The 144,179-nt window shown below is 40.1% G+C and overlaps 5 protein-coding genes across 7 annotated transcripts; 2 read left to right on the top strand and 3 right to left on the bottom strand.

Moving 5' to 3' along the window:
- Nucleotides 1-1,462: 1,462 nt before the first annotated feature.
- pinx1 (PIN2 (TERF1) interacting telomerase inhibitor 1) lies at nt 1,463-21,100 on the bottom strand. The gene is made up of 7 exons (XM_063495356.1): nt 21,053-21,100; nt 20,353-20,462; nt 20,152-20,244; nt 19,856-19,937; nt 18,813-18,902; nt 14,180-14,262; nt 1,463-3,080 (listed from the first exon to the last, which is right to left on the bottom strand). Exons 1-7 carry the CDS (start codon nt 21,069-21,071, stop codon nt 2,424-2,426), a joined length of 1,134 nt encoding a protein of 377 aa, XP_063351426.1. The 5' UTR covers nt 21,072-21,100; the 3' UTR covers nt 1,463-2,423.
- A 5,911-nt stretch (nt 21,101-27,011) lies between these two features.
- tdh (L-threonine dehydrogenase) lies at nt 27,012-33,225 on the bottom strand. 2 transcript variants are annotated; one of them, XM_063496075.1, is made up of 9 exons: nt 33,054-33,225; nt 31,229-31,423; nt 30,826-30,868; nt 30,630-30,700; nt 29,564-29,713; nt 29,285-29,457; nt 28,984-29,074; nt 28,290-28,559; nt 27,012-28,174 (listed from the first exon to the last, which is right to left on the bottom strand). In XM_063496075.1, exons 2-9 carry the CDS (start codon nt 31,413-31,415, stop codon nt 28,035-28,037), a joined length of 1,125 nt encoding a protein of 374 aa, XP_063352145.1. In that variant the 5' UTR covers nt 31,416-31,423; nt 33,054-33,225; the 3' UTR covers nt 27,012-28,034. The 2 variants fall into 2 exon arrangements, with proteins under 2 accessions (XP_063352145.1, XP_063352146.1); XM_063496076.2 differs by lacking the exon at nt 33,054-33,225 and adding an exon at nt 32,108-32,272.
- Nucleotides 33,226-36,478: 3,253 nt separating this feature from the next.
- On the bottom strand, nt 36,479-49,278 carry mtmr9 (myotubularin related protein 9). The gene is made up of 11 exons (XM_063496203.1): nt 49,198-49,278; nt 48,622-48,806; nt 46,835-46,943; nt 46,556-46,681; nt 46,276-46,449; nt 44,541-44,758; nt 43,540-43,701; nt 43,303-43,444; nt 42,976-43,196; nt 42,566-42,717; nt 36,479-38,432 (listed from the first exon to the last, which is right to left on the bottom strand). Exons 2-11 carry the CDS (start codon nt 48,801-48,803, stop codon nt 38,269-38,271), a joined length of 1,650 nt encoding a protein of 549 aa, XP_063352273.1. The 5' UTR covers nt 48,804-48,806; nt 49,198-49,278; the 3' UTR covers nt 36,479-38,268.
- A 5,845-nt stretch (nt 49,279-55,123) lies between these two features.
- xkr6b (XK, Kell blood group complex subunit-related family, member 6b) lies at nt 55,124-124,498 on the top strand. The gene is made up of 3 exons (XM_063495524.1): nt 55,124-56,036; nt 116,559-116,755; nt 117,525-124,498. The coding sequence occupies exons 1-3, from the start codon at nt 55,468-55,470 to the stop codon at nt 118,493-118,495; spliced, it is 1,737 nt and encodes a 578-aa protein (XP_063351594.1). The 5' UTR covers nt 55,124-55,467; the 3' UTR covers nt 118,496-124,498.
- Nucleotides 124,499-126,397: 1,899 nt separating this feature from the next.
- ccm2 (CCM2 scaffold protein) lies at nt 126,398-141,582 on the top strand. 2 transcript variants are annotated; one of them, XM_063496291.1, is made up of 10 exons: nt 126,398-126,754; nt 134,138-134,314; nt 134,614-134,697; nt 135,555-135,738; nt 135,922-136,058; nt 136,399-136,534; nt 136,762-136,819; nt 136,929-137,055; nt 137,186-137,324; nt 139,460-141,581. In XM_063496291.1, the coding sequence occupies exons 1-10, from the start codon at nt 126,725-126,727 to the stop codon at nt 139,762-139,764; spliced, it is 1,377 nt and encodes a 458-aa protein (XP_063352361.1). In that variant the 5' UTR covers nt 126,398-126,724; the 3' UTR covers nt 139,765-141,581. The 2 variants fall into 2 exon arrangements, with proteins under 2 accessions (XP_063352361.1, XP_063352362.1); XM_063496292.1 differs by lacking the exon at nt 126,398-126,754 and adding an exon at nt 133,332-133,476 and having other exon boundaries at nt 139,460-141,582.
- Nucleotides 141,583-144,179: the final 2,597 nt, after the last annotated feature.

Genomic DNA, 144,179 nt, shown 5'->3' with positions numbered 1-144,179 from the left:
ATTTCTAAAACCATTTACTTTTTGATAGTTTTATTTTGTATCTATCCACAAACTCATTGTGGTTTCTGTGTGTGGTAACTAACTGAATTGCATAATCCACAGCTATTGATTGCAGAGGAAAAGATACCCGAGACGTCTTTTCGTCACAGGATGACCAATCACCATCTTCACTTTCAGAGGTTTCCGTAAAACCTAAAATAGAGATGAGGAATACTACAGTGTTTTCATGTGCAAGACTGGACATCTTAGTTTCCCTTTTCGTCCTTTGACTCATACCAGATGACTGCTGAACAAGACAGACTAGTTAATAAGCTGTCATAGTCGGAAGATTTCATAACATTGTGCGTCACATTTGAAGTGGAAAAGGTGAATCGTCCAAACCCAGGCCTCAAGGGCCAGTGTCCTGCAGGTTTTAGACGTGTCCTTGATCCATTACAGCTGATTTAAATGGCTAAATTACCTCCTCAACATTTCTTGAAGTTCTCCAGAAGCCTGGTAATTAACTAATCATTTGATTCAGGTGTGCAGACCTAGGGTGAGATCTAAAACCTGCAGGACACCAGCCCTCGAGGCCTGGAGCTGGCCAAGCCTGCTCTAATAGGTTTTACACTCACTCTCTCCTGACCTCCTCCTAGATTCGTTGATTTTGATGACCAAAATTTTCTAATTTGGATTCATCACTCCCTAAGTTGCAGTTGATCTTCAGTCCAGTTCTTGGGTTTACTTCAGCCTCTTCCAGTAAAACCATTTCAACTTCAGTGTGGATCAAATGAAGGGCCAGATGCATCTTTCAGGTCTTTACTGGATTTTTTTTCTCCAGATCCTGTTTATCTGTTGTTCCTTCTTTTTTTAAAGACTTCTTGTCCAGTTTTCTCAAATGTTCAAGGACAGACTGCACACCATGCTCAGATATGTCAGGTTTTCAGGGAATCACCTTGTTGGTACAAAACTATTACTTTATGCTTGTCAAACAGTGTCATCTTTGTCATTTTTAATTAGATTCAACTAAAGAAATGGGAACAAAGTATGTTCTTACCGCAAGCTGCCGGTAATAATCCAATTCAAAATTGGTTCTTTATCAAGTTATATCTTATGTGTAGAAGCTCTGGTTCATCATGCAAGTTTTTTTTATGGCTGTGATTCATAGGTCAGTAATAAGTGGCTTAATAAATGGCCAGGGGAGGGGGTGAATTTACGTACACATTATACATACACTAACAAATACAATCCTCTGAAAATGGCCAGGTACAAGTATTGGACTGAAACAAAGTGGAAGAGCAGCCAAAGAAAAGCTTTGCCTGGAGGACTATAGCTCAAGAGCACTTAAAAAAGTAAGAAGAAAAGAGTTTAACTCATTGGAAGCAAAACAAAGAAATCAGAGGTGTCTCAATACTTTTGCACAACATTTCTCTTGACCTATGGAGAGAAAAAAAAGAGGACACATTCAAAGGGTGATGGACATTTGGATTTATTAAAAAAAAAAAAAAAAACCTTCTGTAGAACTCAAAATAGTCAAGAATTCTTTCAGATATCTGCCAAAACATTATCAAAGTACATCAGTCATGTGACATCAAAGAGAAAACATGTTTCCGTTTCATAAAGCTGACAGAAGCTGTCTGAGTCACTTTAATAAAATGAAGGGGCATCAAAAGTGGTGGGAAAAAAAATAAACCACTGTGAAAATGTGCAAATAGTAATGCATTTACATATAAGATGTTAATATACAAAATTATATTTTCCAAAAAATGCATTTTAAGATCGGCCACATTTCCTATGATACTCATTTTAATTCATTGGGCAAGAGAATTCATAGAATCAAGCACGTGTATCATCTAAATATTATTTTTATTTTAAAAAGGGATTAGACGACAGCCATGTCAACTTCTCTCTATATTAAATACATTTTTAAACATAGCTGTATGTCTATACCACTTTAATATCTCAGCAGTAAATATGAGGCTAACTTTGCTAAAGATTGGAAACAGGAAAATGGCTAGTCCAGGTGTACCTTTCTGACTTGCACAACACTGGTGGTAAAACATGTTGGGGGTTTTATGGGAAGCTCCAGACCTTTTTCCTAGTTTGTATTTCCTGTTGAGCCATGATAGTGGTGTTTTTATTCTCATCTCACTGTCAGCAAGATGTCCATACTATCTCCTCCTACAGCGGTGTGTTCCAGAGGCCACCAGTGCAAGGTTGAGGCTTTTTATAGGCTGCTTCAAGGTTTTTTCCAGTGACAAACACTCCCTATCAGTTTTTTTTCCCCCTACAGTCACTATTTAAAGAATAATAATAAGAAAAAAAAAAGCATCAATGGATGCTTTAACAGAATATTATGGTGTGTATATACAAGGCATTTAATTTCATAATACAAGTACCCCCTTAGGAGTCAGGAGATTAGCACAGTACTGAGTCACCCTGCCCTAATGTAAACCCTGCTCTTGATGCTTCCTTTTCTTTTTGGATTTCTTTTCCACCAGCTCTTCCTTCCTGTCTTCTGTTGCTACACTGTCCACCTCATCTCTGCGCTTCTTCTTCTTTTTCTGCACAGTATTCAAATCTAGCGTTTCATCCTCTGCGGGCTCGTGTCCATTTAGTAGCTCACTTTGCTCACTGTGTTTTTTAAGCTTTTTCTTCTTGGTTTGTAATTCTTCACACTCAGTGCTACAGTTTTCATTTACTTCTTCACTTTCTGCCATTTTTCTCTTTTTCTTTTTTTTCTTTGAACGTTCTTTCTCTTGATCCTCTTTGTCCTCTACTGCAGCGGGTGTGCTACACTGTTCTTCTGCCACCTCATCTGCAGCCTTTTTCTTCTTCTTCTTTTTCTTCTTTTTGGGCTCTTCTGTATCATCATTGCTGTTGTGGTTGAGACCGACTTCCTCAGATGCATTTGATGTCTCAGGAGTATCTGCATTCTGGGCCCCACGAGCCTTTTTCAGCTGAGCCATACGCTGTGCAAAGTACTCCTGCATAGTGAGAGTACTCGTGACAGTCTTAGTGATGGATTCTGGGTCCTGGTCAGAAGGATCAGGATTCACGCTGTCCTCCGCCTCACCCTGCGAGTCACTGCTGTTGCTCTCCTAAACCACAAAGACACGAGTAAGAAGGCAGAGTCAGGCTTTGATGCATCACTTTGAGAATCTACACAGATAAAGACAACAACCAATGGTAGAGCGAGGGGGGGCTTAAGTGGTCGTCAATCAACATGTAAAAATTACCAAGGTAGACTTCACTGAGTGAAAAGAAAGAGCACACAACAGGATGCTGATTTAACAATAGGTGTTAAAGCCTTAAAATAAGCACGGAACCACATTTATCATCCAGTCATTAATAATCTTCATAAATCCATCAATCCAGCTGTGGGTGTTTGTCACAGTTAGCTTCTTAAACAGTCACCTATCAGTGATGGCTCCTCACAAGTAAATCACAATAAAGAATTTCAGGTACTTCCATTATTTTCTAGTATGTTTCTAAATTCAACAGTCCAAAAATCATCTTCTATTTTGAAATTGTTGCATAATTTCCCTCCTAACATTGATCCTTTGCTCATACCGAGGCTGCAAGCTTGTGACTGGCTCTGGATAGCTTTAGCCACTTTTCCTTTGTTCGCTTCTTTAAAATGTCACTGATCGGCTGCCTGAGGGTGATTTAAGTGTCTGTTAAAGTTTATTGTTACAAATGTTTTCCTGGTGGTCTCCCAATGGTTTACTTTGACGAATTTTGTCTCTTCACTCACAATGTAACACTTCCACGCTAACAAAATATTTGTGTGTTGCGCAAGTGTGTACAAAGCTCTTTGTCAGCATCATGCGTGTTGCACACTTATTAATGCACAAAATAATTAATGCTTTGCTTTATTATTATTAACCTTTGTTTTACCAGTAAAGAGTTTAAAAATTCTAGACCTTATACCCAATTAAGCCAACAATGCCAATATATGATAAATATTTTTTTAAATCGCTGTATTGTGGTGTTGGAAAAACTGTTGATAAGAAGACTAAGTGAATGTAGATTTTTTGCATTTAGTAAATGTCACAGTGATATTTCATTGCCCGGTATTTCAAAAAGATTCAAACAACTTCAGCCGACTCATTGGCGATGTAGTGCACCTGTATGTGCCTGCCACTAAGATGCATCATTAGTTTAAATCTGAATGTAAGTGAGAGGTGTTCACATCAGTCATCGTCCCCACGTTGATCGTAAAGGTTAAAAAGTAGGACAGTTAAGACTCATTCTGCCGACCTTTAGGCTCCACATTAAAAGGGGACAACTTTACAACTGTGAGGAACAACTACACTCCAGATTTTAACTCCACAGCATGAACAATTTGTCACCTCACCCCTGTGAACCATTTGTCTTCATTTTCCTAATGGCCTACTCAATGCATAATGATTTGTTCAGAAGAATACAGAAGCTCCTCTTGAGGATCACACCAAACAATATAGCCTTTCCATATTACCTCAGAGATGGTGAATTATTAGATGGCATTTTTCAAACCCTACAGATTAGAGATAAATTGAAAACACTGTTGTGTCGAGTCACCTCGTGGTTTTGGCCTTTAAGCTTTTACATTATGATTACACTACTCTGACCCTCGGCAGTGATTCAGACAGATATGCTAACTAATGTTCGGGTAAAACAATGCATGTATGTTCTGGGACTTAAAAAGGCCTTTAATGTAGAGTGAAGTTACTAGATGTGGCTTTGGTCTTGTGTAGGGATGGTGTGCTGTATGTTACTGCATGTAAAAGTGTTTTTTTCCTTTCTTTAAACCAGTCACCAGGGACTTCAGTGAGCCCCTAAAAGCAATTAGTCTTAGCCAACTAAAAGGCTTTTCATAGTCAATATAGTTTCATCAAGGGAAACGCTATTGTCTTTGTGGTCTGATACACCGATTCATGTGGTAAAAAATGTCTGAAGAGCAAGAAAGGCTGCAACTTATGAACAAGATTTTAATCTGAACGATCAGAACGGGAATGTTTTGCTGTGAGGATATCCGAGTGTTACATAACACAATCGCATCTACAAAACAACAAAATCAGACGATATGAAAAAACGTGACTGAGGCTAAATGACAACGCAGGTGTTCAAATGGACAAAGTTTTCCACCACCTCAGACCCTGACTACAAAGAACTTCTAACAAGGGGAATGAGGCCCTTCAGGTGAGGTGCCATTATACAAAACTTTTCAACTTCCCTGAGAAAATCTATACTCCCCGTTACTGCACAATGGCATCCTCTCTGCTTGGGAGAGTGGAGATGGAGCTTTGAGCTGACATCGCCAAACAACATGTAACTGGGATTTGGGAAGATGGCTGGGGGCCACTTTAGAACTGCCTGTGAAATTACTCTCAGGAGGGAGAGGGAGGGTGAAAGAGCTGGGAAGAATGAGGGGAGAGTGACTGCGCGAAGAACATCTTCATCATCAGGGAAAGGTGGCTTGAGCTTGGTATGTGGTTCATCCTCACTGCCTGGGGATCTCCATTAGACGCTCATCTGACAGGAGCAGAAGTGCTGTGCTGAGCACAGGCTGGACACACATACAGTATGGGGATAAACCTACAGATCCAGTCAGCATTACTAGCAGCCCTGGAGATTTTTCTTGGCGTGGAGTGTTGAGGGCAACATGTTACTAAGAAACTATTCGGCAGTAATGTTTGGGATCTTGTTTCCAGGTGTGTCTTCTATTCATTAGTAATTCCTTCTGCTTTACGGTACCGGTCCCCAACCCCCAGGCCTCGGACCGGTACGTGAGTCGTTTGGTACCGGGCCGCAAGAGTTGAGGCTCAGGTGTGAAATGTATGGTTTTCAGGGTTTTTATCGGTTTTCAGCGTTATTTTGTTATAGTTTTTATCGTTAACTCTGTTTTCCTGGGTCTTTTCACGTGTGTTATGAATAAATCTTTTTTTCGGTACCGGTACTAGTTTTATTTTGTTGTATTTATCCGCGACACCTTAAAGGCCGGTCCGTGAAAATATTGTCGGGCATAAACCGGTCCGTGGCGCAAAAAAGGTTGGGGACCGCTGCTTTACGGCATATGGTACAGACCCAAAACTACAAAAAAAAGCTGCTTCTTCTTTTAAAAAAAAAAAAAAAAAAATTAGGATTTCACAGTACACTGTAAACCTTGTTGTTGCAATAAGATTAATGGTATGCTAGCAGCAAGAATGGTGGCTGCTTCGTGACTTATTATGGTAAAGCTTCCCATATTTAGTGGCAGAAGTTGACAAAATTCCAGTGACGATGATGAGACTTGAAAGGAAATCCTTGCGAAAAAGAACATTAAAAAAAAGCACAATAGACAATTTTTTAAAAGAAAATTTTGAAGGCATCTTTTCCTTCATTTACACAGATATAAAAGCTGTATTATAAGGTACCAAGTATCACATAATCACTGTATTGCGGGAGTTTTTGTCACATGAAATGTATTGTCATAGCATTGTGAGCTACTCCATGATTCTACTTTTTTATATCTTTTTATCTGTCTCTACATTTTAAAATACTGTCATTAAAAAAACCTAAAATGTTTATTTTTAAATGAGAATACACTGAATACTTACGACCAATTATTCCACTGGTATAGAAGGGAGGAAAATAGGATGCATCATGTAACTTAACAATTTGATTTAATTTTACTGGCCACAACACCTGCAATAGTGAAAATTGAGAGCATATAACTTTCTCACTAAGGCTACGAGTTATAAATGTGTATGCATAAAATTATTTATTAAATTCATCCAAAAGAGAATGTCATTTCTTTTTGATATTTTTCCTTTTGACAGTGGTTAGTTTAGATTCACCAATAAACACGAAATAATGTTTTTTACTTAGTATATACATACTAAGCTATCCTTTGCATAAGGATGTACCAAATGTACAAATTTATAATTGCTGGGACTAGAAGAATGACTTAAATAAATAAATAAGCCTGTGCTGTAGAACACACCTATATCAAGCCATGTCTACTCCTCCTTCTCCTCCTCTTCTCCCAGACGCAGAACCCCAGGAAAAGGATGCGCTCAATGCACTGTGTGCAGTTCTGAGATAAGGCTCCTTCAGCAGAGGAGCGGCCTGGCTGGCTATCGGGCCCTTCCTGCTCTGCTCTCTCCCCTGGCGGGGGCTGGGGCTGGGCAGGGAACACAGGGAGGGTCCACAGAGGGTCCCAGAGAAAAGGAGAGGGTGGGAAGACATTCAACAGGCCGTCTCCTTCAAGACACTCCAGTTCTATCTCTTCTTGCTAATGTAGTCACTGGAAAGCCGATGGTAAGACATGTGGCAGAGGTGCCAGGATACCGAGGCCAACACATTCAGTGGGAGAGTCAATCAAGCCAGCAGAGAGATGATGGAAAGGGTTCACCAGAGTGCATGCGAAACTTTTCTCCCCAGCAAAATGCAGCAAAAAGAAACAGAACTATGTTCAGTTCATTTATTACTAATTTACTCTAACAGCTTTGCAGAGCAAGCTGGGCTACTTTATGTCTGCCTACTTCTAAAGAGAAACCAAAAGTTCCAGGACAACAGCTCAAGTAACATCCTAAATTAAGGATTTTTGCCAAGTGCAAGATATGTTAGGTAGTAAGTGATCAATTGGTTGTAATAGTCACCTTGTTGAATGTAGGGAAAATGTTCAGGTGTAAAAATCTGATCAAACTTTAAAATGAGCCAGATTTTACAGGCAGTCAACCAGATCAAAGGATCTCAGTAACTATAGGACTTGAGGGTGCTAGCAGTCAGGAGTAGAGTAAAGGTCATTACACAGAGAGTGTGTTGCAAAAAAAATCAACATGAAATTCATTTCATTTCTGGATCTAAACTTGCCATGTAATGTGTACACACACACACACACACAAATGTGGTGCATTTTTGTGGAAAAAAGAGAAATACCACAAATCCATCCACTCAGATTCAAATACAGATCTAGTAAATGTATGTAATAACAGAACCACAATGTTTCTTTAAAAAAAAAAAAAAAAAAGCTTAAAAAAAGTTTATAAAATGCATATATAAACATGCACGTTAAACCTGGAGGAAGTTAAAAAGTTTACCTGTATTTGACTTCTAAAAGTCATTAAAAACCAGGTGAATGTGAATAGTTTTGCAGACACAACACGCCTTCCAACTCATGTTAATTAGGATTTGACAATGCTCCAGTTGCCCATTTATTTTCCTAAAATAAATAAATAAATAAATAATAAAAAAAAAAAACTGCCTGTTTGCATTACTTGCTTTTTTTTCTTCAATAAATTTCTAGCCAATATTGGTCGGGTCTGTAATTGCACGAGTGTGCCCTCATTGTTCTGCCACAATAATAAATTTGGTGATACTCAAGGTCTATGGATCAGGCCCTGATTAGCCAGCTGTCTCTCCCTGATGAACACGCAAGTCCAGCAGCCCCATCCTTCATGAGCCTGATGTGGGCGGACATGAGAAAAGGGGAAAAAAAAAAAAATAGATTGATACTTTATTTCCTGGGAAATAGGTAAATGCTTCAGTTGGCCACTTTAAGTACTGACAGTGCCTTCAGTGTCATTCTTTCATGAACTCTTGTTCTGTATAAATGTGGCCTACACAAAGTAAAGTTTAAAACAAACAAAAAAAAAAAAAGTAGATAAAATGATGTAGTGTACGCACATCAAATGCCACACACGGTATGAAGCTTCCACAAAGCAATACTTTGCTTAACGCATAGCCTCAGTGTGCAGTTGAGACAAAACGCATTAAAATGGGTTTGAAAAATTACACTTTGTGCCTGGTGCGAGAACGTTTATCATAAGTAACAAATGAAGACAACATTATGCATGCAGCATGACTGCCCTGTGCTTGTTTAACATTGCAAACGCTTGCTGACAATGCCCCCCTCACGAACATTGGGGTACTCCCCCCATCCCAACCCCAAGCCCGGGGAGAGAAGAGACCGTGATTATTTTCCCCCGCTGTGATTTATTAGATTAAAGAGTCAGTGATTAAACGGTAGTCTGCGGCTGTAAACAGCCGAGAGAGCTGGAAATCTTTGGGCGGTTAGCTTTACCAGGCGGTAATTACCCTGCTCTCATGTATTCTAGCTTGGGCTGTAACTAAGAGACAGACACCCTCTTTTCTTTTCCTTTTTTTTTGTGTCCCACGCTAATCTGCAAGTGTCAGCGAGCTGGCATGAGAGCAATCCACACAACTGCCAGGGAGGTAAAGTGGCAAATGAGATGTGTGTGTGTGTGTGTGTGTGTGTCTCTGTCTTTTAGGGAGTGTGGGGGGGGGATATTTGGCGGGCCTTGATATTTTCGGCGGTCGTGTAAAAGGGCCTGTCAACAAAAATGCTCAAGAAAGGGAATGCTTTGCTCGAAGCAATTAGATGTTATCTGAGAATGTATTAGAGCGCTCCAGCTTCACAATGAGCCCTGCAGCCTGCACAAATGCAACGCCCCGTTTAAAACTGCGGCAAACACACTGCGACACTGCACGTTTACACCGGCATCCCCTTTCAACATTTCAGTTCTGCATATTAATGGAAAAGTGAGCCAAAAAAAAAATCCTTGACTTTTGGGGTTGTATTTCTATTTACAATGTCATTTTTACAATACAATGGACCCCGACCTATACATAGTCTCTTTAAATTACATGATATGAAAGATAACCTCTCAGTTTGCTTACATGCCGTAAGTACAGCTGGTACTCGGGCTTTTTCTATGACCAAGCATCCACATTTCCTGGTCATTTTTAACCCACTTTACTCTCCACTGGCCTCAGTACCAAGCTGTAAAGCATAATAGATTTATTAAAAAAAAATACAAAAAATTAGGTCCTGAAAAGAAATCGTGCTTCTGCGCCATCAGCAAAGTTTCGTCCGACCCCCCTGGCACTTCGGCATCGCATCTTCCAAATGCTCAAGAGCCACCCGTGTCACCCCTGCCCCATATTCCTTAACACGGCAGTATCGGGGGAGCCCCTGCTGAAGCGCGATCCTTCATGTGGACAACGCGTGGGCAGGAAACACTTGCAACAGGTGCCGCCCGATGACGCTCGATCCTCGGCCCTTTGTGCCGGAGCACGAGTGGGAGTGGGAGAGGCCGCAGGGGTCGCGCTGACCCAAGAACAGGGCGCACCATGCCTACTGTCTGACTGGAGGTTCAGACGTCAAAACAAGGATCGCACTAAATTATTCGCCACCATTTTTCTTCCCTGACACTTTTAGGGAGTACAGAACTAATGAATGGATTGATGTTGGAACAACTGTCATGTCTGTAGTGGTCATAACGGTTAATATAAAACCGCAATCTTTAGATGTTTCTTTTTTCTTATGACTACCAGCCAAGTTTTTAGTTTTCAAACTGGTAAATTGAAAACTCAAGCACCAAACTTTTCCATCATGCTTGGGCGTCTTAACTTTAGTATATAAAAGATTAAAAGTACTAAAAAAATAATAATGATAATAAATCTCATTCCCTTTAATTTTAAACTAGTAGTGGTTTTAAAAATGCATCAAATCATAACTATTATTATTATTGTTACTACTACTACTGCCACCACCCACTCCCTTAAAAAGAGAAAGGAAGAAGGAAATGTAGGTGGAAAAATAAAACTATGGCTTGTTTCCACCTTTCAACTGAGCTGGCGGCTTTAAAAAATGACTAACTTTTGTTGATGTATGAATCGGCGGGGAGTCTATTTATCAGCAGGCCCTCTGCGGTCGCCCGCTTGGGTCCCTCAAGTCACAAGCCGCGTCGCTCCCCTTTGACTGATTAATTAGCCAATCAGAGGACATTTTTCACTGGGCGGCAGAATGGTTTATTTCAGCTAATGCCGGGGTTTCGAGTTGAGGCCCGTTGGAGCCTCGTTGGCTCTTTCGGCCTGCCTGAGTGGCTGGGCAGAGGGGCAAGGGAGATAAATCAAGCTGGGCTGGCCCTCCATGTGGCTCCCCTAACTAAACCCCCAGAGGAGGGCACGGAGAGCAGGGGTGGTGGAGGAGAAGGAGGGGGGAGGAAGGAGAGCGGGACGCAAGACGGCCAGGGGCACTGCTTGCCTGCCGATAAGAACGGGGAGCAGGGCGCTGCCAAAGTGCCTTCATTTAAAAGTGGCCGGGGCTTTTTTGATATCTCGGCAGAGAGCGCCTGTCATTTGTCATGCAGTGAGTAATTGTACCGAGGGGCACAAGGAGGAGGCAGGAGATGGAGGCGGGTTGCTAGCGTGGGATGGGTGATGGATAGCAGAGAGGTAAGTAGATAGACAGGTGCTACGTTGCAACCCTCACAGTAAGGCAGAGTAAATAAGGTTGGGTTTTTTTAAGCACATATTTTCATGTGGCTACATAAAAACTGTGGTTATGGATGAAACGGGAGATTCTCTAAGAACACAATCTTCAGAAATACTCTTGCACGAGTAAAATTAAGTTACAATCACGCTCAACTACATGTTTGTACATGCATTTAAAAGAAAAAAAAAGTGCTTCTAATCCCTGCTCTATCATACACTGTAAGAAAGGAGGGAGTAATGTGCATTTCACTACAATATCCCATCTGTCAGCATACTTAATCACAGATAATCACTTGTCAGTTAATTAAAGTTGACACAAAAATGCTTGTTTAATCACGGTCTGATCAAACATCTGCTGAACTATGCCAGGAAACAGGGTCAGTATGAGTTTCCCTTAAGCTTTCATGTGCATTTCTCATTGTTTAAATATCAAAAATAACAGGGGGGGGGGGGGGGGGGGGGGAACAAACAAACAAAAAAAACATGCAGATTTTTCATTATGTACAGCTTTAAAATAAATACATTCTTAACCTGGAAGAGAAATTTTTACCTTAAACAGAGCTCTACCCTCTAAACAAGATATTTACATTTAATATTAACACTAAAGGAACATAGCTGCTGCTCCCTGTAAATAACCAATTAAAATATTCTCATATACTGTTTCCAATACATTCTCATCTTTGATGAATAGAGGCATCTGGGACAGCTGAATGTGTACACACTGTGTGTGTGTGTGTGTGTGTGTGTGTGTGTGTGTGTGTGTGTGTGTGTGTGCATGTTTGTGTGTGTGTGCGCGTGCACTTGTCTGCATTTCAGGGAGGGTTGTGAGCCGCGATAAGAGGTGAGCAGGAAGCACATCACTGCAAAGGAAGGAAAACACCAGCAGTGGGGGACTGGTGGAAAGGAGGCCGGAGAGACAGCAGTGGGTGGTGGGTGTGATTGTGCTGGAAGATTCATGAGGGGGAAGGAGGGCAGGTCTGGAGAAGCCGATCCAGATTTGGTCAAAGTCTCTTGGCCTCACCTTGTCACGATGCAGATATGTGATATAATGCGACCGGTGGCAGTGGCTTCTGCAAGCCACTACAAATCAACTGCACCATCAAGCCAAAGCTCGTCGCTACTAAGGGTTACAACTCCATGGGGCATTGAGATTACTGCAAGCATATATTATACTTTTGCAGCAACAGCAGTTAAATGTAAGCACAGATCAGTGTGAGCTGAGGGTCACTGGCAGCGTCGCCTTCACTCTCGCAGGAGATTCGGCAAAATGCCTAGAGCTCGATTGGTCCATCACCCTCTTTACCTCTTTTCCAGCAACCTCAGATGTTGCTGGGTTTCAACACAAGGCCTCATGGGAAAGCATTGTAATTGTGTTGAGTGTTTTCGATATGGTCAATGGCGTCCCTCCTGGCTGTAAAATAACAACCCATAACCAAACGTTTAGAGAGGAAAAAAAATATGGTGTGTATTGCTTGCATTTCCAGTGTTAATCAGCTGGGGAGCAGCTGCCATTGTGATGTTATGGCTCAGCACCTGCTGGGGGAATAGAGCAGGGTTTTTTTTGTACAATTTATGGATATTTAAGATGCCAATTTCTTCAAGCCAAATGCTCGAGATAAACACAAGAAGCCAGCAAGAGGCTTTTTCTGGGCCTTGGAGTCCAAAAGCTAGATATGTTATTGTTCTTCTGGCCCTCTACTGGGCCAGTAAAAGTTCTAAGAACAACAAAAAAAGTTTTCATTGCACATTTTTAAATGTGTTATTTTTTTCATAATAAAATAATAAAAAGTACAAGTTATGTGGGTGCTTAATAATTTCCAGTTCTTCTGTGCATGTAAATCTGTTCTATTAATCAGCTTAGATCATTTTTAATAACATCTTTTATGTACATGTATTTTTAACTATATAATTCACTCACCTGTCTTTCATTTCAATAAATGACATCTTTGATGTGAGTTTCAATAAGTACGGCTTCATATACCTCCAGAGATAAACACTTGAGCTGATTTTCTGATTACACAGCTTGACAACTTATTTAAAAATCAATAGAAAGATGATGCAGGCAAATTTCATAAATAACATTTTGTTTTTGATATGTAAGCTAAAGGTTCTTACTGGATTCGAAATACAACTCTGACCCACAGGAGCCTGTAAGCCATGTTCCAAAAGCATGAGACCTACCATAACGCCAAATGGCAAAGTGACGTTTGAAGTGATGGGCCCACCAATGCCAAGAGCAAAAAAGAAACTTTTTTTTGCAAGCGTCATCATTTCAGATTTCTGCACACCTCACTGCAATTTTGATGTTCCTTTAATAATGCCCGCTGGCACTCTTAACTAGCTGATGTGACGCTTCGAGACAGAAGTACAGCAAAGCAGGAGTGTGAGGGAGAGGAGTAGGGGGTAAGAGTGCAAATCCCTTAACTGGATTTAGGCGCTCTTGCTGCCATCGGTGGCCTGTTAGAGGTGTTAAAGCTGCATGCTGTGACACGGCTAATCTAGGGCCACGGGCTGCTCAAGGAGCCGTACCCCGCAGAAGCAGAAGGACCAGATGATACCAGAGTTACCGATGGAAGCATCAGCAACCAATAATCATTTGGAATTACCAAGGAGACACAGATAAGTGCAAGCCAGCTGGGCCAGTGGTGCGGCATCTCCTGCTGGACTGCACGCTTCACTTTGACGGGGTTAAGGAAGATCAGAGTCCTGTGCCCTTGCACTAATATTTTAGGAACAGCAACTTATCCACTGGATTAGAATTACTATCTACAAATCTTTTGTGCGAAGCCACAGGACAGTTTAACAAGTTAAAAACAAACTAAGTGGATTTGGTTAATAAAAATGAAAAACTAATGTTTTTATAAATTATGATATTGAAGTATCAAAACAACTTTTTTTCTAATTTTAAATGATGTAAATAGGTGTAATCTCTTACCTGATCTTGGACTTTTGCTGATTTAGCCCTCTTCCCAAAGATACAGTTAAGATCTGTTTCACTACGACTGGATAGATCCTTTCCTGAAAGAGTAATAAGCAGAAAAGAAAATGTACACATCATTAACACAATGCTCGAAAACTTTTGTGCTGTATCACTATGACTCGGAATAAAAAGACCACCGTATGAATTAAAAGGTGATAAAAATTGATTCACAGTCCCATTTTCAACAACATGCATGCTTTTTTTCTAAAGAACATTGTTTATTGTTTCTCTTTCTTCCAGGCAAACCTTTAAATATTGCAGCTGAGTATCTTTGTGTGTGTTTGTGTGTTGGGGGTGAGCAGAAGGTGGTCACTGAGTAAATAAAAGAAACAGGGTAGGGGTGGTGGGGGGGCTGTATGGTTTGCTTCGTTTTGTGGGGATAAAACAGTAAAGAAAAATAAACTGGACGAAAAGGTCTGCCACGCCACGCCTCCGGATTCCCCTTTTCAAGCGGGTCCTCAAAGACTCCTGAAGCACACAGTGGCTTGTCTCAAGCCTGGGTCCTGTTCATGCAGCTGCATCCTCTTCCTTCAGCGGGGCTCTGATAACATTCGGTTATTTATTGCTTTTAAACCTCTATCTCCCCTGCTCTTGGCTTTGAAAGTCCCTGCACATACAAGGTCTAAGCAGCAAAACCAAGAAAGTCCGATGAAAAGTAAAATAAATGGAAAGGACGGTGGGGGTGGGGGGGGGGGGGGGGGGGGGGGGTGTTTGCTGTGGTGGCTGTCATCTAGTGAACTCCGGTCAGACATAAAAATTATGCCCAATTTGACCTTTCTACTGTTTGGATGAGGAAGTGCCTGTCAAAATTGTCAGGCTTTCAGGTGAAAGTGCAAATAACAACGTTCTGATTTAAAAAAAAAAAAAAAAAAAATCCTAGTTTTTCCCACTATGCGTTTAAAGTTGGATGAATACACTTGAATGGGATGAAGCGTGGGTACTGCCTACATGCAGTGGAAAAGGTTTGTGGTTTCCAAGGTCACAGATGAATCGACAATTATCAGTAGAGACTTACAGAAGCTCCAGTGAACAGAAAACACTGTCAGTGATATTAGAACAGGTCCTCAGCATATATACATGTAATTCACACGGTCTGTTAGGCTCCATCAATTCACTTTGGCCGTGATGCAAAAACATGTTTAATTAAAAGCCCAAAAGCTGGAACGAAGCCAACACAGAGAGCAGCCGACGGAGAGCTGTAGTTAAATTCCGCATCAACCACCCTTGCTGCCCTGACAGGTGATAGATGGAGGTAGCAATTAAAACTGGGTTACTGGTTTATGCTGTGGGCCCTGGACCTAAGCAGTGGAGATTTTGGTGCCTTTCCCCACAAACAAAGGCCATCAATCCTCAGCGCTGGCAGAGAGAGAGCCAGCTTGAACAGGATATCAATAAAAAAGAAAAAAAAAAAAAAAAAAAAAAGGAAAAAGAAAGGGAGAGTCGGGAGGAGACCCGCACTAAAAGGGAGAGGTACTGATGATGCTGTGGCCACAATGTTTTTACAGCAGTACTGCAGGAATGCACTGAGCTCAGTGACTGGTTACAGACCAAGCCAAGCCAATTCTCAAGAATGGGGCAATTCGGCAGAAGTGAGAGGGGAAGACCCGGGAAGAATTTTAAGTTAAACTTGCTTTTGAATCAAAATGTGAGTACAAAAAAAAAGTTAAGCAGTACAAACTGAGAGCCAAAAGAAAACATGGATGATTAAAATAATGATCATAATGGAAAAATGTTTAATTATGTGTTTTGAAATGGTGGGCCAATAGTTGCGGATAAATGGTTTAAACCAAGGATGTCAAACTTATTTCACATCTTTCAAAAGATCCAGTTTTTTTTGGCTATTTAGTTGTTTATCTGTTACTTAATTACTTTGGTATAGTTTGAATGCCCATGAGGGAGGTCTTTGTAGGTAAGACAAACTTATGAAAATACAGATAAAAGTCCAAAATTTATGCCCTCTTTCATATTTTCCAAAGCTGTCCAATGGTCTGGAATCTAGGCTTTGCCAGGCCAATTCTGGCTCCTGGGCTTTATGTTTGACACCCCTGACTTAAACAATTCACAAGCATAACTGCTCTAAACCAAGCTAAAAGTAGTCCAATCTTAGAATAAATTTAATTCAACTGAAGCTGTGAGGTGGTGAAGTGTTTTAGATGCAAAAAACTACTGGACTAAATAAACAATGTACTTTAAAATGGCTCAAATGAGGTTGGAATATTCAACCAGAGAAACTATCACGAAAAGGCTGACAGTCCATGACAGAGCTATTATCTGATCTTTTCAACCTCTCATGTAACAAGCTTAACAACTCTAAATCCAAGCCTCAACTTGGCAACAGCTTCACAGAGAGGAGAGCGGTCGGTGGAAACTTACAAACAGCCGTGACAGGTTATATGTTGCCAGGTAACTCTTTGGTTTTAATCTGCGCCATAAACTGAAAACAAGATGATGATCTGTTAAGAGGAGGTGCCCAATACATGAAATACTGTCACCTGCCACTTATAGAGAACAAGAAATATGTTCTCAATTTAAAATGGTCAAAAATGACAGTTCTCTAGTTCAAAGTGCACTGAACATAAACGCCTATCAGACCACTGAGAACTGGGAGTCTCAAATTTCCAATTAAATTATAAGTTGCGTACGGTCAAACATGAAATACCAGCCTCCTTGTTGTTGCGTGACAATGGTTGCCACCTCTTTGTATAGAGACATGTTAAAACGGTGTTATATTCCCAAAGACAGTTGAAGGTCTACGGTCAACAGAGCTGCACTCTCCTTCAAGAGTCCAGCTACAATATTTGCACCTGCAATCCCCCCCAAACGGTTTCATTCTCAACATGCCAAATGCAATGAACTGCAAATTTTCCCTTTAGTTTCCTCTGAAATTTTATAAACATCTGGTGGGAATAAGAGTAGCACTTCAGCAGGTTCACTAGCAACATGTAGAAGACACATTTAACAAGAAACTGGTGTGAAACAGTTCAGACTAATGAGACAAAATTCAACTTAAATTTTCAACAATAGAGACCACTGTAGAGACGGCTGGGGCATGCATTTATGCCAATGGAACTTGCACACAAGACACACTACGATAAATCAGAGATTAAAAGCAGAATGTGCTTAGATTCAGCCGAATACATAAGAACCCTTTAAATCTCCCATACAGATGTTGATGTAAACCTACTCAAATTAAATCTAAGCTTCAGCACAGTATTTTATAAAATAACTGTCCGGAAACAGATTGGACTAAATTTTATCCTGTATACTCATGAGGCCTAATAACATATTATAAGAAACTTAGTTGGTCATATTTCACATTTCAAAAGCAGATGTGGTTAAAAAGGCAGTGCGCTGTATATAACAATGTAAAGCGATCAGGAAGCAGGCGGAAACAGAATGAGCCAAAGGTGCTTCTGGGTGAGTCACAAAGGTTTCAATCTAAACTAAACTTCACACAGGGCTGTACGAGTACTCAGCATCTAACTCTGATCTGTAGTGAACCAAGAAAAACTGAGCAGCATCATCATCATCATCATCATCCCGCCATGTCCACGCTTTATGCTTTACGTGTCTCTTGTATAGGTGAATCTCATCTGTCAGGAAACACTCATGCAAAAAAAAAAGGGTCCGTTTTTGGCTCCTGCTAAATTAAGACTACAAAAACAGGGCAAGAGGGTCTGGGGGAGAGACCGAGGCAGTGTTTTATCAGGATGGGTCATCTAATAGGTCACGGGAGGTTGTTGTTTTTGGGGGGCCAGTAAATGGAGATGCCAGATGCCCCAAACAGGAAGCAGGAAGCTGCTATTGAATGACGTAAAGTGTAGAAGGCTCTTCCAGGTGAGGCAAAAGTTGAGGTATTTTGTTTTTGCAGAGCATGCTGACTTGATGAGGTAGATTTTAAGCTAGTGACAAACAATTATTGATTATTTAGACATGTGCAAAATAACACATAGTTTCGTCATTTCACCAAAGAAGGTAGGTGTGTGATCGTGAAACTATGCTGCAAGCCCAAATACAGCAACTCAGAAGTAAAATATGGGCTAGCAGTTACTCATTTTGGTCCGGAACACAAAAGTCCTCCTTACGCCTATCAGTGTTCTGGCCTTGACCAGCAAATCTTAACTTCCTGACGTGTAAAAGAGCAATGAAAGGAGAGGGGAGAGTTATAAATAACCTCCCTTAGTGCTCACACCAGGCCAACTGACCCAGGACAGGCTGACGGAGCTCTGATCAGCGCCTGTGGTCTGAGACGAGAGCACAAAGCTTAACGAAGGGTCAAAGAGATTTTCTGTTCGTCTCCCTGAGTAGATGGTATGCAGGTGTATATTGGCATCAAAATAAGAAAGCAGGGGCAATTATTTTTGCTTGCAGTTAGAATAAACTAATTATCCTCAATGCGTTTCTAACTTCTTTCTGCTGTGTTAAGAATCTAATATCAGGCCTGCTGGCTGACTTAAATTTTTTTTAAATAGGATATAGTTTGACAGGTAATTGCTGCAGAGAGCAAGAAAACTGTGTTTAGCATCGTATAACTTAGCACATTTATTCCTGTTCATCTCGCTCCATTGCCGCCTCATGATAAACTCACCTTTAGTGAATTTCATGTAGTGGACCCTCTTTTTGGATGTCTTGGATTTTTCTTCCAAACTGAAGCCTTTCTGCTCATCTGGTGGAGTTTCTACAGAAGAAGAAAATTGAAGACAAAAGTTGAAACATGACCCAGACTGAGTTAGAAAATTAGAATGTTATTTAGTATCATCATCCGGTAGTGTAAACATGTTTTTGTCACAGCACTGAGGATAATGGTTACTGTGAATATAGCCTTGCCTTTACATAACTAAATGTTGCACTGTAGCACCCTCTACTGTCCAATGGGCTGATTGATCAAACAAGACTGTTTTTTGTTTTGTTTTTTTGCAGTTTTGTGTTGCTTGATAACAAATACAAGTTTTCACTGGTTTTGGAAATGCCACTATTGAATATGAGTTTGTTTTGCATTTCTTTTAACATCAGCATGCACCAACACTACATGCTTTACAATATAACATTCAGTAATGTGCAGAAGTCTTGAACCATCCCTAATTTCTTTACATTTTGCTTCCAAGGAGCCACACCATCTTATAATCAAGTGCTCTTGACCAATAGTTCTAAAGGATTTCTGGAGAATTTTAAAGAAATGACAAGAAAACGGCTCAAGCGAGTTGAACAATAAAGGTGGTCATACTAAATATTGACTTTAAAAGTCATTAGACTTCTATAAACTCTGTTGTTGAATTTTATACTGTATTTCCATGCATGTTTGAACATTTCAATAAATGAATGCATCTATTTCCCATTTTCCTAGTAAAATATATGACTCAAGACTTTTGCATAGTACTCTACATAGTTGATCAATGACAGAATGCACTATAAAACTAACCAAATATAATCATGAACATGTAGGAAGTCACTATATCCTGGCCATCCAGGATATCATCGTATACTTGACATGCTGTTGTGTTGTGCTATGACACAAGACAAGCAGCCTTCATTAGTTTGTCTTATTAAGATATGATCGCCTTTATTAGTCCCACAGCTAAGAAATTTAGTTGTATACAGTTCATAAAGTTTAATCGAGCTTCGTGTACATACCACTGCTGCTGTTTTGACCATGGCAGCTGTTCAGTTGAGCAAGCAGCTCATTAAAATCATCTTGGTGAGCAATCCACTTATCCTGTGGAAAAATCATACACGGCAACACAATGTGACTAAAAAAATGACAGGTTAAAATGACAACTTAGATAATTAATGAGGATTTGTAAAAGTTGGAAAAAACTCTAATTACACCATGCAAAACAAAATGATGTGGTTAGGGTCAACACAGATGTGACTTCTTAAAAGCCTTCATTTGATTCAAATGTGAAACTGGGCTTTAAACGTTTGCTTACCTCATAGGTGGCATTTGCTCCAAGCCCATAGCTGTCATTTTTAACTTTCACTTTGATATGGTCAGTTGAGCCTTGCTCACTCCTCCCCAGACCCTTAATTCAGATTTGAAAAAGAAAAAAAAGACACGAGACATGCTCACCAGTTCTTCCAATGTACAGTCTCTAAGACAAAAAACTATTTTAACCGCTTTCATTACTTACCTTTCCCTTGGACCACCCCATTCGCTCAAGCATCTTCTGGCCAAATTTGGAGTCATCATTACTCCAAGCGCTGTTCCTGGGGTCGACAGACCACTTAAGCTTCCTACGAGCTGAACATACAACAGCAGCAACAGTGTTACATAACACGAAACCAGAACAAGTCACTCACATCGTCTCTTACTTTAAGTGGTCTATACGCCTGACTGACACTGGGTTTATGGGGCCAACGCACATATGATTAACACCGATAAAAACAAAGACGGGATGCATTATGCGTGTGTTCATGACAGGAGCTAAACTGACAGTTACGAGAGATCACAATTGAAGTTTAACACTCCAACCTCCAACCATGCTTCCAGCGAGCTGTCTGCCACAACTTACGATTAAAGAGTTAACAGAGAGCATGTTTTAATAAACCTCTGCATCCCCAGAGCGAAACTTAACTACAAATGAGTGAGTTACTGTCGTTAGGAAGCAGTCTAAAGAAAAAACACGTGTCCACAGACAGCTGTTAAAAATGCTAATGCTAACTACCGGAATACTTTAATAAACGATTCTACAAACTAATGAGCGTTTTCAGGAGAAAACTATGTGACATATGTTGTAGACCGGGTTTTGCGAAAATAACCACCTAAACGTGGCGTCATGCGACGTCAGAAAAAATAAATATATATCAAAAAAGTGAAACAAGTATACATACGCTCAGCGAGCATGGACATCCTGAGGTCCTTTAACAGCTTGACGAAGGTCCAAGAGGGTTCTCAAAATATGCCTGCGCAAAATACAGGACTACGGAGTATCGGAGGTGAATATCGCCTCACAAAGCAAATGTTGTGTGCCTCATTCATTATGAATAACACTATATGAATTTATGTTTTATCCTGTCATATTATCTTTACTTTATTTGTTAACGTTACAGGTGAATATTTTTCGCCGACAGTGGGCGCTACAGTCATTGGTCAGGACAGTTTGCTGCACGTGGCAGCTCACGCGTGCTTAAACAGCCAATCAGAGTTATTCTAGGTTTCTGAATTTAATACTGCTATAATGCAAAAATATACAAATACCATGTACAGCCCACCTATAGACAATAATTGTTAGACACAAAACTAAAATGGGCTGGTGGTGTAAGTGACATCATAGAAGAAACGAATTCATTAATACAGTTTATATTCCAGCACACATCACAAGACCACTTGGCCAATGTATGTGCAGTGATCCAATTCAGCTGATATCAGCTCCCGGATCTTTCAGTCAAGTTCCACCCAAACTATTCTGTGCCCAGGTCAAACAAAGCACTGCATAATGTCCTTCCCATACATGCAGCGGAGAAAGCAATATCACAGTTCTAAGTTCACATCGTGTTCACATCGGTGTGAACACACCGTGCATTTGACACAATGACCTTTGATTATGCAGCAACACTTTTCAAGTGGTTTTTATATAAAGATGATTTGTGAACCAGAAGAACTATAAAAATATCAAATGATTATGGAAATCTCAGTGCAGACCTGCTGTGGAAAGATTGTTGTCTGTTTTTCTTTTTGTTTTTTTAAAGTTGCTTAACTCATGGGAACAGAAGAAGCACTTGAACTCTGAAAAAGAAGCCTGCTAGCTGCCTTTGAATTCGGCGGCTTTACCCGCAGCAGAATAAACAGTAAATGCACATGTGGGCCAACTGAAGTTCACACAAAATACTGTAGTCATGCTTATGTAACGTAGCACAAACTTAAATAAAGACACAGCAATAGTATCAACAGATGCAGTGGTGGACTCTGTAATAGTGACTTTCAATATTGCTAAAAAATTAAGCTTAGTAGAGCATGGTAGATCAAAATCTGACATTTCAACACTCACAGCTGCATCAGTTTTGACGAAATCTCCAACAACACTGGTTGAATTGCAGCCCCAACCCATGACAGAGCCTCCACCGTGTTTTTCAGATGGCTGTAGACAGTATTGGACCTCTTTCCTGACCTCCTCCTCCAGCCGTTTCTCCCTGTTTACCATCATTAAGAATGACTTCTTGACAGCCACCCTTCCACGGAACAATTTCTGATGATGCTTCAGTGAACATTAGATGGATCAACTAAAGGTTCAGATGGATCCTATGGGTCCTGTGTTAGGTCTTTGCCGGGGTTTTGTGCATTTTTTGACAGGCTGCTGGTAACAAAATGCCTAAAGATACAACTTAAAATTGCTCAAGACCCATTAAAAAAAGTCACAAAAATCTGGCTCCTTGGAAACAAAATGTAAAGGAATGAGTGTTGACTCAAGACTTTGTACAGTGCTGTAAATTTGTGATGTTTACTCGATATAATCTCGATATCCAGATTAGTATGAGCATATTTTAAGGTAATAGGATTTTGCATCTCTCAGCATTTTAAGCTTTACTGAATGAAGGGATATTGTCATGTATTTCATCTGCTGTTAGCAACCTTAAAAAATCCAAGAGCCCATGGCTCAATATGTCTGTTAGAGATCACTGATCTGCTTTAAAATATATGCAAATTAATTCCTTTAAAACGTAACAGCTCTAATATTGTTTAACAAGCAGGAAAGAGTTGCTTTCTCAGGATCGATGTTGTCACACTCGCTTTATCTGTAACTAGGAGAACAGTCTGTACAAAAGTTTTTGGCATGGCGAGCTGCCCTCCTTGAGCCCGAGCACAACAGCTTTCTCCTGTGGTGTGCGAGTCTTGAATTTGCTGGAGGTCAACAAACCAATGATTAAATAAAAGGTGTAGAAAGTTTTAATTGTGCAAAAGAACGACAGACCCTAATGAGGCTTTCAAGCACAGAAAACAAACTTCAGAGATCCTTTTACACAAATACAGACACCTAAAATTGTTGCAGCAGTACATTGCAGGGTCCTAGCTTTGCAGGCAAAAGTGTTAGGATGGAGTAAGTGTTTGTAGAAGCTTTCTGGGAATATTTATCAGACTTCTTAGAAGAAAACCTGAAGAGTAAAACTCTTATTCTTGATATGCTATCCTGGGTCACCTTCACATTTGTTTGTGTAGAAAGAGCAAGAGCACGAGTTGTTACTACTAAGCCATTTATTTTTCAGTTGAATTCTTGAACGGTGATTCCAAATGAAGATTTCACATAGGATGTTGATCATTGTCTTATATGCAGCTGTTTTGTTGATTCTTTGTGTTTTAAGTCACTAGGATGATCACTCAAACTGAACAGTTTTGGTTTCCATGTTTTTTGTGCCAAAGACTGAAGCTTCTCCGACAGCCCAGAATGAATATGTCACTAACTGCTGCATAGACTCTGTAAATAGGCTGGCATAAAGGTGAAACCCAGCCTACACTGGACACCGACATGTTTGTATGCCACAGAGTCTAGTCCTGATAGCACAGATTAGAAGGAGCGACTCTCATTTTATCTGCTGGTCCAGTGTCAGGTATCACCTGGGGTTTCTAACGGTCAAAACGGTATCAAGGGAACATATAATCTGACCTGAACTGTGGCTGGGGTTAACACCTCAAGCAGGGAATTAGGTTGCGTAACCAAAGCCATGAAAGGACCAGTAGCAAAAAGTGTACTCATCTTAACTCACGAGACAGCAGAACCTACACTTAACCAATCATCATTCATTTTTTCATGAATCTTGAAAGAGTGCTTTGCGTGTTACAGCGACGAAGCGGGTCATATAAAATGCTAAAAGTGCTTCTCTAAGCATGTGCACGCCGTGTACTTGAGGTGAAAAGGTCAGAACAGGTCTAAACATCATTAAATTAAAAACGTGGAGCTAAATTTAGAGATAGTTTAACCACGCAGTGCATCACGGGGAACATAACCCCGCAGTAAAAATTGATTTTACGACAGCTGTAAATATAGCCCAGTTCCAGACGACTGAACCAGTGAAAAATACATTGAGAGATTTGTAACCAACAATATTTCATATTCTTTATTGCCCTATGGGATGAAGCGCTTTCTGCAAACTCATGTAGTGTAAATAAATGTTTTTTTTATTTTTATGAATGCTTCCTTCACCCATGCCTGTGTGTAACTGTGTAATGGTTTCACAGAGGTGAGAAGCCCCAGTGATCGCACTCATAGGGAGGCCTATACCGTACAGCACAGGCCTCTACTGTTTTCTGCTGATGGCGGAGGGTGTTATACGAAGGCTTGTGGTCTTGGGTCCTTGGTGGTGGTGGTGTTAGGGGAGTGCCTTGGCCTGCATCCCCATGGCAACAAGCCTCCATGTGGACTAACAACTGGCTGTGGAACAGAGGCTGTGGTGTCTTCGGCTGACTGCGCCAGTGTAACATAATCTCCTGAACACTGTGAGAATCTCTTTACACGATGACGAACAGAGCAGCGGGGACCAAGCAACAAGAGAAGCTCTCTGACTGGCTGGTGGAAGGCAGCGCCCAGGGAGATGTCTTACATAAGAGGCTGGGTTCCACTTACAAGAAAGGGAACAGAAGTAGTAAAAACGTGAGAGCCTCTCTGTTTCCTCCACTATCCTTTAATGCCCCTCCTCCTTGTCAGAGACATGTTCACTCGCATTCAGATACAGTCATCCATAGCTGAGTTTCTCTGGGAGAAGACTGCCTCTGAGAACTTAACCTGCAGCCAGACCAAACTGTTGTATGCCTCTGTAGTGCATGCCTGCACACGAGTGTAAGTTAGCTGCGAATCCTACAGGTTTTACGTAGCTGTTTTTTTTTTTTAGTCCAGAATAAGCTTTGCTTTTAATTCACAACAACAGAGAGTGAAAATGGTGCAAATATTGATTTTTATTTTCAAGCCCATAAAGCACAAGACTGCAAGCACACCTGGCGTTATTCAGGAGAGTAGAAATCACATAAAACTCCCATTTTAAAAGGATTTGTACAAGGTAAGGTGGAGGTGGGACTAGTTTGAAATCCCACAGTTTTAAAAGCTTTCCCGATAGTTTGTTGAGATTTTCAAATAAAAAATAAGAAACCTCCCAGCTTGGAGGTATACCTGAAGTTTTGCCAACAGATATTAATACTGAACAGGTGATCATTAGTGATGAGAGCTCATGAGAGTAAAATAAAAGGCAGCGCCCCTTCTTTCACTTCACTGACATAAACTCCCCGTCTGTGCTCTTTCTCATGAAGCACAAACTGCAAACAAAGCAAAGCGAGGTCACCTGGAACAGCTACAGCAGTCACTGACACAGAGAAATATGAGACAGGCTGTTGAGTGTGTGGAGGACATTGCTGTCCTCAGGGTTACAGTTTATGGTCCCGTTTGTAAGGAAAATCCAGCAGCTCTGGTTTTATTGATGAGGAGGACTCTTCTTTGGGAGGTTTATTTCCTCTTTCTTATTCTCCTGTAGGAGAACATCATTGACTATGTAAACTGGGCCAATATTCTGCATTTTACAAGTTTTTGGTTGCTAATTAATTCCAATTTCTCTCAAATAATCAAGCAGAGAAGTAGTTTGGTGTGTCTCAAATTTCAGACTGCATTATTGTTTGAGATAAAATTTGTTCTGTCAAGATGATCCAACATTGCTTCAATAATGTTGAGGTCTGGGCTTTGGGGAGGCCAATCCATGACTGATAGTGTTCCACGGTGTGTTTTTCTATCTGGTATGCATTTACTGCATTGGTAGAGTTTTTCATAGAATCAGCTAAAGGAATATTAAATACACATTTTTTAGATACTGTTCATCTGCTGGTGATGCTTTTTCTAATTTTGTCCTTCATTTGTCCAGTTTCCTCAAATTCTTAAAGGCACACCACACACCATCCTGAGATATACCAGGGTTTCAGCTAGTGACTCTTTGATAAACACCTTGTTGGTGAAAAAATACAATTTAATTCCTGTCAAAATGTTTTATATTTGATGCAGTTAAAGAAGTGGGAACAAATTGTGTTTTTTGACTGGCTGCTAGTGCTAATTATGTGTAGACATTACATTGGTTCTTGCTTTGAGATATGTGCCTTTTTTATGTCTTAATAATTTATAGGTCAGTGTTAAGTGGCTTAAACAAAAACAACATTCCTCTGAAAATGGTGAGGTACAAGGACTTGACTGAAAATGAGTGAGGAAGCAGCCAGTGTCCAAAGAAAAGCTTTGAAAGACCTTCAGAAAGCTGGAGAACTGTTGCTCAAAACCTCTTTAAAAACAAGAAGAAGAAAGTCTGGCTTCTTGGAAGCCAGATACAGTTGCTGAGAAGTGACTCGAAGTTTTGACATTTCCACTATGTAATCTTTATTTTCAGATCAGTAAAGAACAGATTTGACGGTAATCTGATTGTCAGTTCTACATCTATCAACAGTTTAAGCTTTGAGCAACCATTAAGGCCAGTAAATGCACATTATAGTACACTTAGCTCTGTCAGTAACTAAAATATCCAAGTTCTGATCAACAGCATGCACAGCTCACAGCTCAATATGTGTGCTAGAGATCACTGATCTGCTTTAAAACAAATGCAAATGAATTCCTTTAAAACGTAACAGCTCTAACATTCTTTACCGAGAAGGAAAGAGTTGTGTTCTCAGGACTGATGTGTTCACACTTGCTTTATCTGTGACTGGGAGAACAGTCTGTACAAAAGTTTTTGGTATGGCAAGCTGCCCTCCTCGAGCCCGGGTTTTGAACTCACTACAGGTCAACAAACTGATGGTTAAATAAAAGGTGTAGAAAATTACTGGAAAAGCACTCACAGTGATGTGATTTATTTTTATTTTTTTTTATTGTCAAAGCTTGCTGTTTGAATGAACAGGCCATACCTGCTAAGACATTCACATAGAAGACAATCTTCAGAGTTCCTTTTACAGAAATACAGTCTCCTCCAAACTCTCATTTCTCTTTCATGTGAAAACAATCAAAGACCTAATGTTAAAAATGAAGTAACAAACATGGACAGCAACATGTGGAAAAAAAAGAAAAAGAGTGCTAAGAAGTGCTCCCACATATTAAAACACCAACAGAATAAATAATTTGTCATGGAATACAAAGAAAAAACAATTCTTAAGAATCCCTGCACCACACTGCTTGAAAAAAACGGATACAATGTATCAGGTATTCATCCCTGTAGGTGATTAGGCTCCTTTATTTGTGAGAGGTTTTAAGATCCAACTCTGTCTAAAGTGCAACAAAGGATACACCTCGTGTACGAGTATACCTCTTGCTTGAGTTTGGCCCCAAAGCTTTAGGCCTAAAATTCCCAGATTATGGAAACTTATCAGAAAAAAAAAAAACCCTTACCATTTGGGTTTTCAAAAGAAAAACATAGAAATGCTTTCAGTTGTACAATGCAACATTCTCCATTTGTTAACTAGACTCCTCAGAAAATATTGCAAAATTTTGCACAATTCTTCAGCATGCAAGTTACCCTTTCTTTCATCTAAACACAGCTTCATGTTGATAATGTTGACACCAATTCAACTCATTGACTGCTCCTCACCCAAATCTCTAAATAGAAAAGGGATAATAAAAAAAAAAGAGCAAAGCAGAGGTGGAGAGACTAGATTCCAGGGATGGGGGTGGGGATATTCTAGTCCTCATTGACCATTACATTTGAGACAAGCCCGGTGGCAAGCAAGAAGGACCCTGCTGATGTTACACAGAGAAGTGAGATGATGATGACTTACAGGCCATGTTTCTCTGTTCTCTTTGGTCAGTCTTTTACATTATGTACAAAATAAACCATTTTAAAAAAATACTACGATTGATGCAGCGTTGCCTCAGTTAAAACGAGCCATGCGTGTTTCTGAGCCAAAGAAGTTGAGCATCGTCTGAACGAGTTCTGGAAGATCATAATCGTGTTTCCAGGCCCAGTCTTTCCGTGCGTTGGAGTCATCAAAGTTCATCGGCCAGCTGTCAGCTGAAAAGGAACAGATTTACAGGATGTGTCAGTTTATCTTATAGGATTTTCACCATCAAAAAATATCAAAGATTAATGAGAAGTTTCTCCTTTAAGAAATCAAAGCCTTGCTTACCAATTGCCTGTCGTACAGGGTCAACCTCATATGTGACCTCCAGCTCAGGCATCTGCTTCTGGAGTTCCTGGGCCAGTTCCTCGGGGGTGAAGCTCATGGCGTTGATGTTGTACGTCCTCATGCTTAGTGTCTCAGCCGGTGCTTCCATCACCTCCAGTGTGGCACGCAAGCAGTCGTCGATGTACATCATGGGCAGCCGTGTGTCAGGTCTCAGATTGCACTCAAACTTGCCGGTTTTGATTGCGTCATGGAAAATCTGGACAGCGTAGTCTGGTCAGAGATGGGGGGAAAAACAAAAACAAAAAGAGCCTTGTTACAGAAATGCTGAAAAATCTAAACTCTGTTATGCACTTAAAGAAAGTACATTTGTTACAAGAAAGTAACAAATGCAGCAGAATCAAAGTATTCCAAGTAAAATATTTGAGGAACATGCGATTATGAAAAGCTAAACTGTAATTAAAAATCTAACTGATAAGAGGATTTGGGTGTGGTGGCTGAGCAAACAAGTGAAAATATGGAGACAACGCATCAAGTTATGCGCTGGCATAAAAAATAAAAAAAATTAAAAAGTGCAACAAGTCATAACAACACTCTGAAATAGATCAGTTGCATAACAAAGTTGAGACTTGATAGCAGCACAGGAATAAGCAACCATTAAAAGTGTAACCTTATCTGTAGCCTGAATCCGCCCTACCTGTTGTGCCACCACCGGGCATGGAATCAGCAGAGATTATTCCAGGATAGCGTAGACAGCGGAAGTCCAGCCCATAACGGTGGTGGTAGTACTGTTAAAGAACAGAAATAACTCAACTATTTAGAACAAGCAGGTTCTCAGATGAACTTAGATTTAACAGTCATCAATTGATGATAGATGAAAACAAAACAAAATAAAACAGGCACATGCACATGCACTGAGGATCATCAGTTTTCAGGACATTCTATGGGTTTGATATCAAGTTTGCCCATTAAGAGTTTAGATTAAACTGAGCTCTCACCTCTCCCATCAACTCAGCATGTACTTTGGAAACACCGTAGATAGTGCGGGGTCTCTGCACACACAGATCTGGCGTAGGGTTGCGGGGGGATGTGGGACCAAAGGCACCAATGGTGCTGGGGACAAAGAGACGCAAGCCGTGCTCTGCTGCAATGTCCAGGATGTTGTGAAGCCCTGAGAAACAGACAGCTAAACACTCAGCAAGTGCCCCATGAAAAACAAGAGCATCATCCCAAATCTTTACGCCCACATGAGACAGATTGGTTACAAATTCACTTACCGGTGATGTTAACAGAGCGTGCCAAGGCCACGTTAGCCTCTCCAACAGCACTGAGGAGGGCGCTGTAGTGAACCAGCCAAGTGATGCGGTTGTTCACCACAATTTCCCGCAGGTTCTTGTAGTCCAGGATGTCTGAGTAGATGAAGGGGCCTGATGGCGACAGAGATGGATAAGCATTGTAAAGAGTTTTGTTTCACCTTCACAGTGACTGCACTTGTTTGTCAAGGATGCTCCCTAGCCTACAGTACAGGCTGCCAATAGCACACCAGTAGCTGATAATGTATCAGAGCATGTGTATTTGGAATTGGTATGTCCTCCATGTTCATAAACAACTTCTGATCATTGCTAAATGTTAGCAAAGTAACTAAAGAACTTTCAAATGTTGATTTAGAGAAATTTATTAACCCCCCCCCCCCCCCCCCCAAACACACACACACACACACACGGAAACCATGACACAACCTAAAGCATAAAGGAAAAATCAATATTAAAGCAAGTGGCTTTATTTGCAGACATTGTACTATTCAAATGTGCCCATTTCAGTCTGACGCAATATGCTGTGATTTATTTCAAAAGCGTAACAACCTGTATTGCCAAATCCCTGACCTTTTTTTTTTTTAAGGCTAGCATTAGTCAGCAATACACCCAAAAGAGGATCATCATACTGAAAAAAGACTGTCTGCACACCCTACAAATATTACTGTTGGACATGGCTTTTTCAATAACACCTGGGCTTTGTTGCTGTAAATTTAATGCACTTAGTGCATTTTAAAATGGTGTAAATGCATTATTTCTTCAGAAGAGGCTCCTAGTCAATCATTTACAATAGTCTCAGCAGTATCTGCAGCACATGCAGCAGAGTATGCATCACAGCTGAGTGGTTGGTAGTGCCCAGTTAAGATAAATAAATATATATATATAAAAAGAAAAAGTTAAAGAAAAGGGCAAAAAATGTCTTGTATGTACTTGTATATGCTATGCAACGTAATCATTAAACACTGCTAATAGAGTATCTTTTGTGTATCTGAACTGTATACATTTTTATATAGCATATGAGTATACTCACCACTGTGGAAAACGTTGTTTGGAGGTTTCCTGATGTCAGATAGAATGACGTTGTTCTTTCCGTACCTCTTCCTGCGAAGGAACCAATATTACAAAGTTTGCCTTATAATAAACTGTTGAACTGCAGTGTTACAATTCATGCACTAATCAACACAAAACTTGTCATTTATTATATTCGGACAAATTAAAATCCTTACCTCAGCAATTTGGCCAGGCCTACACCGAGCTGTCCCAGGCCACCTGCAGAGGTTGGAAGTAGGTGGAAATATTATGAGTGATCTGAGGACACCACACACAAATCAGATGCGCAGCAGCTAATAAGTACCAGCGCTTAGTTTCCATGGAGACTGAAGTACCTCATGAGGAGAGTGGCCATAAGAAAAAAAGGTCACAGCACTGGACGCCCACATTTTATTTTTTAATGGCATCCCTCTCAGCTCTCATTGCCAAACTTATCAGAAACCCTGCTGATCTCAAAGTCCCAGAACAGCATATTTTCTAACCCTCAACCCTCATGCATTTTAAAATGGCCTCTTTTGTTAAAGCATTAGACTAAACTGCATTGCTGCAAAAGACCGAAACCCGATGCTTCGTACGTACCTGTGATGAGCACCTTGGGGTGGTCTGTTTCTGAGAAGGACACAGAATGGAAGCTGGCATCAGAGGTCACCTGTCGAGGGGAGAAGCTGATGTTGCGTACAGCCACCGTTAAGGGCTGGCAGCCACAGCCTGGGGTACTGAGTAACGCTTGCTTGGCCACCTTCCTGAAGATCCTCATGACAGGCATGTTGGTACCTACAAAAGGGAACAATGTGTCTGTTTACTTTTAGGTGACACTTTGGTTGGTAAATTCCAATGAAAAAAAGAAGTCTAGTAGAGCTCTCCAAATCTAATGAAAGCCAGTTTGCATTTATATTTAATTAGACTCTGTCATCATTTGGTGGTCTCACCCCGCAACATTTTTCAAATGAGGTTTTGGGCTCATTTCCAAGCCTCAAGCTCCGAGAGATGGACAAACAAGTTTTAAACGACAAAAGTGGCACTCTGAAAATTTTATTCTAATTCTCTTAAAAGTCAGATTGATCAAACGCATCTGAAAACACTGAGATGAGAGAAAACACGTGGAATGAATGCAATGGAAGGATCAAAGCGCATAAAAACACCAAAACAGTCAAAGTTAAGCAAAACTTTAACGCAACATTACTAATATATATATATATATATATATATATATATATATATATATATATATATATATATATATATATATATATATATATATATACACACACACACACACGAACACCACATATCTTTAGAAAGGTACAGAACTGCAGACAATTAAGCATAATGAGCCACTTACTAGTATTCATGCAAAAATAGCGCAATAAAACTAAATTTGATGAAATCTAATTATACTGTCGTTCATTACGGGACGTCTACACTTTTACGCAACGCATCACTTCAGAAAAGACTTACCAAGGGTTCAATGAGCTTCCCAGTAAAAGAATGAACGGAGTTACTTGGGAGTTTATATATACTGCCCTGCCTTCAACGAGAGCCAATCAGGGAGAGAGGGCGTACAGCGGCATACAGTAGCCTTGGAAAACGGTGCCAAGATCAGGGTGGCATGGACTCAGAGTCGGAAAGTGCTTTCATTTTGTTTGCCTTCATTTTCTTATAAATATATATTGAACCATAAAATTATTAATAACAGAGATCACGGATTAAGCATACTTTTGCGCAAAAGCACGCTCTCCCGCTCCATCATGCTTGTGGCCTATCCCCTTCTGAGAGCATGTGCTGTTTAACATTGAGCCAACATCGTTTAAGGTACTCATCATATAAGCCCCCTGTTTAATATAGGCTCAGTCTGGCTCCCTCCTCTGCTGACACAGCTCGCCAAGACTCCTTTCTATAGGACATGCCGATCGTTTAATTCCTTAACGGCAGCGTAACTGATCTCCATACCCTCCAATGTGCAGCTGCTTTTCCACGAAGGCGAAACTGCTGCTGGTGGTGGTGGACGAAATTCTGAATGAGAGCAACCACTATTTTAGATCCTAAATATTTTTCTCATTAAAAAAAAGGAGACCCGCGGGCCACAAAGACAAATGAAACCAGGCCAGTAAGCCGGTGTGAAGCCGCTGGCACTTTGCCTGAGCTCAGCACGTCACTGTGACTTAGCAACCGGCTGCACTTCAGAAAAGGACTTTGCTTTGGTTTAAAAAAAAAAAAAGAGAGAGAGATGGTTTAATCGGGAAATAAAGGTTAAACACACATGATTTAAAAAAAGAAAAAGAAAAAAAGAGTGGAAGCACGAATTGATGAATTGCGCATAATTTCCCTAGAAAAGAGGACTGACTAAAAAAAGGCCAGGTTCTTAAATGTAAAAGAAATCAAATATCGGGATCGGTGCACTCACCAGTTAATCTGCAGTTATCACAGCCACACACAAAAAGAAAGCTCCTCTGCGATTTGCGTCTTTTTGAGAATGGGATGCTGATTTCACGCTGACGTGACGTTCGTGTTATCTCCGTTCAGTGTTGCATCAGCTCAGCTGCGCCTTCAAGCTATATATCAGCGACCATCTGTTTAAGGGGAAGCCGGCTTTCTCTCGGATTGGCGGAGACCCGGAGGTGCGGTCTTCTCTCGCAGACCACTCCCTCCCGTGGCGTCACCGACGCCCGGTCAGTCTTTGTGCATCCACGTAATCTGAGGCCACACGGTTTATGCATTACTTAAAAATACCCGAGGCTGCACATTGGCAGGGAATGGTGTGACCGTGTCAAACGTGCCCGCAAATACTGTGGCAAATACACGTTTACCATGACAGTCGCATTCACATGATGAACGTGGGCTCAAAGTCCAGCTTCAGATCAAGAGTGTCCACTCTAAATCGCAGGAAGAGTTTAGGATATAAGGCCCTCTCCTTTTCAGGCGACCAAAGAAAAGCGGGCAGTTGACGTGAAAGGCCGTGAGGTGCTATTCTTCATCAGTTAAGTGGGTAAAAAGAGGAGTGGAGTAGGTTTAAAAAATGTGGTTTTCAGTTTCCTTTTGGAAGCTGTAGCTGTGAATCTGCAACATGCAGTCAAATGAGATGCAAGTTAAAGTGCCGAAAAAAACTGTGAGCTCGGCAACATAAAAGGGACTGAACTTCAACAGAGGGCAACAGTGGGGTAGATCATCACAGCATCTGAGTTGTGCATCCGAGAGAGCACTCTCCAGCAGGTAAGCGTCTTCATAAGTGAAAATAAGTATAAGAAATACTTTATTAATCCCAGAGTTGGGAAATAACAGCAGTTATCCTAGTCATTTCTATTGAGAAAAACACAATCCAGAGAGAAAGTACGGTTTAGCACAAGGTGCAAACAAGTCATCAGTCACAAGAACAAAAAGGTCAGATTAGATTTATGCCAAAACATACAAAAGTCAAAAAAGCTCTGCAAGATCAATCACATGTGCCAGAATGAAGAGGGGGGGTGGGGGGTGGAAAATTTTTATAACTACATGGGAATATGTGACAGTGTAGTAAAACACATTTCACTATACTGAAAGTAAACAGTTCGAATGCGCTCGTGTCTTTATGGATATGAATGGTGCATAATTTAGAAGTAGCAGACGTCTACGTGAAGCAAAACAAGGCGTTGAGCCCGATGCAGCCCTGCTATCAACGAAATTGAACGATTACAGGATGGACTTTAAAAGCCATTTAACACCAAATCCTTTGCTTCACTGAAGTTTTTGTGACCTAGCAAATAACAAAAAAAATAGAAGCTCTCCAGCCTCTTTGATTTGAATCTAGATGTTTATCAGTGAACGATACGATGAATGCACACACTTTCTGTTTGACTTTCAGGTTTGTTTGCAGGAGATAGAGCCGAGCCAGAACGACTGATGACGTTGCTGAATGGAGCAAGCAAAGGGTGGGCTTAAGGTCTGCACTGGAATATGAGTGGAGCATGCGAGCACACCCCCATCCCTGTCATGACTGGGAAAGAAACAGCTACCTGAAAAACAAGTTGACCTGATCTTTGGCAAGAAAAACAAGATTAAATTTTTTCTCGAAAGAAAAAAGAAATCATAAATATATTTTTACTTTCAACCGCAAACTGGGATAATCTTCTAAGTAACCTGCAATTCCAGGAAATGTGAGACAAACATGACACTTGATAGCTGTGAGGTTACATAGCTCAGTGTCACTACTAAAAATGGGAATCAAAGTCTCTTATAAACCAAGCTATAGTTTCTATCTAAAATATTACTTGATAATACACAAAATCCTTCCTTGTTTCAAGAGAATTTTAAGGGTTCCCTTGTGAGTAATAAACATGAAATTAGGGTATTGATAGACACAAAGACTTAATGATACAGACAGAAGAGTTGTGGCTGACCAGCAGAACTGTAAACACTAACTACAACACGGATATCTCTCCCTATGAAGCAGCTGACCCTTGGCTATTTTTTGCCCCAGTCGCCGCATCAGATGATTGTGTCGTCACAGCAGTGGGAACATATTTTATTAGGGTGCTGTTTACTAATCTTCGGTCAGACTGTCAAGGACAGGGTACATAACGTGGATATTTTCTAGGACTTCTTTCTGGTATTTGGAACCTTTGGAAGGGGGAAAAAATTAAATAATACTGATATATTTAAAGCAGATTTTTGTCCACATGAAAATAATGGAACAATGACCCTGACATGTTTACATTAAAAAGTTGTCCTGTTGAGCCACAGTCAACAGTTGTCCTGTTGACTGTATATAAAAGATGGACACAGCCTCCAAGTCAATGTGTCAGTCAATGAGGAAATGCCTTATAGTGGGATTATTTCATCGCCCCCCCCAGCAGGGGGCGATGCTTTTTCCTGCAAAAGAAAGTCAGACTGCAAAAAAAAAAAAGAGTATGTTAAAAACAAATGTACTATTCTCTTCATCTCTGAATTCAACAATAAACACCTCCCTTCTGATTTTATTGTTTTTATTATACAACACTAAATGTGTACTCCTTACCTGGTTGTGATTGGTTACTGGAAGTTACTGGCAGTTGCTGTGAAATTGCTGACGTTGCACTCACGCAGGCCTACAGACCGACCAGCCTGGAAACCACCGTTCACTGAGGAAAAACATGTATTCTGCATGTGGTAGCTGGTAGTCAGTAGCATGAAATTGTTCACAAATAAGTATAAGGCGCTGCACTGAAAAGCCCTCTGCAATTGCTTTGGTTGTTTCAGCTTGCTGCAGTCAGTAGGAATTTGCATGGAAGACGCTGATTTGTCTGCAAAAGTACGCTACTCGACAAGCAGAAAACGTGAGAAGTGCAACACAAACTGTAAGCAGAGTACGTTCACCTTCAAAGTAAAAGTTGAGCCTTTTGATGTGTCAATTGCACAAGTAAGGTCCAATTTTACTTTGAAGGTGAACGTTCTCAGTATACCGTTTGTGTCACATCTTCTTTCAAACTAATCTCAGACAAGTCAGTGTCTTCCACCTTCCATGGCAGTGAGATCCATCACCAAGTCATCTCATAAAATTTAAAAATACAGAGTTGGAGATGAAGCTAAGGCTTTGAAAAAGGTCTTCACATACCAAGGGCTAACATTAGGGTAGCCCTTGGTATGGGTAGGGTAGATATATTTTATTGCTAAATGTTCAATTTACAGCCAACTAGGTGGCTTTCACTTTGTTTTCTTAAAACAAAAAACAACAACAACAACAAAAAAAAAACCCTACTGTGATTAGAAACTAGCTTAATGAGACTGGTGAGACTGAATCACGGAAAACTGAATGATGCACAGACTGTGTGGTGATTAAAGAACTGAAATGCTTCCTTTGTTGTGATACAGATTTTAATGGCATGAAAACTTAAAAAAAACAAAAAAACAACAACTTTTAATCAATATTAGATTTTTCAAGCATTCTGATCAGCAGTGACAAAAATATGTACACATAATTTTGAATCTGGATTTTACAGTAAGGCATTGCACAAAGTACAACAGACAAGATTATTTATCTACTGTGTGACATTACATTTTTGAATTTTGTCAACTTTTTGACAAAGCGAAAATCACTTAGGCATCACACAACTATAAGAAATGTTCTATCCATGCACACATGAAATATACACGTAAACTTTCTCTTTGTCAAAGCATTTCAAAGTAGTGGAAGTAAGTTAAGCTTAGTGTGATTATTAGTATTAGTATTGAGAAGACAATGAGATAAATCATAGATCAATCAAACAAAACTGGCCAAAGATGGCTGCAGTGCATTTAATTTTTAATCCCAGACCATAATAACAAAAAAATATATTTATATTTACAACGCTAGATGATGTTTTTCTAATGGTACTACCAAAGAGTGCGCTGAAAGATGAAAGAACTAAGGTCTATAAGCAAAGAGCGCTGCGGGTTTCAGCCTGCCATAATGACACAGACGATGCTTTTATGCAGCTTTACTGACCGCAGAGGTTTAGGATAATTCCTATGTTTGTGAGATAAGTATGAGCTTGGATGTGAGAAGCTGACAATTAAGTACATTTTCCAGAAGAGACACGAGTTTTGGAGTGTAACATGTGTGTAGGTTAGTTGGATACATTGGCATATTGTCCTGTTTGATATTTGGACATTTGTCATCTATTATGGCAACAACTGATGAGAGATTGTTTTCAAAGTGGGAGTAAAATTGATTTGCATATACGTACATACAGATAAAGAAATGCTATTGACACAAAGTGCATCAGTTCTGAATGTTAAACAGAAGTCAGAGATGCTCAGCAACCTATCTAGTCGTTAGACTATTGTTATACGTGGTTACATCAAATCGTTTGTGTAAATTCTGGCTGTGATACTCACTGGAATGTCAAGCATTGATCTGATATTTTACATATTATACAAACCTCCCTCCTCACTGGCCTGACCCTACCTACGCTTAGTATGTCATCTCAATGTGCAGCAAAAGCACATGTTGCCTTACAGCACCCTATATGTTGCCATAGTTACTCTGCAGCGGTCTAATGGTGTGCACATTCAGCAGAACTTTTACGAAATAAGTGAACCCTCTAGCAAATGAGACACTTTTTTTTCCAGCTGTCCTTAAAATGCCCCTTTAATCCTCTACTATACAAGATCAGTGCTGAGAAGCACAAGAGGGTCCACAATGTTGTTTTTACACATCGTGTGTATAGAAATGGAAGCCGGCAAGTACGAGTGTGGGTGTTTGAAGAGGCTTGGCAACAGTGAAATCAGCCGCCCAGTCACAGCACAATCTATAGAAATGAGCAGTAGGCATGTGCAAGTCTGGCTGTACACTGATATTAGACCACAGTGAGATAAGGGAGGTTTAGCTTTTATCTGCACTCTGAGAAATGGCTAATAAGGACGGCGCTTTTGTTTCTAAATGTTTTCCTCTTACTTGAGTGTAGTTTGCAATGAGTCACTATGATAAAAATGTTTTTCATTAAAGTGTCAAAATTGAAGTTCATTTAGTCGCGTTCATTCTCTAAAGAATAGCTTGACAATAATGTTGTTTTCTTACATTATGTTTTAAAAAGGGGAAGAAAAAAGTTTAAGGCTAAAGCTGGGATGTCTGTGATTGTTTGAATGTACCACCTCATTTACTTTTAGAGGTCTCTCTCTCTCTCTCTCTATGGCGTATGCAGCAGAGGATCTTCAGTTTCAAGCTGGGCCAGCTGCCTGCGCAGGCTGTTTACTTTGGTCTGAAGCTCCTTGTTGTACTCTATTATATGAACCATTTCCTCATAGGCCTCATCCAGACACTTGGAGGTGCGGTTCCAACGAAGGAACACTCCTGTCACAGAAGAGCAGGACCAATCAGAAAACAACAATTCACAAACTGGTTTCTTCCAGTTCTGGTTTCTTCTAAACACTGCAGTCTCCCAACCTTGTTAAAGGTTATGTAAGCGTTGCGTGTGCAGTCACTGAAAACATGCACCTTTCTTATGATAACACATACTTACACATACACATACATACATCATTTCGATAAATAAAACAAACAGCTAACAGATAAAGTGTATTATCGTGCTGGATGTGGTTCTTTGTGGAGGTTTGAGTTGGAGTACAAATACAAGATTTTGACATGTCTAAAACTTAAAGCAGTCTCGAAAAACAGCACAAACTGTGTGAACTGAGTGCAAAAAAACCAAAACCACTGGACCTTAATGGTGGTTGGAGGCTGTTGGCAGAGAAACAGGTGTAAACACAGAGGAGCTGTATGACTGGAATGAACCATCGCTTTACTTGTCAGTCATAAGGAAAGCCAGTGTGTCAACAAACTGAGCTTTCTGAACCCAGTAACACGTCTGTAGATAGAACTACTCAATAAGATCTCAGTTATTTTAGTTGTTTTTAAGTTTGGGTCATTGATAACAAAATACTTGTGAAATGTATGGTGGCTGCGGAAGGATGTGCATGTGCATTCCTATGTTTACGCAATATTTGGAACAATGAATTAACTGCAGCCAACTTTGCCCTTTGCTAGAACACGTGCTGTAACTTGGATCTGTACTCCAAATGCTCATTAATATATTTTATACTGATATTTAGACACACTTGCCTCTGAGCCCTCAGTGAATTTCTTGTTGTTTAGCTGACATTAAAGCCTTGCTTTTACCCAATTTCCTCACCTTTAATGAAAAATAAAACTCTGTCTTTTGCCTGATCCCTTTAGGGGGTCACCACAGTGGATCCTCCTTCATTGCATCTATGAATCTTCTTTGTGGTCTTCCTCTTTCCTTCCTGCATGGTAACTCTATTATCAACATCCTTTCTCCAATATACCCACTATCCCTTCTCTGCACATGTCCAACCCATCTCAGCCTTACTGCTAGTACTTTGTCTCTATATTGCTCACTGTGAGCAATATTTCCAGTATTTCTTTGCATCTTAGGTCGTTGGCATCATATTGTAAATTTCATGTTTAAAAAAAAAGAAAAGAAAAAAAAAAACTGTCATTTTTGACTCTTCTTTTAAATAAGCTTTGCTGCTGATGTTTTAAGACACTTAGCTGTGTGTCTTAAAACACAAAAGCAGAAAAGAAGGACGGAAAAGCCCTTCGTTTTGTTTGTGCTGATAAATAAATCCTTCTACCCACAAGTTGCAATCACCGTGAAAAACCCTATGCACTATTTTTTTCCCTCTATATTATCAGAAATATCATTATCATAAATTTCCTTGAAATACCATTACATAATATTGAGGCTTTATCGCCCAACCAAGAACCAAGAACATGCAAACTCCACACAGAAAGGCCCAAGATGGATAATTGACATTTCACCTATCCTGGACTTTGTTACACAGTTATACCCGTGTAGTTCAGAAATAATCCTGAAATCCTTTTGCTCATTAACTTTTTGGAATTATATTGAATTTATAACCTTTGTGTCTTTTGTGAATAGTGTTGATTGCTTTCCATTTCTTTCATTTGTATTTGTAAAGTCTTTTTCTAACTGGATTTTAAAATGTTTAAAAGTCATGTTTATCAGTGTTTTAACTCTTACATGTCTTTTAGCTATTTTTTAAAATTTAATTTCAACAGTTTAAATTGTAGTTTCACTTGTCTGTTGTGCAGCACCCTATTTAAAGTCTGCTGTTCTTAAATGTGCTACAAAAATAAAATGACTAAAACCTCCACATTTTTACTCAACACCTTTAAAGTGATCAAACTGCAGTCCAATTTAAAAAAAACCATATTATTTTAGTGCATTTTTTGTTTTTTTAAATAAACCATTATTTTTATTCAATATTATTTCGCTAAGAATTACACAGAACTTTGGGGATGTAAAGATTTCACACACGCCATCAGTTTCTTTTAGTGTCCACATCAGCAGCTAGAGTTCAGGACTTCCATTGGGTCTTTTAAGGTGGGCTGAGGAGTGTGCGTCACTTTCTATGAAAGAGCTGCATAAGCAGGATATCACGTGCTCCACTCAGTTCTTATGCATTCCACTTCATATAGCGTGAACGTGATTCTAAGGCTTTAGGCAGTAAGAGAGGCCCCATGCACAAAATGCATGAACCTAATGACCTCTAGTTGGTCGGGATTCCCCCTCCCCCAACTCTTCTTTATGAATGGTCTAACACAGATCTCCCCAGGGCTTTGTTGTACTTGTTGTACTATGCTGAACCCACTGACATTAAGACAACCATAGTTAAGAATAAGAATAACCACCATTATTAAAGTTGTGGGGGGAAAAAACCCTCATCAATTAAGAGTTAAGCAAATCAAAAAATGTTTTAAGTTTCACTGCAGTCACTCAAATTCACAATTTAGACAAATTCAGACTTACATATTCATTCTGAATTTGTTAAAATTCAAATTAGTACACTGTCATTTCAATAAAATTGAATTGAATTGAATTTTCAGTGTTTTAAAAAGTGTGTAAAAATGTGAAAAAAAGTAATAATTTTAAACCGAAAACAATGATGATATAATGCTAACATTGGTAAAGCTGGTTTTATCTAGCAATTTAAATAAAAAAGATCATGTAAAATTATCAAATAATTTTGATTTAAACAGATTTAGGATCACATTTATATACACTGATATTCTGATATAACCTCCCACTGATACATAATGTTTGTGTTTAATGCCAAAAGGCACTTGTGAAAAAACAGCACTTTAAATGACCCACAACAGATTTTGTGATTGTACGCCTGTATCAGTGCTTCTTTATTTAGCACCATTTTGCTACTTATGCTTTACCATAATATCATCACACTGCCTCTCAGTGAGGAAACCGTCTGTAAAAAAGACACACAGGCAGGCTGAACATGTCACGGACATGCCTCAGGAGCATTTTGAACAATTTCCCAAATGCCAAGGTGTGTTCTACCTCTTCTTGTAAAATGATTCATAATGCTAGCTATACCTGAAACTTTTGCACAAGTACCACCTCTCCACCAAGTTACATGAAATTCAGCTGAGTCATCTTGCAGAGTTTCAGGTGGCAGGTCAGACAGCACTGATCACATACCTCACCTAGTAGCTGTACACGACATGACAAAGCTGCAACCAACAGTTAGTTCACTATTGGATAATCATGGGACTGAATGCTTATCTTTACTAAAGATCAAAGGTGACTGTAAAAGGAATAAATTGACGTGCAGCATTTTGTTTACTTATCTAAAATTATTTGCTGATAATATTTTTTAAAAATCCTGTACAATGTATGTATACTTGTCTTCATGCTTGTAACCTTGGAAAGCACAAATAGCTGGTCCTTGGGTCCCAGTGGCTGTCAGGGTCATTCAGGGTTCAAATGCTCAAATCAATGGTGCCCCCTACTGGTGAGATTTCAGAACGTATGAGCGAGCAAATGTGTATTTGTAATTGTGAGTATGCCCAGTTTCTAATCGTGTACCTGCGGCTACAACAGCAGTTTTATCACCTGATCCTCATGGTGGGTTTTTAGATATTAACCTACTGCATTTTCAGACTGAGAATAAACTTAAAGCATGAGTCAAAACTGCAAAATATGTACAGCATGTGGTCTCACTGGACTGCTTTCAATGAAGAATATTAACATGTGCCATTTAATTGCTTCGTGTTGTAAATGAGACACTCAGTGTAACAGTTGGATTTAATGTATGTATAAAAAAAATACATAAATACAGCTGAAACTTAAATAAAGATTAAATTTAAAAAAATACTCCCAGCTATAAATGTTCCCTTAAAACCTGCAAACAAAACTTTATGTGTACATTTTAAAACTTAAAATTATCCGGCACGTTTCCTTTTTTTTCCCACTTTAGGAAACTTTCTTTTATAAAAAAGGAAACAAAAATTAAATTTGCTGATTTTACTATCTATCCATCTATTATGGATCACAGAGGCAGACGTCTTTTGTACAGACACCCAGACCTCCCTCTACCTCCTCTCCCTCTTCTTAAGAGATACCTACGAATATATTTGTTTCTTACCTTCCCACAGCAGCAGACTCTGAGGGGCCACAGATGGCCAGATCACAAGACTGTTGGGCTCGTAAAGTGGGTTGGTCAGACGCTCCAGCTCCTGCGGCCGATTCACCCATGACCAAAGGGACACAGTCTTTTCAGGCAAGCACAGTTTGGCTCTGTGAAAAAGACAGAAATGTGTCAGACTGACCAACAGGAAAACTGGTTCACGGCTGTTTTATCAGAGGTGGTTCACAGCTGCAGGGAGAGCATCGTGATTTTTGCATGACCTAACTATCAGCAATACAACAAATACTAACAAATGATGTATTCTTAAACTACGTAGGGTGACACCCACATTGACACCCACATCACACAGCTGAAAGCATAGCCCTGACATAAACTGAAGGTCTTACATCAGCCAACTCCTATCTTACCTCTCAGCTGCACTGTTGCCCAAGAATGTCCCAAACTGAGATGCGTAGGCGTGTTCGAAAAGCAGTACCAAGAAACTCTCGTTGAATTCAAACGAGCAGGGAAATTGGCGAAGGATCTGCCACACACAGTCCAGGAAGAGAAGAAAGACAGGGGCCTCATGGCGAGGCTTGCTGTTGGAGAAGGCAGACTGGGCACAGCGCTGCTGGAAAGGGTGACCAGCCTGTGTAAGCAGTCAAAGAGGTGAAATGAGTGGAAACACTCACACTGTGGAGGAGAAGGTGAAAGAAAAGACAACATTTGGCTCTAAACAATGCATCAAAGCTCACCTGGAGCCACTCCCGCTCTACCAGGCTTTGAAAGCCTTTAATGGTCCTGCAGCCGGGATCCAGGATGATCTGAGCCAAGGAGGTGACCTGCAGGGTGGAGTCTGTCCCTTCTGTACCATGAACAAGCACTGACGCTCCCTCCCTGAGATAAACACACGAGCCCACAGTCTGTCACTGCTTGCTGCTTTTCGAGTTTATGTTTACTGGGACATGAGGACAACCAAATGAAAAGCAGACCTGTCAATACACTGGGCAGCCAAGCAGGCAGTGGTGAGGATCTCTTTGACATTAGTTTGCCAGTTGGAAGCCTCCAACTTGCTTAACCAGCGGTCCATGCTGTGGGACTGGTCGTTACATGCCTCCACCAACTTAATCAGGCTCTCCTGAAGGACATTATACCTGCAAAAAAACAGATTTATTTAGATCATTTAAGGTAACAAATACATTTCAATCAGTTTCCACTTTATCTAGTCTTGTCAGTAATACTTTACAATTTTGCAGAAAAACATAAGTTGCACTTTTCAGTGCCATATTATGGAGTGGATTAATCGTGCCTTTTTACATCTTTGTTTTTTTAATATTCTTTATGTTGATGTACATGATGGATGTTCTATTATTCAAATGTCCTTAAGACGTGTTCTCCCTTATCAGCTTACAAGAAAAAACAAATACCTTCAAAATCTGCTTGGCTGTCTAACTGTATAATGATGAATGATGAAGCCAAGTATTTTTTTCTTTCACAATCACTTTTCAAGCAAAACTTTTAAAAGGAGTGTACAGTAAAAAGAGTGTCTCTGTTCCTGTTAGGCAGTTAGTTAGGCAAGGTTAAGCAACTCCATAATCCAACCCAAGCTGGGAAAAGTACAGTGTACTTATGATGTAAGATGGGGGAACATTGTTTGTTTTTCTGCAAAACTTTCAAGAAATTTAATGCAGCGCTTAAAATGAAATACTCTATCATTTGTATCTGCTTTCTTGCAAAACTGCCAGAATTCAGGCACTACTTAAATGTACTTAAAGTATAATTATTCCTTTGTTTCCTGTATAAAGGTCAGTTGTTACCCTGTATTCTAGCGAACCCACCTTTAAGCATTTATAGGCAATTATAATGACATTTTAATTTCTAATAAAATAAATTGAAATTCCATTTAATCATGAGGGAATTGCAATGCAACAGACTTTAAACAGGTCGTATTATAAAGTGTTACTGTCTTCTTAATATCTAAGTGTCCAATCACCTTTCAATGGCCTTGTGAATCCTTCTCCACTGTGGGTAGTTGGCCTCCAACTCAAACCCTCCACCTCGGGCTTTGGCCTGCTGTGCAACATTGATAGCACGTGTATCAATGATGTAACCACGCTTTCCTGGCCGCAGAGTGGCGTTGATCAGCTTCTCGTCCTCCTTACACCGTCGCCCATTGGTGCCCGTCAGTGGTTGTCCTGCTCGCATCATCACCTGAAAGTGGAAGTGATTTGTCAGCCGCTATATTTAGAGATGGCACGATACCACTTTTTTATGTTCGATACGATATCATGAATTTGGATATCTGTCGATACTGATATGAATCCAATATAGTCTATTTTATAATCAATAAAACTGTTTGTTTTTTTTAAATATCTTGCTGCATTTTGTATATGTTCTAACAGTTTTATTACAGAAGCTCCTTCATTCTAGTCTAAACAACAGTGTCTCAGTAACTTTCCACTAGAGATGGTCCCCTCTTATCTGCATTTTCCCAGGCAAGCATGAGCGAGAGTCTGTAGCTTTCTACTCCCCAAGGACACATGGTCTCATGCCTTTATTTTCAGGGCTGTGTCCACTTAATACTACACTATATAACTTTATAACGCTTATTAATAAAAAAGCATAGCATTATTGAAGCACTGAAAAACAGGCCCAACAGTTCATACTCAAATTTAAAAAGACAAAACACTAAAACTATTCTATTACACTTGCAAAAAATATACTGCATCCAAAATATTTTGCAGTTCAGCAATACTTATCTTTTTATTTAAACCTTTAGCAGAACTGTAAATCTAAGTATTTAAAGTAATACTCAAAAAGTAATTTAAAATGCAGTTTTATGCAGATTTCAAAAACTCTTTGGTTCTGAAAAAAAGGAAGTGCGATATCAGCACAAAATAATGTTTATATTCAACAACAACAAAAAAAAAAACGGGTTGTAGAATGGACCCTTTTATACTTAAAGCTTGACATAAATAGACATCCAGAGTGGAAAGCAGTGCAAATGAATGTAAACACGCCTTCATGACACTCATGTTTTATCAAGATGGATGTCAGTGTAAGCTGTTTCTATCACATTTAACCTGAGACTGACTTTTGTGTAATTTCTATACAAAACACAAGTATGAAAAAAAGTGTTTTTCATAGTTTTTTGGGGACCATGGAACTGTTTAACATGCAACACAGTTTGTTTGTTTTTTTTTTCACAGTAAATCTTGAGTCTATCCATTGTACGGTCAGATGCACAGACGTCCAAGCTCCATATATCGGTTGTTAAGCTTAATGTAAGAACGCTTTACAAACATTCAGAGATGAACTTTCACACTTGCTTTGCTTCTCTGGGATAGCTTGCTCGGAGGTGAAATACCGGTTTGGCAACACGTAGCGAGGCTCCAGATGCTTTCAGTGACAAGCAACTCCAGACCACCGACAGGTCTCGCATGCAACAGCCGCACTATCACGTGACGCATACTGCTCCAACGTGCTAAAGTCACTACCTGGGTTAAGCCATGTTGCAAGTTTTGTGAGGTGCTTTTGTTATATTTAATGGATCAGGTTACATTTTTTATTTCTCCCTGATATCCGATCCAGTAATTTAGGTCAGGATCGGACCGATACCGGTACTGTATATTGGATCAGTCCATCCCTAGCTATAATGTTCAAAAACACAAACAATGAGAAGCAAAAGAGACGTCAAAGGCAGAGTAATTATTTTTCCTTGCGCTTACCATGCCGTTCTTCTTGTGATAGTAGCTAAGTACTGGAAAACGGCCACCGTGACGGAAAGTAGCTACTTTCTTCAGCGTTTCATCATCAACATCTTTGGGTACTGCCACTAGTGGGGGGTATGACGGACACAAGCTGAAGTCTTTGTTGACCTCACTCAGCCTCCACTCATCTGTCTGCAAAGTGAGGTAGAGGGGATGGAGAAAACAAAACAAAAAAGGTCCAATAACCCTGATTCAAAGTGAATTACTCTGTAATGTCACAGCAGAGACCTAAACATACCATGGACTCCAAATCTTTAAAGGCATTCTGGGGAAGAAATGAATTCCATCCATCCTCTATGACTTCAAACATTGGCCGGTAGAAGAAAGGGTACATCAGGGAGACTGAATCAAGAGTGGACAGAGCCTTGGGAGGAATGAAAACATTTACTTGTTATTCACAATATTAATCACATGCAGAATTTAACTTGACATGACAAAAACAAAGAGAGCCTGAGAGAAAAATACAGCGTAGCTAAAAATAATCACTCTCTTTCCGACGGGGAGCCTTTGTTCTTACCTCGATAGAGCTGGCAATGTTGAGACACTCCTCCATACCAGTGATTTCAAGCTGAATCATTCTCAGGTCTTTGCATTTGACAGTGATGTGCCCCAAAGACCCCACAAATCTAAAATTTAAAAGGTGAACACAATAAAGAGGATGAATGTCATGAACAAACACAGAGTATCAGTGAACTACTCTGAGCCCTACAGCTCGGCTTTCTGTGTGTAATTTCTATGTTATCGTCATGTTGGGTTTCTGGAAGAATCGTTGAAACAACTTTTAGTTTGACTGTAGGTTCAGTGATTGTTATTAAAGGCAGTATCAGTACTCAGTGCTCAGTACGTAAGCTCTAAGCAGCAATGTGCCCCAGCTACAGACGAAAGAGTGGATTGGCCAGTATCCAAGTACAATGAGCTGCATAAATCCATTCTTAATGGATTAATGTGAAGGCATCTACATGAAGTTCAGTCAGAAAGCAGGAGGATTTATGAGTCATTTGCTTTACAATGAAAGAGACAATACAGTGCTGTGAAAATGTATTTGCCTGCTTTGTTTTTTGTTTTTTTTTCTGCATATTTGTCACACTTTAATGTTTCAGATCAAATATATTTTAATATTAAACAAAGACAACCTGAGTAAAATTATGTCAATTATTAAAGGAAATAGATATCCAAACCTACCTGGCACCATCTAAAAAAACCTAATAACGTTTTGCCACCCTTGGCAGCAAGAACTGCAATCAAGTGTTTGTGATAACTGGCAATGAGTCTTTCAGAGGTAGACTTGTGTGTTTCAGACCAATGTCCTGGTGCATAACCAAAGTGTGCTTGAGTTTCAGGGCATGAACTGATGATTGAAAATTTTCCTTCAGGATTTTTGGGTAGTGGGGAATTTATTAAATACAGCAAGCCATCCAGATTCCAAAGCAGCAATGCAGCTCAGACCATCGCACTAACACCACCGTGTTTGACTGTTGGTATGACTTTGTTTTTTAAATAAAATGCCATGTTAGTTTCATACCAAAAGGTTCAACTTCTGTCTCGTTAGTCCACTGAGTATTTTTCCAAAAGTCTTGGGGATCATCAAGATATCTTTTATAAAATGTGAGACAAGCCCCTTGTGTTCTTCTTGGTCAGCAGTGATTTTTCACCTTGGAACTCTTCCATGGATGCCATTTTTGCACAGCATCTTTCTTATTGTTAAATCATGAACACTGGCTTTAACTGAGGCCTTCAGTTATTTAAAGGTTGATCTTGTGTCTATTCAGACCTCCTGGATGTGTCAGTGTTGGTCGGCTGGGCACTCTTGGGAAGGTTTACCACTGTTCCAAGTTATTCTCCATTTAGAAAGCCCATACCAAAACCTAAAATTAAACCTTAAGGTCGTTTGCAGGTTATTGGGCCAATACTGGAATAGAAACTGACAGTTAAGTACTAGGCAAACCTCCTGAGGCTTGTGTGTCCAACCTGATTTTGTGTCCAACCTAAAATGTTTAAAAACGGTACAATTACCAGAAATAGCAGTAAAGAAAAACAAATTCTTTGCCACTACAAGCCCCGTGTCTTTAACCAGTTAATGTTAGTTTCTCTAACCAGTTTAACTATAAGCAAGTTATGCATATGGACACTATTAATAAATAATAATCAGATCTGCAGCATGCACTAAAAGACAGGCGTAACTCAAACGGATTTTAACAAATGCATGCCCTACTGACCTGCATCTATTTAGGGTAGGTGATGTACCATTTTCACAAAGAGATTACATAACAGTCATTTAGAAAAACAACAACACAACGCTGTCACCTCTTCTCTATCGAGTCAATGTTTGAATGAAGCAGCCACAGCTCCTCCGTGTTGTCCTGTCTGGAGGAGAGAATCAGGTGATGACCAGTCAAACACAGAGTCCCCTCCACAGTAGGCATGAAAGGCCTGTGTAGGACAACCCCGTCCACCCTGGGTGTCTTTATCAGCTCTGCAAACTCCATAATCTGACCAGACAGAAAGAAAAAAGACGCGGTGATTTTAAAGCATAAAGACAACGCTATTGGTTAGGTCACGCTACTATTATTGGAAGGACAGGCCAGCGCAAGCTCTGTCGACATATATGAGACAGATATCGTGTACGTCCATGTCGGTTAACAGTAAAGATGAAAAAGTACTACAAAAATCGGTCATCTTGATAAAGTTATTCTATTCCGGAAATTAAACTGCTAACGTCAGCTAGCAGGCTAATCGTGACAGAAAGGAGGATAATTTGCCATAAAAAACGGCCGACATTTCGAAACTCAAGCCAAAACACAAACATCACGTATAATATAAATATTAAAAACAACAAGGAGCGTTTTTCACCAATACTAAAAATATTTATCGTACAACTACCTGACAATGTTTTCTTTTATTTTGTCGCAGGGCGATGCTGGTACGTTAAGAAAAACACGCCGACTGGAAACAACCGACTTTTCTCGGCTCAGTTTTGCATCCCTAATTCCGCAATTCTCGTCTAAAACGGGAAGTGACTCTGTGCTCTCCTGTGTTTTTTAACATTAGCGTTATACTTTAAATCTGTAAAGCCCCCGAATAACTTGTAATGTCCACATATTAGATATAAGTATGTTTAAACATCCATACAGCAACACAGTGAATTAGTTAGAGTTTAGTGGTTTGGAGGCAGCGTCAGATCTGTGGTTCATCCACAAGGCTTCTGAAAATCCGCGAAAGGCTGTTTCATTTTAGTGTCTGTGTGTTTGGGGTCTACCGAGAATATCAAAAAAGGTCACTAGGTGGTGACATTGGAGTGCTTTTGAGAGATTTCTGGCTTTCAGAAGTCTAAACAGTATTGCCCTGATTTCACCGGGTACATTATGTATGATGATAGATGTGCTGTGAGTCATGTTATACATTTAGACATGTTATTTAAGATTAAGCTTAAAACTTTCCTTTTTGATAAAACTTAGAGTTAGTGCTGGATCAGGTGACTCTGAGCCATCTCTTTGTAATGCTGTAATAGGCTTAGAATGGTGGGGAGCTTCCCATGATGCACTGAATCACGTACCTCTTTTCACTTCCTGCGGGTTTACACACCACTACTCAATTTAATTATTGGCAATTATTAAACTCTGGCTCTCTCTCTCCTGTCTAATTGAGTCTGTTTCCATTGGAGATTTCTCCTGTTAACAGAGAGATTGTCATTTCCACAGTCTCCAAGTGCTTCCTTATAGGAGCTCATCTGGTAATAGAAGTTTCTTTCTAATATTGTAGGTTCTTTACCTTACAACATGAAGCAACTTGGTGTGACTGTTGTTGACAATTGTTGCTATAGACTGTAAAAAAAAAAAAAAAAAGAAGTAAAAATTGAATTAAACTAAATTATTGATCCAGCCTGGTGGTGGAGGCCTGATAATACCACTGATCACAGATAGGTATGCAAGGTAAGACTGCAGTAAGTCAGGGAAATGCACAAGCTGTAAACTAAAATGTAAATGTATCAAGACAACTTAGACAACAACAAAAAGAAAAAATAAGTGGACAACAATGACCTGCTGAGTCTGGTATCCAATTGAAAAAATGGGAGTTAAAGTGAACTGAAGACAGAGTTTTAACAGTTAATATTAAGTCTAATGATTTGAGGCCCCAAAGGAAAAAAAGTCTAGTGTTGGGTCTTTGTGTAGTTCCAAGTACAGTTTGACAGGCTGGTGTAGCAAAGTTAACAAGGAGAGCAGAGAGAAGTCATATCTGGCCTGAGGAGGAGGAGGAGGAAGAAGAGGAGATGCGGGGGGGGGTGTAGAGAAGGAGGAGCCAGTAGGCAGCTGGCAGGGGCAGAACAGACACAGGAGACTTCAGTACCCTTAAACATAAATGACAAAGGAGGAGGGGACCTACTGACAAGGCTAAGCATGAGCTCAAACTAAACTGCACTTTTCTGCTTTATGGATGCTGATTAAATAATCAGGAGATTAAAAAGCTGCACACACTCATACTCATTAGAGATAATGACATTTTGACTCGGGCTTTAAAGATCATGTGTGCGCTGCATTAGCTGAAGGCGGCTGGGGAGTTTATTCTAAAGAAAGGGCGTGGAGCAGGGGGGGGAAAAAAAAGAAGAAACGTTGCCTGAGGTTTTTGTCTTAGCTCTCTGAATAGCGAGGACAACTGCCCGCTGAGATCTTAAAGCATATGAAGGAACACACAAGGAGCCTGAACGGCAGACTCCCTAAAGAGGTGAACGCTTTTGGAAAGAGAAGAAGAATAGCAGATAGCTTGGCAGAGGCTACTGTGGACCATTTTGTTTTAGACATTCTGAGCATTGTGTGGGTGTGTGTGTGTGTCTGTGATGTACTGCAAATCAGCACGGTATTTGCTTCACTTGCAGCCTGTCTAAGCTTCACAATAGATGGTTTGCTCTGGGCCTTCCCAGCCCACATCATAGGGAGCACTGTATAGACACCAGGGCTAAATTGAATGTGATACCCAGCATTGCTTTACAAACCAAATAACTGCTCTTCTTCTGGGGAGAAGATGCTTTGCTGTCAAGAGATGAACTGATAAAAAAATAACTTTCAAACCAAACATGCACTTCACAGAATACAACAGAGTAACTTAACCTCTATCTTTTTTTTAAGAGGATGCGAGAAATGTGAAGATGATTTAGTTTAGCATCTGTTATAAAAGATCCACAATCTACAAAAAAGAAGAATAAGTTATAAATATAAAAGTGGGTGAAGCATAATGACTGTAACTCTGTGGAACGTGGGAAATCACTGCATGTAACTCTTGCCAAAGACGTACCCACATTTCCCATTAAAGGTGCACTGACAGGCTCCCAGTTAACGTCAAACTGCGATCTGTTAAGTGTCCAAATTTGTCACGAGGGAACTGAATGCTCACTCCCACACTTCCCACAGAGCAATTTTTTGACATTTATTGAGGAGTTCTGAACATGCTGGAACATCGTCTGGCAAATTTTAGGGGCTGGATAATTAGTACCCACACCAACACCAATTACTCACCCGGGCTCTTCATTCATCTTCTGATGAAGACAATCTCATCCATGATTCATTCCTTCACTTTAACCTTCTGTTCTGAATGGTTCTTGTTTGTGTGATGTTATTTTGGGCATGTCCAGTGAATCAGAGCTGTCTGTCAAGGCAGATAATGACTTTGATGTAGGTGCGGAGTCTAACACCAGAATCTGTTGTGATTTTTCACTGTGACAAATGTCTGGATTTGCACTTCTGTGCTCCGTCAGTAGGCTTATTGCCTCTGATCAAGTTGATTAAGCTCCTTCAATGAATAGTGATAGAGCTCAGTGTTTCTTTTTTGTAATTGATTAGAACTTCTTTTTCTCTCATTCTTTGTCTTCTATTCCTGGTTTATATAAATTTACATACATAAGAAGACACACACAAACAAAAACAAAGCATGACCTGCCATCTTAGATTTATACATTGATATTCTGGGGATAATTATTCACATCAGTAGAAGTGACCCATGGTAGAATTTAACATAAGCCAGATGGATGTTATTTACAGCATCACTAGTACTCATACAAAGTAGAGGAGAATCCCACAGTCTTGTTATTAGCTTCTCATTGCCACTTGTATTGATTTAACCTCTGAAATCATAACACAGCCTTGCCTACAGTGCATCATTGATTTGTTCAACCTGAACATATTATTCACAGGATGCCACATTTACATTTGAAGCAAAACCACACTACTTTGCGGATTCCTTGTACATGGGTGGGAATCACACACATCCTGCCTGAATAATTTTGCGTATGCCACCCTTAGAAAACTGTCACCCCAGACCTACTCCTCAAAAAAGCCTTATTGCTCCTGCCTTGTATTCTTTCAGCCCTCTGAGTCCATCTGATCCCATGCTATCCGGATGTGTCGATTTTTGTATGTTTAAAATGTTCTCCCACCAATTAAAAGAAAATGTTCTTGCAAATTAGAAATAAAAATATTTGAGTTGATGGACGTAACAACTATTTACATTGCTTTTTCTAACAAATAAGTGATTTGTTTATCTCTCAAAATGTTGGGATTTAGGACCAGGTTTGGGGTCATCACTGACCTCACAGGGTTAAAGGTAACTCATCTCTGATCCAAACCACTACTGTAGGTTTGTGTTTTGCTTTTTTGTGTATAAAATTATTGTTATTACAAGAAAACAGTTTTGTTTTTTAATTATTATTGCTCTGAGGCCTTTTTTTTCACTGCCTACCCCAGGCCATTAGACCTGAGTGTGCATCCAGAGTGCTGCTCACAAGGCACTGTTTAGAGACCTGAGGTACTAATGAAGTTATACCTGCTACTCTGAGCCAAATAACTGGTGCTGGAAACACTCCTCAGAGATTTTGTTTGACATGAGGATCACAAAGTTGCTGCAGGTGGCTGCACATCCATGATGTAAATCCCAAAGATGCACTATTGGATTGAGCTCTGGTTCCTGAGCTTACTGAAGTAGTGTCACTTGGTGTGGTCTGGTGTGGTTCAAGATTTGATGTGCTGTGCATTCAGAGATGCTCTTATGCATTCCTTGGTTGTAACAAGTGCTTGTTTGAGTTGCTGTTGCCTGTTGCTGAAGCAGTCTGGCCTTCTCCTCTGACCCCTGCTTCAGCAAAGTATTTTCACCCGGAGAACAGCTGCTCACTTCATATTTTCTCTTTTTCAGCCCATTCTCTGTAAACCCTAGAGATGGTTGTGTGGGAAAATCCCAGCAGATCATCAGTTTCTGAAATACTCAGACCAGCTCGTCTGGCACCAACAACCATCCCACGCTCAAAATCACTTAAACCGCCATTCTTTCACATTCTGATGCTCAGCTTGAACATCAACTAGTTAGGCCTGACCCCTAAATGTAAATGAGCTGCTGCCATGTAATTGGCTGATTCGATACCTGCATTAATAAGATGATGACTTGATGTACCTAATGAAGTGGCCAGTGAGTGTAAATATTTAGGGATGCTTTTGTCAGTTGAGTACCAGAATGTTATAGTTTTGTGTCCTCCAATTAGTCTTCATTTTAATTTCATTTTGACTGTTTGATTTTAAGTTAGTTTTATTTAGTTAGGGCTTTTTTTGTATTTTTTTTGTATTTTTTTGTCTTTTCCGTTTAGTTTTTCATTAGTTTTAGTGTTTTTATTTAATATTGTATGAAGGAACATGCCAGAGGCAAGATATAGGAAAATCAGCATAAGTAGCACAATACAAAACAGAGCTTTTTGAAAGCAGTTGACTCACAGTTTTGTAGAAATGCTAAGTCTCAGTACAAACTAAAGCCTCATCAGGCAAGCTGTGATAATACATTTTGCCAGACTGACAAGGAGTAAACCTAAGGATGTTTTCTTTATAGTTTGAGTTTATTTGAGTTAGTTGTTCACAAAATCATTTCAGTTCATTTTGATTTTCTTTCCCTCCAAAAAATATTTTAGCAAACAAACTAAAATTGTATATTTCACGTTAATTTTCAGTTTCAGCTTACTTACAGTAACCTTGTTAGATAGATAACTAGTTCAGACGAAGCGTTCTCAATTAGGGCCTTCGGGAATAAAGACAGAGCTGTCGAGGATTCAGCACTAGACAGCTCCCATCAAGTCCGCACAGGCAGAGCTGAGCAGACAGCGGGGGTGAAGCGGACATGATCCAATCAATCTCACATTGGATATGACCCTGCGTGGCAGCTCAGTGGGCACATTCTAATCACAGTTGTTGAGCCTGCAGCGGACTCACCAGCTCTTTGTTCCCACATGTAACCCGAGGGTGGGGTCGGGGTGCTTTTCAGTATACGCTTAACCCCTCTGATTCCCACTGAAACAAACCCCATCCTATATTTTGTATAGACGTTACCCATATCTCTCTTTCTGTATTAAAAGTCTAAACATTTACGACTGCGATAAGAAAATAACCTCATATGCGCTCACACGCACGGCGAAAACCACGGCAGGTCACGTAAACTCTCGGGAGCTGACGTTTTTGTTGTTTTTTTTTCGTGTTTTTTTTTTTTACGTAAGCGGAGGAGCCTCTGTTTGCGTCCCACAAACAGTGACTCCAAACTGTGTCAGTGTGATTGATTCAAACACTCAGGTCATCACCAAATTATCATCTACATTATGCAGTCAGCCCACTCCTGCATATTTTGGGGCTTCAAATGAGACACTAGATGGCAACCACGTTGGCAGTGAGTCTGTGCGCGCGCGCGCGTGTGTGTGTGTGTGAGAGAGAGAGGGGGGGGGGGGAGTTACGTCGGCGTGGGACAGTGGAGGGACCGTCTGCTCATGGCACTCCGCTTGCAGCTGGAGGCGAGCTGCAGAGATGGGAAACAACTGAACAGCAGGAAATGAGATTAATGCGCAGGTAAAAATTGTTGGATCGCAGTCGGACGCATGAGTTGCCAATTAAATTGTTTGAACTCGCAGATTAGATTGTTGTTGCCAGGTGGGAGTAGATCTGCAGTGGAGGGAAAGCAGGGGAAAATGTGCCGCGTCTGTTGCGCCACCGGTGCGCTTTCTGGGGACGGAGCGAGCGACGGCGACGCGCTGACACCCCGCTTTTAGATGGCTCCAACATTTGGGGTGCAAAACAGGTGTCAGGGAAGTGTCGTCACGAACCCCGGAAGCCGGAGGAGGTGGGAACATCAGAGGGAAAGATGGCAGCGAAATCCGATGGTCGCGGGGTCGTCACCGGTTTCGCCCAGCTGCACAATCTGGACGAGGTGGTGGGGACGGGAGAGGACGACACTCGGGACGGCAGCTCATTCCACATCTGTCACTGCTGCAACACCTCGTCGTGCTACTGGGGCTGCCGGAGCGCCTGCCTGCATTACCTCCGGGGGAAGGGGAAGGGGAAGAGGAGAGATGCAGCGCGACCACCGCAGGAGGAACGCCTCTGGCTGGACTGCCTGTGGATCATCCTGGCACTGCTGGTATTCTTCTGGGACGTGGGGACCGATTTGTGGCTGGCCGTCGACTATTATCACAAACAGGACTTCCTGTGGTCAGGCCTGACCCTGTTCTTCGTGCTGGTGCCCTCGGTTCTGGTTCAGATCCTGAGCTTCAGGTGGTTTGTCCAGGATTACACGGGGGGAGGACTGGGCTCCGTGGAGGGGCTGAGTAGTCGTAGAGCTACAGCCAGTTTGCAAAGAGACAGGTGCTGCCGCCTCTCCGTCTGGGTCTGGCAGACCCTTATACACATCTTTCAGATGGGACAAGTGTGGAGGTAAGACAAACTTTTAAGTTTGGGCCTCAAAAGAACCGGTTAAGCTCCTCAAAGCGCAGTGTTTCCAGCTCCTCTCGCTCTATCCACTCAGCCAGCCTTCTAACCTCTTCTTGACTGTCACCTGGTATAACCCGATCTTGTGTACATGACTGGGGTAAAAAATCAGCACCACGGTGATGCCGTTACGCTCGGCTCTCAGCCTCATTGTGGCTCACATGTATGCATTTACATTTTAACTTATTTCGACATTCAGTCACACCACGCGCGTTTTCGTTGCGCAAATGTGTCCACATCTGCACAGAAATCGCACCGCTGTGCGTGCACCACAGTGCGCCATTGCGCTTTTGTGGGGAGGGAAGAGAGCTATTTGCTCAGACGGAGCAGGTAGTAACCTAAAGCTCGTGTGTGTGTGTGTGTGTGTGTGTGTGTGTGTGTGTGTGTGTGTGTGTGTGTGTGTGTGTGTGTGTGTGTGTGTCGCTCACATCACAGTGCACAGTCGCCTCAATTCACCCGCTTTCCCCTCCCCGCATCAGATACTCCAACCAGAGGCCAGACGAGCATCTGTTTTCACGGCTCGCAAAAACTACATCTTCCCCCCACAGACATGATGTCATCGATTCCTCTGCGACGCTCGACAGATTTTGGTCCCCAAAATCCGCTTTTTTTGGCCATGCAAATTGATGAGCCGGGGGGGACTACGGAGGTGCTTAAAGGTGTAGATCTCAGCGCGCAATCTGTGACATCTAGAGTCTATAGTAGTAAATGTGACACCGGTGCGCATAGCTCTCCTACTATATGTGGGCTGTTTAGTCGGAGCTTCTGGCCGACGAGTTGTTTTTTTTTTTTTGGTGCAGACAGACGCAGTGGCTGGCATTTAATGGGGGAAAAAAGTAACGCATGACGGCTGCCCAGAGAGAAGTGGGGAAAAATGTAAAGCAGTACACCGTGGGAACCGGCGGAAGGGTCCACCTCATTCTTTTACGGTGTTTGTGTTTGAGAGCAGCCTTTTTGCTCCTCATCGGACAAATGGATTTTTTTCCTAAGCCGTGACTGGTTTTAGTGTGATGCACAATAACATCTGTGCTACGGGCTAAATTACTCACACGCCGAGGCCGGGAGTAAAATGTGAACTAAAACTCACTGACCTTTATGGAAAAAATGCCACGGGCAATTAAATTAGATATCTTCTCGTGCCATTTCTCCAATTTTGAGCCTTGCAGTTTAGTGTAAAGAAAAAAGCCCAATGTCCTTTTTATGTTCTTGAAAAAACAAAAACAAAAACAACAACCCAAAACAACCTCACTACTGCACTAAAGTTAAATTTAGTGCTTGCTGGTGGGTCTCCAGTAGCTTTCCCCCATCCAACCCGTTTTGAGGTACACCTATAGGCTGTTAGACTGATTAGCTGCAGTTGCATTGGCTCATGTTTATTTACTCTAGCGTGGTTCCATTGATTATTTTTGCTCATGTCTGTAGCAGGCACCCAGTCAAAGACACTGCTTGTGTTGATGGCAAAAGTGGTTGGTCATATGCATCCTAAGTAAAAATGTACAAAAATGGAGAGAACCCCAATTTGCCTAACCTCATTGTTGCACACTCTGTTTTAGAGAAATACCACTGAGCATTTGCTGAAACACATTAGATATTTGCTTCTCTTCAGATATTCAGCATGTAAGGAAAAACACTGATGTAAACAATATAATTGATTATGGCTGTATTAATTACACCAGGGTCCTGGTAGACATGCTGGCTCAGTGGCTTGGCTTACAGAGATTTGTAAATGGAAGTGAGCCATCAGTAGTGTTATTAGTCTGATATGACTGTGTGCATCTTTGTTTAGGTGCCTACGAACTCCAGTAAACCCATTATATAATAGCAGCTGGAAAATAGGTATTTTTCCTGTTCTATTGCCATATTTAAATGAGCTCAGTGCCACACTTGAACTATTTAAAAAAATCTTTTTAAATATATAAACTTCCACATGCAGCTGGCTTGCTTAGCTAAGCTCAAAGATGGAAATGGGGGACCCCAGCCTGACTCTTCCTGTATAATCTCCTCTGGTTGCCTGGTAACTGTTCCCCTGACCCCAGCTGCATAACCGTAAAATAGCAAAGTTAAGTTTATACCAAACAACTTCAACTTTGCATGAACATGAAAAGTAAGAATTTGCACAAGAGAAATCCAAGATGGTTAAAGTACAACAACAGACTGGAGTGATTAAACGTTGCTTATGAGGAACTCAAGGAAACATAATGTGTTGGTGTGTATGTTGTGACAGCACAAAACCTGGGGGCAGGGGATCATTGTCAGGCCACTTTCTCCCTTTGGACATGATCCGCCTGGCTGCTGGTTTGGAGTGGAGGGTCAGAAGCTGCTCTTGTCAGCTTAGTGAGAGTTCATAACCTGAGCCCCACAGGGCTAACAGTTGATATGGAGATTATTAGACGCTGCAAGATGTCACCCTGCCAATAAGCAGCATATGTTGTCATACTGCGCTGCATCATGTGGCGTGCGTATATATTAAACTGTTCTCTACCTAGTTCACTTTGTTGCATTTCATCAGCTGTGTCTGAACTTTGAGAAGCATGTCTTTTGTTTCTTTTATGGGTGATGTTGTTGCTTTTTCATGACTGGATTTCAAATGACCAATAATGGCCATTCTCAGGCGAGCTGCCGCAGTATCAGTTTGTGAAATGTTTTGCCATCATTAATACGAGGAAACAACCTGAAGTGCTGACAGGAGTCAAAAACGCTGCCTCATCATGTCTCATTACTGAGTTCTACTTTCAATTCTACATTCAATTAGCTCCTTTCTTTCCCCCCTCTCCTTCTCTGTGTACCTGAGGACCGAGCCGTTGACAGAATCGCCGAGCTTGTTTTGCAGTTATCTGCTTGTTAATTGTTGACAGAGTGGGGAGGATTCCTCTCCCATCTGTAATCCCACTATGACACCGGCTGTCCGTAGCTCTTTCATGTCCTCTCTCCCCGTGAGTCGCCAGCACCGCTGATGGTGTCTCCTTGAGCTTTAGAGATTCTCCTCACATACGCTTAGCGGATCGCACATACACAGCGGTCTCCTGGCAGCACGATGAACAGCTTAATCAGTGTAAGCCCAAATTAGCGCCTGGCTGAAAGAGAACTGCATCCATCCGCACCTCATTGCAGGAATCCATACAGAAATTTCAGGAGGTCTCAGGAGGTTGGGAATTCCCCGCAGAACCAGGGCGGGGCATAGTCTACCCCTTCTCTTTTTTAATTCTAATAGCTGTGTAAAAGTGGCAAGCTCCTGTGCTGTTCCTCCAAAGTGAGCAACACTTGTGCAGCAGCGATTGCTAACCACTAAAAAGTGAATGCATAAACATCACATTGCTTCTTCAGCCACAGATACTGGTATTTGGCAAAACATTTTTAAAGATTGTTCTAACACGACTGAAGCGTTTATTGGTTTAAACAAGCAATCCAGATGTTAGGCAAAACATTCGGGTTACATGTCCCTACACATCTGTCTTCTGTCTTGTGTGGTTGTTGGCTGAAGGTGAAACTGTGCATCACAGGTTAAAGAAGCGGAAGTCGTGGGCATATTTAAGAGGTTGGAACCATCCAGTATTGTCGTTTTTTTAACCAACCTTAACAATTAAGGTCAGAATATTTCACATTCTTCTGCTTTAACTTTGGCCATTCTTGTTTGTGTGTTTTTTAAGCTGTTTCTCGTCAGCTCCCCGACTAAGGGCACATTAAGAAAATATGCATCAGAGCAACAAGTGGCTAGTCTGAGACATCCATTCCCATTCAACGTTTTAAACATTGTCTCGTTCAGCCCTGGATAAAAGACTGTACGTGGTATATTATGAATGACTATTAAAAGTTTCATGTTGGTGCTTTTATAAGTCCAGTAGGTAGCCATGTGGGTTGTTTGAAAAATCAAAATCCTTCTGAAGAGGTTGTTTTTCTTTTAAAGGTTTTGGTGATCACAACTGGCATTTGAGAAGTGATCGAAAGATGGTGGTAATTTGTCAGGATATAAGAAAAAGGCTGGGGAGCTGTGCCTCTGTGAAACGACTGCTCTGCTGGTGTCAGTGCTGAAATTCTACCTCGAGCACCAAGAAAGTTTCAGCGCCTCATCTTGGTATTTTTAACCTTATGAGGTCCTGGTTTCAGATTACACTCAGTGAATATTAAAGGGTGCTTGTATACATGGGACTGTGTATTGATTTTTTTCTGTCTCCCAGGCATATGCAGCTCTGTTTTTTCACAGTGTTGTAACCACAGTGATGAAGGGGTCATCTGGGAACTGCATACTGTGTTTGGATATGATCAAATTTGCTAGTCTTATTTTGTATTTGGTGCACATTTTGAGTCCTTTCTCTCACACACTTTAAACCTTCACTCGGTTCTTGACAGTTTGTCAGCGCACAAGGGAAAACTTTGAAATTATTATGAGTTTATGTATATTTTTCATTTTGCTATGTCCATCTGAATCAATAGAGTAGGCTGAAAGGTTTCAATCTGGTTAGCGAGAAAGTAGTATGTTAAAGATGGTGTCTAAGATCATCATTGTGTGTGGGATGTATTACTGCTTTTTTTCCAATCTTATAAATTTTTTTCCAACTCAGTGCAAGAAAATGAAAAAAAAAAACCATCTACAGTGTATATGGAAAATTGCCAGTGAGATTGCTACTCAGACTGGTTAACATATAGCGTCACTCAAATCCTACGGTTTTTAAGGAATTCTCCAGTTGAACAGAAGCCAACAGCGTGGGGATTCCCCCCCACCAATTCCTCACACCCCCCCCCCTTACTGCAGCAAGCAATGTTTAAACACTGCAAAATCTGGTTGGTTGGATTATGCTTTAATCCAAAAAACAAGAACGGGCTTACCACCAAGCAACACGAAGGAATCGCCTCATGGTCGATGTCTGCCTGTGTTTCAGAGCCTGGTAAATATTAATACAGTCTGCAAAGGAGTCAACAAAAGCCTCCCTTGGCTGGCTGGGCTGCTTGTAGTTGCCAAAAAAGGTTTGTAGACGCAGTGAAGCAAGACACTGAGATGATTCAATGCAACCAGCTGCCATGTCAATGCAAAAAAAACAAGAAAGAGAAAAAAAAAAAAAACAGCCGAGAGGGTGAAAGAAGGGAACGATGAAGGCTTGGATGGATTGGTGATTGGCAATTACATATTGAGAGTTTAAAGCGGTGAAAGATGGGAACATCTTGTTCCCTCCGCCGTGGAGGCACTGGAGTATTTTTGGAATGAAGGGAAGGAGCGATCGATGCCTGGGGTCTTATTGGACTGCTTATTCTCTTTGCTGGTAGCAAAGACAGGGAATCTCCTTTTAAAAAAAAGATATATAAAACATATTATGTATTTATATTTACATGCTAAAGACATCAAAATACTTCAGCTAGCAAACCTCTATATGCTTCCCTTTTAGAGAACAAAAAGATGATAAGAGCATGCATGCATGGACACCAAAACACTTGTTTTTAAAAACATTCAGGTGCACATCTACCTCTGTAGTGTGTTATTTACAGGCAGCACATTACATTCCAATTGGTGGATCACATCAGTGTAACGCTGCTCATTTTCTCATTAGCAGTGATAACAGGGAACAAACCTTTAAAGCCAGCTCTCCAAGAAAACCCCCAATTATGTGACAGAGGAGCCCATCAAAATACAAGAAAAGCCGTCTTTCTTGGGAATGCGCCGCAGCCGGGGGTAAAGAGACAGAAAGCCATAAATGGCAGAGAAATATTTGCCTTAGTTATTTGAGAAGCGGAGATGAGGGGGAGAGAGTTGAAAAAGAGAACTCAATTGCTGTTTGGTTCCATTTCTTCATGATTTCGGTTGAGGCTGGTTCACTGAATTAGAGAGCATTGCTGGAAAACGTTTCATTCAGTGGGTATTCAAATCCAGATGTTTCACCTCTGAATAAACATATGGGCAATTAAACTGGGTCTTGTAAAAGACTCAACAAGCTTTAGCGGGGAGTTTTGACAACACATGGGTACGTAAGGGTAACCCCGTAAATAAATGAGTAGCTAACATGTTGGTTCATTCCAGTCTTCTTTCTACAGGCGGTAACGCCAGCTGTTACTGTAGAAGGCTCTTAAGTTCAGTGCAGGGCAAATGAATACGGATAAAAAGCATGTGATCATGCTTGATTTAACCGCCTCAGGCTGGCCTCCTAAGCAAAACAATATTTTGTCATAGACGCCTGAAGGCCCTGATGCTAAATTCTTTCTGCCTCTCCACGCTGTTCAACAGACAGAGGCAGGCTCATGACTGAATATCAAGCACATGGGGGGCAGATGGGTTACCAGACAGAGATCTGTATGCGGATCACACAAACACACACACCGACACACACATACGTGTGTATGTGAACCTCAAGGGAGTAGGGAGAAGCTGTTTTTTTATACACCTCTTTATATGCAGTCTCACGTCACAGCATCTTCCTCTCTTACAGGAAGCACACACCTTGAGAATAACACATTTCCAGGTCCTGTTTCTCAAGGCGCTCTGATCAGAGAGGGGTGAGTCAGCTGGCAGTGAACTCCTCCTGTCCTCCCGTGGCTCTCTCCTTTTGCCTGAAGTCATCTCCTTCACTCTCTTCCTTAGAGAGTACAGTCTGCCTTTTGTTGCTGATTGAGTCAACCGTGTTTGTGACGCTGGTGACATTTGGAGCATTTTTAATCAGACTACATGACAAATAATGCGGCTTGTCTGTGTTCCAGTTTTGGTGAATGGAGGTGTAGCACCAGATAGCAAGGATTTGTTTCTGTGGGGTGGATTCATATACAATCTCTGAATGCAGGCGTGCTAACCATGTTAAGAACCTAAAGTGTGATTTAAATCACTGCTGGCATTAAAATGATTGTGACATCACAAGGGCAATGTCCATCTTTTATGTACAGTTTATTGGCAGTAATATCAAACGACTTCTTAAACTGCCCATCACCTTTTGTTTGTTGTTTTGTTTGTGATTGTTGTACGAAACCATACATTTATTAATGATTCTAAAGTAAACATGTCTTTAAAAGGCACCAGTGGGCTTGTGAGTGCCTCAAACAGGGTAAAAATGTCCCGAGAATGGGGCTAACATGGGTGTTTTCATTCAAACCCAGCCTTATCTCTACATTTGATTAGACAAATACTCGCCAGATTCAGAGTATTGTTCAATTTGCCTTTGTGTATGCTAACATGTTTACACTCGTCTTTGCTGCTCGCTACAGTTGTAGCTTGCCAGCTTGTGGAAATTGGCTCGTGACGATGTAGGATTTATTGACTCTGAAGTCTCTTGTTTGCTCAGCGTGGCGTGCGGCTGGTTTTATTGGTTGCATCATTTCGGTTCCCGGTCCTCCCTACAACTGTCTGCTAATCCCATTCTCCTCTAAACAAAACCCTAAATCGGCCCTTTTTGCCACTTTCCCCTTTGAAGCCCTCACAACAGCACGTGTGATGTATATTCCCCCATTACCCAACTGCATATTCTACTCAGAGAAAATCATTACGTGGGCCCATGGGCTATCCAGTGCGAGCTGAAATACTCACATACAAAAGCTATTTTTCATCTAGAGTCCCTTGCCTAATAGCTGCATCTCTAATATATATTTATGCCCCTTTTTCTCCTGGAATAGGTGAGGCCCACACTCCCAGATGGACCATTTGAGTTCATCATGTGTCCTCCCCGTATAGTCTCTCTATCCATTAGTGCTTCATAAGCTCTATCTACCCTAACATATGTTTTTATTTTTATCCCTCTCTCTCACTTACATCTATTAATGTTCTCAGCCTCCTCATAAACCCCATTACTCCCCCCTTCATCTATCCTGGAAGTAGACACCACACAGTCTTATCCTCCCCTGCTGTAGTTAGAAAGATGGGGCTCTCTACATGGTGTGCAGTGTCCCTTACCACTAGTTAAAGTCATGATGCTGCCTCCCTCCCCTCTATATTTCTCTCTATGTCTGTGCCTCTCTCTCTCTGTGTTGCCTTCACATAAAGCTGCATTTGACCTCCATTTCTGTCAAGGAAACTGGAGCATCTGGCTCCTGCCCCATTACAACACAGCGCCTCTTCCCTCCCTGCCTTCCTTATCCTGCCATACCACCCATCTTATGCTCCCTGCAGAGCCCATTTTCAGATCTCCCACGTTCCGTTCCTCATTTCCGCCCTGACAAAACGTCTCGTTCCTGCAGGAAACTGTTACACCTCGGTTCAAGAGTCCACCTGTGGCGTAATGGCTCTATTCTCGCAGCTCATGGCATTCCTTTAGATTCACAGCTTTTCACACGGCCACTTATTTATGCTCTGCTGAAAAGACCGCACGCAACAGAGCAAGTCATAGTTCACGTCGTAAAAAAAAGGAGAGGGCATAGTCTTTCATTGTAAAATCTGAAGAGTCTTCGAAGGTGCGTTGAATGAGATTTCGATGCTAGGGCAGAAAAACAGGTTTAAAAAGGTTTGCTGGTATTGCAGATCCCACTGAGAATCAACACCCGGCCGTGCAGTGCGTGTGCGTGTGTGTGTGCGGTGCAGCTTATGGCCACTTTTCAACTCAAGGCAAAATAATGTTAGTTCAGAGAAGCTGCAGGCAGCCCACGAGATCACACCAGCTGACTGTACACAAGCTGTTCAGTGTGAAGTGGAGAAAAACAAGCAACAGGTGAAGGAAGGCAAACATCAAGCCAAACAGAAAGCAGTCTTTCTCTCAGTAATTGAACCGATAAATCGAGTAGAACATATAACATTAGAGTGAATAATAATGCAAAGTATGCAAGTGTTTTGCCGATCGAAATAAAAACTCACAAACAAGTGATTCCAACAGGACGCACGGCATATTCTGTTTCTGCAGGTTATTTAAGGAGCTGGAAGAATCTGGTTTGATATAAGCAAGAATATTTTCTGCAAGTGGGTAAAAGTTGTTTTATTGCCACTTTAAAGAAGATATTTCAGCAGACTCTTACATAACAATGTGAACAAACAGGTTCAAAAGGCTTTTAAAGACTTTACAGCCTGAGCATATATCATCCCAAAGGAGCTCAGGTGACTGTGGAGGCCATTTGAGTGCAGTGAACTCACTGTGATGTTCAAGAAACCAGTTTCAGGTGATTTGAGTTTTAAGACATGCTGTGTGCTTCCTGCTGGAAGCAGCCATCAGAAGGTCTGCATGCTGTGGTCAAGGACGGACACCATCAGCAGCAATAATCAGGTAGACCATCGCATTTAAACAATGCGTATTTTGTGCAAAGGGACGCAAAGTTTGTCAAGAAAACATCCCCCACACCATTAAACCACCAATAGCAGCCTGATAGAAGGCAGGACAGAGCCATGATTTCATGTTGTTTACACCGAATTCTGAACCTGCCCTGTGAATGTTGCAGCACAAATCGAGTATCATCAGACCAGGCAACATTTTTCCAATCTTTTATTGTTAAATTTTGGTGATCCAGTGTGAATTATAACCTCAGTTTCCTGTTCTTAGCTGACAGCGGCAGTGCCTTGTGTGGTTTTCTTCCCGCTGTAGCCGATCTACTCCAAGGTTCAATTTGTTGTGCGTTCAGAGATGCTCTTCTACATGCCTTGGCTGTAACAAGCACTTATTTGTGTTACTGTTGCCTGTTATTGAAGCAGTGCGCCCATTCTCCTCAGACCTCTGGGATTAACAAGGGCATTTTCACCCAGAGAACCACAGCTCGCTGGATATTTTCACTTTTTCATACTATTGTCTGTAAAACCCAGAGCTGGCTGGTTGTGGGGAAAACCCCAGTATATCAGCAGTTGATCTGATGATTGGTTTGAACTTTTGCGACCATGTCTACACGCCTCAGTGCACTCAGTTGCATTTGGTTGGCTAATTAGATATTTGCATTAACCATCAGGTGAACAGGTGCATCTAACACATTACAGTATGCTACAGTCGAGGTCTAAGCAGATATAAGGATGCTGCGTGTTAATTTTTCAACAACTATTAGTTTCCACATGAAGTATTCATAAGAGGTGCATAAATGATGACCTGATATTTTACAACATAATAATCCATTCTTAACAGTGTGAAAACCAACACTGAAAAACTATTTATACACACAAACACACATACTCACTCACACACACTTTGATGCTGTCTGCGCTTTATTCATATCTAGTCTGTGTCTTGAAAGCTGGCTCAGCAGTGTTCAGTGAAGACCACCACTGTTTGAGTCTAATCATGGCCGACGCTCCAGGCGTCAGTTTGATAAACAGACAATCTCTGCTTATAAATAATTGAACAGCCCCGTTAGTTCTCATGCTCTCTCAGTGTCACACTTGCAGGGTTTCACACTCTTCTCTTCTCATTCTCATATTTGCATGGTGATACCCTGCTTAGTGAGCTGTTACACTCACTGAGAAATTGGGAATGTGACGATAAAAAGTCAAAAAGCGCGCACGCACTTTCAAAACCCCCCCAAAAAAACAACGTGATGTTGTGCGGAGCGTGCACGCCGTCTCAGCTCGATATGCCTGGATTTACCCTCTGAGACAGTTTTATCTAGTCTTTTGCTGAGGTACTGTAACACTTCCCTCATTCTGGCTTTCTTGCAAACAGACGCTCATGAAAGCGATCCTTTTCTCCAGATCCCAACAAGGAAACAAAAAAAGTGCACATTTCTTTACAGGATGTGTAAACCCACATGCTTGAATTCATCTTGGGCTTTCACGCATGACATTTACTGTAAGAAAAACATCTGTTCTGTCCTACATAATGTTAGTGGCCTGCTCGTATTTAGAACAGCCTGTATTCAGGCCTCTTGCTCAGTAGTCCATCGCTGTCCTTCTTGTGTCCTTCTTTTCTTCTTCTTTATGATTGCAGCTGGATGGATTTTTCCTTTATTCTGGTGGCTGTGGTGAGGCAGAAAAGCTAAATTGGGTTCTTGTGGAGGGCTGAGAGCATCACAGGAGAGAGGTCATCTGCTCAAGAGACCAACAGTGATCAGTTAGATGTCATACATCACCACCACTTCAGGACTAACAGGGAAGGGGGTTCATTAAAAGTGCATTTCATATGTTGGGACTATTTTCTCTGTTTACCAGTGATTTTTCTCTCTCTCTCTCTCTCCTCTGACTCTTGCCCCTCCTCATATCCTTCTGTCTTTGTTTCTATTTGTGTCTGCTCTTTGCACTTCCTGCTTCCCCTCCCACTCTTCGCCTTCATCCCTCTGTTTTTCAGCTCTTATCTCATGTCTGTTTGTCCTCAGAGCAAATTACATATTAACAGGAGTCTGAATGCTTTGTGCTCAGCAGGCCATTTAAATGCATTGTGGTCAATATGCCTGGCAGCAAAAGCAGCAATGCCCAAACAAGTTCCTATAGATCGAAACGGTTGCCTTTGCAAAGGTGTTTTAAGAACTGTAGAGTATGCAGACTTTCCTCCTTTTCTGCAACAAAAGCAGCAAGACTAACTTTATACTTAAGTCGCCTCTTACTCATATCTAAATCTGTTTGTATCCAGCTACGTGTGCAAACGTGTGAACAGGGATACATGCATAGGCGGTGTGAATGTTCTTTTGCCTTATGTTTCGATGAGTGTTCAGAAGCACTCGACTCATCTCATATGGTATAGTGTAAAACATCAGATTATATGCTGTGAAGTTTTGCTCTGCGGCAGCACATGTTGCAACACTTCTTATGTCAGATTCAGACCTATCTGAAAAAAGAAAACACGCATTTTCAAAAAATAAATCCAAAGGTTCTGAGAGAAGAACGACAGAAAGGGAAATACGAAAGACGACAGACATCGCACAAAATAAAAGTTAAGCTATATATGTGCGCAGCGGGTTGATTCTTTGCAGTGTTTGTAGTCAAGATGACTGAGCAGTCTCAGTGCTGAATTCAGGTCAGTTTCCCCCAGAGACAAGGGTTTCAATGCCACTTCTTAGGCACATACATACACATACACTTGTGTACAGTTTAATATATATATAATATTATGAACATGGAATTCTAGTATATAAGGAATAATTATATACAGTATGGACATGGATTATGGGCCCAATATGTCAATGAACATTGCTCCACTTGGTTCTTCCCCTGCAGTGTTTTGAGGATGAAATGGAGTCAGTGAGATATTTTCAGCCGCCGTAACTGAGTGGATTAATCCACTATTCCTTGAAGGGACATAACAGTGTAAAACTGCCACTGTGACTCCCCTGCCTCTATACGGATTACAGGTTCAGAAGAAACAACAAGAAGCGTGCTATGAACATCTCATATGCAGTATATCCTATACAATACTGTCCAAGAGCTTTAGATGGAGCTGTTTTAGATGAAACACGTGTGATCGCTCCAAAATGTGTTCATTCAGCACATGAATGCAACCGCAAACATACAGTCACAATCTGAGTGAGTAGCAACAAGAAGAACAGGGAGTTGCACAGCAATTGCTTTGGTCCTGGCCTTGATTTTAACTTTACAGTCATATTCTGCAGAGGAGCCTTGACAAGTCCATCAAAAGTGCCCAAAAAACATACCTGCAAAGATTCTTGAAGAATGTGTGCAAGTATTATAAGGTGTTAGATCCTGATATATTTTGGCATTTGGTTTCTGCTTAATCAGCAGATTACCAAGAATCTGATGTGAGGGCACACAAATGGATGCTTTGTTCATCTCTCACAGCTTTGGTGCTTGCAACATGTTTATCTTTTTATTTATATCAAGAAACTTTCATGCAGCACATTTCCACCAATGTGTTATGTCCTTTCTTGTGTTTGGTGTACAACCAGGTGTAATAAAATCCATCCAAGAAGGAGTTTTAGCAAACTGTCAATTTCTGGATGGCATGAAAATATTACACACCAACCATTTTTTTCTGTCCTTTTTTTTTTTTTTTTAGAAATTTAGCGATCCAGCCATATGGCCAATTTACACATTTTTAACCTCGATGAGCAGTGACGAGCAAACACATTTCCGAACGCCCCAACGTCTTTATGGTTGCCATTTTCACCCTGAAAATTGGTAGCAACCCCACTTTCTGTTTGCCTTCCCTCACATTTTGCAGTAAATGGATTTATGCTCTGTGGATTTTTATGTAGAACGCGCCAAGATTAGCAGGACGTTTAATCATGGAGCCTTTTGAAATAAGCTTAACATTTATCCGAGTGCAAGGCTGGGAAAAAAAATAGCATGGGAATTCTTTTTCTTCTGCTCTCAGGAGAAAAGTCCTTGGGAATGGAGAAAAAAAGAGAAAAAAAAATCAAGCAACGCTATCAAATATGTGGGTGTCTTTTTATTGATTTATTCGAGACTATTTTGATGCAGAATTTCTGTGGAAGACTTTGAGGCTTTTCCCACACTATTTTCATCCAGGCGAGAGAAGGTTGCTTATTTGATCATTTATTTTTGTCCACTTTGGCATTTTCCCTCTCACTGCCACAAGAGATTGCTGACTGGGTTTTGTCTTTTTGGGCAAGGCTGAGCTTTCCGCTCCACTCTCTCTCTCTCTCACACACACACACTTCCCCAGTGGGCACAAATCTCTCTTTTGAAGACGAGTCAGTGTAACAAAACATGGAGCAATATAGATAGTAGTAGAGCATAAGGGCTCCATTTCAAATATATATTCACAGATAATGGCGTTTTCATACCTGATTTTCTTGAACGCTTTACTTCAAAACCTCTCAAAGTGGTGTCTGTGAACCTGTGTGTTACTAAAAACAAAATGCTCTCCTATTATTACCCTAAAACCTTGTCATGTAGAAACTTATTATGATTTATGAACATATTTTTATCTTATTCATGTAGAACAGTGACACAAACAATACTACTTTAAACATAAGTTGTACATTAATTTATCTCATGATTTAAATTAAATATAGCATTAGCTATTAGCTATCTATATTTACTATTAATGCAATATTTAGTTACATGCCATTCATTCATCACTTTTAAATTATTAGTTTTAAATAACAATTTTCTTGAGCTGGTTATTTCTGACTGAAGAACAAAACATTTTTAGTCTTTGCATTTGCGATCAAAATCACACATACCTGGAGACTAGCCAGTGCCACCCTGGCTACCATGGGTCACTAAGGGAAAAATGGTTGGTGACTGGTCGCTGGCAAATGGAAGGTGACATTGGTCGTAATTGCACAGACAACCTCCTTGCGATTGCTTTGGTCACTATCAGAAAGTGTGAAAAGTACAATGTAAACTGTGAATGGAGACTTTTCTCCTTAAAAGTAAATGTTATACTTACCATCTTGATGCATGCTCAATCATCCAGGTAAGTAAATCTCCAAAAGTTGATTCTGTTTATCTGGACGTAGCGTTTTCAGTTGGAGAAACGTTTTGTCACTCATCCAAGTGACTTCTTCATTCTCAGTGGTTGTTGATCAATGGTCATGAGAATTTGCATAATTATGATTAAGGAACTGACCTCCCAGCCCATTGTTCCTTCAGTGGGCTGGTTTCAGTCATTATGCAAATGTACTGTTTATAAGATTTGGGGAAACCTGCAGTCAGCTGAGACTGAAGAAGTCACCTGGATGAGTGACGGAACGTTTCTCCCACTGAAAACGTTACATCCAGATGAACAGAATGAAATTTTGGAGAGTTATCCTTACCACTGCAACCAACGCATTTCAAAAGCCACAGCTTTTTGTTTGAAGGAGAATCTCTGTTTTTGAAGGAATCTCAGTTTCCAGTTTGCACTCAGCGAGTAGTGGGCCACAGCTTGCAGATGAGATGGCATCTTTCATGCAAACTGCCAGCAACCATGGTATTAGGTGGATGAAGCAAGGGAGGTTTTTGGTGCAACATCCTCTTTGCAACTGATTTCACCCAGTCATTGGCAGCAACCGCTTGCCAACCAGTTGGGGAATACACACTTTTGTGACTTTTTTCTAGGCCTGCATGATTGAGGCCTAATGTGCACATACACGTCCAATGACATGGAAAACATTTTGAAATATTAGCAGACATTTAAGACAACTTGCAGTTACATCATTGTATTACTGTCATGAAATGTGAAGAGGACTGAAGTGCAGCTTGCAAACAAACTAACGAATCCTTTAACTAACAAAAGCAAAGACGCCCCAAAGTCTAAAATATACATAAATCCAAAAAAAGGAAGCACACAGCTGATGCCGGGGAAAGACAAAAGTCCAAATAATACATGACTTGGAAAAAAAATGACAAGGCAAAAATCCAGGCAAACAGAATGATGAATTTAGTAAGAAACACCAGAGGAAATTCAACAGTGGGATCTGACAAACAGAGAGAAGGTGAAAAAATAATTAAAAACTAGTTTCAAGAGAGTCTCAAAGGGAGGAAGTAAAATTACCATAAGACAAGAAAGAAAACTATCCTACAAAGTACAATAGGAAAAAGCAAAATGAAAAGATAACCAACACTGGAGATTAACCTAAACATTATTACAGACAGGGTAGCATTGAAGGCTCACCAACCCATTTGCTGCAAGGCTATTTTAAAGGCCTGAGTTTGATTTTACTTGGGTTATTTGCTTCTTCTCCTGCTCTTCTACTCTTACTCCCACCTTTCCTGTCCACTCCTGAAACCTGTCCTGTCATAATAAAAGCTAAAAATCCCCCTAAAGTATGAAAAAAAGCACAAAAGGTGAAAGCACATGAACGAGACAGAGGAACCACTGAAAGCGAAGGTTATCAAAAAGAATGAAATCAGAAGAATTTAATAAGATCTAAGGCTTGGAATCTAAATTTCATCATGAAATTGACAATGAAGTCTAAATAAAAACTGAAATTCAAAAAATTATATGCTAAATATGAGCATAATAATTGACTCAAAAACAGGAAATCAAACTAACCAATAACAGACAAGAACCCAAATCTCAAAAGCCACACCAAGCTCTTGGATCATGAAAATTACATCAGACTGTATTTCATTACCAACTGAGAGGGAGGCCACCATGCCCAGGGATATCCTTTGCTATTCACCCAATGTCAGCAGGGATTGGTTCCAGCCTCCCCATCAGCACTCAAGGGTAAGAGGGTGGATGTATAGCACTGCACGACTACCAATGACAACTTGTAAAAGGTCTTCTGAGAGGTTTTGCACAGTATAAATCTACACTTTTACATATAATTTTATTACATTTTTATACCAAGCCAAATGCTGTTAATGCTGTACAGTGAGTTTGACACTTCAGATGACTGTGTGTGTGTGTGTGTTTGTGTGCGTGCGTGCGCACATTCTGGCTTGTGTTGTTGTGTGTTTCGCGCCTGGATGTGGACTGTTGATGACGATTTGATGTGTCAGGTTTCATTTACACCTGTCCTTGCCAGAGACACTGTGAAATTAATTGAGCCAAAACACGAAGTTGCCTAAGGTTTCTCCAAATGTCTAATCAGTCATTAACATGCCTTACCTCAAAGTTGCACGTCTATGTGCAACAGAGAGGAAACGAGAGGAAAGAGCGGAGCAGAATATCTGTGCTATGTGTGTACGTAAGTGTGATTGAAGGAGAGAAAGACTAAGAAGGAGAGTGGAAAAAGAGAATATAGGAACATGCTACAGTAGACACTGATTATGAGATTGTAAAAATGCTCTGCCTGCTGAGGGAGATTTCCCAAACTCATTTGTTCTTTAGTGAGAATTATTAAATAGATCATCTGGCAGTACAGTAATAATGCAATTAATTATTCACTGCTGAATCCCCAGTACAGTTTTAATTAGCTCTTTGCACAGCATCTGCCCATCAGAATTACAAAAAAACAAAAAAGTGACACTTCCCACTAAACACTGGGTGTCGGATAGACGTGCAGATCTTGACAATATTGAGTCTGTCGGTTCATGACCAAATCTGGACAGCTATACGACGTCCAGACTAGGTCCAGAATTTGGACACCGAACAGCGACCCAAGCTGGACGTGAATATGACGGGTTTTTTTGGACATCATGTGGACGTCTATGACAGGTGCAGGAAATTTACATGAGCAATACATGTAATAGATTTTTATTTACAAATATCAACGTTGTTATCAACATGATACATGAATACAGATTATTTAAAAACAAATAGAATTTATTGTGTGTTAACCTACTGATTTATTCAAGCATTATAAAAACGACGTCTAAAATGAGTCAATTTTGACATTGTCGTTTGAGTCGTTTTTTAAGTTTGACATTAAAAAGACATCCATAACGACCACGTTTGGACTATAAATAGCCTGTACATGGAGGTTCTACAGACATGAACACTAGACGTTCAGTAGACGTTGAAAAAAAGACACCTGGTGTTACAAAAAAACGTCTTCAGTGGACCAGAATTCTACATCCAAAAATGACATATAAAATACATTGGCGCAGTGGGTTCACTTAACCAGAGTTAGGAGAGCTGGAGAACTTTTCATAGTGTTGTTGTTGGAGAACATATGATATATTTATGAAGCTGCTGTTCTGATCTGCATTTTAATCCATTCATTCATCCATCCATTTATTTTCTTATCCAAGGCTAGGTTGTGGGGGGGAGAAGTCTAAGCAGAGAAACCCAGACCTCCATCTCTCCAGCTACCTAAATTAATCTTATCTGGGGTTATGCCAAGCTCATCCCAGGCCAGCTGAGAGATATATTCTCTTTAAATATCCTCGGTTTACCCTGGGACCTCCTCCCAGTATGACACTGCTGCAACACCTCACCCAGGAGCTGCCTAGGAGGCATCCTAGCCAGATCACCGAACCACCTGAAGTGGCTCCTTTCATTGTGGAGTAGTAGCGGTTCTGCTCCGAGCCCCTCTCAAATGACGGAACTCCTCGGTCTATCACTAAAGGAGAGGCCACTCTTCAGAGAAAAGCTTTTTTTCTGCTGTTTGTATCCACAATTTCATTCTTTCAGTCTCTACCCACAGCTCGTGGCCATAGGTGAGGGTGGGAATGTAGGTTGACCGCTAAATCAAAAGCTTTACATTTATGCTCAGCTCCCTCTGCACCACAACAGACCAGTGCCATATCCACATCACTGCATCACCCCATCGTCTGTCAATCTCCCTCTCCTGTCTTTTCCTGTTGTTTAATTTTTAAAAATGGTCTTGAACAATACTTTTTATTTCAAAGTTCTTCTTTGGACACTGGCTGGTTGTCACTCATTTTCAGTCCAGTCCTTGTACCTGACCATTTTCAGAGGAATGTTCTTTTGTTTTTAAACCACTTAACACTGACATATGAATCATTTAAGGCATCAATAAGGCATCTAACGCAAGGGATGAACCAGTGTTGTATCCACACATAATCGATAACTTAGCAAAGAACTAATTTTATCTTTAAAAGCTGTGTTACTAACAGCCTGTCACAAAAACACATAATTTGTTCTCATTCCTGTAGTTGAATCTGCTTACAAATTGTCAAAGATAACACAGTTTGATAGGCATAAAATAGTACTTTTGCACCAACGAGGTGATTTCCAAACAGATAGCAGCTGGAAACTTGGCATATCTCAGCATGCTGTGAAGTCTGTCCTTAAAAAAATGGAGGGAAGTCGAGAAGTGGAGGACAAAAGAAGAAGGCGCGCCTTAAGAAACCAGAAAAAATATCTCGCAAAGACACAGGACCTGAGAGATCCATCTACCCTTCAGATAGTGTTGGCAAAAAGTGAATGCAACTCTGGATGGAAATAAATGTTTTGACATACCATATGCTTACTGAAATAATGCCACAGTGAATGTGTGCCATCATCAAAGCTAAAGGTGGCCCAACGAAATATTCGAGAATGTGACTGTTTTTTGGTCGGGCAGTTTGAATGATGTGTGTCCTCTCTTATTAGTTTGTATGAAAGTTTCTACATTAACAGAAAAGGAATCTGTATTTAGGTAAAAAATATAAACAAAATGATTTACTCAATGTAGTGAAAGATGATAAAGATTCTGTTGCCGAGATATCAGCTGACAGTAATGAAAAATTTAAATTATTTACTGTAACGTGGCCAGATAACATAAGTTATTACAAAGGTTTGCTTAGGGTAAGTGGAAATTGTGACTAAAGCAAATGAACATAAAGAACAAATTTTGAGAACCCATCAGTTCATCTGCCTTGTAAAGTTTCCCTCTGTACATTTTTTCTTTTACTATCTAGACGCCTTGTAGCCAGAGAGCTAAAATGTAGACGCGTGTATTGAGAACTGTTAATTAGGTAATGCCCTGCTGCAAACTGTGACCTAGATTTATAGCAGAGCCCTACACTGACCAGTCAGACCGGCGCTGCCGTACAGTGGCAGTGCTCTGTTTTCATTAAAAGCACACTCAGCTTCAACCATGCGTAGAAAAATGAAGAACAAAAAGCACAAACCCTCTCTCACTCACTCTGTGTCTCTCCTTCTCTCTGCCTGTATGTTTCATCAAAATGTGCTCAATAAGAGGAAATGGATTTGAAGTATTTATTTGGGTTTGAAATTCCACTCCGATTTCACTCTATCATGAGACGAAATATTCATCAAGCACTGGTCATATGAAAAAGGAACAAATGAGAGGTTCGTAGTGAATTTAGATGTTGAAATAAGAAGTGGAGGAAAGCCTATATTTGGGAGAAACTTAGAAAGGGCAGGTTAGCAATACTTATTCAAGTCAGATGGAGCATACAGTTTTTCAACTATCATGATCCTGTCATTCTGTATTTCAGGCCTACTGAGCAACCCAGTAACTCCACATAACAAGGTCACCTCCAGGATGTTAAGGCAGATTAATTTTAATGCCTCTGAGGATACCAATAGCTTACTTAAAAAACAAACAAAAACAAAAAAAACACAAGTCATCTGTCACCCACCTACTGTCTCTATCTATCCAGCATTTCAATGTAGAAATGTTTGGCTTGTAGTGTCTCAATTTTGATTTATCATTTTGAAATTAGCATGGTCTTGCAGTAAGTTTTGTGCATTTTTCCTATTTACCATAACTATCACATCAAGCTACCGTAATGCTTCAGGGGATCTTTGAGAGGCATTTTATGGTATGATTTCAGTCCTCTTGTCGTTTTAGAGAGAAGAAGCACCAAAGATCATTATAAAGTTTGTTCAGAGTGAACAACCACATTTATTGTGTGATCAAACATGTCTACCCTGGTGGGAGTGGTCTTTCATAGTACGATAGCGTCTCCATCCATAGGGCACCGCATGAAGGTATGTGGTAGATCAACACCTTATGAAGATACTTTTTATTGTTTTTTTCCAAAGTTGTCGTCCATCGGCAGTGTTGAGTAGCGATACTTTTGAAAGTATCTTGTCATATTACCTTAATGGTTACAACCATTAAAAATCAATCTGTTACATTGTAGTGCTACCCACTGAGAAAAGTAAGTATCATTAACATTACCACAAATATGCACTCATTTATATTTTGCTTGCTGTTGTTGGGTTATGATTCTAGACAGCGTGTGTGAGACTTTGCCTAACAGCACAGTAGGGATGTCACGTTACCAGAAATTTAGTATTCAGTACCAAGTACTCAGTACTACAGGTACCTTGGTGTTCATCTGAACAACAAACTGGACTGGACTCATAATTCAGAAGCCCTCTACAGGAAAGGGCAGAGCAGGCTGTACCTGCTGCGGAGACTCAGGTCGTTTGGAGTGGAGGGCCCACTCCTGAAGACCTTCTATGACTCTGTGGTGGCCTCAGCCATCTTTTACGGTGTGGTCTGCTGGGGTGGCAGCATCTCTGCCAGGGACAGGAAGAGACTGAACAGGCTGATCAAAAGGGCCAGCTCTGTTCTAGGATGCCCTCTGGACCCAGTGGAGGTGGTGAGTGACAGGAGAATGGTGGCTAAGCTGTCATCCCTGTTGGACAACATCTCCCACCCCATGCAGGAGACTGTGACAGCACTGAGCAGCTCCTTCAGTGGCAGGCTGCGGCACCCACGGTGTGGGACGGAGAGATTTCGCAGGTCTTTCCTCCCCACTGCTGTCAGACTCCACAACAAAGACTTTAACTGATCAAACACACACACCCATACATGTGCAATAACACTAAGTGCAATATTCCTTTCTGGCATCGTTGTATTTTTACTCAGTTGTATACAGCATTTGTATTCTATTTTTATCCTATTGTATATTTTATTCTATTTTATTCTACTGTATATAGTATTTTATTTTATTCTATTCTGTACAGTTGTGTACAGTATTTATTCTTATTATATTCTAATTTTTGCTTCAGAACTTTTGCACTGTCCACTTCCTGCTGTGACAAAACAAATTTCCCACATGTGGGACTAATAAAGGTCATCTTATCTTATCTTATCTTAAAACCAGTTGAATTACACAATTCTCAATACTAAATTCGACACTAAAAAAATGACGATCTCATTTACTTGAATATAAACTCTATCATTAAAAACTTGATATACCAACATGTTAGCAATCCATTTATTTAAAATTATAAATGATGTCCTGTTTACAAGACACAAACTGAAATGTTAGGATGTTTGCTGAGTAGCCGACTAATACTACATTATGTTAACATTAGCCACTGCAAGCAGTTCAGCCTATGGAACAAAAGTTGATTTCACAAGTGCAGAGCCATCTGTCTCACAAAAAATTATAATGTGCATTTCAAGATAAAGTAAAAAACTTTGGATGTTTTTTACTGTGATTGAGTAATAGAAATGCAATCGACTGAAATTCTTTGAAAAGTTCTGGAGGCTGATGTCACTAAATTGGAAGCATTTCCTCCCTTGGTCTGAAAAACATGACAACATGGTTTGCATACTGCCTTATTAATGAAGCACGTAAGGCTACACTAGTACACTTGTTGCTGTATGCCCTTTTCCAAAGCACTTGCCACCTCAGTACATATGCTGCATGTTACCAATGGTAGCAAAGAGCAACAAGTATTGTTGTATTCTCAGAATTTTGGTATTAAATAGTAGCCTAAGTATCAGCTCTGGTGACGTTTCTATTTCATAATGAGGTGATATCAGTAGTATTTCTTGCACATTTAACCACTTACAAGCTTGTTAATTTTACCTCAGCACTACAACTTGAACCGAATTAAAAGCTAGCTGGTGCTGCTTTGGAGTACCACAATTAGCCTCACCTCCATGCTTCATCTAAATGTTAAGTAGAATGCTTTGGCCTTATCACTTCATTAGCACAAAATAATATGAATATGGTAAGATAGTCCTCTCTTCCGTCAAACTAGCTAACGTGAGTGATACAACTATAGGATACATTTTTGCTAGTATGCAGCTGCTAACCAAGCAGTCTGAGTCTTAACGCCTTTATGCACTGGACACGTAAAATATATATGTAAATATTTTGTTTCACCTATTCTTAATGCAGCCATTCACACCACATAATTCCACATAAGCGTTTTTATTTTACTTTTCTTATGCAAATAAACAGATCTGCCTTCTCTTGAGAGTTGGGCAAACCCAGTGTCATTTTTGTCACAGTGCATTTTTTGACAACAAATCTTCTAATGCAACGCTTTCATGCATACGTTGCACAACAAGTTCGTATCCCAAAAAATTTGAATTTTGTGACACTATTTTGCAAAGCACTTGGTGTGTACTGGCTTTCAGGGAAGAAGAAAGAGTCCAAAAAAAGTATTTCGTAATTATATACTCATTACAACAAACAATTAACACGTAATGTTGCACTTTGTAATGCCATACACTCAACAATGCCTGTCTGTAGTTGAATATGCACATGTGCATAGCAGTACTATGTGCACCCTGTTGTGTCAGGTGAGGTGGAAATCATTGTGTGTTCAGAGGCATCCACCTGTTGACCTGCTGACCATGATGCTACAAAGTGCAGCCTTGTCACGGGACGACCTCGGTGACTCACCATAGCCTGAGCAGTCTGGCTAAGCGGCCCACTCTTCTCTTCCTCACCCACTGACATAAGTTCTGTCTCACTGAGCTTGTCTGCCGTCCTTCTGTTTGCTCTGCAATCTCGCATTTGTACTCCTCTCTCTCTCCTACATGCTCTTGCCACCTTCTCTCATGAATCTGCTCACATGCGCCTCTGGTTCTTTCCCCCTCTGTCTCTCATTCCTCTGTTGCTTTTCCCAGACCTACCCTGGTGGGCCTTGGCGGGCAGCAGGCGATGACAGTTGTATTAGCAGTCGATTTCGAGGTCACTTTCGCTCAGCTCCACTGAGACTGAGTAACAGTCGCTGAGCCGCAGAGACAAAGAGGGAAGAAGATGGAGCAAGTAGTACATGGAAAATATTGAATGACAGAAAGACAGAATGTTTGTGTATGTTTGTATGTATGTGTAATAAGTAAGGATCAAATAAAATACAAAATAGTATTTGAGGTAAAATGAGGTGAGCATATAATTTTCAAGTGCACTGAATTTGCTAAAGAAAAACAATCCTTTTGACATCAGGCTTGGATAATTTTCATGACACGATCAGTGAACTCCACCTACATATGTTTATGTTTGTTTGCTGTAGTCGTTTTAGCTCAAATAAGGCAAGTGTGAGACCTAGTGCCTGTGCATGTGGGTGTAAAATCCAATGTTGAGAGCCCCGCCATCTCTTGATTGACATTTAATCACCATGGCAACAAGTGGGCTGCAAGTGACTGCTCCCCTGAGAGCTTTTAGTCACCAGGTTGCAAGAAATAAGGAGGACTTTTCTGATTGAGCTCATATTCCACAGCTCCTTTTCAAGTAGACCAAACCCATATAGATGTTTACCCCCTCTCCCTTACTGTCTCCTGTCCCCCCAAACAAGCTGTTGGTCCAGTAATCAAATACAGCAGCTATGATGATTTAGACGACAATCTCCACACGCTCGTTGGATTTTGGTGGCTTTGGTTGTGGCAGCGTTTTGGGTGCTAAGCACCATCACTAATCGTTTCCTCTCTCTGCAGGATGTCGGCTTCCAGCAGCACTGTTGATTACTGGTTTTGTGGTAGATTTCAGGTTGAGAGGAAGAAAATGATGATGGTGATGCTCTCAGCCTTCCAGACAGCATTCGTCTCTGCATTGTGGTCTGCCTCTCTACGCTGTTGACTCATGCCATTGTCTCCAACTGCCTGTACCCCTGTCTTCCCCACCTGTCACTGTCTCTGTTTTTTCTCTCTGCTCGCAGACAGTTGTCCCCTAAGCTTTGCACAAGGTGTGGAATCGGTGTGAACTGTTGAGCAAGTTTTTATATGAGAAATTGCTCCGACATTTGTGCACGGAATACTGAAGGAAGGAGAAAGGCAAGAAAGACAGGTGGTGGGAGGAGGGGAATCCCTCAGAATCTGTAGTGCAGATTCTGAGGGAAGATGCTGAGAAGATTTCTAGCTTCTCAGCATCTTTCTGTCTCTGTCTCACAGACGCACACACTCCAACTCCACTTCCATTTCACATCCAGGTATAGTTGCATAAGGATGTTTAAAAAAAAACTCACATAAGAGGCTCATCTAGTTACCATAGCATCCCCTTCTGTAAGCACAAAGACCCCTGCTGAGGTCCAAGTGCGGGGGCGTTTTGAGCCCTCTGCAGATGGTGTCATTCCAACGTACCACCCAGCAGGGGTCCACTCAACTTATTGAAGAGTCAGGGTCGGCAGAAATGTCACTTAGCGCTTTGCACAAGATGCTTCATCTTACTCTGCTTATTATGCTAGTTGATGAGAGGCATGTGTGTCCCACAGACCTTCTCTGTACACTGCTTATGGTTTCATATCTCCTCTGGACACTATTTCTATGTTTCGATATACTACAAGGTATGTCTTTGTAATATGCATCATACTGACTGCATATTTTTTACTAATACTACAAGTAATGTTCATTTATATTAGTTCTGCAGGATGCATTTTTCAAACTCCTAAACCCTATGGATTCAGTTGTACAGGTCTGTGTCGTAAGGTTTACAGTTGTAATTGCCAGCCTGGGAAGACCTGCTCAGAAAGGTCAGCAGAAATATTGCAAAGAGTCATAAGGCGATAAAGAAGCTGCACAGGATGTACCTGATATTTTGTCTCCAATAGTTTGCACCCCACCCCAGGTTGTAATACTAGATAATAATGCTGTTCTGGGAATTAAAAAAAGTATAAATCATAAGATTATCAAATCTACTTTTAAACAGGGGAAATTTTTGACAGGGTGAAGCAAAGCACAAACAATGAAAAGCAGCTGTATCTGAATCGAAGAAAACAGGGGGAAAAAGTACTCAGCAAAAAAATCGTCACATATCAGTCTATTTTCATAAGATAAATAAATAAAGACTGTAAAGAATTGTAGGGTGGGGGTTTGTTTTATATTTTAACTGAAGAGTAGGGCCTCTATATTATGTTCCTCCTCTGAATCAATGTTAATTAAATGACAGGCTATACAAATTATGTAATAAGAGCTCAAGGTTGGAGGGTACCATGTAAGTATCTTGTGATTTTAGAAATCTGTCATTGGCTCCACCCACAGTTACATAGGTTTTTCTCATTTAAGCTGTCGGGTATCATTTTGGTTACAGGCTGTTCCTCTGAGAATTTGGTAAGGGAGCTGTGTGTAAGGCCTGAGGCTGTGCAGTTTCTCAGACAGTTTCTTCTTCTCCTCAGAAATTACAGTTTGCCTCACAGTCGCTCGCTCACACAGAGCTTTGTGGAGACAGGAAATTGACAGGGGACACAAGGATGTAGGGTAAGATACATGATGGTGGACTAGCATGTGCTCAGGATCTAGTACATGCATTGTTTGAGAGTAAAGCAAATAGCAATGTTGCAGTCTTATTAATATGAGATTGCAGCATCAGTTTTTAGAGATGTAGTACTTTATAGTAGTAATATATAACATGTGTCACAGACTGTACGGACAATATTTAAACTTGAAGTCTCATGAGTCCATCACCTTCACTCATAACAATCTAGCTTGTGAATGACAGGTGAGAGGAGTAGACCAGAAAATGTAATCAAGTAAAGGTACTTGTACTTAGTAACAGCAAATATCCCATTCCTGTAGAATTCAAAGTAGTCATCCAAATAATGCTGGCGAGAGTAAAATGGTATCTACTCAAAAGCAAAGTAAAAGCAAAATTCAATAATTTTTCCTACTTTCATTAGTCTAATGTAAAGTAAACCTCAGGAAAGGTTTTTCTGTAGTTATGATTTACATATGTCCTCTAAACACTTCGAGTGCAGGCAATCAGTAGATGCGAAAGGGTAACAGAAAACCACTTTTAGCCAAATGTGAAAACGGCTCAAACTCAACATTGCATATCCCTGCATCCCTATGCACCCGCCAAGTGTGAAGCAAATCTGCTAAAAAGATACATAGAAAAAAACTACCACGAACACAGACACACAGACATACACAGCCTGTTCCAGTTCAAAGCATGGTTGTGCACCAAATTAAGAGCGACTGCTGTAGCTGAACTAAACACTAGCTGTTGCTGATTCAGTTACAGCGCTGGCATCCATCTCTTCTTCAAAGTGCCTCACCACCAGCGTTTTAGAGTTGTTCTTCTTTAAATTTAAAATAGAGCTCTTGACAGCTGACAAAGACTTCTGAGTCAGGAATAATTTGCATTTCACTATTTTGTTCTTCTTGTGCGTTTTACACACAAATTCCAAACGTTTCCATGGCACTCTAGCCATCTCACTAGCTGAGCTACACAGGTGGAATGGAACCTTCCATCTCAACATCTGGAGTCGACTTCTAATGTGTCACCATGAAATGAACATTTGTTTGGGGTTTTTTTGTGTGAAATAACTTGGTTACAATAAGGCTTGTTACCATGAAATTGTGGCTCATACATTTGGATTTTGATATTTGCATGCTTTTCTTGCCACTGGAGGTCAGACTTGCTGTCCTGGACGAATGATATTGCTGTTTGGTTAAGAGATAAATCAAAACTCAGCTGTTTTACACTTTTAAAAACCATTTACACACACTGCTGCCCGTCTTGGATTGTTAACTCTGGGTTGTTGGGATGGCACCAACTTTAGGAGTAGGAAATATGACTTCAGGGGGTGTTCCATTTTAAAATTTCGAACACAGAACTTCCGACTTCAAATGGAACAAACCATCCGTCTTGATGTGTTAGTCCTTTTGATGCAGTTGTGACCTATTGCATCAGTAGGATAAGTACTTAACAAAATGGATGAAGGGTTGAATGGATGAAGAGTCCCCTTAAAATAGAGTCATTTTTGCAATGCCATCAGCCTCAGCCATGCCTTGCTTAACATGCCAACACAGTGTGCGGTCGAATAGTTAAATTTGCTTAGCAAGATATCGAGATGAGTAAAGTGACTTGGAAAAATGCACACAACAGCCATATTAAGAGCTGGTCAAGTCCAGGTATAGGGTATTTCTTCTTTAAAAATAAAAGCCTTTGCAGTGAAATATTTTTCATTGGTGGTTCACATGTATATGTCCTGCTGGAAACAACATAATAAGAACACATAAGGTAAAGTAAGATGTGAAGTGCCTTTCAAATCTCTGCTGGCAGCTAAAGTTAATTGTTAATTTTAGTAGTCTTTAAACTACTTGAACTAGGTGAATAGTGAAATATGCAATAATGTGAAGTATGCAGTTCCTATAGCATGGGTTACGTTTTTAGTTAATTCACTTACAGGGAGTACCCACTGATGAACAGGGAAAATAATACAAAAGCAGCTTTCGGTGGGAATACCCAGTGCCCTTGTAATGAATCAATGAATGTAAGTTACAAATGGGCAAAACTTGAAACAGTCATTATCAGATCTGAACTATCTGTATTGTCACATCATTGCCACACTAATGCTGTTTCAGGGTCATTTAATGAATTGGCTAACTGCAATACTAGAAAGTGTTTAATCTCTATTAAACTGGCATAACTGTACACTTAAATCAAGCGTCAGTTCCTTGGCTAAAATACCTTTGGGTTGAACGGCCTACAAACACATTGGCTTTGAGCACAGTATTATCTTATGTGGCTGCCAAAAGTAAGGAGGGGAAAGAAGCCAATGCATCACATTATGGTTAGGAAAAAAAACCTTTACATGTCTCCTATTGTTCCTCTGTTCAATTTTAATTTACTATAGGCAGGATCCTCTTATGTCTGAAGAGCTAATTAATACTGATTCAGCTGTGGGAGAAAGTCCCATTGTTCATAGCAATTGGAAAATGTATGAAAGATATTCCCACAGTGACTTTAAAAAAATGGCGTTACCACAGGCTATAGTAGAAGTCCAATGTTAAAAGATTCTTTAGAAAATAAGACACAATACTAACCTAGTTCTAATCTCCTGAAATATATGTACACTAGTCAGCCACATGCCTAATACTGTGTGACCTCCAATAAACTGGCTCAGCAAAACTTGGGAAGGTACCCTTGAGCAGCAGATGAATTAAGTTGTGTTATTTCTAATTTGGGGCCTCAATAGATCCAATGTTTGTACCATATCTATATGGATACACAAGGAGACTGGGATCTTGAAAATTCAGAGACCAAGTCAACTCCTTGCAGCCATGAACGGGCGTGGTCTATAGCAGCATTTAGGCTGTACAAAGGAACCGCCACATGAATGGCAGGATCAAAGCTTTGCCACCAAAACATTTTCCATATCATCAAAATGACTAAGGTGGCTTGCATTCTTCCCAAAATCCTATACGTCTGTGCTCTCTTCCCACATGCAAACAGCACATTCAGTGTCTGCATCACTAAAACCACATTCTTTCATTGTTCCATGGTCCAGTTCTGATGCTTCATATGTTTCTCACATTAACAGAGCTTAGCACTCATCTTCAGTCACGAAGATCCCAGAGGCAGCATGCCGTGCATGTTCTGACAACTTTCTGCGGTAGACAACATTAACATTTTCAGCATTTAGTAAACAGGAGCTCTTACATGGGATTGGACCACAGGGGCCACCTCTTCCTTCTCACACACATACATGAGCCTTAAACACTCATGATTCTCTATCTGGTTGAACTATTTTTGTCCTTGGTAGGTACTAACCTAAGGATCTGGAGCTAAATGAAAGGTTGGTGGCTCGATCCTTAGTTCCTCCATTGTCTACATGTTGAAGTATTCTTGTTCAAGAGTTTCGAACCCCGAATTCATGCATCCATTCAAGTGTGAGTGTGTGAATGTTAAAAGTGTGTGAGTAAGCGAACGAGGCTTGTAGTAAGAAAACGCTTTGAGTGCTCAAATAGAGTAGAAAAGCGGTATATAAGTACCAGTATATAAGTACCATTTACATAACATTTACACTCCAAAAGACCTGCCACTTTGGAGATGCTCTAAACCAGTCATTCAGCCATCGAAATCTGGCCCTTGTCAGAGTTACTCAGCTCCTAATATTTGCCTATTTTTCCTTCTTCCAACACATCACATTCTGTGCCTAACCGCTGGATGGTTGCCTTTTTAACAAGATATTCATTATTCAGTATGTTGTTCAGCTCACCTGTTAGTTTTAACGGTGTGGAAGTGTATAAGGCAACTGCCTCCCCATTCCTTTGGCCCATGAAATGTTTAAATAACTGTTAAAGACCTCACATTGTTCTTTTGAATCACTGTTCACACTTTCATTATAAAATGTACTGCCTTTCTATTCTTTTTACAGAAAAATAATGTGCATGCTCTTGCCACTTTTACAGCATTAAAACAACAAAGATGAGCAGTTTGTCATCACAGTAGCAGTTCTTGCATTTCTCTCATTGAGCTTTTTCATAATTGGGTAAAATCGCTGGAAGAGAAAAAGGTGAGAAATGCAGAGGAAGAGGTAGAAACACACATGGTAAAAAAAAAAAGGAAAATCTGGGAAGGATGACTAAGAGTGGAAAGGAAAGTAATAAGGAGTTGAAGTTAAAAAGACAGACAGGTTCAGTGTGGGTTATAGTGAGAAGAGCCATGAAAGAGACTTTCTGAAGCCTCTGTGCACAGTGCATACAGGTTTTGATCTCAGTCTCCAGCCCTCATGAATGACTGATCTTGCTGCGAGTTTTTACTTTTAAATTCTGCTATCACATCTTTTTACAATGTCTACACAGTTCAACTTGACCCGGTTGAAGCTATTCCTGTCTTGGTTGTAGTATAAGATTTTTATTTATTTATGAATTCCATTTCTAAGCTTCGAATTATACACAAATAGGACTTCCACAGGGGCATGTAGTTTTCTAAGATTATATAATACACTTTAGCACTGTGTCAGTGATTTCAGATGTACCAATGGTGTTGATCTTCATGAGTTTTTATTGATTGACCTACTTAGGGAGAAAGTACATGGAGCTCCCAGAGTTTAGTTTTGATAACACTCTTGTGTCTATTCAATAAATATGAAGCTGCAGCTAGCAATAACATGTCAAACTCTTTTTTCATTGTGGGCCACCTACAGTCTGCTTTGATCTTAAGTGGGCCGGACCAGTGAAACTCCAGTTTCTGTCAGTGCAAAGAAGTCTAACAACACATATAGTCCCAGAGATATTTTAATATAAAGAAAAGAAGTGAAATTTCAGCATTACATCTCAGTTTTTCTACATGTTAAAGAAATGCTGCTTGGACTTAAATTGCAAGAAATAAACATAATAAAAAGATAAATTATTAACTTCCCACACTGTCTTTATTAAATTACAATGTTTTGGTTCCTCCGACCTTCATCAAGTACAAACTTGGACCGAAACATTGTGATTTAAAAACGATAAATAATTGTGAGACAGTGTGCAGAAGATATAATTGATGTTATTTAAAAAAAAAAAGAGGAAGAAAAGCCTCCTACGCACCTGTTGTTCACTCACTTTTATGAAATTTAGACAAGTTATAAGAAATGAATGTGTAAAATTACATAAAATGTTCCGATAGCTCATTGTCCATTTGTTTGTTTGTTTTTTACTGTGAACCCACTGTAAAAATCATACATTTTTATAATATTGAAAACACAGGAATTTTCTGGCATTTGATTGTTTATTTATTTATTAATTACTTCACTGTAGTATGAATGGCCTTGGGGGAGGTCTTTATCAATAGAAAAATCGTGTCAAACTTGTGAAAATACAATAAAAGTCTAAACTTTATGCTCTCCTTCACTTTTTCGAAAGCCGTCTTATATTTGATTCGTATGTTTTCATCCCCGCTTTATATCTTAGAAACAGGGAAAGCAGCTAGCCTGTCTCTATCTAAAGTTAGCCAGCATGAGATTTCTTCTTTTTATGTGCAGCGGTCTGTTGGCTGTGTACTCTATCTACATTAGAATCAGAATACTTTCTAATCCCAGAGGAAATTATGTAATATATACATAAAGTGACTTCACCCACAAGCTAAGTGTCACTATATATTACGCTACTAGTGTGCAGTGATATGGCCTCAAAATGATATCACAATATTTCAGTAAAATTTGCAATAACAGTATTTCTGATGGTTTAGGAAAAAAATACTGAATAATGTTTTATTGATGCTTGCAGCTTACAGGCAGCAGCATTTATAAGTGTATGTAAATAAAAGGCGTTTTCCTATCCTTCTTTTTCAATGAGCTACTGTCACTGATGACACACTACCTAATTCAAAGTGTGAATGTTTTGAAACAAAGTGCCAGCAACAAAAAGTGTTACAGTGCAATAGCAGTAGCAGCAAGTCAAATCTAAACACAAGAGTAACCTAAATTGTGTTTTTCCTGAAAATTTTAAAGTATAAAATAGCTGATTAATACTTTTGTTTCACAATAACTGAAGTAATTTAACCTCAAAACTCTTCAAGAGCCATACAATATTGCCATATAATAAAACAGAATGTTTTATCTGGGCTCCATCCTGTTGCTGTACTTGTCATATGAACTGCAACTAGCGAGTGCAACTAGCGAGTGCTCCAGCAAAGCTCAGTTGTTATCTTCTTCCTATCCTGGTTGAACGCCACTGTGTTTTTGCCTCATGTGGTAAAACAAGGTTGTTTTCTCTGCCTTTAGCATGAGCAGTTTTCTTGCATATTTTACAAAGTGCTGTGTTTTCTTGGAGGTTTTAAAAGTAGCTAATTTTTTAGATACTAAATCGCCTTCAGATGCTGACACGAGACTCTTGGTTTCAGACTCTTGGTTGTATCCTTTTTATACACTAGAGGACGTAAGCGCATGGCTTTGCTATAGTAATGATACTGCTATATGACATTTTTATATCATGTAGAAATGAAGATTTCCATTATTTCACCAATCGGCAGTTTTAAAATTTGGTTTCAGAAGGTAATAGACAGCTCTTCAGCTTACCTTTAAAGGCACTTCTCATTTATCCTTTGGATCTCTGTGAGATGAAGGCATGTGCAAGGAGGTACTTTGGTGGTCCCCAGTCAGACTCTGGGTCAGCGCACAGCCTCTGAAGGTGAGCAACTGCCATTGAAGCCTCAACTAATGACTTATTGACTGGGTACCACTGAGCATGCTCAGTCCAGGGTGTTTCAAAGATAAAGCCGAAGGGGCTGTAACATGTTTTTCATTGAACAAGACTGTTTGAAGTCAACTCTGCCTTGTTTTGCACTCTGACACAGACACAAACAGTTTAGAATAAAGTGAAAAAAGGGGAAATCTAAGAAAGTGAAGGTCAGTCCTGTTATAAAGCTTTGAAAAAAGCCCTATATTTTTGGCTCCTTGTGTTGCCTTAGATTCCATCTATTTAAATGTGCAGACCAGAAAAAAAACAAACAAAAAAAAAAAAAAAAAAAAAAATATATATATATATATATATATATATATATATATATATATATATATATGCTGAATACAGCAATGTGTGCTTCTTGAAAAAAAAAATTGGTTCCATTCACAGTAGTATTTATGTGTGCGTGTGTGTATGTGTATGTGCATGCGTGTGTGCTTCTAGTGCTGTATATATACTCAGGGCTGCTTTAGGAAGGCAACCCGACCGTAACATATTGAGCCTTTCTAAAAAGATTTCTCTCTCTTGTGTGCTGCCTTTGATGAAAGTGTGTCACAGACTTGAGATGCAGCCGTTTGATCTGGTCTGATGTGAATTGGGGAGGTGACCTGGTTGCAAACAGAAACAACCATGCACATACACACCAGCTAATTATCCTCTCCCAGATGTTTAGTTTTGGGATACATTGTGACCGTGACACAGAGGGAATCCATATGAAGGGACACAAGCGACAAAGGTCTGCACAATCAGCTTATTTATAAACTGAATTCTTTAAAAAATAAGCAAATAAGATAGATGCTGACAGAGAGAAAAGAGCTGGCATACAAGCTGGCTCTCACTGAATCAACAATCCAAGGCCAGATTAACTTCCTACATCGTGGCCCCCTTAAATCATGGATGCTATGTCCTTTCAGACTAAAGAAGAAAGGGACCATCTGGCATTTTCTTATAGCACAGTTTAAAAGCCATCAGTTATGGTATGTTGAGAGGAACTACTGCTGTTTTCCTTCTCTCCTCTGCTCTCTGTCACTATTGTAGAGAAAGATCATATTGAAATAGAGAGCAGAGGAGAGTAACAAAACAGTAGCACTGATCTAAAATTAAAAAACACACATTTTTATTTAATTATTTAATTGATTTGTTTTTTCTGAATGCATTGGACTGCACTGCACACCATCTTACTTTTACTTTCATTCATCTCTTTACAAATGCTGGGATAACCAGCACTGAGTTGGTAAATGACCAGCACCTGGGCATGACTGTATAGTTTGGATGTATTTTTCATTTTGTTTGAAAAAATAGTCATATTAAAAATGCACTGGCTTCTAACTTTGTGTTTAACCAATTTCACCTTCAAGATCCTTTTCACTCTATAAGCTAGGCTTAAAGTTTTATAGCATATTCACCGTGCCTCTTGGGTGAATACAGCTACCAACACAACATGGCTTAGCTCTCCTCCTTAGATATAGATCGGCATTCGCTTGTCACAGACAAGCACCTTAGCCCATAGTGAGGGAGAAAAAGATGTCAGTGTGTCCTTTCTATATCGTCTTGTCTTTCTGTTTCTCCGTGTGTCACTGTCTGTCACTTTGTCTCTTTTAGGTTCTGTGTGCTTCCAGGGATATTGACAGCTTTTTTTTTTTTCTACAAAGTGCTGAGATTTTGAGAGACTGTCGCTTCCTATTTGCTATTTAATATTTCAGTGTGAGGTGCTTCTGTGTGTTGTTGCTGCAGGGTTTGCTACAGGAAATGGGCTTTGGTGTCTTGCTTGAAAAACAATATGCATTTCAGAGGCTAATGTGCAAAACTTTGAATGAAAAAGGTTTTTTTATGATAGTTTGAATGCAATGCCTTGTTACCAAAAAAGTCTCTTTTAACCTGCTGCGATAAATGAAGTACAACCTTTGTAGCATTTCCTATGTCATTTCAAAACAAAAATGTGAAATGAAATTGATTAAATTAGTTGATGCCACGTTTACCTTCTGATGTGGCAAGACAGGGATGCTTAAGTTTGGGCCTACAAGGTATCCTTGACAATACAAGCCTGAACAATCTAGCTAATGGGGCTAAAGTGGAACCTTACCCATAACCAGTGAAGGTATGTGTTAGTTGTTATGCTTGTTACTAGAACAATATATATTGGTACCTAAAGAGCAAATTTCAATTGTTGTAGTTGTTACCAGTTGTCTGTAACTATGCTGCATGTGGTCCACAGGGAATGTTAACAATGGCTAACATTAACCTGCTAGGCTAATGTAGTGGTCTGCTGGCTAGTGATACCGTTGTTTAGCAACATTATCTGTTAGCACACTGAATGTGCAGCATTGATCCATGGTATTAAACCTACTATGACTGTCGAAATGTTGAGTGTACTGGTGTTATGATCAAGGGCACTTACTGTAGGAGTTAGTGGTTATCTAGCTAACATTCATCGTGGGCATGAATGTCATGGGCTTTTAATGATTTTGTTGAACTGCTCATGCTGCGCGTGATGAGTGTGTGTAAACATCTGACCACAGATGTAGTTCTTTGGGCTCAGATTTATAAAAACAACACGATATACTGCACTGCAGCATTTTAAAGATGATAGCCTCAGCTAATGCTGTACAGGCTCGGATCCAGAAACTGTATTTTTGGAAGGTCGATACGTCACCCCTTAACAAGCGGACAGCCCCATGCACACTGTTCTGGCAAGCTGGGAAAACTGTAAAACTTAACAGGCTTACTGTGAGGGATTTAGCCAACAGGCAGTTAAGGCTTATGGCTAAAAATACAGTCCAAAGGAGTGAACTTCATAGTAGGCTTTGCCTTGACCACTTTTCATCTGCCGATAAGTTGTACTAAATTATTTAAAGGTATCGCAATATTGACACAACTAAGCTGGAGAGAATCCTGTTTCAACGTCTGATTTTTTTCAAAGGTTTTGTGCTGCTTCTAACAGCAGCCTGTGTGTTTTTGATTTCCCTCTTCGATGTTAAAGCACGAGTAGGATTTTTTGCTTTCACTTCATGTGAGAGTGGTGGAGTAATAGCAGCTGCTCAGTCCAGATTAGAGACACCATCGTTCCACAGCCAAGCCCACCCATCTTTGTCCTACTTTCTCTGCCTGTCTTCTTCCTCCTGATCTTCCTCTTTCCCCCCAGCACACCACCAGCTCCAAAAGTCATGCTCCAACTACAAGACTCGGAATCACATTTAACAGAAACTTTCTCCTTGTTAATATCCCTATGCTTTTAGCTTTTGTTTGTGTTTTTCTACCCCTGCTGGTTGACCACCCAACCATTACTTCTTATGCTGTGAAGTGTGTAAATGGAAAATCTATACATATATCCAGATTTTAAGTATTTAGACAGCTCCATGATTCCCTTTGATTTAAACTAACATAAAACATATTAAATAAACATACCAAGAGTCCTCTGTAATTTGAGGAGATTTGCATTATGATGCCATGAACTCTGTGGGAGACATGCCCCTTTTTTTAAAGCACACTGCGTCCAAACTTTGAAGTCTCCGACCCATATAGATAACTAGAGGTTTATTTTCCCTGGTGATGCTCTCTCAGGCTTTCACTGCAAACACTTTTAGCTCTTTAATCAGGTATTCTGCTACAAGATTGAGATCTGCTGGCTGCCTTAGCCAGTCAGGGTTATTCCAAAACTTTACCCTGAAAGGCCCATTGGTTGCCCTGATGAATGATGAAACGTCCAGTGAGTTTTGATGCATTTGGTGTAATCCAAGCACAGAATGCTTCAGTATACCTTTGCACCCATCCATGTGCTCTTATCAGCAGTGAAATCAACAATAAAGAGCAACATTAGAGTGTGTCACTTCCATTCGCGGCCATATATAACCAAATCACCATCATTTTCCCCTTGGACTGTGTCTTTTTTTCTCCTTTTTCATTGGTTCACAGAACTTTGTCTCTAAGACTCAGCTAGTTGATATATACAGTCATGGTAAAAAAAAAAAAAAAAAAAAGATCTAAGGTTATATATTTAAATAAATCATATGAACTACAAAACATTGGACAGCAAATTTTGACTTAGTTTAAGCCGTAGCCTTGATTAAAAATTTGTCTAGTTTTAGTAAACTAAATATCATAAAAGTGTAATAGACAAAATGTGAACTTGATTGCGTTCACTAAAATATAAAGTGTAAGAGTTTGTTGTGCTTTTACTGGAGAGTTGCTCCACATGGTTTACAAAGCGTCCTGTTTTCCTTGACATCGAATGCAAAATGTGTCTCTATGTCTGCTCTTCTTTTCCTCCAACCAAAGCAATGACATTTTCTTGTGTTTTAATGCGAAAAAGGGAGCATGGGAGCTAGTTGTAACCCCCCAAAAAGAGGAAAATCAAATCTAACCTCACTTTAAAGTGAGATTACTTCTGATTGAATCATTTCCAAACTCATCCTGCCTTTCTACACCACTGAATTAGTTATCATTGGCTCCCTTCTTACCATACTTGCATCTCTTTTATTCACTGACAAAAGTGTCAATGCATTTCCTCATGCATTCGTTTTTATTTAGTTATCATCTTCTTTTCGTCAGAAGAAAATGTTAGCTATGACGTGGTCAGCGAACTTAACACTGGTTCCCCCCCCACAGCATTTTAATCGAGTTAAGGTCTGGACTTTGACTGCATCATTGCAACACCTTGATTCTTTACTTCTTCAGTCATTCTGTTGTAGATTTGCTCTTGTGCTCGAGATCATTGTACGTTCCAGATCACTTTGGGCTGAGCTTGATCTGTCAGACAAATGGCCTCACATTTTACTCTAGAATACTTTGGCATTCAGAGGTGATGGTCAACTCTTTGACTGCAAGGTGCCAAGACCCTGTAGATGCAAAACAGCCCAAATCATCACATATCCACCACTGTTTTTAACAGATGTTATGAGGTGGTTGGGTGGTTGGGTTGGGTTGTTTTTCCAACAGGGTGCTGTGCGTCAAAAAGACTTTGTTTCAAATGCAACTTTGCAAGCCTAAGCCATGCTTCCATGTTCTGTTTTCAGAGAAGAGGCTTTCTCCTGGCAACCCTGAAATACTGAACTTAATGTGCACTCACAAACAAATGTTTCATCACAACACAAACAATTTTACTGTGACCCAAATGCCCTCAGTCTGCCCCATCATTTAGCATTTGGTAGTTTGCTTTCACCTGCTTTTCAGGACATGCTCAACTTCTGAATTTGACAAACCAAACTACTTTGATATCTCTCTGAAACTGTTTTCACACTGCTACCTACCTGAAACACGTGCATGTCAAAACACAAGTGTCCAAAACATTTAATTAAGCATCTTTAATCTGCCAGTTATGTTGATGTGCAAATTACACAGAGTATTTCCAGTACTCTGGAGCAGACCATCTCTTGTTGTGTGCTGTATGAAGGAAGAGACACTGACACTGTCTGGACCGTCTGGCAGATTTTTCCTTGTTATTATCTTCTTCTCCACTTGAATCATCATTTTAAATTTGACGTCTTACAATAACTATGTCTCACAGTCTTTCAATATTGATCTAAAGCTGCGGGTTGTATAATTTCAAATTTAATATGTCGCAGCACAGATTCTGGATTCTGTATGTGTGCAGGCACAAAGGCCCACATGCATGATCTAAGAAATGTGTTTTCTTAAACTATACTCCTACACATAGACACCTACAGGCACGTACGTGAACACAACAGTCACTGAGTTGGTGAGTCAAAGCAAATGCATCAACCCTGGGTGGCTATCAATAAAAAACAAACATGCACTAAAGTGTGTTAAATTTGTAGCTCCAGCCTCTTTTATGATACAGAGTATGGGTAAAAAAGCTAAACTGCTTTAAGTTAAATTGCTGATCATTCGGCATATCATTTTTGTGTAAGCTGGGGTTTTTTCTTTTAAAATGATGACCAGACTAACTGGAGCAGCTCCTCTGACTCAAATTACCCGAGGGTCAGGGTCAGTTGAGCAGCCTCATGTCAGATGGAAGGCTTTTTATGAAAAAGTAAAACCACATTTTTCCATTTTGAAGAGTCTACTGTAATTTTAGAAGGACGCAATGTTGGCACACAGGCCCCAGTAATTTGGTTCGGTTAATTACAGCAGCTACATTACCCTGATAGTACAAGCGTGTAGGTGATATACTGTGTTCAGATGCAGATGCATGAAGATGTAGTTGGTCCCATGCCAAATGAGTCATTTTAGACCTGAAAAACAAGTTAGTAAAACCAGCCAGGGATTCTCAAAGCAGCATTCTTGTTGGCCATGTGGACAGATCCAAAGAAATGTTGATTAATGAGGTAACATTTTAGTATTTACTGTAAGACATTTTAGGAAACAACTAGCGGGGCATTTGGAAAGTGCATCTTCCAGCAAGACCAAAACCATATTATGCAATTAAAAAACCAAAACACAACAAAACAACACAACTCTTTTCATGAAGTGTCAGTCCTAACAGCACTAATCGCTTACCTGTAGTTCAGCTTTTGAAAAGTAGGGTGAAAAAAACAAAGGTGGAAAGAAAGCAAATAATGAGTAGGTGGAGTGAGAGCTTTCTTCCCTTTTTCCCCTGGGCTAAGTAAGAGCAGATTGTTCAGCCTAAGGCTGCACATGCTCAGGGGTTTTGTGAATGAAATGGACGCCTTGGCATGATGCCTGTACATTACACAGGCAGGTTTTCATCCTGCCTGCCTTCTTGTCATCCCTCTTCCACAGTCTTCTCTTCCTCCTATTCATCAGGAGATTTCCCAGACTGCAACATGTTGGAATCCAGTTACCACCACTTAGCAACTCCCAGGAGTCATCAGCTCTACCCAATGTTCCCCCACACTCTCTCTCGGTTCTTCATCATATTTCTGTTCATAACTAAGTTTAAAATATTGTTAAAATATATACTGTTTCAATATCTATACCACTTATGTGTACAGTGAGTGAAAACACCCTGGAATTAAATGTTTATTGTGCAGTTATAAAAGGAAAACAAAAGCAATTACGGCTGTAATATTATAAGGAGCCTATAAAATGGCATAAAATTCAATAAATATTAAGCTTTTATGTATCATCTAAGAAATCATATGTGGTACGAGACCGTTCTCATTCCCGAGGCGTAACATCCCGACGTTTTGTCACGTCCTGCAGCGTTCCTGAGGAAGGCGAAAGGTGACCTTCCACATTGTTATGGTACGTGGCGGGTTATGGAAAAGTAATTGCCCTCTTCCTGATTCCTTTGTTTTTTGCATATTTGCCACATGAGGGTTTGCTGACTTGTTTCAGATGAGCAAGCAAATTTTAATAATAAACTAAGGTAACATGAAAAAAATAATTTCTTCCCCCTCACCCTTTTTAAATCATGAATTACCTGTGATTAACCACATTTTAATTTCACTAGCTACACCCAGGCCTGATTACTGCCAGACATGTTGAGTCAAGAAATCACTAGAACCTGTATGACAAAGTGAAGTAGGCTGAAAGATCTCAAAAAGCAACACATCATGTCACGATCAAAAGAAACATCTGAGAAACAAATTAATTGACATCTATTATTGTGGAAAGGCTTTGGGACTTCAACAAAGCACAAATGGAGAAAACTTAAAACAGTGGAGAACCAGATGCAGGACCTACCAAATTACTTCAAGAGTGCATCAAAGACTCATCTAGTAAGAGCCACAAAGCATCTTGATGATTCCCAAAACATTCTGTCCACTGACAAGATAAAAACTGTCCTGTTACAGCAACACTGAAACATGGTGGTGGCAGCAAAGTGGTCTATGGCTGCTGCTTTGCTGCTTCAGGACCTGGATACCCATAGTAAGTGATGGAACCATGAACTCTGCTCTTTAACAGAAAATCCTGAAGGAGAAAGTCCAGCCATCAATTTGTGCCCTGAAACTCAAGTGCACTTCAGTTATGTAGCAAGACAATGATCCAAAACAACACTTTCAAGTCTTCAAGTCCACCTGTGTGTGGCTCAAAGGGAACAAAATGAAAGTTTGAGTGGCCTAGTCAAAGTCTGGACTTAAATCTGATTGAGATACTTAAACAGGCCGTTCATACTCAAAATCCCTCCAGTGAGGCCGAATTAAAACAATTCTGCATAGGAGAGTGGGCCAAAAATCCTCCACAGACTCATTGCCAGTTATCGCAAACGCTTGATTGCAGTTCTTGCTGCCAAGGGTGGCACAACCAGTTATTAGGTTTAGGGGGCAATCACTTTTTCCCACAGGGCCATGTAGGTTTGGATAGCTGTTGTTTCCTTAAGAAATGAAATCATAATTTTTAAATGGCATTTTTTATTTACTCAGGTTGTATTTGTTTAATATTAAATTTTGTTTGATGATCTGAAACATGTAAATGTGACAAATATGCAAAAAAGATAAGAAATCAGGAAAGGAGCAAATCCTTTTTTACAACTGTGCATTAGTTGTTTTATACTGTGAAGTGTTTTATGCAAGATAATGTTGATATGAAACATAAATCTGATAGATCGTCTTTTTTTATGTCCAATTTTAATGAATCAGAAAAAAACTGACAATAATGTAATCATTTTTTTAAGCTAAAAAGTAGCTCCATCTTAGATGTACCAATCGCATTCTGGCAATTAATTACTGCTTCTTCTTGTTATTCGTTTTCTCGGACACACACACACACACACACACACACACACACACACACACAACCTCATCCAAACAACCGCAGACCCTCTCCTCTTTCATCCAAGCTCTATCTGTCCACTCACTGAACTTAAAGTGCTCTGCAGCGGTAATGGCCAACCTGTGTTTCACATGACATGGAACAAGCTTTAATGGAGGCAAACATGGTTCCATTGAGGTTTATCAGTTTTTTTCAGGTAAGAGAAGCAATCTGTATGATTGGAGTGTTGACATAAAAACTTCCCTGCTAAGTGTTGTGGCACACACGATGATGTAACATAATAGCTGAACAATATGTCCCGCTTCTCAAGAGAGATGTGGGGGAGCAGGGTACATGTGCAATATAAGCCCAGATTCAGTTTTTAGCAGCTGACCTGTGAGACATGTAAACAACCAAACATTATCTACCCTTAGATGCAGACCACTGGCCCTGTAACCAAGGTCAGCTATTTGATAGAGGAAAAGGAAATAATCCGATGCACAGCCAGCTGTGGGCAGCAAACATGACATGATTAGATCTACTAATTACACCAGATGTATTAATCATACATGTGTATTGGTAATAGATTTCATATCTAGTCAGTGTAATTTGTGATGTTAGAGAGAGTATATGTGTGGGTGGTGTTGACAAAAACAAGCAAACGTAGATTTTTACATGCACTATATATATATATATATATATATATATATATATATATATTCAGTGTTGGGGAGTAACGGAATACATGTACCGCCGTTACGTATTTAGAATACAAAATATGAGTAACTGTATTCCGTTACAGTTACCGTTTAAAAAGGTGGTATTCAGAATACAGTTACTTTGTTGAAATAAATGGATTACACGGCGGTACTTTCCTGTTTCATATTGTCGCGGGTCAGGAATGTTTGGGTTTGTTTGACAGCTACGCTCTGTTGTTCCAGGCGGCAGCGTTACGGTTGCCATGGTTACAGGGTGACGCTCTCTCTCTCTGCGTGTTTCCTGGGTGAGAGAGCGCTTTGTTGTTGTTGTTGTTGTGCTAAGCTAAAAGGCAGAATGCTACAGGCATGGCCCTAAAGAATGTAGCCTCATGGGCAGTGTAGTCCGTGCTGCAGCGAGAATGGACTACCATACACGTTATGTGTCTGTGAGCGAGGGAGGGAGAGAAAGGAAAAGTCCGAGCTGTCACGGAGCAAAAACGGGAGCTGGAAGCATGTAAATATAATAATAACCACTGCAGCCAAGAAGAGTGCCTGACGAGCCCATTTGTAAGTAAGCTATTAAGACTCGACTGTACACTGTGTTCGTGTTTTCCTCCGGAAACAATAAGTTCCGTTGGAGCAGCCTTTCAACGCCTCTCTCTGTCTCTCGCTAGCAAAGTTGACCCAGACAACAAAGTAAAGCTAGTTTTCAGCTACGAGCCCGACACGGAACCCACCGTATTAGCCAGAGGTCCCTTTACTACGGTTCGGAGCCGCGGACCTTCAGTAACAGTAATAAATCACAGCAATAGTACATTCACGTAGTTGTAAACAGCATGATAATATATTAAGTAATCCAAAGTATTCAGAATACGTTACCCTCATTGAGTAACGTAACGGAATACGTTACAGAATACATTTTGGGGCATGTATTCGGTATTCTGTAATGGAATACATTTTAAAAGTAACCTTCCCAACACTGTATATATATACAGGTTATGTTCATTTATATATAGTAGCACATTTAAGCACAGCAGACATTAACCATAGGGCTGCACAACAATCAATAAAACAATTGTAAAGATGAAATTACAAAACAATAAGAGAACATAATTAAAAGCATGATTATAAATAATCAAAAACAGCAGCCTGCACTGCTCAAAGGGTGACAGTTGAAAATTTTAATGAAAATGAAGAGGCTACAGAGAAGAGTTGTGATTTGAAAACTGTTAGTGAAACAGACTGTCTGATCTGCAGGGGGAGGCTGTTCCAGAGTTTTTGAGCTGCTGTACAAGCCAGCAGCTGGTGTTAGGAATGACAAACTGCTCCTGCTCAGCTGACCTAAGCATTCAACAAGGAATATAAAACTGTAGGATCTCTGAGAGATACTTAGGGGTATGCCCATGCAAGTATTTATAGGTGAACAAAAGGATTTTAAAATGAATTCTAAACCGCGCAGGTGGCCAGTGTTCATGTTGTCATTTCCCAGTCAGGAGTCTAACAGCAGCAAATTTTACTAACTGCAATCATGATAACAGTGCCTTTCCCAATCTGGCATACAAAGAATTACAGTGATGAAAGCATGGATCACCTTCTCAGGGTCATTAAAAGAAAGAAACTATTTAACTTTAGCTAAAAGTTTTAATTGAATTATCTAGCTTTGACAACAAATTTCATCTCCAAATCTAATTTCATAGCAGAATGAAAAAATATAACAAACGTTTTTCCCTGATGTTACACTATGAACCCAGAGAACCGAGATATGAACTAATACTTCGGAAATAAGCTTCCTGACAGTGCGCAGTTTGATTCTCATTAAGGGAATGTATACTGAAAAGAGGATAGGGCCCAAAATAGACCCCTTTGGTATGCCACAGGTCATAGTCTGACAAAAACATGGCTTTGAATGAATGCTGATAAACAGAATAATTAAAACAGCAAAAAAATAATAATTATTAATCCCAGTTTAAGCGAAGTATTGACAAATAGCAGAGCTTACAGTTATGTTCATATATTTGGACACTGACACAAGTTTTGGGTTGTTTTACCTGTTTACTGAAACATATTGCAATTACTGGAAATAACTGACATAATGTGTAGACTCTCAGCTTTCATTTAAGGGTATCCACATTCAAATTGGATGAAAGATTTAGGAGTTTCAGCTCCTTAACATGTGCCACCCTCTTCTTAAAGGGACCAAAATTAATTGGACAATTGACTTCTGCAGTTGAAACAAGCCATCCTTAATCTGTTAAAAACCCATCTAAGAAATTGCTACATTATTAGGAGTGGCAAAATCTAAATCCTCAGAAACAAAGAAAGCACTGGTGCACTCAACTTTGGACAGAAAGGCCCCAATCAAACAGCAACTGAAAGCTGCTGCACTACAGGCCTGGAAGAGCATTAAAAAGGAGGAAAGCCAGCATCTGGTGATGTCCATGAGTTTAAGACTTCAGGCTGTCATTGCCAGCAAAGGTTTTTCAACCAAGTATTAGAAATGAATGTTTTATTTTCAGTTATTAAGTTTGTCCAATTATGTTTGGGCCCCTGAAATGAAGGGATTGTGTTAAAAGTGCTCAGTTCCTCACGTTTTTACGCAATGTTTTTGTTCAACCCACTGAATTAAAACTGAAAGTCTGCACGTCAACTGCGTCTGAATTGTTCATTTAAAATTCCTTGTGGTAATGTGCAGAACCAAAATAAGAAAAAGGTCTTCTCTGTCCAAATAATTATGGATCCAACTGTAAATACTTCAACAATCTTTCAAGGTTGTGACCAGAAAATCTGCAAAAACTCATTGACCTTCACTTACACAGATGCCATGTTACTGGTGTAATTTGAATAATGATCTTTTTCAAGGTGGTGTTTATAGGTTTATTAAACATCCCTGGTAAAATGAAACCTCAAATAAAAGGTCCAGCAGTGTACAGAATACTTGGCTCCAACTCAAACACAGCTTGATAGTCAACCAGCTCACAGCTGTGTCGCATGTTTTATACTACAAATGTCCAAACATTTTACTTGTCAGAATTTGTTTTTTATGTCCCAGTGAGGTTAAACCCCTGTTTTCAAGCTACTGTACCCAATTTAAAAAACACACACAGATCATTCTTGTCATATCATCAACGCATTGGCGAAGCTTCACTATTTGTGCTCGATTTTCACCACAGTGTGTGTGTCTTATCGCACATCTCAGCCCTTTTTAGCTCTGAGGCAGAGACAAGCAGATACAGCTGCAATCACAGACACTGCTTTTACTGACTGCAAGGGATGTTTGCGTCTCCTCAGACGGCCAATCAGTAACTCCAGTGCACTGATGAAAGGAACCTTAGATGGGGAAGAGGCCTCGCTCTAGCGTCTGGAGGTGGCTTTGTCCTGTCAGCATCCACTCTCCCCTGCATAGATTCATTGAGGAAAGGATGGGTTCTCAGGATACCACTATCGATTTGGGCCCATCCCCCCACCATACACACACACATCTTTTTCCTCCTATCATCCATCTACATCCCCCAATAGCCCAGAAATGCAAAGGCACCCAGGAGTTCCCAATCTCAGCTGTACATGCGTGTTATGACTGCCTCCCTGTGTGTGTTTGTGTGCAAGCATTTTTAAGAGCTGGAAAAGCTGACACCATGAATCTAGTCCACTGTCTCAGAGGATTTATATCATATTGTGTTAGCCAATTTTTGGGTGATGGGAGGAAGCTGTTTATGAGGGGAGAAAATGCTGCAAAAGGCAGGAGAGATTTTTTTTCCCCACTGCAGCTCTGTGGGAACTGTGATGACTTTTAATTTTTTCCTCATTGTCAGTAGCTATTTACATCGCAGTCTGCTGTGCCCAACTGCAATAGTACCTACTGGTAACCTGAAAGCGCTCCAGTATGACTAAAACACCTTTTCTGTTTTGATGACAATGTAATATGCTTTCTCTTTCACTTTCTCTCTGTCTGTCTGTCTTTTTCCCTGCACCTGCAAGGCAGATATTTTGATCTGTCACAACAAGTTATACTCAATGGGCCTGTCACAGAGTAGCAGTTGAGGCTAACACATATGCTTTGTGTCACCGGATCCCCTCAGGTTAGCAATGGGTCTCAGGGCTTTCCCATAGTGGCGCTGTGTGATGGTGTGAAGCCTGGTGTAAAAATCTGATCGTGTGTGAACGCGTGTGTGTGTTTTACTGTCTGTGTGTGTACGTTTGGGCTTTTTATTGCTTGAAAGTAAGGATGGTAGCTGTGCAAGTATTTAGGTGGCTTTTAAGGGTTTAATTACATGTTTCAGGGAAGGATATGTTGATCTGTGCCGAAGTTGAAGTTGAATTTGTCTGAATATGAACGCGTTTTTTTGTGTGTCTGCATTTGTCTAATGTCTACATTTTGTTGCGTTATGATAAACATTATACCTGTATGTGCAAGTATGGCTGTGTGTCCCTGTGTGCCTCAGCAGTGTGAGAGCAGTTTCATTTGTGATGAATGAGGTGACATAGTGCATGTCAATAATGAGTTGCTCACTTTCCTCACACATTTACACCTTTCTCCTTGAGAAAGCATTCCTATCTCTCAAATTAACACGTTATATGACTAATATTGCTTTTCATCTCGCACGACTGTGAAAAAAAGGCAGATTTGAGACTGCTGTGAGCGGGAGCTTTCTGCATTTTCTCTGGGGTATTTCCCCATAAATGGAAGATTAATATATGAATGGATGACTTGATTATAGTTAAGCATTCACATGAGCTGGTATGTGTGTGCCTGTGTGCGTGTGTGTGTGTTTGTGAGTGGGAGCATGTGCGCGGTTCTATGGAGCCGCCTGCTGTATTTGCATGTCTGGAGTGAACATCTATCATCATCATCAAGGCGCTGCAAAACAGTGAGGCAGGCAGCCGCCCGCCGCCGCTCTCGGGAGAGAGACTCGAGACACTTTAAACCTTTACTGCTGCGATATCAAACGTTTCCTAAATTCTTTCGCCTGGGGGAAAACACACTCTATGCACACACATGCACAGATGCTGTTTTACATCATTTTTTTCCCTTCTCCTGTTGTTGTATTTTCCACAATCACTCGATTTATCACAAACAAGCCGTATCACAGAAAGAAAAAAACAGCCCTCACCTAAAAACCCCCCAAACCTTATTTAGCACTAAATAATACATTTTGCCATTTAAACATGATACAGAATCACCCAAGTCGCTCCATTAGAAGTCCCTCTTCCTTCATCCACAGCATATTTTTTAAAATGCTGATGGCCAGAGTGGATCAATCCATTTTTGGGAGCCAACGGGAATTACAGAGCGGTACTACAGAAGAGAGAGGGGAGGGGGGACAGTGAAATGGTACAGCCTGATAGATAGAGGAGCGAGAGACAGCGTGTGTGAGCGGAATAGTAAAAAGAGCCCCCGAGATGAGGGGGGGGGGGGTGCATGGTGGGAGGGAGTGCAAAGGAGGGAGGAGTATGACGGGGTGGAGGCACAGAGCCAGAAAATTGCATTGCGTGCTCAGTGATTAGTTTACCTCCTGGGTCTCATTCTCTCTCACTCCTCTCCTCTCACTGTCCTCTCACTCCCCAGGTTCTTTTCTACCTCATGTAGCTTTTCCTTGTGTCTTTGTCTTGCCACTTTGGCTGCCGCTCGCCTTCTTGCACTTCCTCTGTCACTACATCACACTGTCACTTCTCTCTATCCTCTTCCTTCCTCTTGGCCGCTCTCTTTCCACTCGCTCGGTGGTTATCTCCATCGCCTCAGCCCCCGTGTCCACTCCTCTTTTCCTCTTTGCATGCTGACTTGACTCTCGCCTTCATTCTTGCGTTATCTTTGGGGCTCAAAAAATGCAAAATGCCACCTAAACTGCAAGCAAGCCCAGAATAATAAAAAATAAATAAATAATTTAATAATTTTTTTAAAAACTGCTGTGAAGTCTATTTTTTGGGTATGGGATATTACTGGTAGATTTACACAGGGAACTCTCAATCAGTCAGTAAGTCAAGGAAGCATTTAAACACCATAAGCCAGCCCTGCTAATTATAGTCTTAAGAGCAATACACGTGAACTTCAAGTGTCAGAGGCACAGACGCTGAACGAAAGCCAGCCTCCACATGGGCCTTTTTCGGGTCCCTGAAAAGCAAGTGGGTCAGGCCTTTCTTCTTAATCCGTACATAATCTCGCTTGTCCTCTAGTTGTAGATCAGCCACCAGAACAGTGCAGGAGGGGCGAGGAGACTGAAAAACAGACAGCGGGAAAGGGAGAGTAAAGCGGGATTTCACTTTAAGCTGTCAGGGTGCTTCCCACTAAAAAGGCAGTTTGAGGTAGGAAAATGATACAGAGTAACAAACTACTGTACTCAAAGAACCCCCTGTCCTACTATTTAAGCTCCTAACATCAAAATTGTCATCAGTTGTGGTGGACCTCATATAGCAACGAGTGTGAGTGTGTGTGTGCCTTATCTTAAAATTCAACAGGACCTTTGACATGAAGAGCTGTGATATCAGCTGCAATTTGTAATGAGTTTGAGGTCTTTCTGAAATATCCCTGCAGCTCATACTTTAAGAGGTCAAAAACAAATGAAAAAGCAACTATGGATGAGCTAAATGGTTTTGCTAGGGGTAAAAATGCAGTTTTGTATTTGTTGCTATTTTAAGGCAGTACTGAAAAAAAAAACCAATGATTCACTAATTAATAGTGAGCATTCATGTCTATTTCTTTATTTATCTTTTAACAGCTTGTGTGGCAGCTTTTGGACCGATTATCACCATCCTTCTGAGGAATTATGGATAAATTATAGAACTTCTAGATTTGGGACTTCACGCTGCTTCAAGGATGCACATTTGTTTTACGCTTTTAGTCTTTTTCTAATCTGCATTGGATCATTTTTAAAGCTGAAATATGTAGTTTTGATTTTAACTATTGAATTAACTAATTGATTTAATTAAGCCTTCCTTTCATTTGATCAACCATTTGAATGCTGGAAAGCCCCGGTGCTGTTGATGGATGCTGAAGCAATCAGTAGCTGAATCTGCACATCCTTCTCCTTGTCATGCTTTCGTCCATTACTGACCTCAAATTATCACTCTGAATCTCTGGCTGCCATCCATCCTGAAGGCAAGGTGACCAAATCTCTTTCTGTCCTCTTACCTTTCCTGCTCTTATCTCTCCTATTGCTCCTTTTTCGCCTCCTCGTCTGTCAAACATGGTCACCTTATAACCCTTTGTCTTGTTTCTTATTTTACCCCCTTCTCTCTGCTTTCCTTTAATCTAAGTGGCTGCACCATGTCACATGATCACAGCTTATTGGGTTGGGGTACCTGAGGACTGTTGCTAATGGTGACAAATGACTGGCTGCACAGAAAGGAAAAGAGAACGTATATAGCAGAGGGGAACGCTAATATACATGATTAAAGTCAGTGTTTGTTACCTGCACATACAAGAGGCAGGAAAACTGTGAAATGCAAAGTTGGTTTTGTTCCAAGGGTTTAACGTTGTAAGAAAGATTTTTCTTCACATTTTAGTGTTTGTTTAGAAGATTTGCAGCCAGTTCTTAAAGCTGGAATAAACCAAGCATCCCCTGCTTTCATATTTCAGATGGTGTCTAACTTTTAGCACAGAAAGTAATGTAGACATCTAAGACAGTATGGGAAAGATAGAAGGGGGAGGGCTGGTGAAACATTCATATCTTATCATGTGGCATATCATGAATTTATTCGTACACCCCCGATACTGTCACCATGTAACAACTGTGCTTCTGTGTTTCTAATAGAAGTCATGTGCTGGGTTACATCTGAGCAATGCTAACTACCTCTATTTCTGTTGTGGAGGATGCCTAAGAGACAACAGAAAGAAGATTTTTCACCTTGTAAACTATATCTGGTAAATCACTCTACTACTAAAGGATCCAATGTGGTTTTATAGTGGTCGCCTACAAACAGCTGTACGGACCAACATTTCAATCCAGTGTCACATCAGAATGTGTAATAGACATACCGGTCCACCGTGTCTGTTTCATGCTTTGCCTCTCCAAAGCATGAAATGGATATGTATGCAGAAGTTGCACTATCAGAAGGGGGAGCTATTATATTAAGCCAAGAAGTCAGTAGTGGACAACAAACTTATAAAGTACATTTCAGAGTTCTTAATTGGTTGAACATTTACATGTCATTGCTGTTTACTGTCACCAGAGGGCAGTGTCACAAACAAGTGGTTTGTGGGACATTCTTGTGGTGTTGTTAATCCATCGGCAAGCCACAGAGAATGGCAAAGTTATAACGTGGAAAGAGCTGAAATGAGACTGAGTAGGTTTATCTTCCATTGTTAAAAACAAATAAAAACATTCAGTGCAGCAACCATCTGTACCTTTAGGTTGTATTTTTTTTTATCTTCGATGTTTTTCCATGAGTCTCCCATTTGTGATGTTCGGTTGACCTCTGCATAGCATAATCCACGTCAACCTTAGCATTAGCTGCATGGACTCATAACTGGAAAACAAGTAAAGGACCACAATTTAATACATTTTCATTAATAGTTTTGAGGATGCTAAGTTTTAGTTTGGGGTTTTATAGCAATACCAACTTATTACAGGACAAGGGCAGGTTAATGAGCTGGAGTCATTAGCTACATGAATGCTAACAAGCTAACTTTCAACTAGAAACTAAGCTTTTTTACATCCTATGTCTTTAATGTAGTCCTAGAATCTTGGACTAAAATCTAAGCAAAAATACTGACTTTGTAATTTAAAAGACTGTCATTAACACAAGTGAGAATCTGATTAATTATAATATATAGTAAATATTTAAAAATTATAATGATTAAATAATTTTAATTTATTTTACTTTTTATTCTCTCAGCTGCAAACTCATTAGTTTTTAACAGTCTAAAAGTAAAGATTAAATATAAAAACTGTATTCAAATAAACACTTTTGTGAATATTTATGTTTGTGTATCATATGTTTGTGTGCAAATATGATATAAGCTCAGCAAGTACAGTGTACATGTCCTGTTTAATGTTTATAGAACAATAATATTGTTGTAAAATAGTTTGGAGCTTATAGGAAAAGTATATATATTTATTACTGATGATTATCAGGGAAAGACAAAGACATAAGTCGCTATTTAAAAACTTCACGCCCAGAGGTCCAAGGGATGATCCAGGTATGGATGGTATGGTATCCATGGATGAATGGTAATGGTATTTTCTGGAGCACTGATTGGTCAGTAGGTGGTGATTTAGTGCTGACCTCTAATCTGGAACTAGGTTTGTAGCATTAGTTACCATGGCGATGCATCTCATTAAAAAGTGATTTACCTTTGCAGTATAGAAAACCCAGAGTTAACCGTGAGGCTACATGCCATAATGGTAAAACACAAACCTTCTGTAATTTACAACAAGTAACTGTATTGTTAAATATTTTGTTGGCTAATTAATCCAGATACAAAGACAAAGAGCTCAAATTGATTATATTACTGTTAGAACTGGACTTTATGTAGCTGTCACGTAAAGTTTGTTGAGAATTTATTGCCAGGTTTCAATACTTGTAATAATGAATGACAGATATGATGGTGGTGGCCAATTGCTGGATGCTGAACATTTGCTCTCACTGGACTGAAAACCCAGTAAGAATGATTTGTTGTGAGCGTCCGCTGTTTTTGTCTTCAGTTTCATGACTAAACTCAGACAAATAAAGCCAGTTCTGATCCAACAAAATGAATTCAACAGGAAATCAAAGAAATTCCTCGTAAATCACAAACGGACCACATGAAACATTGTGTGTGTGTGAGACGTGCTACAATTACAGCGATAACATTTAGTCGAAACGTCAGAGCTGGTTAACCATTAGAAACTCTAAGAACTGACAAGGCGGAGCAGAGTTGACAAAGCGTCTCGCATCTCAGCCTGCCGCTCCCCGTCGCTTTCAGCTTGCATCATGTCAACCTGGTCTCCATTCAAAATTCCAGCACCTCTCAGTGTCAGAATCACCCGAAGACACTGGTCACACATCGGTGTGTGTTTGTATGTAAGTGTATCTGACTCACTTGTGGGACTCATCTAAACTCTACCAGCTTTTCATCCAGGGCTATTCTTCACCCTAAGGAGGATAAATACATATCTGATATAGGATCAGTGTATGCTGTAAAGTTGAGCCACACTGAACCACAAAGTGTTTCTGGAAAGTGCAAAAATCCTGTGCTGGAAATGTTAACATTTAAAAAAAACAACATTTTGACCCCTTTTCTTTTTTCTCTACTGGAAGCTAAAATGTTGACTGGAAGAGATGTTTGCTGTAACAGTTTTCACTGGCATGCTACAAATTGGCAACTGATGAATAACACAACACTGACATCACTGTTAAGCTCCTGCCAGAGTTGTGACACTTCCATTGACTGGAAAGGGCAAAAAGAAAAAGAAAACTGACTGATTCATAAGACGGCCTCCTTAAATGTCCTTGAGCAACGAGCAGACCCATACTGACCTCACTGGTAGAGTGAAAGCATAATGTTTTCCTTCAGAAGTCAAGCATTACTTCTGATGCTTGACTAGAAGTAATGCTAATGCTATGTAGCCAATCATACATAGACAGCTATCTGTTTGTTGCCCCTGCTGACATCTCCGTGAGATGTTGTGCAAGACAGAAGCATCCATCCCTGTGCTCACATACGGTATGTGACTGTGGTAAAGAAGAGATTGTGTGTGTGTTACATCACTTTGTGCATTCCCAAAACGATTTTTCTGGAGTTAGTGTTGGTATGTGTGTTCATAATGAGGCCCACAATTTTTTTTGCACACACATACATATACAAACACACACACGTGAAAATTCTGTGAAAGTCTGTGTGTGACTTTGACTCCTTGACCAGCCATCCTTCAGTTACAATATTCAGTTTTCTGTATGATAGGAAAGGTTGTCCAGTAAAGTTAGAAAGGCCAGAAGAATGTACAAGCTGAAAGAGATAAACTGAACAAAAAATTAATTGTTATGTTATAGTACATCGAAAGGAGCCAGCTGAGGTGGTTCGGGCATCTGACAAGGATGCCTCCTGGGCGAGGTGTTCCGGGCATGTCCCACCGGGAGGAGGCTCCGGGGCAGACCCAGGACACGCTGGAGAGATTATATCTCTTGACTGGCCTGGGAACGCCTTGGTGTTCCCCCGGATAAGCTAGCGGAGGTGGCTGGGGAGAGGGAGATCTGGGCTTCTCTGCTTAGGCTGCTGCCCCCGCGACCCGGCCCCGGATAAAGCGGAAGAAGATGGATGGATGGATGTTATAGTACTTCTTTAACTAAGAGTAAACAGCATCACCATCATCCAAAACCAAGTTTTAGTCTAAAGCCCTTTTTTTTGTTTGTTTGTTTAAGTGCTTTGAATCTATTGGGACCTTTCTGTGTGGCGTTTGCATGTTCTCCCTCTGCCTGTGTGGCTTCTCTGCAGGTACTTTCAGGTTAATCGGTGATTCTAAGTTGGCTGTAGCTGTTAATGTGAGTGACAGTGGCTGTCTGTCTCTCTGTAGTAGTGGTGTGACAGGCTGGTGACCTGGGTGTACCAGGGTGTACAGTGCCTCTCACCCTATAACAGCTGGGATTACCTCCAGCACCTTCTGCAAGCCTGAAATGAAAAAAGAGAAAAAAAAATCAGTAAAGTTTCCTTTCAAAAAACTCCAATGTCTGGCATTTTTTTAAATATTTTTTGTTGTTTTTTTAAAGACCATTTTTATCTAATAATAATTAGTGAGTACAGTGATTAGGCTTTGTTCATTTTCTGTCAGTCGGCTAATTAATAAATTAATTATTAATTAATTGTTGCAAGTGCTATTTGAGAGTTTTACTGAGGCTGTTATAACAGGTCTCAACATACACTGAATTTTCAAGGTTGTGGTAATATTGTGAAAGTATGGACTCGCAATGGGACGTTTTCTACAGTTAAATCCATGAAGGCTGGTGCTGGAAGAAGTAGTACGTGTTATAACCACTTTGCCTAGAAGAGAAGAAAACTTAATCCCATCCCAGAAGAAAGTGTATAAGTGTTCTGAAAAGAGATAAAGGCATAAAAAGTAAAGATATTAAGCCAGAGGGATAGAGGTGTAAAACTCTCTGATAAAGGAGGTTTAAACCTCATTGAGAGTCGATGTGCGGCCCCATGGAGTGACTCAGGGTGTGACTCATTGCAGCTGGCATTGCCTCCACCTCAGACACACACACACACACTTTTTTATATACCCACAGACCTTGCGTATGTTACATGTCCCCTGTGCTTAGTGTTCTGCAAGATTCCCACCTGTTTCAGCTGATGCATGAGCTCTGCTTCATGCTGCTTGTGATTGTCTTATGAATCAGCCTATGACAAGATATGAATACAGCCTGAGCTGCTGAGCCTTCCCACGAGCATGACTGAGAAGACAGATGCTGTTAAACTTGGCAAGGTGCATGTGTGTGTTTGTGTGTGATCCTTTTAACCGCACTCTTGAGAGATTAGTGTAAGGGTGGTTGGATGACTCAGTGGTCAATGACTTTGGAGGAGAAGGAGGAAAAACGCAGCCAAGTCTTCCACATGGTGTGGGTTTGTCATTCCACCCATCTCTTACAGCAGCTCATGCTCTGATCTCAAGATGTCATACAAATAATACAGTTCAATGTCTGGATTTGTCCTTTAGCGCACCCGTCTTGGTTTGGTTAGTATATTTAAAAGGTAGAAAGACCTCGTGGTTGTGATTGTACACATGGGTGCAACGTGCCATGGTGATGGGAGCTTTTAATGGCTGCCTGCACTCTGACAGCAATAGCAGACAGCTGGTCTTAGAACATGACCCCGGCATCGCATCGAGCTGTTAGGCCATGCGTACGCTGCCTAACGAGCCATGAGTGATCGCTATGATCTCGCCACAAATAATTCATGAGGAGCCCTGTAGAGGAGCTATGGACCTAAAAGGGAAAGGAGGGGAGAGGAAAACGCATCAGGGACTCGAGGAGTACCCCAGCCTAAGTGGAGAGAGGGTCAGGGAGGGAAGGGGACAAGGAGAGAGGGGCAGAGATGGATCCGTCTGACAAATGTGCCTGGAAAAAGAAAGGAAATCCCCCCCTATTACCTACCGTGCTGACAAGTATGTGTGCGCAATCATGTATCCATCTTTGTGTGTATGTGCACGCTTGTTTCTCAGAAGACGTTTGTGTGTTACTATATCTGAAAAGGCACAGTGGGAGTGTTAACAGTATGCATCACAATCGCAGGATGTGTGTGAGATTGTAGGAAGGGAATGTGCTATGTGTTTGTGTGTGTGTGTTGGATACATGATGAAGTGAGCTTGGATTTTTCTGACAGCCCTGAAACCCAAAGTGTTTAAGTCTACAAGTTTTTTTGCTGAATCCGAGGCAGTATGAACTAACAAAGTTTATTATGAGAAATTAAAACAGCAGACAAGAGTAAATGACAGGTGTCGTTTAGTTTTATGTCCTTAGGTATACATGCTGAAGCTAAAACTAAATTGAGTAAATATTGTCATTTAGTTTCTTTTTAGTTCCTGTCCCATTATTGTAGTTTTTCTTCCATTTCTTTGTTTCCTACACATCCTGTCTGTGGCTTTTTATAGGTGCAATCTTTAATTTTTATCGTCACTTAATTTAGTTAGATAATCACTTTCTTTTAACATTTTTGCTTCCCCTTTTTCTTTGTTTTCTCACCCCTGTGAGTGTCTGCTCTAAGTAATTATTTCTACCTGTACTTCGTCACCTGTCAACTGTTGTCCTCGGGCATTAAAATGTGTCATACTTTTTTTTTTTAACCTTTTCATTAAATATTCTCTTTGACATGTTTTGTTTTGTTGACCCAGATTTTTCTCAGTTTTGGTCATTTTTCAAAAACTGAAGCTCAACTAGCATGCTTAATTAAGCTGTTTCTCAGGGATTGGAGTTTTGACCTCCATTTTTAGCCAGGAACCTACCCAAGCTGTCACAGTGCAAGGGCTAAAACAGAGAGACAGACAAGCACTCAAACATATTGCCCATTTAGAATCGCTAGTTAACCTAATATGCATGTCTTTGGACTGTAGGAGGAAGCCAGGTCACCTGGAGAGAACCCACGCAGACAAGTAAACCCAACACAGGGAGGCTCCAGCGGAGTCTTGCTGATAGTGCTAATCACTGCACCACTGTGGTACCACAATATGTCTCACAGAAAAAAGGAAAACCACAACGTTAATGACTAGTGCCACTAGTATTAAAATGCTAATGCTAAATTGTGATGGTGACCCTGTTTAGCATCAGACTGCTAGCATTATTTTACTCGTGTTAGCATGCTGGCAGTAGCATTTAGCTCAAAACACTGCTGTGGCTAACCACAGCTGCTCATTTCTAGATTTTTGTAAGTGTGCAAGCTATGAAGGCCATGAAGATTACTGTTTCTGATGGTGGCACTACAAACTAGTGAGACGTATCAGTGGAACACAGGCTAATGGAAACTGGGGGATGGAGACAAAGGGCCTGTGTAGGTCTCTGTGGCATGTCATTAGTGAGGGAGTGGGGTTGACTTGTTCCAGCTGACATTTACCAGTCTCACAGAAAATGTCACGGAATGCCAGCCTTTACCTCTGAATATAATGGTGCCTCTTGCAGCCCAGAGCTATTGATGCCAAAAAACTTGCCCATTTTGCCCCTCTGTTGTTCCTCTTATCCACTGTCCTGAGAAAAACCTTCATCCCTGTGCTCCTAATTTCCTTGCCAAGCCAGATCTAGCTCTGCTTTACATTACTCCATGCAATCCCACTGCATGGAAGGGCTTTATATAACAACTTTAAGAACAGAACAGATCTATCACAGTAAGTTCAAAAACTTTATACTGTATGCTTATTTCATGGTTATATATGTTTTATGCCATTTTTATTCTATTTATCAACCACATTTTCAATTCTGCTAATGACAGTATGAGCTACCTATAGAAACCTACCGTTGAACCATGAACATGTACCTCATTATACAGCTAGTGTCTAAAGTCTGCAGATTAAGATTTTTTGTCCTGCGCTGTCAGTTATGTTTTAGCCAAAGTGAAAATGTATCATTAATATATCATTAAAAGTTTTGTTTATTGGGGTATAAATAACTAAATATTATTATTTATTCCTAATATTTTAGTTTTTAAAAGATCAAAAATAGCAGAAAAATCAGACATTTCTAAAATTTCTCATACATTTCTCATACACTGGTTTTAATTAGAGATGGCATGATACCACTTTTTTATGTCCGATACCGATACCGATATCATAAATTTGGAAATCTGCCGATACCGATATGAATCCGATATAGTGTTTTTTTTAATCAATAAAACTGTTTTTTAATATCTTGCTGCATTTTGTATAAGTTCACACTCAAGTTTAAATAAACAACAACACTAAAGCTATTCTGTTATACCTGTATGTAAAAAAATACACTGCGCCCAAAATATTTCATAGTTCAGCAACACTGATCAATCTAATAAACTTAAACCTACTCCATCCTTCCTATTCTTTTATTTTAAAGAGTACTTAGCAGAAATGTTAAGCAACCTGACTAATAGGGTTGCAAACTCCCAGCAAAAAAAAATAGGGAACCACCCCCCACCCTCCACCTCATGATGCTTAATCAATGTAATCAACTTTAATTTGATGCAGGGTGAAAAAAAATGCACAGAAATAAATTATTTTTCAAGAATAATTAAATAGATTCAACATCTTTCTTCAACAGAATTACAGAATTCACAGATGGTACTTTCCCAAAGGAAAAAGTACTAGCTTACTAGGGTATATTAGACTTAACAGTTACTATATACAGTAATGGACTTCTATACATTTTACATCAGATAAAAACTTTGGGTGTAAGATTCAGATAATTATTTATTAAAAGCTAGATATTTTAAATGAGAATAAGAAAGAAAAGTATGTCTTTGTGCCCCCTTTTTCATGTTCATGCCCTATCGGCCCCCCTGGCTAAACTTTGCTAGATCCGCCCCTGCACATTTACCAGCCGTCAGCTACTTAGAAAAGGATCCTGGTCTAGAAAGTAATATTAAATAAATTCTAACAACAGCTTATCAAGCTTAAACGTGCTGCTGTTGTTCAGCTGCTGGTTTCCTCTTTCTGGTGCAAAGTGGGCCAAAAACAAAGAAGAGAGACGGACTCGCGACAGAAAAGCCGATCAGCTGATCATTAAGCAGTTTCACGACTGAAGTAGCAGCAGGAGAGGGAGAGGCAGTCGCTCCATATATCGATTGTTAAGCTTAACATGGGAACGCTTTACAAACATTCAGAGATGAACTTACACACTTGCTTTACTTCTCTCTGGGATAACTTCCTCGGAGATGAAATGCGGGTTTGGTAGCGAGGCTACAAATACACACAGCCGCTCTATCACGTGATGCACACTGCTCCAACGTGCTACGGTTATGAGCCGAGTTACGCCATGTCGCAAGTTTTTTGAGGTGCTTTTTTGATATTTAATGGATCGGATTACATTTTTTATTTCTCGCCGATATCCGATCCAGTAATTTAGGTCAGTATCGGACCGATACCGATACGTAATATCGGATCGGTCCATCTCTAGTTTTAATATGCATAATATGCATACTGAACTCCTCCTTATCTCCTCTTTGCAGATTAAATAGTGTAGCATTATCAGCTGTCTAATGTCATGTACATATGTCAGATTTATAAAGTGGAATAAGGTAATATAAGAAAGTACTAGCCATACAATTGCAGCACAATTTGGGATGGCTGTAGCTCACCTACAGTAAGACAGTGATTATGCTGTGTTAAAACAGCAAGACCTGAAAAAAATGGAAACTGTGTCATGTAGTGAAAGAATGAGTCAAGAAGTTTACTAAGAAGTCAGGTTTTACTAAAGGAAATGTTAAAATATTGCTACATTGCTACATTTGATGGGCCAAAGACCCCTATCCTGAGATATAAAGCTGTGTATCTACACCCTCATTGTGCTACACTACATAGATCCTTATGTTGGAGGATAATCATATTGTCATCCCGGGGAAACAAAGCATATATAGAGGTCATCAATTACAGCTTGAGCACAAGTAATTATGTACCATATGTATATTAAGTGTTCTCACATTTAACTAAAAGTCTTCTGTCTTAATTGGAGTTTTATGGTAAGGAGGAATCTCCTTCAAAACAGTGACCAAAATCAGTCAGACTCTATTTGACAAATGCATTCTTTACAGTACACTGTTTTCAGCCGCATTTCAAATTAAACAGTAATCCCTTACCCAGTACCCAAATGCAAAAGCTAATTATGCTGAAAACCACTCATAAGCATTTTCTGGTTGTGTTTGTTACGCTGCAGTGAATTTGGGTCTCACTTTTAGGAGCTGCATTTAGATCCTTTGGTTCTCTGTTTGTTTTGGGGAGTGCTACTGTCTTGTCTATTTCTGTCCTTGCTACACTATTGTCCTCGGTTGACTGCCTTCACATCAAGTGCTGGATTTATCTGGCCACTCTGCCAGCTCAGGCAGATAGACCCTGCAGCTACCACCCAATATGCAATAGAGGAAGTGACTGTTAAGATAACTATAAACCACTATAACTGTCACAGTCATTTATGATAACAGTTTTCTTTAGAAAGAAGAAACAGCCCTGCTTTGATTTTGTTGTTTTACATTTTTTTTTGTTCTGTTGGGTGGATTGATATTTCCACAGAGGATTTTTAAGCGTGTTGTGAGACGTTCCTGACCACAGTAGGGATGTCAGTGAGCTCATACAAGGCTGAACTTGGAAAACTTTCTGAAATCTCATTATAATTTGAACGTGGCATGGTATGGAGAGTGGTACAGCTTTGATTGCACCAGAAGTGAGATTCAGTTAGCTGCCACATCTCAGCTGTGTTACCTAATTCTCCTGCTTCATCAGAGTCACTTCACCATTATGAAACCCCTTCAGTCATGAAAGTAGCCACTGCACCAGCTGATAATATGAGTCTTATTATCATTGCCTTGCTTACTATCCGTGTCCTACTTTCATAACAAGTTCGATCACCGCACCTTCAAAGGCCAGAGAGATGATCGTGCGTTTTCAATGTGGTCATACCAGTGGTGTTTTTTTCTGCTTTAGACAGGGCTCCGTCTATGCTACAAATCATACTTTTTGTTTGATTTCAAGCTTGTATTTGTTTTATCAAAATTTTATCACTCAAAATTCACAAGGTTTTGCAAGATCCATTAAATATTTGAACCATTAAAGTCTACTTAATCTGTTAGCAATCTGAAAATTGAATTTTCCCCATTAAGAGCTGATTATGTGATTACACAGTTGGATATACAGCATAGTCACCCAAAATTTTATTAAGATGCACCTGCAATTCTGCAATTTTGCTATAATTGTCAAAAAGTGATAACGCTACTTTGTTTATTATTAGATCACAGCGAGCGGTTCTTACCTGCATTATACTTAAATGTGTTCGTGATATTGGGTCCACCCCATTAACATATTCTCTGTGTAATATAAATATAAACCCAATATGACCTCAATAATAAAAACCAAACTATCATATCTACAAAAGCTGAAATTGAAGGAACTTCATAAAGTTGTATTAATGTTGTATTAGATTTCACAGTTGTGCCTAATAAAATAAGCAATGAATTTCTTAGACTGTTAGGATAGGTTACCATGGTTATTTTCCTTCTTGGTTTTTTTCTGTTTTATCAGTTTTAACTCTACAGCGCACTGCTCTGAGAAAGACTAGCAAAAGTTAGCTTGAGGCACAGAACTCATCAATATATTGCTGGTAAAGAATGTAGATATGTTTCCCTTTTTTAGTGCTGCTAAGAATGTCCTCTAGTGTTGTCAAAAAAAATGATTTCATACTTACATTTTTGCTGTTTTGCATAAATAGTGTAAAGTATTTATTATTGTGTAAACCGTAAAAGACTCGAACGCTGGAACTGTCTAATTCTTCGCCTCTCCACCCCTCTCTCTCTCTCTCTCTCTCTCTGCAGATACATCCGCACGATGTACCTCGGCATTCAAAGCCACCGGCAGAAGGAGAACCAGCGGCGTTTTTACTGGGCTATGATGTACGAGTATGCCGATGTCAACATGTTGCGGCTGCTGGAGACTTTCTTAGAAAGCGCCCCTCAGCTGGTGCTGCAGCTCTGCATCATGATCCAGAGCAACAAGACTGAGTGGCTGCAGTGTAAGGGCTTCTCTAAGGCTGTGCATGAGGAACATTTGATTCTGATATTTTGCTGACAGTTCAAGACATTTCTTTTTTTGTGTGTTATGCATCAAACTCGTACCGAGGTCGTCACACGCCTCCATAATCTCCATGCGACAGTCCATTTTTTGTGGAGTTCACATATCAGCTTATTTAGTGTTACCAGCAGTCTTAACCACTTGTATCAGGTTTCCAACACTCACCACTCTTGTTACTGAAACCTCTTTTGCAATTCTAGTTTTCTCTTGGAATACAGTTCCCCAAGGAAGGCAATTCAATCATAACAAGTGATACCCTTCTCCGCTGGGGTGTCTTTAGAAACGCCATCAATACGTTTGCAGAGAGGCAGCATGTTTCTGCTCTGCAGATAATACTCTATCATTTTTCATGCAGCAGGTTACTGCTCTGACATATCTGCTGTCTGTACAATTATATATGTCTTAAGGAAACTGAATTGGTGCACTAAACAGAGACTGTGTTGACTGGATGACGTGGGATCATCCTGGTAATAATATGCCTTTCAAAAAATGTGATGGATTGCTTTGGATGTAATAAAACATACTGTTTGCTAGGAACAGCAGCAAGTCCAGGATAAAACCATAAATCTTCAGGTTATGATTCATGCTTAAAGATGAAACTGGAAACTTCTCTCGGATGTTTTTAGAACCATCTGTCAGTAGGTGTCAGTATCTTTTTAATTCTTAGCGTTCCTCTGCTTTTGTTTCCTCTCTCCTTTCATTTTCTCTAGGTCTTTCTGCCGTGTCCTCCCTCCTGTCCCTGGCATGGGTGCTAGCCTCTTACCACAAGCTTCTGCGTGATTCACGTGACGACAAGAAGAGCATGAGTTACAGAGGTGCCCTGGTGCATCTGTTCTGGCGCCTTTTTACCATCTCTTCACGGGTGCTCTCCTTTGCCCTCTTTGCCTCTGTTTTCCACATCTACTTTGGCATTTTTGTGGTGCTCCATTGGTGTGCCATGGCTTTCTGGGTCATCCATGGCGGCACTGATTTCTGCATGTCCAAATGGGAGGAGGTACTGTTCAACATGGTGGTGGGCGTGGTCTATGTCTTCTGCTGGTTCAATGTACGAGAGGGCCGGACACGGTACAGAATGGTGGCCTATTACACAGTAGTACTGTTAGAAAATGCCATCCTCAGCTCCCTTTGGTATGCGTATCGCGACCCAGCCACCACTGACGCCTATGCCTCTTTTGCCCTCTGCGGCGTCTTCCTGTGCTTTGCCTCAGGTGTGGCCTGTATGGTTCTCTACTACGGGGTCCTACACCCCATGGGCCCCCGACTGAGGGTGCTGGCCAGCTCCTGCTGTGCTGAGCTGTTGTGGGGCCTTCCGTTACCCCCTGAAGCTGAGCCGATGGCTCCCACACCAGGGCCCCGTGGCTCCCAGGCCACTCCAACACGGGGTCTGGCAGGGGAACATGTGGAGTCAGATGAAACAGCAACGGACACCTGCCTTCCAGTTTTCCAGGTGAGGTCCACAGAGCCTGTGGATGCAGCTGGTAGGCCCATCCGACCTGAGGGTCCACTCATCAAGATAGACATGCCCAGAAAACGTTACCCAGCCTGGGATGCGCACTTTGTGGATCGGCGCCTGCGCAGGACCATAAATGTGCTGCAGTATGTTAGCCCTAATGCGGTGGGCATCAGGTACAGGGACGGTCCACTTCTTTATGAACTCCTGCAGTATGAATCCTCCCTCTGAAGGCTTCTCCCACAGCTCTGTCATCCCCTCGTCCACATTATGATAAACATCCTCTTATTTTCTTTCACTTCTCCCCTTTCCTTCTCTTCAGATATGATCTCTTTCCATCCCTCATTTCGACTCTTTCCTTCTCTCATCCGTGGTCACTCAATTTCCTGCAGGAGATGTGTGTTTTGTCAACCGGAAATCTGTTAAGACAGTCTAAACACACAGTCATGATTTATTTTTGGAAATAAACATACAGTACAGAGAGAAAATTATGAACCTAAAATATGTTATGTGATATAAACAAATCCCTCTACACTGATAGAGGGGGGATTATGTATGAGAGTGTAGATAACATATGAATGTTTCATTATGAAATGTGTTTAATGCATTATACTGTATTGGTGATTGAACCTGTGAATACTTGTGAAGGGCATACTGTATGTCCCTGGGACTTGCGCAAAGCCTGCTGGGAATGATGGAGGAGAGGGGGCAGGTCTTTGCATATGCCCACATTTACCACCATTCTTTATGTAACTCACTGAACTATATGATAATGTTTACGAAGTCCTCAGCCTAAAATTCCTTTAATGATTCTGTAAATTCTAACGATGCACACAATCAAAAATTTGTCCAAAAGACACAGTTCTGAATATATCTCCCTTCGGCAAGCTTATATGGCACAAGAGCGTCCCGGCTATGCCACTTTTGTTACAAATTTCAAATCGAAACTACAGCCTGCATGGAAGAAAAAAGAAGCACACTGACCTTCAATCAGTTTTACCCACACAATCCATTTTTATAGTACAGACTGCCCTCCAGTGGAGGCAAGCTCTAACAGCATGCCTTAACTTATAATTGTACTTTTTTCCCATATGGTTGTGACAGCACTTGAGATAACAAAACACAATGAAGGGACTGTAGTAGAAATGAGCACAACGTTTTCTAAATTTGTGAGGAAGTAGAAAATCATATGAAAAACATTCCAAACACAAAAAAGATTAGAGGTGTTTAACAAAGAGGGAAGGAGCAAAGTGCAGAGACAGCCTTCAAGGAATCCTCCACCATTCCCTTTTGAATCCTTTTTCAACCTCCCTATGTTGTTTTATATCAAAAAAGTGGTTTAGGTAATATACACTTACTGGCTGCAAAGTCCTGTAATAAGTTATTGGAAGAAAAAAAAGAGGTCTGAGAAGATATTTCTGTGCTATTATACTTCAGTGCATATTTGTGTCCACATTGATAGTTACTGACATAGCTTTATATTTTGCCAGAACACACTTTTTTAACATCGCCATGTTAAAAGCTATATTCTCCTCAACATCAGTGTGCCCTAAAAGAGATGATGCTCTTATATGGGTGTCCAGGGCAACTGTGCTGACACCTGCTATAGCGCAGTTGAAACAAAGCCAAATCGTATCTTACAGTACTGTCTTTCCAATTTATTCTGCCCTTCCCCCTTGAACCAGTTGAATGAGTCTGTGCGAAACGTGTGCCATCTAAAGGCCTGCTGTACAGCAATTATACACTTAAATACATCTCCTGCTGAATCTGCAGGAGCTCTCCAAAACCGATACCCAAGGGAAGACACTGAATTCACTCGAAGAAGTGAACGCAGTGATCCTTCGAAGTCAAAGGAGCTCGACTAACATTTCTAGAGAGGGCTACGATTCATGAGAAAAAAAAAAGAATGCTTTTCATACTTCAATTGTATCTATTTACTCGATGACTCATCTGAATACGTATATAATGTGTGTTTTTTACATTGTAGTGTTTGGCATGACTTTAGTATGAGGCATTAGTACAAATGCACCCAACAAGGGATGCCCAAGAGCTCTACGCAACACAGAGATTCCTTTTTCCTCTGGCTCACTGGCTTTCTGCTTTGCTGTGGCCTCACGTGCCTGCTAACATCGTACTGTAAAAGGCAGACACCATGTGACTCAGGGCTAAAGGTGAAAGAGGGTTTTTGCCAGGGTTGGAAAAGAACATGAGGGCAGATCGTGGCAAAGGGCCTGATTCAAGTTACATATGATTCCTTGAATGATCGTGTGAAAAGGTGAATGTTTGGCCCAGCGTGTACTGAAGTGTTATCAAGTATGCTTGAACGGTTCTGGGTGCATGTGTGTGTCCCCAGCCCTTTCCCACGATTCTGTTCTCCTGCCGATTGTTCGGCTCCATCCTCGGTTGCTGCTTCGCCCTCTTCCCCGTCTCTGCGGTGCTGGGCCTTGGTGCACTCCCGTAAAAACACTCTCACACTCTCTGGTAACTGAACAGCGTAGTTGAGGCTGAAACAAACTGAGATCCTGACATGAGAACATGCAATGAGGTACACTGCCATGACCAAGAGCTTCAACATCCAGGGTCTGCCACCCTTCAGCGTAAAGGCGCTGTTCAGCCCTGAGTAATTGCGAGCTGTTGGGTCAGCTAGGCTGGAGCAAACATCCAACACACCATATGTATAGATATACATGTGTATGCAAATAACCAACTTGTTCACTGTTTACCACAGTAGCCAGAGTATAGTTCCTCTATGTTGTAGTGAATGAACAGCCATGTTAATAGTTCATTAATAAGTAAATAATGAATAATAAGTATTGTTAAACTAAAAAAAATCTAAAAAACACTTAAAACAGCCAATACAGGGGTTCCTCAGGACCAAAAAAACAAGACCACTGAACCAGCTGACTCAGGGGTGTCTCAATGCAGTTCTCATCTCCAGGCATGTCCTCAAGGGTCTCCATTTTTTTCCTTAACATACTGCATCCTAGACGACTCCTCGGCTGGGACTGTACCACTAAATTATGGTTTGCACATTTTTATTTATTTATTTCCTTCGTGGGAATGATTATTCATTGTGATTAACGGGCGTAGGGGCAGTTTTTTGTGGTAGTTGGCTGCCTGGCATATAGTGCATCCTTTCTAAACACTGCTGACCTTTTCCAGAGGTGGACACATGTCCAAATCAGGTGCAAATACACTGTGACTCATTCATTTTTGTGTGCATGTGTGGTTGTGTGTGGAACGACAGTATTATATAGAGTCATAAACAAGATTATGTACAACTGGGCTGCATTTCATTTAGTGGTGCTTGATGCGTGACGCAGAATATTTACGCCTGCGTAACCGTGTCATTAAAATAAGCATAATAATGGCTAGGGATGCACTGATCGTTAATGCCGATACCAATGTTTTCCACGTTGTTGTTATTTATTATCACTTTTACGCCAGAGAGTCAAAGATATCTATACTTACAATTTTTTTTCACTTAGTCATCACAGAACAGATGAATATTGACCACTCCAACTGGTAAAGATAATTCTTTTTGCAGATATGCCGATATTAATTGCTACTGATACCAGTGTTCATTACGTTGGTGCATCCCTAGTAATGACAGTTAAAGTAATTACAAAGAGTCTATATGTACAATTCTGGATTTTTATAGAACATGCAGTATATTTTACATATTTCTACAGAGCAATCACCACTTTGTCACATTCTGTAACTAGTAACAATGATTAGCTAGAAGCCAGATAATAAGCGGATTTTACGTTTTATGTATTTTCCTTGTTTTCTTTAAATTATACACGGGTTTCAAGAGCTAAGCTACACACAGGTTTAAGCGGGAGTAGGAAGTATACTATTTCGTGTAGCATTCAGGCTGCCACACTTTATACCATAAGCAAGGTCACAGAGAAATCCCTCGCACAGGACAGTTTCTGTTAGGTTACCTTCCAAACACCACATCGTCCGAGAGCCACAAAACACAGCAAGAGGATTTGAACAGCAAAGCTTGCTCTTCTCAGTCCTTGTTGTGCCTTGTTACTTTGGGTGCTTCGAACCAGCCATGGCAGCCAGGTCCGCAAACAACAAATGCCAATGTCTTTCTTTACTTGTTTCATGTGCCAGCACACCCACCAAGATGATAACACCAAACAATATTCTTCCTGTCTGTGACCCCTTTCCCTCCCTAAACCAGATCAAGCCAGGTTCCCAATTCTGTGAGCTAACACCTCCATTGACAGTGCTATTTAGTCTTACAGTTTCATCTAAGATGTCATCTCGAGGACTGCGTTGTTTCCTCATTATGGTGTTACATCTGGACTACTGTGTGACAGAATCAAGTGATGGGTATTGTGTGAAACCCAGTAATTGGTTATGTCAAAGACACAGGAGAAAAAGTGAGGCAATACTGAACATCTTCTGTAATTGAACCCAGGGTTCCTCATCTTTTCGAGTATGACGCCAACCCCAGCTGATTCGGCGAGTAACAATATAACAGTTAATAGTCCATTTAAAAGCGTTAGTTCTGAAGTGTTTGATGGAGAGTCACGGTCGCAGATATCCAGCCAAGATACCGAAAGATTTGGCCAATGATTGTTTTTGTACTTTCGTCTATGCCTTTACATCTTCTTCTGTCTTGCAGTTATGAATGATTTGTAGTGCCAAGGCGTAAACTTTCTGTGTCGTTTTCTGTGTCTTGTGTGAACAATACGTCCTCTAGCCAAAACAAAAATGCCTGCGTTTAGAATACAACGTGGAAGAAACTGACGACAAAAAGCGCAAAAAATCAGTTGTTATCTCTTCTTACTATGGAATGATCACAAAACAGGCCCAATCACTGCTTCTCTTTTGAATAACCTCATTTCCTGGATTTTCTACCACCTCCCAGCATGCCTTTATAACTCATTGTGAGGTGACCCTCAGCATTTAGCATGCAAGTGCTCTCGACTGCACAAGAAACCCTCTGATTTTTGCATTAATGTGTAGCAACAGGCCATTGTAGTGTTTGACCTGGTTCGAGTCTATACCTTTGTGTCATGACCATCCGTTTGACCACAGGGGCAGAATGTTCAGATGTTAAAAAACGGTGCATTTTTGTTTTCTTTTTTAAAAAAAACCTTTTGTTCCTTCTTTACAGTTTTGTTCATAACCTGGTGCTGAATAAATACATTTAAAAAGGTGCTACCGCTGTGGACTAAGAGTCCACTCTTTGGCTTTAGCCTTCCAGTTGACTGAGAGATCCTGCATACCACAAACATGCAGTCTCAAAATGCTCTACAGCCAGCACCTCAAATCCACACAGTTTACAGCAGAACTCAGCTCTCAGTGGTGCCATTTTTATTTCCCAGTCTGCACAAAAAAACCCAATAGTTACTCTACTGCTCATATAAGTTTTATTCTACTGGGTTCCGCATACGGTACGTTTTTGTTTTACTATAATTCAGTCTGCACTAGGATTTTTTCTTTTCGGACAGAATGAAAATGGCAGATGACAAAATGCATCTTTTTAGCAAATACACAGGAGCACAAATGTACTTCTGCTACTGGAATTTGGGTAAAATATATATATATAGAACGTGATTGCTGTGTTGTAAATTCCTGTCATCTATATGTCCTTAATCTGTGTGTATCTATTTTTGTTGTTATTGTAGAATTGGCTGTAATATTTTGTTTGAAAATGGATTTGATATTCCAACGAAGCGACTATGGTTGTCATATTAATTGCTGCTGATTTTTTGGAATCGTTATCAAAGGTGTTGGGAAATATTGCTTTGTTTATATTCAATCAATTTATAGGTTGTGTTAGCTTGTTGGTGTATTTCACAAATCTATCAGGATACTCCCTAGGCTATATGGTATATCCGGGGTATTCCAAAAGTTGGCACAATGTTAGTACTCAAAATTTGCTACGAAATGTAGCATGTTTATGAAAGTGGACCCATACGACCCATGTTGTGATTGAGTACATATAAGGAATGATTTCTTTGTTGTTGTTAAATATAAAATGTAAGTAAATTGTTTCATGGAATCCCCATTCTTTAAAAAAAACAAAAGAAGCAAAACTGATGTCCAGTATTGTACCTACGCCCTATTTTTGGGAACAATATGAATATTATTAATAACATATGGTGCTAAAGTTTTTTTTGTATGTTTTGGTTTTTAGATGAAAAGAGAAATATTATGCTGAAAATGTAATGTTAAGCCTTACTGTAGATTCATATATCAGACTGTTCATCCCAGAAGAGAAAAATAAATATAGTATTTGAAAGTGCACTATATATCGGTAATGTCTTCACATGCATGTCTCACATTTTTGTCAGATGACTGTGACTGCAGTCGGACTTTTTTACCAGCTGGGGTAAGAAAGGAAAAGCTGTTTCTGAACGTAACCCTCATAGGTTGGGATTAGTAAGTAAAAGTAAGTACAACTAAGTAAGTACAAGAAATGCTTCACAATAGAAATGTACATCCTTTAGTTGAGCTTTAACACCCGGGGTTAAAGTAAAAGATATGGCAATGAACCCTGAGAAGAGACTAGTCATATGTTTTTATATTTTTTTTACATAAATATACTGTATGCTAATTCCAGTAACTCAATTTTTCATACTGGGCTGAAAATAACAGAGAATACAAGACAAAATGCAATAGTTTTGCAGATCCACTGCAACTGAATTAAGTAAGTGTATTTTCATATTTGAACATAGACTGTTAAAGACAACTGGTAAAAAAATATAGAGAGAGAGCGGAAGTGGAATTTGTAAGTTAGCTCACTTATAAATGAGTGAACAGTCTCTAATTTTTAAGGAGATACACAAAATATCAACTAACACTCCAGAAAAAAAAAACACATTACAAAAAAGTTAAAAATTGATTTGTATGTTATTGAGTTAAATAAGTATTTGATCCCCAAGCAATTCAATTCCATTTTATTTATATTGTGCAAAATCACATCAACCTCGAGTTTCCCTTAAGGAGCTAAGCAAAACATGGCTTACTTGGTGGGGAAACCCTTTTTGGGAAGGATGGCGGTAAGACGTTTCTTGTATAGCTGGTCACTCAGGAGGAATTCTGGCCCACTCCTCTTCACAGAAACTCTCTAAATCCTTTAGGTTTCTAAATAAATAAACCCAAAATCGATCAATATGTAAATATTAAACTAATGGAGTCAAGACGTTTCCTACATGAATGACAGCCCATTCACAGACACTTGTGTAATTTGCCTGTAGCATGAAGTCATAGCTCATGCACAGGTATACAGCTTTAACTCTGTGCACACAGAAATGTTTGATTTACAGTTGTTTAACACTCTTAATACATACATAATTCTGCACAGTGAGGGTCAAAGAGAAGAAACAGCTGAAAATTTAATTAGAGAAACAAATCACTGATGACCAGTTCCTCATAGTGTGAAATAACGTACAGCAAAGAATAGCCTTCACCTGCTTTATTCACGTGTTTGGGAAAACAGAGCCTAAGTACCACCATTGAGCTGTCCCTCTGATATAATCCTTTCTAATCCTGCTCCTCCTCATCACTCACAGTAAAAACTTTAGCATCTTTAACTCTGCCACCTACACCTCTGCCTCCTGTCTTTCTGTCAGTGCCACTGTCTGTAAACCATGCATCATAGCCGGTCTTACGGCTGCGTGACAAATCACCCCTGACACTCACCTCCATCCCATGTCCGCACTCTCATTTTCGGATAACTAAAATCTCTCAGAGTCATCAGCTGTTAGTCAATCTAATCTCTGATGACTTCACGTCAGTGGGCTACTGTTTAAAAATCCAGTGAGATTTGTTTTTGACAAAGAAGGCTCAAACTCGATTTTAAACAATTTAATAAATCCCGGGCAAAGAGGACTATATGAAGCAGTAAACGTAAAGCATTAAAACAATGAAGAGACCTACCAGTTATATAAAACGCAAACACCCTCTAAGCTGAGCTGAGATTATGTGTTTCCATAATTCATTTTTCACTGCAGTTAATAGCAAATTACTCCGTTCGTGAAGTTGGTTTCTCCCATCAGCCAGCAGCATTGACAGCTGTAAAGCACAACAGCTGCCCTGTTTTGGTTTGTGCAAAGCAAAGCAAGGCATGCTGGGCCTGGATTACAGTTAAACGCCCAAAATGGCGGCACGGTTGAAAAGTTTTGACTGTTTTGTTGGAGTTTGTCTTCTTCACAAACTATTTCTTTGACTGTTTAAACTGCACGGAATCGGCTTCATTTTTTCCACAATGGTGAAGCACCGGGATTTTTTCTAATGGTTGAAGAGTTACACAAGAATTAGCATGGCGTTTTGGTATCAGCTCAAAATCGGGCATCACTTTGCCAATGCTAGGCTTGGCTAAGCTAGGCTAGCAAGCTAACTGGTCTTAGATGAGTGCTTGGCTAAAACCTTCACGTCTCACCTGGGTCTATAAGCTGAAGTGAATATGAAGATGAAATTCTTTCCATAGAAATGGAGGATGATGTGAAAAAAGTAAAAAAGGTAAGTTGGACAATTTGCGCACTTTTATAGCAGGTTGACTACCTGCTACCTTATTAGCTAAGCTAGCTGAGCTGGTAACTGGCTAAGATAAGTGGCAAACTATCAAGTAAAGTTTAGCTTACGTTAGCTGACCAGCGGACCGGGGAATCAATCCCAATACGACTCCGACTGATAGACTGTGCTTTCAATAGCCGGCGTCACTAATAAATGAATAGAATGTCAACGTACCGAAAGGATTATAGTAAAAAACAAGTAAAGTTTGGGAAGTTGTAAAGGATTTGCTCGCTTTATATTTTCGTGCGCTTAAATGTAGTGGATGTTCGTTATGGAAAATATGGTGTATTAACAATTAGGCGAATATATTATTAGATATTGGGCTTTAAACAGTGAGCTTGATGCTGGTATACCTCAGTGATATTGTTCACCAAAAAGCTAATGAAAGCACACCCGAGTTTCCCAAAGTAATAGCTCGTTGATATGGCAGGCATGGGTCTGCTGTCAAAGGCAGTTGTTATCAGTGTCATTCAAGCTAAAAGGAAGAAACACCGCTTGGTCGTGCCAACAAACCTGCCCTCACACAGTGATACACTGATACAGTACATGCTCCCGTTTGATATGGAGGCAGGTCGTTAAAGTAAACACACGCAGCAGATAGTTGTTTGGGAGACACTCCTTTTATCCTGTTCATTAGAGCAGACACAGGGAGGGCTATTGCTCCTGTTCTGTTAGCTGGAACAGGAAGAAACGGGATGGCAAGACATGAAAAAGAAGCATAATGAAAACTGAGATGTCTGACGCTTTGTTATGATTGTGTTAGTCATTCAGTCGTTTTTTCCACGAAAGGGACACTAATCCGTCTTCCTATCTAATTCAGATTCCTCTTGATGCAAGGGGAAATTTGGGAAGAAATCCAGTGATAACCTAGATGGTTTGTTTTCTCAAGGACATGTTTTTCCAGCAATGATAACATACCAGAATGTGCACATAGCCCGATAAGACATAATTTCCACTGAACCTTACACCCAAACTGTCTGATCACTAATGATTGTCCAGACTCCAGTAGGATGCTTTTTAACCACAATTTTGGATTGTCATTATGTGGGAGCTCCTTTTACTTCTCATTGCAAATCTGCATTATGAGTGGACAGTGTTCAAACAGCTGATCACCTATTTACCATGTGGTGCAATGTTACTAGGGTTTAAAAATTTAAACATGAGTTGTGCAGTTCCTGTTTGTACCACTTGGTGCTGACTGTGGATTACATTTGACTGAGATTTATTTTATGGAAAAGCTCAGTTGCCTAAGTCGATAAAGTGTTGCTATTATTCTTCTGACTGATTAATTAATGGATCCTCCTTGTTAGTATATTTGTCAGATAGTGAGGCATTAAGGCAGGTATTCTGCAAGCAAAGTCTTGGTTAAAAATTACCGGTATGTGCCTTAGAGGAACATTATAGTGTGAATACGAATTGTTTTGAGTTTCTGTCATCCCTGATGGGATGAACTGCTGTTTCATCCCCTTAGAATTATACGTTTCTTTATGGATTCTGACCAGTTTTGAGATATTATGTTTTCAGGTTTTTGCAGTCCACATCGCAAAAATTACATGTGGAATAAGTCTTACTCACATATGATTATGACACATACCCTATATGTATTTTAAATCTATAGTTTTGAACCCTGTCAAGTGTATAAAGCTTTTGAACAAGTGTAATGCAGATAAACCTTTTAATTCTACAAACTTATTTTTCTTTGGAAACATTAGGTTCTTTTTACAAAATGTGAAATCAGATTTTCAAGTAATTATAAATGGTTAACTTATAATTAAGTTAACCATTTAAAACTAAAATTATAATTAGTTTTAAAATGTACAATTAGTAATGTAACTGTCTCCACAAGTATAATGAAATCAAATGTAATGCATTCTGTGACAAGACAATGCTTAAAAGAGTGTCATCTTTTCAATGAATAAATGAATGATTGAATAAAAATTGTAAAAAAAGAAAAAAAAAATGGCACATTTCAATACCCTCATGCTAGCCAACTGAGCACCAAACTCATTTAATTTCTCCAATCCAAATCTTTCTGGTTTCAACATGTCATCAAGTTCTTATTGGCTCATAGATGGCACCTTTTAATGCAAAGTTAATGCAGAGACACTTTTTTTTTTCAAAGTTGCAATTGAAAAGTTAAAAATGAAATACTTGCATTATTTTTAAGTTGTCAGAGAATAAGAATATTAGAATAAGTCAGGTTTGACAGAAGTGTCAGATTGGACCTTATGATTCTAAATGGGACACGATGAAGATTACACCTTCTTTTATGAATATTTCATGCAGAAATTCTAGTAAACCTCAAGGGTCCTCGAACTTTTTCCTACAACTGTATATGGTATCTTGAATACTTGACTGTGAATGGGTCATTCATGAGCAAAAGATGATTATTTGTAGGATTTAATTGTTATTCTTAGGCCACGTTTCTGAATAGGTCTCAGTGAATTGGCCGCCTTAGCCAGTTATTTTCCCTGTCTGAGAATGCTGGCTTCTCTTACAGCTGGTCTAGGTTTTCTTGCATTGTTTTGAAGTAAATGTGAAAGTCTTATCTATACTCATTATTGTCACACTCCACAGAAACTATGCAGTTTCTTCATTTATATGTATTTTATGAATAAAAAACACACATCAGCTTGTGGCCATTTACTGGGTTCAACTATAGTCTCACATTTCACAAGTAAAGGCCATAAAATGTTAATGTACTTCAATAGTTGCATACTATTAAATAATGCAGTGGGTGATGGAGCTCGAGTTCTATAGTGACTGAAGGCTAAGAAATATCAGCACGTAAGAAACAACATACATTAACACACACACACACGTATGTGTGTCTGTGTGAGTGAATGTATGGCTTTTACATCTGCATTTAGTTTGTCTCTTATGTGCTGATATTTCTTAGCATAGATATAAAAAAAGCCTGGTTTGTAACATGAGTTTTTGAGTGGCACAGTTGGGAGTGGGTGAGATAGCATCAAAATATTGTTATAATATTTCAAGAAAATTTGTGATGATATTTCTGATTATATTGAAAACAAGATGCTGAATAACATTAAATCAGTGACTGCAGCTCACCAGATTTTCAGTAAAAAGATAACATAACTGCTTAATGTTTAACAATAATAATAACTTAATCTGTAACTTAATCTGAGCCTGCACAATATTGTCAAATATGAAACTGAAAATTATGTTTTACCTGGAATGTTGTTTCTTGGGTCAGCCTTCTTAATAGGGTTGGGCGATATGTAAAAATTTTTCCAACCGACAATCATCAGTACAATAATCGTCGATGGGCGATATATTCGCGAATGCGCAGACTTTTTGATGGGCGGAGCAATGTAGCACGGACTGATTTGTGTGTTTACAACACAACATGTTGTGGGCGAACTAATTCAACCCCCCCCCCCCCCCCCCCCCCCCCAAAAATTAAGGCTGTCAGTGTTAATGCAGCTCCATTAAAAAGCATTTGGGCATACTCTGAGGCTTGCAGATGAAAAAGCATGCTGCTAAAACAGCGCTATTATGATTATTATTATTATTATTTTCTGTTGACTGCTTCTGTTAGCTCCATCATTATTAGCAAACTTAGTCATGGGCAAATAAATAAATAAATCGCCCTTGTAAAAACGATCGCCGATGGGCTCAGCCTATCGTCAATAGTCGATATATTCGTCCAATTGCCCAACCCTACTTCTTAACCAGTTTTTTAAAGTCCTCCTTTACCAGCATGTAACTGACTCCATAATAGATTTTTCCTTTAATTACTTATTTCTGCCAGGGACTATGTGAAAAATGCTTAACTTCAATTAGCAAAGACATACACACACACACATGCTCACACACAGGCACATATGAGAAAAAAAACACAACTGTCACTGAAATTCTACAAAAGCAAGAAACTAATATAATGAAATTAATGACATTATCTTCTCAGATCACGAGAAAAGATATAGAAATCTGTTTAAAAAAATTCTAGCTCTTTGGAAGCACATTTCAGGCTTTAAATTGCTTTTAAAGGAGAAGGTTGATTGCACAAAAGTGGTGCTTTGGTTAGTCACGCTGCAGTCCCCTCTTATGTCGGACCCGATAGTTCTGCACATTTTATTTAGAGTAGGGCTGGGCAAATCTCAAATGCGGCCGAATAGTATTATAGATTATCTCATGTAATAAACATATGTCTGGATTAGAGCTGGGCGATATGACCCAAAATTCATATCTCGATATTTTTTAGCTGGATGGCGATATAAGATATATATCTCGATATTTTTTTTAAAGCCATAAAGTAAGAACAAAAAGAGAGTTCTTAGTCAAAGCTGTGTCCCAGGTGTCACACAGGCACTTTTATTAACATACAGCATAGATGTACATGAAAAAAAACTACTCAAAAATAAATTATGAGCATTTATTAAATAATGATGCTCTATAAATAAAAGAAAACTATGTTGTTTTGTGCATAACAAAGAGCTCACAATTGTGCAGTCAAAATGTAAACTAAAAGACGCTGAGCTTAATAACAGACAGATTTCACAGCTGCTCTGTTCCCAACTTCTACTGTGTGACTGACAGCCTGGAGTTTGAAATCCGCTTTGTAACCATGTCTCTGAACAGATGCCATTTATGGTCCTTATACACACACAATACGGCAATATTACGTTGAAGCACAGTACGTATTACTCCGCGAGGCTCCTCGGTAGCCGTAATGCTCCGACAATCCGTCAAGCAGTGCAGCTCCCTAGCTTACCAAAGTCGAACTAAAACATTTTTTGAGAGATTGCTGAGCGCTGTGTACCACATAAAATCGGTTCGCGGTCATCAAGCACAACCAGAATTCATACAAAAGGCGCGCAGTCAACTTTTGAGAAAATGAAAGGATTTCAGGCCGTGCAGTTAGGCGGTAGCGTGGCTAGCTCGTTAACACGTTGACGCCGTCCAGCCCCACGCACGGGGCGATGCGCAGTAACTTGTTAACGGAGATTTGCCGTGTCCATCTTGTCGCTGCCTGCAGGTGAAGCGATGGGGGAGGAGGGGGAGTTGTGTTCAGTGAAGGAGAGGTGAGGTCGAGTAACGTTGCGTAAAGACAAAAGTGGACGAAAGAGAGGCAAATTTGCGGCTCCGCAACTATAATTATAACGTAACATAGACTATATCGATATAAAGGATATTGTCACATCTTATATCTCGTATAAAAATATATCGATATTTTTTAAAAAACTCGATATATCGCCCAGCACTAGTCTGGATACAGTGATTATTAAAGCTGAACGTACATATCCATCCACGGTTTTACTCTTCCCATCATATGGAGTTTAAGTAGCAAGTCCTCCAGCTTGAGTCATTTCTTTACATTTGGATTGCTCATCACCACCCGTTAGCATCTCCTCCTTGCGACAGTTTTCCTGCACATTTTGCAAGAGAAGTTGTCATTGGAGACTTAACACATGACTCTCACTTTTAGACTTATCTTGGCTTGTCTCATTGTGTGTGTGCTAGGGAACGTGAATGCATGGCATAGCTATATCAGTGAAATCATAATATGATAATTTTATGTAAAAAATGTATACTGGTATTTTTGCAGATATGTAGGCACAACCCTATAATTAGTTTACCATCATTTCAGTGATGTATAGTGGCTCTGAGATTCCCATATTGTAAAGGGTAAATGTGATATAGCTTGAAATGACGAGATAAAACTTTGTTGAGAAGACTTTGGAAATGCAAAACAAAACTCTGAGTTCTTGTTGTTTCGATGACTTTCAGTGACTAGAGATTTTTATTATTTTTTTTGTGGCAATTTCTATCCATCAGGAAAAGATTGCTGCAAGACTAGCATAAATGTTGGCATGTTGATTTCACAGTTGGCGTACCACACAACCGATATGGTGATACACTCGGCTTAAAGAAGTATTACTGTGATGATACAGGGAACTACAAATGACTAAAGTAGTCCTTCTGTTGTAGATGGTGTTTGCAAACTTCTAAATGTCTACTCTTGATTTGCTTTTATTGTTGCAGAGAACAGTTTTTACTATTTATAATTTGCCTGTTTTATATTAAAAAAAAATGAACATCTGTCTTTAGATTGCCTGCACTTTTCACCTTCTGAAATCTGCACTGTAAACAGCGTTGCAGATGTCATAGCTGTGGTTAGCTGAGGAGAAAGAGACAAAGTTGTCTAATTCTGTGGTTTAGCAGCAGTATGTATAAATGTACTTTCAGAGTCTTGCAGAGTCCTCTGTGACAGAAACAAGCAATCGCATTGAAATGTTATTAGTTTTGAAGTAAAAGTGTACCTTTGAATCACATTTACTAAAATTACATTCAGTATCTGCAAAACAGTTCTCAAAATTACATGACAAGTTTCCTGCAGAGAAGTGTCTAAATATTCAAAGCATCAATACACGTGTCATTGCAGGAAGCTGTGGTTGGTCTCCTTCCTGTTCTTGTGCTTGAGTATAAAGTCAGAGACACTTCCCTTCCTTTGTGGGGAACACACCCCTGACATCTATACCCCGTGTGCTATACTGAGTGTCTCTCGCCAGTTGGCAGCTGTCATTGCGTGTGAGTGGAGGCATCAGGTGATCTTTAGTTTAGGCAGTGTCTGAGCATTTGTGGCCAGGCTGCGAGCTTGTTGCATAGGCGTATCCCCGAAGTGCGGGTTCATGGAGAACGAGGTATGATTTTAGTATTATTATTATTTTTACACGCTTTATCTTTTTTATGCTTTTGAAACATTTTCCAAAGGCAATATGTCAGAGTTTATGTTAAGTAACTGTATTTGGGTTTAAAACATATACGAGATCAACACTGGTGCATAATGTTGTACTAGCTATATGCAGACAAAGGAATGAAGTGACATAAACAGACTTAAAAACAAATATGTTTGAGAGAGAATGAAAATTGATTTTTCTATGTCTTGATGCATGCTCCAGTTAAGGAAACCTGAAAAAGGTCATCAAAATCACAAAACGTATTGTTTACATGTGCTTTTGTTAGTATTGTAGCATAACGTATTGCACAACATTGAGGTTTGTAATTCTGTGGCGTCTTATTTTGGAACTAGCAGAACAGTGAGGGGAAACGGGCTCAGCAGAAATTATAGGCCAGGCGAGAAGAAATGTCAACAATATTTAATGTAGCTTCCCTTTTTCATACTGAACTCGTAATTCCACTTGCAAGTGTTAGATTGTCACACATGTATGTTTTCTTATATGGTCTTATAGGGAATTACTGCTTGTATTTACTCAAACTTAAAAGGCGAGTTCAAGTTACTGTTACACAGACTGTTGTCCTCTTACTTCTCTCACCATTGCTCTTTCTTTCTTTATTCAATAGCCTGGTATCGTCTCTCCGTTCAAGCGAGTCTTCCTGAAAGGAGAGAAGGGGAGGGACAAGAAAGCCCAGGAGAAGGCCACAGAGCGCAGGGCCCTCCACACCTTCTCACTCTCTCAGCCTGACCACCGCATCGACCCAGACATCCTGCTCAATGACTACATTGAGAAGGAAGTCAAAGTGAGTGTGATGAGGACAGATGTTAAGCTCCCACGCATATACTTAAGATTCTATAGAGCCATTAAACTGTGAGAAACTACTGGAGGAGACTTTCAGTGCAAAAATAACTTTTGACCCTGAAAGCTGATCTTATTAAGACCATTTATATTTTCTTTGAAGCTCTAATCATTTTGTTCACCTATATGTCAGGTTTGGTGATTTTTTTTTTTTTTTTTTTTTTAATTATTATTATTTTTTAAATTTAGATTTTGGTGCAACTTTCTCTAATATGAAGTCCTTTTTTTCTCTATCCTCTTCAGTACTTGGGGCAGCTGACATCAGTTCCAGGATACTTGAACCCATCAAGTAGGACAGAGGTCCTGCAGCTAATTGACAATGCGAGAGTAAGTACCTGAGTAAGAGGATTTATTGGAATATCTAAATGCGATTACTCCCCCCGTCTCCTGACTTTTATTTCAAAACTGTTGAAATGTTATTTCTACATAACTCACATATACTCAGTGGACAATATATTAAGTACACCTTGCAAGAATTGGGTTGGACTCCTTTTTGCCTTTTGAACTACTTTAATTGTTCAAGGCATAGATTCATCAAGGTGCTGGAAACATTCCTCAGAGATTTTGATCCATTTTGACATGACAGCACACAGTTAGTGCATAATGCAAATCTTCTGTGCTCTATTGGACTGAGATCTGGTGATTTTTGGAGACCATTTGAGTAGAATATGTTACAATATGTTGTGTGTGAATTCTAGCCTCAGTTTCCCGTTCTTAGCTGATAAGAGTGGTATCCAATGTGGTCCTCTGCTGTTGTAGCCCAACTTCTTCAAGGTTTGTTGTGCATTCAAAGACGCTCTTCTGCGTACCGTGGTTTTAACACTTGCTTATTTGAGTTACTGTTCCCTTCCAAGAACTCAAAGCAGTCAGAACATTTTCCACTTGACATCAACAAAACATTTGTCATACAGAGAAGTGCCAGTTTTTGGACCATTCTCTGTAAATCCTAAAGATGGTTGTGTGGAAAAATCCCAGTAAGTCAACAGTTTCTGGAAAACTCAGGTTACATTTAGTCACTTATATCGCCTTTCTTCCCCATTCTAATGCTCGGTTTGAACTTCAGCAGGCTTGTCTGCATATCTAACATGATGAGATGTTTGTGCTAACTGGGTGGTGAATAGTTGTATATCACAAAGTGACAAATGAAAGCATATTTCTTAAATATTTCCCTCCCGGTATTTCAGAAGTCACATCAGTTGGCAGGCCAGCTGACATCAGAGCAGGATGCAGTCGTGAGCTTGTCAGCATACAACATCAAGCTGGTATGGCGAGATGGAGAAGACATCATTTTAAGAGTGCCCATCCATGATATTGCTGCTGTCTCCTACATCAGGGATGACTCATTACACCTTGTAGTGATAAAAACAGGTAAAAACAAAGCTTTTCAGATTTGACTTTTGCTGAAAGTATTATGGATATTAAGGATCAGGATTCATGCATAAAAACTGAATAAGTAAAGTTTTGACTATATGTTCATTTTAAATGTGGGTTGGTTTGTTTTTTTTGGGGGGGTTTTTTTGTTTGTTTGTTTGTTTGTTTGTTTTTTTTCAGCCCAGGAGTCAGGGGGCTCGCCCTGTCCCAGTTCATGTCCTGATCTCAATAAGTCTCAAACTCGGAGCTCCTTGTCAGAAAGTGGAACTGTGCTTGTTGAAGTCTGCTGTCTGCTTGTGCTGGCAGTTGATAATAAGGTAACATTTTGCATGTGAGGCAAACTACAGACTCCTTTTGAAATGCTAGACAGGATTTAAAGATCTAAATTGAAGTGTTGGCTTCGAGCCACCTGCAGCACTGTTGAACCTGAATTGGAACCAGCAAAAACCCTGATTTTTTTTTTTTTTTTTTTTTTTTTTTTCTTCTTTTAAATCCTGGTAATTTAAAAAGATGAAACAAGTGTGTGTTAATCTACAAACTGTAATTTTTTTATGATGCATTCATCAATCTCAAAGAGATCATTTTAGTTTTGATGTGTTTTACATGATAAAAACTGTGCACTAACTGTATTATTCTTTCCCTATCCTTTTTTCTTAGGCAGCAGCCGAGGAGTTGTGTCTTTTGCTTAGCCAGGTTTTCCAGATTGTTTACACAGAATCAACCATCGACTTCTTAGACAGAGCCATTTTTGATGGTGCAACTACACCAACCAGACACCTTTCTCAGTACAGTGGTAAAGCAGAAAATTGTTTTCCATATGGACAAAAGTGATGGGAAAATTAACAGACTTTTAAATATTTGGTTTACTTGATAAGAAGCTTATAAAATGTTTTTTACAACATGTAGGTTGGTGCTGTTTTGTGAAAATCTTTATAGATTTATGCTCTTTTTAAGCTAATGAAATTTAAGATTTTCCATCGATTGTTAGTCTATTAATATTTCCTTTTGTTAACTTTAAAGATGACTCTTCGAGCAAAGTAGATGTTAAAGGCACTTTTGAAGAGGAACCCAGCCCACTGTGAGTACACAGCTCAGTCCAGCTATAGTGCAGTTCCATTTTTCTTTTCAAAGTTTTGTCACATCTGTGAAAGTTTTGCTCATCACTTAAGTGTGCTGCGGTCTCTCAGTCAGTTCCTGGTTACAGAAGGAAGCTCTCCATCTGCTTCCACTCCTGCATCTCCTCAGACCAAAACTGCAAGCGAAGGCGAGCTCAGCACCACAGCTGCAGAGCTGCTGCAGGACTACATGACCACAGTATGGCTTTCACTTCACTCTTTTCTTTGTCCCATTCTGTTTGTGAGAATAAGAATATTGAAAGCTATGTTGATACGAAACTGTAATCATTCTTGTTTTTATTTTTCAACTTTTCCCCCTCCCTTTCTAGCTGCGGACAAAGCTCTCATCACAGGAGATCCAGCAGTTTGCTACTTTGCTCCATGAATACCGTAACGGTGCCTCCATTCATGAGTTCTGCATTAATTTGCGACAACTTTATGGGGACAGCAGGAAATTTCTTCTGCTTGGTAAGCCCACACTACAACTGAAGATTCAATTCATTTAAACTTCATATCATCAAGTGTAAAGTGTTAGCAGTTAGCATTTGTACTTTTGCTGAAGTCTTAGTTTGCTATGTGTTATTCTTTTTAGGTGTCTGTGCGATTAATATAGTAGTCACAGTTTATGTAACAGTAGTTACATCCACTGATTTAATTACAGCAATATTTTAAACAGTACATCTTGGAGAAGAGCACAGAAAATATACTAAAAAGTAAAATACCAACTTCAAGCAACAACATTTTTATGGTACTCTAATATTGATGGTATGAACGTACATATATACTTGTTTTTATAGACTAACGCTGTAATGCAGTTCTGTGAAAACATATTTCCCCCCTTCCTGATTTCTCATCTTTTTTTGTTTTTGTTTTTTTTTTTTTGCATATTTGTCACACTTTGATGTTTCAGATCATCTAACATTTTTAATAGACAAAAATAGCTCTGGTGTAAAAATACTGCAACATTGCATAAAAAGAACGTCATACCAACAGTCAAACATGGTTGTGTGATGGCCTGGGGCTGCTTTGCTGTTTCAAGACCTCAACGACTTGCAGTAATCGATGGAACCCTCTCTACTAGAAAATCCTGAAGGAGATCACGTGGGTTTTGCAGCAGGACATACCAGAAAAACTACCTCTGAATGGCTAACCCATGGCTAATTGTCTTAATTAAAACAATTCTGCAAAGGAGAGTGGATCAAAATTCTTCCAAAGTGATGTGAAAGACTTAATGCCAGTTATCATAAAAGCTTGATTGCAGTTCTGTTGCCAGAGGTTGCACAACGAGTTATTATGTTTAAGGGGAAAGTGTGACATGGAAAAAAAAAAGAAATGAGATCTTTAATGTAAGGACTGCCTCCTGTGGGCATGTATCAAGCAGTCACCTGTGTTCACATAGAGTTCAAGATTTATTTATTTTTTCTTTCCACTCCTGGAGGAAAGCCTGCAGCTTTGCTGGCTAAGGACAGGGAGCTGCTACATGAATGGAACAAGTACTTATTAGAGTGCTCATCTTAGTACCTGTTTCTGGTGAAATTTTCACCAAGAACAGTCAGATCACAGATGGTGCACTTATGTAAGGCTACAGCAACACCTCAGACATGCATGCCAATAGACTGGTCTCGGGGCATGGCGGGACTGAAGTAGAGCATACGTGTATGTGTGTGCGTGTGCGTGCGTGCGTGTGTGTGTGTGAGTGAGACCTAAGACAGGTGTAACAGAGCTTGTGTATTCAATTTTCAATACAGTTTTATTTAGACAGCATCAAATCACAACAACAGTCACCTCAAGGTGCTTTATATTGTAAGGTAGACCCTACAATAATACAACAGAGTAAACCCAACAATCATACAAACCCCTATGAGCAAGCACTTTGGCGATAGTGGGATGGAAAAACTCCCTTTTAACAGGAAGAACCTTCCGGCAGTACCAGGCTCAGGGAGGGGCGGCCATTAGCCACAACTGGTTGGGGTGAGAGAAGGAAGACAGGATAAAAAACTGTAGAAGAGAACCAGAGATTAATAACAAGTAATGATTCAATGCAGAGAGGTCTATTAACACATAGTGAGTGAGAACAGGGACTGAAGAAGAAATACTCACTGCATCATGGGAATCCCCCAGTAGCCTACGCCTATCGCAGCATAACTAAGGGAGGATTCAGGGTCACTTGATCCAGCCCCAACTATATACTATATACTATATGCTTTAGCAAAAAGTAAAGTTTTAAGCCTGAGCTTAAAAGTAAAGACTGTGTCTGTCTGCCGAATCCAAATTGCAAGCTGGTTCCACAGAAGAGGGGCCTGAAAACTGAAAACTCATTCTACTTTAAATACTCTAGGAACCACAAGTAAGCACACAGTCCAAGAGCTCTGATGGGGCAATACCAGTGACTGTACTATGAGGTCATTAAGATAAGATGGAGCCTAATTATTCAAGTTCAAGGATTTTTTAATTCAATTCTGGATTTAACAGAGCAAATGAAGAGAAGCCAATATAGAGAAATATGGTCTCTCTTTCTAGTCCCTGTCAGTGTTTTAAAGTAACTTAAATACTTCACGTAATAAAAATGTGCAGTAATTCAGAGCTTTTTCTTCCTCTTGCAGGCCTGCGGCCCTTCATACCAGAGAAGGACAGCCAACACTTTGAAAACTTCCTTGAGACCATCGGTGTGAAGGACGGCCGAGGCATCATCACTGACAGCTTTGGTCGTTACAAGCGCACAGCAAGCTCTGCCTCCGATTCCACCACCAATGGCAACGGAGCAGCAGGAGGAAGTGGTGACAGTGTTGCCTCGGACGAAGGCCACGAGCCCTCTGAGGGGGATGAATGGGACCGTATGATCACCGATATCAGCAATGACATTGAAGCTCTCGGCTGTAGTATGGACCAGGATCCAGTGACACCTTGACATGGGGAACAGAGGGGGGTAGTTTGGGGAGCTGTGGACATGAACTGATGGCCACTCCAGCAGGCATGATGTGAGTGGATGAGATGAAGGTGGTCGTTCAGCACTGACCTAAGATTTGATTTATTGTATTTTCCTCTAATTGTCAAGAGGACGTTCCATAGTCCCTACACACTCAAGGAAAGCCTTAAGTTGTTACTATTAAGTCAACAAATGCACTTATGCAGACCCTGTAGATGAAACGCAGTGAGTTGGATTTTTGGTTTTATAGACTGATTTATTTTAAAATTTTTACTTTGGTTTTGTGCTCATTTATTGGCAGTATCTGCCACTGCTATGAGCAATGTAGCGAATATCTTCAGTCTTTGAAATCTGTAATTTTGAAAATTGTGGATAATCCATCAGAGGACTGTGTACACATTTTAGAAGGTGAAGCCTGGGGCTGTTTTTGTGTTTGCTATAGATCAGTCAGCTTCATCCACAAAGAGAACTTTGGTTTTCTTCATTCACATTGTGTGTTACGGTGTGTGTAACATTTTGCGCCATTTTTTCCCAGTAAGGTTTGTGTACTGCTTTGTTTTACACTATCATTTGTTATCATTGTTTACTTATTTACATATTTTTGCCTTACTCAAACTGACCGATGAAATGCTGTAAAAACAAATTCTCATTCATTTAGTGAGTGAGGACTGTATTTGACAAAGCCAGTTAGTTGATGGCTGATGTAAATTTATAACGTTTAAAAAGTCGTTCTTCACATGCAGGTCATCTTGTTATGTTGTGCCTTCACACTGCAGTACTGCTGCCTGCTGTCTGTCACTCACAGACAGATAATTATGAACTGTAACTACAGTTGTTCAGCAAAACATGGTTATTAAATAACAGCTATTTTACACTGATTGTATCTTATTGCAAAATTTACACGCATCTTGATGTTGCATAAAAACAATATAGTATTATCCCTTACCGCCTGTCTGCTGCGTTATCAATGTTCACTAGCTCTTCATTTGACCTCTATACATAAGTACTGACACAAGGTGAAGTTTTGTAGTCCAAATATGATCATTTGCTTGGATGCACCTAAGCTGCAGTGGAATTTCATTCAGAGCTTCATCAAAGCAGCCAGGCTGGATGCTGCTGAATGCCCACAAAGTCAGGGATTAGTTTTGTGAGTCTTGGGGACGGGAAATTTTGAGGACAGCACGAGTTGAGCACATTCCGTTCCGTAAAAGCACATCAGCAGACTTTAACTCGGCTTTTCTCACCCCTCAGTCCTTGAACCTGACCATTTTCACAGGAATATCTTTGTTCTTCAAGCTACTCGACACTGAGCCACAAATCCTTCAAGTGTAAAAAGAGATGCCCAACTCAAGGGATGAACCAGTATTGTCTCCACTTAACAAGTAACTTACCAAAGAACCAGCTATCTTTTAAATTGTATCTTTAGGCACTTTGTTACCAGCAGCCTGTCACAAAAACACAATTTGTTCACATTTCTTTAGTTGAATCAGTCATGGATTGGCCTCCCCAGAGCCTGGAACTCAACATTATTGAAGCAGTGTTGGATCATCTTGACAGAGAATGGAACAAGAGATGGCCAACATCCAAAGAAGAGCTTTGAATGTCTCTGTATAGCCTAAGAACTATTCTTGAAAAATACTTAGGAGAGCTTTCTTGCCATTTCTTTAACAGAGTTCAGGGTCATTCATTATAATTGTACAACCTCTCCTCTTTCCTTACTCACTTTATTTCCTTGCACGTTTCAATAAATTGCTGCACCTATTTCACATTTTCCCATTAAAATATAAATGAATGTGGGGTGGCTAAAGATTTCTGCACTGTACTATGTTAATCTCTGGAGTCATTCTGTGTCATTTATGGGATTGGAGTAGAGGTACCCATAGTAAAACTACACTTTGGTTCAGATAATATCTTTGGCTTTAGACACTGTTTTCTTTGAACAAAAGAGGGATATAACAAGTACACATTCAGTCTTGTGTCCTAACAAGTGTTCGCTGTATAGCTGTGCTATGATGTCATGCAGAAAGGGAGTAAACTGCTGTTTTTTTTACACCCCCTTTTGATGTAATTGAACTGTTTCCTGGCAGTACTTGGACTCAGTACTTGGAGGAATACTAATTGGCCGCCTATAATTCTCATCTTAATCCAATTTGGACTGAGCAGATAATTACTCAGTACAGCACCTCACTGAAGCAAGTAATTATTAAATAGATCAGTTGGACTAATTAAGTCATTAAGAGATCCCATGCTGTTTTATAAAGAGTTTACCAATTAACGGCACACAATGACAGAAGCCCCTGCAGTTCCTCATCAACACTGCATGAGTCACATATAGAAAGATGAGATGTGTGCAGCTGCTTGTTTGTAGACATGAAAAAGTCTCCTTCACTTTTCAGTTTGGGGCTGCTTGATCATTGAATATTTTTCTTTTCTTTTTAAAAATATTAATATTTTATATTAATGATTGATTAGCTCATTGAGTACTGATCCGAAACTTCGTGAATGCTTAAATCTAATCCAAAGAATAAAAAAAACTTTTCCAAAATTGATATTTCACAAAGGAAACTGCTTAATGTTTAAGCTCCGGGTTATGTTTTACTCATACCTTAGTTCAAAATCCATTTTCCAAACACCAGCACAGTCAGAATCAGTGTAGCACTCCATGGATTTATTAGTGTGGTCAAACTTAAAACCTTTTGAATTCATCATGTGCCTTCTTACGCATCAGATCCACCTGCTTTAGATCTTATTTCGGAACCAGTTGATACTAAAAATGTCACTACTTGCTAGATATTTCCAGTAAATCTCTTAAAGAAAATTTTTTACAAAGAGTCAAAGTTGTGGACTTGTTGTCATCATATTGTGTAAGTCAGCATCCAAAGACAGTCAAATTGATGGGTAACCCATCAATTTCCAAGACTATATGTCCTGTTAAAATTACATTCTTCTCCAAACTGTGGTGGTTTGAAACCATCTCACTCTAGCAGTAAATCTTTGAGATGAGATGTGCTCAGACACTCCTACACAAAGGCTCGGCATGAGATGCAGTCTGGGATTTGCGCCAGTCTCACCCTGTGGTTCACCTTGGTGAGATCTCTGTTAGCTGTTCGTGTTCGAGCGTGCAGTGCCTCTCTGTGGTGTCACATCTGTTACATCCATTTTTGCTAGATTAACTCCTCTTCAGTATGCAGTATACATAAAATCGAAGTGGAAAACAGTATCACAACTTTCTTGAAACAGAACGGAGATCAAACATCTCTCACAATCATCCTAAAACAGCAGATTATTTAACCCTCAGTGTGGCCTACTTTTTATTGCATACCACACTGAGCCTGTAGTTTTGAGATTTTATGCTTCTCAAACTGACAGTGAATGATTATATGCATGTCATTTTCAATTCAGTTCAATTCAATTTCAATTCATTTTTTAAAGATAGCACTAAATCACAACAACAGTTGCCTCAGGGCGCTTTTTGTCATGTAAATGAGATGGTTTAGGCATGAAATTATTAAAATAACCAACTCTAGGGACAGCTGTTGAACAGAGCGGGAATCCATCCATTTTCTTCCACATGTCCAGTTGAGGGTCATGGTTGGGATATAACCTATCCCATTTGTTGAGGGCAAGAGGCAAGGTTGCACACTGATGCCCCATTTAACGTCACCTTTTTAAAATTGATTTATTTTTAACATGCATGTCTTTGGACTATGGGTGGAAGCTGGAGTACTTGGGAGAACACGCAAACTCCAGAGTAAAAAGCTCCCACCAGCTGGTGGATTCAAACCCAAGACCTTCCTGCACTGATGCGATGCTGCTAGACTCCAACACTGGAATCTAAACCATTTTTTAAAAATATCTGGCTCCAACTGCATTGATTTGTTTCCAGTATTTTACTTTAAAAACATAAAAAATCATGGTAACTACAAACAAAGGTCTTAGATCACCTTGATGGCCCGGAACGTTTTAGAAAATGCATGTAATGGCCCCATTGGCAGCCTTTCATGTAGAAAGAGTTGTGGCTTTCATCTGCAATAATCCCAAATAAAGCTGGAGCTCATGCATGAAAATCCAGGCTCAGCATAATCATTCACGACTCAGGCCGCTTCAACCACTTCAGAAGGAGAGAGACACAGGGACCAGGAAATGGCGTAAATCAACTCTAGCATGCAAAGCTGACCGTTGTCTTCACATGCACTGTTAGGTGGCAGTTTCACTCGCTTGAAAGAAACAGAAATACCTTTTCTGACAGTGATAGATGAGAAAGCGGATGCTATTCTCAAAGCAACCTGTTAGCACAGGCAGAGGAATCAGCAGCCTGCCCCTTTTGGAAAGTAATTTTTACACCTCGTGAATGAACTAAATCAATCCAACATGTTAGATGAAGTAATGAGGTGAGA

Source organism: Pelmatolapia mariae, linkage group LG15 (genome assembly GCF_036321145.2).
Source record: "Pelmatolapia mariae isolate MD_Pm_ZW linkage group LG15, Pm_UMD_F_2, whole genome shotgun sequence".
Taxonomy (NCBI): domain Eukaryota; kingdom Metazoa; phylum Chordata; class Actinopteri; order Cichliformes; family Cichlidae; genus Pelmatolapia; species Pelmatolapia mariae.
Note: the sequence above shows the minus strand (reverse complement) of the source record. Positions and strands in the feature narration are given on the sequence as shown.

Bases quoted from the DNA above. Each gene is read 5' to 3' on its own strand.
- pinx1 (XM_063495356.1), bottom strand. The intron at 20,245-20,352 runs GTAAGTAATGAA...ATCTGAATTAAG, and splicing joins TGGGGTGGTCCAAGGGAAAG to GGTCTGGGGAGGAGTGAGCA. The intron at 18,903-19,855 runs GTATGTACACGA...CTTCTTCTGTAG, and splicing joins TGGTCAAAACAGCAGCAGTG to AAACTCCACCAGATGAGCAG.
- tdh (XM_063496075.1), bottom strand. From the start codon at position 31,415: ATGCCTGTCATGAGGATCTTCAGGAAGGTGGCCAAGCAAGCGTTACTC. The intron at 30,701-30,825 runs GTAAGGATTTTA...GTTCCTTCGCAG, and splicing joins GGCCTGGCCAAATTGCTGAG to GAAGAGGTACGGAAAGAACA. The intron at 28,560-28,983 runs GTAGGGCGGATT...ATCTCTGACCAG, and splicing joins GCCCGGTGGTGGCACAACAG to ACTACGCTGTCCAGATTTTC.
- mtmr9 (XM_063496203.1), bottom strand. From the start codon at position 48,803: ATGGAGTTTGCAGAGCTGATAAAGACACCCAGGGTGGACGGGGTTGTC. The intron at 43,445-43,539 runs GTCTGCTTTTCA...TGTTTATCTCAG, and splicing joins GCTGCCCAGTGTATTGACAG to GGAGGGAGCGTCAGTGCTTG. The intron at 38,433-42,565 runs GTAAGAAACAAA...CTTCTGTGACAG, and splicing joins GAGTCTGCTGCTGTGGGAAG to GAGTGTTCCTTCGTTGGAAC.
- xkr6b (XM_063495524.1), top strand. From the start codon at position 55,468: ATGGCAGCGAAATCCGATGGTCGCGGGGTCGTCACCGGTTTCGCCCAG. The intron at 56,037-116,558 runs GTAAGACAAACT...CTCTCTCTGCAG, and splicing joins CAGATGGGACAAGTGTGGAG to ATACATCCGCACGATGTACC. The intron at 116,756-117,524 runs GTAAGGGCTTCT...CATTTTCTCTAG, and splicing joins CAAGACTGAGTGGCTGCAGT to GTCTTTCTGCCGTGTCCTCC.
- ccm2 (XM_063496291.1), top strand. From the start codon at position 126,725: ATGGAGGATGATGTGAAAAAAGTAAAAAAG. The intron at 134,698-135,554 runs GTAAGTACCTGA...CCGGTATTTCAG, and splicing joins AGCTAATTGACAATGCGAGA to AAGTCACATCAGTTGGCAGG. The intron at 137,325-139,459 runs GTAAGCCCACAC...TTCCTCTTGCAG, and splicing joins CAGGAAATTTCTTCTGCTTG to GCCTGCGGCCCTTCATACCA.